A 144,179-nucleotide genomic window follows, 5' to 3' on the forward strand; every position below is an offset into this window, starting at 1 on the left:
TAACACCCAGAGAGCTTGTTAACATTTTGGTGTATTTCCTTTCGCTCTTTTTTCTCTTAATAATTAGAACTAGATACGCTTGTGATTTTTTACAGTTGCATGTACACTTCTGTACAGTTTCTTTTTACCCTAACAAGTTACTATTTTATTAAAAACATTTTCCTATTATATTTGCAACACCATAATTTACATAAACATCGCCTCCTCTCTGGACGTTCATACTGCTTCCAAGTGAACTATTTAGAACCTACATGAGAAGAAATGGAGAGTGGACCAGAGTCTACAGACTCCGAGGCATCAATTTCTCCATGATGACTAGCTGAAAATACTGTAGTGGTTTTCCCTATTTTTGGTGCCAAACCTCTGGGATCTGACTAAACTTCGCTGCTTTTCTTTTACTCCTTCATGGGTCCCACCCCTTTCTTGAGGCCTCTAACCTCGTTTCCCAATAGTGTTGCTGAACACAGTATTATTTGCCTAGGGTGGGGGTGGGGGTGTCCTCTTTGAAGAGTCTGACACAGTTCAAGAAGACTTGGAGGCTTTTAAAACCGGGGGTCTTTTATGGGATCTGGGATATCTTATCTGCGTCTTCCTGACCTAAATTCGTCGAGCCCTCTATTTGCCAGCGAGGCAGTTTTCCAGTAGCCGTTTTTGACTGGAGCCTTCTCGGTTGAGTGCGATAGTATAAGGGGGAAGTGGAAGTGAAGTGGGAAGCTGGAGGACCGTTCTCCATCACTGGTCAGTCTCAACAGGTAACATTCTTTAGTTCTTCCCGTACCTGCTGGCACCGGTTCAGAGATATTAAAATTCCTTCAAGGTGTGGCTGAGGGTGGGGTAGAGGGATGTCCAGCCATCTAAATAACTTAGTAGACTGGGATTGCTAAAATGCAAATAAAAATACACAAATACGTACACAGAGTCGAAAAGGCTGGAGAAAAGTTTCCGAATAAATCTCACTGCCCTGATTCCACCACACCCCCACCGCCCCCGAACTACAGCATCGTGGACCTAAATGACTCACTTCGGGTTGCAGCTTCCGAATGGGTTAAGAGCGCAAGTAAACTCTTGGGAGTCCAGTAGGAGTTGCTGATTGTGCCGGACATTGCTTGCAAAGCAACTTTGCGGTTCACCTCTCCGCTTTTTCTCATTCTTTTGTTGGATGTTCGCGGAGTTGGCTTGGGCATTTACTTTTTTTAAAGTTTTTACGTCCCCAATCCCCTGTCTTCAGCTCCCTGAGTGCGGCACTTCTCACCGCCCCGAGACTTTTGGGCTCGCTCCAGCCGTGGGGAAGGGGCGGGGGGACTTTGTTTCCCGAAAACGACCTTGCCCTGGGAATTTCCTGTGGCCATTTCTCATGGACGAGCCCCCTCCTCCGGCTGGAAGCCCGCTGCATGCCCTCCCGAAGCCAGAGACGCGAGCGTGGAAGGGAGCGCCCGGCGCCCTCCCGCACCCGGGTGGGAAGCAGCCGCGCTCTTCGGGCTCCCCCTCCTCAGGTCTCGCCGCCAAGAGCCCGGATGTTGGATTCAATCCCTACGCCGGGTGCTTCATTTCCATAAAAGGGCAGCGACTCGGCGGGGCCGAGATTGCTGCCGCCGCGGGCGCCCCCGCCTCCCCCGCACGGCTTGCCTCCGCGCCGCGCGCCACCCCTCCCCAGCCCGGGAGTTCGCGCGGCCTCGGCCCCGAGAGCGGTGGCGGGGGGCGGCGGGGGAGGGGCGAGGCGGCCGGACCCGCGGAGGGCGGCTCGGCGGGGCGGGGAGGAGGGAGCTGGTCTCGGACTGAGGGGGCGGGGAGAGAGGGGTGGAGCGCGGAGGGAGAGGCGAGGGGCCGCGACGGCTGGACTCCATTAGTCGCTCGGGCCAGGACGCAGCGTTTCGCCGGCTGAGGAGGGGACCCGACACCGCCGCCGCTGCCGGGCGAGCCCCCGCTCCGCGCCTGTTGCTGGTCCAGTCTGGGCCGGGAGCGCAAGAAGCGCGCGGTGAGGGGCCGGGCCCGGCAGGGACTGGGGAAGCGCGGGTTGGGAGGAGGACCGTGGAGCCCGCGGACGGCCTCTCCCGGGCCTGGGTGCGGCCGGCAGGCAGGCAGGTGAAGCCCGCCGCGGTCCGCTAGGCGAGGGCCGCTAGGCTGGGGCCGCGCGGAGCGGGCGGCGCCGTGTCCGCCGAGGGCCGCCGCGGGGCGGGAGCCGGGGTGGCCCCGGGAAGGGGCGCGGGGCGCAGAGTCCTGCCGGCAGCTGGCCTCGCCGCCGGCTCTCCAGAATTCGTGCGGAAACCCTCGCGTTCTCCACCTTCTCTCACCCGCGGCTGACTCTGCGAGTTCGGTGGGATTTGCTTTCCTTTGGGGGAGTGACGCTGACGAGAGCCATTTCCTCCGTGCTCGCAGGAAGGAGCCATGGCTCTGGACGGGATAAGGATGCCAGATGGCTGCTATGCGGATGGGACGTGGGAACTGAGCGTTCATGTGACGGACCTGAACCGCGATGTCACCCTGAGAGTGACTGGGGAGGTGCACATTGGAGGGGTGATGCTCAAATTGGTGGAAAAACTCGGTGAGTAGCATCCCGGCCGCGTCAAAGTAACGACTTCTCAGACTGGGCGCGCGGGTGGGGAAGGGGGGCACTTTAAGGCGGGAGGAGGGGTGGGTTTTGGAAGTCTTGCTTGGCATTCCGCAAATGCTTTTTTTTCCTAATGTAAGATTCCCTTAATATTTAAAGAAATAGGGTTTCCCCTTTTGCCTCTTTTTTGTATTGTTACTCTTTGAAATTTTAATAATTTGGTGATTTCAGTCTAACTAGTACTCTTAATTGCGTAGGCAATAGAAAAAACTTAATTCTTAAAGGAAGTGAGAAGAGTGCGCAAGTGAAGGTTGAGAGGGTTATATTACAGGGTTTGTGGTTATCAGTTCCTTACCTTCAGTGTACCTGAATGTTGGTGACGTTTGACATTGAGGATGATGCAAAATCTATATAAAATTAAATTCTGTTGAAAAATGTTCAACTTCTGGCGTTAATATGAAAGTTTTGTAGCAGTGCTACTACGTGATGGAGTATATTAAAATGTTCCAGTCATCCACTCTTAGAAGGGGTGGGGCAGTGTTTGACTGTCTATAATAGTCCGTGCTTTTAAGTTATTTCGAGCGTTGGATTTTATGTAAATAACAAGCTAGTGAAAGAATTTTGTTTTAAAACGCAGATATTATTGACTGTAGATTGGCAATATTTGATTAGGTACAAATATATTGATTTAATACTGTTAAGTTGATTGATTTTAACACTGACTCAGTCATACTAGCATATCCAACAGTGTGAAGTGTAAGAAAATTTTTCAGTACACATTTGTGATGGATGAAACCATTTTCAGCTGGCAGAATCAACTAAAACTATTCAGTAGATGCTTTTATTACAAGAGAAATGCTTGGAGGACTGTTCCTGAGTTTTAATGTGTCATTTGTTTGTAGTACAAGTTCTGATAAGTGTGTGGCATTATCTTTTTAGGCTTTGTATGTGTGTCTTTTTAAAACACAGCAGTCCTTCTTCAGGCCACTCTGGAAAAGTAGAAAAACGGTTATTTATCAGGAAATGTATTTCTTACCAAGGATTAGTGTATACCTTCTGTATAAACTTACCGAAATTGTGCCCCAATGTAATTGCAGTATAAGACAGCATTCATTTAGGTGGACCTTTTTTGGGTCAGTGCAGGGAGTTTAATTATTGAAGGACCATAAAGAAGCTCCTTAGAGGGAAACCTCCTTAGGAATGCGCATTGTTTGACTCTCTGCGACAGAGCCCAGGAGGGAGTCCCCCTGCTTTGTAACCCTTTCAAAATGAGATTCTGCTGTGTGTTTACCTACATAACTGTTAGTTATCATTGTTCTTATCTGATTTGACTAAGTCAGTCACTGTGCTAAATATTTGAGTCTTTTTTGTCCAGCACTAGTAAGGGATTGTTTAAGGAAGAAAATATCAAATATAACTGTTTGTATTTCCTTTGTTTTCAAAGGGAGTAAGCATTTGCTTCAGAGATTGCTTTGTATATGACAAATGGGCCTTATTAATACACTGGTTTCAATAAGAGATATTATTGTGAAAAAGGAGCTGTTGAAGGTGACTGAGACAACTTGTAGTTCTTGAAAGCCAGGCTTTATCTAATGAATAAATAATGACTATGTTGCATTGATTGGAGCTGTTTATTATAGAATCACAGGCCTAAATAGAAATACAGAGAATAAACTATTTGCAGACAGAACTGATGTTAATTTGCAGTGACTATAATGTTAATCTTTTAATGTTGATATATTTAAATTTTTTATGCAGTGAAAAGAAACCCAGTAAGGTAGGAAATGTATACATGAAAGCCTTACATCTTTCTTGAACTGAACAATATTGATCCTCTTAGATTTTGATTTTCAAGTAGAAAATGTTCTTTAGCGTAATTCTGACTTTCCCGTTTGGTAAAAGTAGGGCTTAGTGAATTTTTGCTCCTGGTTTTAAGATTAGATATTTTGAATGGCAAGCTATTTTGTTACCTATTGGCAAGTAAATAGAGGAGAAATTCTGGACAGCATTTTGACTTACAAATAAGGCTCGTCAGATTAGAAAAGAACTTTTTAATTCTTCAGAGTTGCCTAAAACTGGAATGGCCTGCCTTCTGAAGCCGTAAGTTGTGTTACTGATGGTATTGGACAGACTGGATGGTTACTTGTCAACAGCTGAAGTGGATCAAAGAAGCTTGCAGAGTTTAGATGAAAAGACATGGAGGTCATGGCACAGATCAGATGGTGCAGGGTCTCATGTCTGAGGCGGTTGTAGAGCAGGGATGGACAATTAGCAGAACCAGGCTGCTCTGCACTCGGAGCAGTTATGGTACCGAAGAACAGCCTTCACCTATGTTTTCAAACTCCACATGCCTTCTTATTTTCATCATAGTGTATATGAATAAATATCAGAGCATTATGTTTTAAGGCTGTCTTGCACATAATCAGTGATAACAGTTATTTCTCTGGGATTAGTAGATTTTATGATGACTCCTTCCTTCAACATTGTGTTAAAAATTTTGTGTGTATGTGCACACATGAAATTTTCTGCGAAGAGTCTTAGCTTTCATTAGGTTTTTGAAGAGGTCTATGATCAAACAAAGATTTGGCCCTTGAAAGTTAGCCTTATTTTGAAGGTACAGTGTTCATCCCAGACTCAGGCACTTTAATGAAGCAAGCTAAAAAAGTAAATAATGCTTCCAGCAACATCTTTATATTTAGAATTTTATAAAGAATTTGGGTGCTTCAGGTAAGGTCTTTCAACCATGATTCTTAGATTTATGACCTTAATTCAAAGATCTACGTGATCCGTTTTAAATTTTAGTACACAAGACATTTGTTATTCTGCTCAGATCTTTTAAAAGAAAATAGAGTGTACACCATGGAAAAGTGGGCTTTAGGGAATTATATCCTGATGTCACAGAAACTTCTTGCATCTGTGACTTTAGGTTGGTACTAGACAAGTAATTTCCATATCAATCTTCCCAATGTTTATACCCCATTCTGAAAATGAAAAGTTATTACCCTTGATTTTTTTAATCCAGATTGAAAGCTTTAAATAGAATTTTTAAAACTTACTGTACTTTTTGTTGAAAACAATTTTCAAAGCTAATAGTTTTTTTTTTTTAAGAAAAGAGTTAAAATATAAAATATCAAGGTTAAGGATTATAAAAATAAGACACCAGAGAATAAAATTATAAAAATAGTTGCATTTAAAAATAAATGTTGCAGGTAGGGAGGAGGCTCAGTTTTATGGGATTCCCTGATGTACCTTTGGAGATCACCAAGAAATATTAAAACTGTTCTACTCTGTAGAATTCAGAGCTTAGTAAGTATTGAGGATTCAAAATGCCAAAAGATGCTTTGTTTCACTGCATAGCAAAAGGCTACTATTTCTGGATGTAGCCTTTGGAAAGAAGTCATCCTCACTTTATTGTGTACCATGTTCTTGCTATAATAATGAAATAGAATACATTTATGTTGGAGTTGTGTGTTCGAATTAAGTTAAACTGTGAATTTAGCATATATGATGCCACCCGCCAAAGATTTTGGTTCAGATTACCTTAAAAATCCCTTAAAGTGATAAGTGATGGTGAAGTATGGTTTCCATTCATTCATTCCATCTCATAGAATTATAAAATAGCTAGTTTTTCCTTCAGAAATTCCAAAAATAAATTTCTTTAGTTGGACCAGAGATGAAGAAAGTGGCTTGCATTCGGGGCTTTGTTATACAAAAATACTTTAAATACTGGGATCAGAGCTTGGCAAGATGCTCATGGGGAGAAACGCTTACTTTACTGGACAGCTCCCTTATACTCCTGCTTAGTGCTCCTTGGGGAGGGTGTGCTTATTTAGTGAAATGGTGTCTATGTTGTTGAAATCCTCAGTTTTTTTTCTCTGAGGGCTTATGATTGAATTCATGGAAGTGAAATGTCAGCATGATGCAGCGTCAGTGCATTCATAGTGGACTATATCAAGATAAAAATTTCTGAAAATCTTTTGAAGTAGGGTGGGAGAAGCGCTTCATGGTGAAATCATATATGAGAATAAGTTGAATTTTAGTTAAATATGTGCTGTCTTAGAGCAAGTTTACTCAGTATTTGCTGCTAAGTCACTTCAGTCGTGTCTGATTCTGTGCGACCCCATAGACGGCAGCCCACCAGGCTCCCCTGTCCCTGGGATTCTCCAGGCAAGAACACTGGAGTGGGTTGTCATTTCCTTCTCCAGTGCGTGAAAGTGAAGTCGCTCAGTCGTGTCCGACTCTTAGCAACCCCATGGACTGCAGCCTACCAGGCTCCTCCGTCCATAGGATTTTCCAGGCAAGAGTACTGGAGTGGGTTACCATTGCCTTCTCCTTACTCAGTATTTAGAGTACTCTTAATGATCCATAAGAACTGGACATTGAATTTTATCTGTTTCTCAGCACATCTGAAGCTCTTTAAAAATAAAGGACACTGTGAATTTTACTAAAATTCTCATAGCATGTAATAAAGTTCAAGCTATTCTTTGGATACATTATGGGTTGTTTGCTGCTGTGTTTTATACCCAGTTTTAAAAAAGTCAATAAATACTGTTTGATTCCAAGTAGAGTTAACTTATATTTATAGAGGCACTAAAAAGAATGTATCTTTTTTATTCAGTTTGTTAGAAAAGATAGTGTTGGAAATGTTTATTAGCTATTAAAAACAGAAAATTTGAAGTTTTGTCTTTTATCTTCAACTCTTTATTTTTTGAAATTTCAAACTTACACATTCAAGAATGATAACTGAATGCTATAATCTTCATTTAGATCATCTGTTAGCATTTTTCATTTGATTTCTCTGTGCACATGCACACACACTTTTGGGAACCATTTGAGGAAGTTACACATCATAACCCTCCATCTCTAAGTACTTAAAATATGTATCACCTAAGAACAAGGACTTTCTCTTTCATATTACATTACAGTTATCAAGTTCAGGAAATTAAACATTGATTTGATACTGTTGTCTAACATGCATCCAGATTCATATTTGGCAGTTGTTCCAGTATTGGCCTTTGTTTTTTTCCGTCCAAGATCTCATTCTACCTTTAGCTGTCAGTAAATTGCCTTCTTTTCTTAGTTTCCTTTGATATACACAATGGCTACCAAGTTTAGAACCATAAGAGATTATGTAATATGTGGCTTATTAATATTACATTGAAATATATGTAAAGTAATAGTACCTGTTTCCAGACTTCACAGCCATCCTATGTAATAGTTCTTAGCATTTGTCTTTTCAAGACATTGTTTTACCTTTTTTTTTCACAATAAAATTGTTTATCAGTGTGAATTTCACTTCAGAATGATTGTAGGTTCTTCATACACCTTTATCTTTAAAACTTAGTTGTCTTCTTAGCTTACTATTGGATAAGGTATACAGTATTTTTACACACATTGGGTATAGGTTTCCATCGTGTTAGTTTTCTTTAGGCTAGTAGACGCTAATAGATATACAGAATAATAAATAATATTCTGGCTCTGCCACTTATTAGCTTGTGTGATCTTGGACAACTAATCTAATCTTCTGAGTGAGTTTTGACATCTGTAAAATTCCAATTTTAAAAAACTTTCTCTTAGATCTTGGTGAGAAAAGAGATAATACATGCGAAAATGCATTATATGGATTATTTGTGCTGTACAGATAAAAGTGGCTGTTTTCTCAGTGGCATTGAGAGTCCCTGAATATCCTGAAGTGGAGGCAGGGGTCGGGGAGGAACTCCTTTTAAAAGGAGTTCAGATGTAATCTAGACCGTTTAAAAGGTTCCAGCTTTAATCGTGAAGAATTACGCCACTCAGAAGGAGCCTAGTTTGGGACTGCTTTGTGCTCTCAACCCCGAACAGCTAGGAAAATAGCTATCATTCCACCCTTTCGCTCACTTCCAAGCATACATGCCTCTGTAATGTAGCAAAGAGCTATTTAACTACTGTTTTCATGAGATTTCTGAAATGGAGTGGACCAGTAAGTGGACAATGGTATTCCAGAGATTTGAAATATTTATAACCATGAAGCCCTCAGTAGTATGTTTTTTATTCATTTGTAACAAAGGAATGATATACCATTGTGTCTTGGCTTGTGAAAACATTGAGCCCATTTAGAAATTAATGGAAATGGTTTAAGAAAAAAGCTAATATGTGCAATATTTTTGTTTAGATAATTATCTTACTGAAATAATTTAAAATTTATGCTGATGCCATAGTATATTACAAAATGGTATATATGCCCAGTGTGAGGTAAACAGATACTCTAAAAAAATATTTTAAGATAACTTTTTAATTGAGATATAATATTCTGCACTCATGTTTGTGGTTACAAAGTCATATCTACTATAATTCTTTTGTAACAAATTTTTGCATAATTACTGCATTTTTTGCTTGTTAATTTTTCTTAAAATCGGGCTTACTGAGGTATAATTTACATACAATAAAATTCATACTGTTTAGTATACTGTGCTGAGTTTTAGCAAATGCATGCAGTCATAAAACAACCACAGTCAAGACATAGAACTTTTCCAACACCCCAAAAACTTGTCTTTGTGTTTCTTTATAATGAGCCCACCCCTTCAACTCCAGCTCCTGAGAAACCACTGAATGTCTTTTCCAGAATGTCATATAAATGGAGCTTTGAGGGTGGATTCTTTCACTCTGGTGACTCAGCTAAAGAATCCCCCTGCAATGCAGGAGACATGGGTTTGATCTCTGGGTTGGGACGATCTCCTGGAAAAGAAAATGGTAACTCACTCCAGTATTCTTGCCTGGGAAATTCATGGATTGAGGAGCCATGCAGGCTACATACAGGTCATGAGGTCACAAAAGAATTGGACACAACTTAGCGACTAGTACATTTAAGTAGTGAAAGTGAAGTCGCTCAGTAGTGTTCGACTCTTTGCAACCCCGTGGGCTGTAGCCTATCAGGCTCCTCAGTCCATGGAATTTTCCAGGCAAGAGTACTGGAGTGGGTTGCCATTTCCTTTTCCACCAGATCTTCCCAAACCAGGGATCAAACCCGGGTCTCCTGCATTGCAGGCAGATGCTTTACCGTCTGAGCCACCAGGGAAGCTCTTTACATTTTAGTAGTACATTTTATTTAAAAATAATTGTTCAGTTCAGTTCAGTTCAGTCGCTCAGTCGTGTCCGACTCTTTGTGACCCCATGAATCGCAGCACACCAGGCCTCCTGTCCATCATCAACTCCCGGAGTTCACTCAGACTCACGTCCATCGAGTTAGTGATGCCATCCAGCCATCTCATTCTCTGTCATCCCCTTCTCCTGCCCCCAATCCCTCCCAGCATCAGAGTCTTCTCCAATGAGTCAACTCTTCCCACAAGGTGGCCAAAGTACTGGAGTTTCAGCTTTAGCATCACTCCTTCAGAATGGATTGGTTGGATCTCTTTGCAGTCCAAGGGACTCTCAAGAGTCTTCTCCAACACCGCAGTTCAAAAGCATCAATTCTTCGGCGCTCAGCCTTCTTCACAGTCCAGCTCTCACATCCATACATGACCACTCGAAAAAGCATAGCCTTGACTAGACGGACCTTAGTCGGCAAAGTAATGTCTCTACTTTTGAATATACTGTCTAGGTTGGTCATCACTTTTCTTCCAAGGAGTAAGCGTCTTTTAATTTCATGGCTGCAGTCACCATCTGCACTGATTTTGGAGCCCCCCAAAATAAAGTCAGCCACTGTTTCCTCATCTATTTCCCATGAAGTGATGGGACCAGATGCTGTGATCTTAGTTTTCTCATTGTTGAGCTTTAAGTCAACTTTTTCACTCTCTTTCACTTTCATCAAGAGGATTTTTAGTTCCTCTTCACTTTCTGCCATAAGGGTGGTGTCATCTGCATATCTGAGGTGATTGATATTTCTCCCGGCAATCTTGATTCTAGCTTGTGCTTCTTCCAGTCCAGCGTTTCTCATGATGTACTCTGCATAGAAGTTAAATAAGCAGGGTGACAATATACAGCCTTGACATACTCCTTTTCCTATTTGGAACCAGTCTGTTGTTCCATGTCCAGTTCTAACTGTTGCTTCCTGACCTGCATACAGATTTCTCAAGAGGCAGGTCAGGTGGTCTGGTATGCCCATCTCTTTCAGAATTTTCCACAGTTTATTGTGATCCACAGAGTCAAAGGCTTTGGCATAATCAATAAAGCAGAAATAGATGTTTAGCGTAATACATTTTAGATTCTTGTGTGTGAGTAGTTGTTTTCGTTGTTCAGTTGTAGTTCATTTTATGAATGTGTACCACAGTTTGTCTGTCTACCAGTTGTTTCCAGTGTTTTCAGAGTACCACTGTTGTTTCTAGTTTGCGGAGATTTTATGAGAATTAACAATTGTTCCGAGTCCTCCAGTAGCATTTGGTATTGTCAGGTGTTTTTGATTTTATTTTTGTTTAATTTTATTCAGTCTAATAAAGTATGTAATGATATCTTACGATGATTGTAAGTCACACTTAATGGCTATGATGGGAAGCTTTTTACAGGCTTATATGCCATGTGTATATCTTAGTAAATTGTCTTCATATCATTTGCTTATTTTTTTAATTGTTTGTTTTCTTGTTGAGTTTTAAGATTACTTAATATATTCCAGATACAAGTACTTTATCTGATAGGTGTTTTGTAGTATTTTCTCCCAGTCTGTGGCTTGTCTTTTTATTTTCTTAACCGTATCTTTCAAAGAGCAAAACTTTTAAATTTTGAGGAAGTCCAATTTTATCAGGTTTTTTCTGGATTGAACTTTTGAAAAATTGTCTTCCACAAGGGAATTGGCTTAGTCAGAATTTGAAACTTTTTGCCCTATAAGTTGTATAGCTTTTGTTTATTTTTGTATGTTGAAAGGAGAAATATATGAAGTATAGTAGTGATAATGTATCAGAAGGGGAATAATTGCATCATATCAGTTTGAAATAATGTAATTACAACTTTTATGTGGTAAAATCTGAGCTATAAAATAATAGGCCAGTGAAAACTGATTTATCAGCAATCCATTAGAAGACCTAGATATTTTAGAACATTAGTCATAAAAATAGATCTGTAATAAAGCATCATTGAATAATTAAAATTTTAGGATGTAATGTTATCAAAAGAATTAAGTCTGGATTATAATCCTGACCATGCTACTTAATAGCTTTGTGATTTTTAGAAAGTTTTTAAGTCAGAGTTTTCATGTTACGGGTCTCAGTCTCCTTATCTGTACAGTATAGATAAAGACAGAAGCCTTCACTTAAGTTTGTTACCTTACCTTTGTAATGTTATTGGAAGTCTTTGAAAATTGTTCTTCAAATATAGTATCCTCTAAATAGTATCATTGTGTATAAAGGGTCATTATTTGAATCCTTCATTCTTTGCTTTTTGTCTGCCTTCCTTCATTGACAGTATTACACTATTTATTCATAGTGACTCAGAGTTATGTGTAGAGTGTTGAAATTTTTATTTTCTGATATTTTTTCTCAGTTTCAGTAATTCTGCTTCTAAGTGAGTTAGTGTTCTTAAGAGAAGATGATAAGCGATAAATGGTTGAAATGAGTTTACATTTAGATTTCCCTTCCTTTCATGATTCAGTCTGCAGACGCAATTATTTATTATTTAGTTATAAAGACCATCCAGTTTCAGTGGGTAACCCTTATACAGTGTTCAAGGTAACAGAGCCGGTAACCTTCAGCCCAGAGGAGGTGACGTTTGCTTTGGAATCTGTAGTGAATCTTTTCTCAGATATTTACCTATCTTATTTTTATACTGTGCTGTAACTAAAAGCTACATGAGGTATTTTAAAGATCAATTTTAAAGCCTCAGTGTAATGATGGTTTTGATATCTTTTCTTAATGGAGCATTCAAGGTTATGAATAAAACACCAGTGACGTGCTAGCATTATTGATTGCAGATGAAGATGTCTGTTGGATAAGTGCCTCCCAGTTTATTGTTCCTTAATGTAGTTCCTGAATTTCGTAACCTTTGAAATTAAAAATAACTTGAAAAATGTAGACTGTTGCTGTATCAGTTTAAGCTTTTATGCAAGGTGTTGATGCAATCTGTTGCTGTGATAGAATGCCCTTGTTGTGGAGCATAGACTGTGGGAGGGCTTCCTAACTGTCATAATCCTGATTTTGCAGCCCTGTGGTGTGTGACCTAACCTGTCTGTGCCTCTGGTTGCTCATCTGCAAAATGGGAATAATAACAATGTCTTTATCCTAGGCTTATTATAAGGACTCAGTTAATATATGTGAAGTATTTTAGAATAGCCGCTGTAAATGGAGCTATGTTGATGAAGTGTAGCTATATAAAATGTTCCCTTTTACCGAGCTAGAGAAATAATATTTTATAAAAGATTGGGAATGTGTCATTTATAAAGGTGAGTCAAATAGTACTGATTTATTCTCTACCATATTAGGAATGTATTTTAACTTTATTGTGCTTACCTTTATCACTGTGGGGTTTCCCTGGTGGCTCAGACGGTAAAGAATCTGCCTGTAATGCAGGAGATCTGTGTTCCATCCCTGGGTCAGGAGGATCCCCTGGAGAAAGGTGTACTGACTACCCACTTCAGTATTCTTGCCTGGATATGACAAAGATGGTTTAGAAGCAATAGATTTTATATTCCAATATATAGAAAATTATAGATAAACCATGCTTAAATGGAGGCTGTTCCAATTTAATATTCTGGTTTAAGCAAATGCCTTTTTTAAAAGGTTAACTTTGTCAATGTTTAAGGACTTAAGTCCAAGACATGGCCACTTAGAGTTATATATGACCTTGGCATATTGTTTTAACCTCTCCTGATTATTAATCTCACTTAACCTTTGTTTACTTCCTTGCTTCTTAGAGTTAATGTAAGAAGTAAGTATGATGTAAAAAGTATTGGGATGACCAAAAAGTTTGTTCAGGTCTTTTTCAAGAGATGGTACAAAAAAACCTGAATGAACCTTTTGGCCACACCAATATTAACAGAATCTCTGGTAATAAGTAGAATGCCTATATTAAGAGCTCAAAAAAAAATGTTACCCTCAGTTATCCTTCAAATACTATGTAAACTTAAAACAACAATTTGAATTATGGGTTGAAATAGCCTGGTTTATTTTCATTGTATTTATGTAGTACTTAACTAAAACCCCTTCTTATTTTCTTGCTTTTGTAAGTTTTGTTTAATGGTTCTGAACTCTGGAATGTGTTCCCTGAGCTAAACTGCCTGGGTGGGAATACTGGCTTCACTCCCTATAAGCTTTGTGACCCTGGGTCAAGTTATTTAGCTTTGTGGTGGCTTAGTCTCCTATAAATAAAATGAGGGTAATAATATATTTACCTCATATGAGTTGTTGTGAGGATTAAATGAATACATACGTGTAAAGGACACAGTGGTGTATAGTGAGTACTGTTAGGGAGATGGTTGTTGTTCAGTTGCTCAGTCTCGTCCAGCTCTTTATGACCCCATGGACTGCAGCATGCCAGGCTTCTCTGTCCTTCAGAGTGACTGTGGTTATTTTATTGAGGATCCTAATGGACGGCTAGGATATCTCACTACTAAATATTTTCCCTGATGAATTTGGGGAATAAGTGCCTTAAAAGAACTTAGACTAGGAAAGAGGGACTTTAGAGCAAGAGGAGACATTCACGTATAAATATTCCCACCCAAAGATAGGTCTGTATATTAATTTTTTGTTTCAGTAGGTTGAAGTGAAGTCGCTCAGTCGTGTCTGACTCTTTGTGACCCAGTGGACTGTAGCCTGCCAGGCTTCTCTGTCCATGGGATTCTCCGGGCAAGAATACTGGAGTGGGTTACCATTTCCTTCTCCAGGGGATCTTCCCGACCCAGGGATCAGAGCCGGGTCTCCCACATTGGAGGCAGACACTTTAACCTCTGAGCCACCAGGGAAGAGAGGCTTTTAACATGTGGCATTTGTGAGGATCAAAGAGGTGGTGAACTTGACCCGTCAGTTGTAGCAGCAAGCAAACATTTATGGAGGGCCACAATAAACTGGAAAATTCTGAAAGAGATGGGAATACCAGAGAACCTAACGTGCCTCTTGAGAAACCTATATGCAGGTCAGGAAGCAACAGTTAGAACTGGACATGAAACAACAGACTGGTTCCAAATAGGAAAAGGAGTACGTCAAGGCTGTATATTGTCACTGCTTATTTAACTTATACGTAGGGTACATCATGAGAAATGCTGGGCTGGAAGAAGTACAAGCTGGAATCAAGATTGCTGGGAAAAATATCAGTAACCTCAGATTATGCAGATGACACCACCCTTATGGCAGAAAGTGAAGAGGAACTAAAAAGCCTTTTGATGAAAGTGAAAGAGGAGAGTGAAAAAGTTGGCTTAAAGCTCCACGATCAGAAAATGAAGATCATGGCATCCGGTCCCATCACTTCATGGGAAATACATGGGGAAACAGTGAAAACAGTGTCAGACTTTATTTCGGGGGGCTCCAAAATCAGTGCAGATGGTGACTGCAGCCATGAAATTAAAAGACGCTTACTCCTTGGAAGAAAAGTTAAGACCAACCTAGACAGCATATTCAAAAGCAGAGACATTACTTTGCCAACAAAGGTCCATCTAGTAAAGGCTATGGTTTTTCCTGTGGTTGTGTATGAATGTGAGAGATGGACTGTGAAGAAAACTGAGTGCCGAAGAATTGATGCTTTTGAACTGTGGTGTTTGAGAAGACTCTTGAGAGTCCCTTGGACTGCAAGAAGATCCAACCAGCCCATTCTGAAGGAAATTAGCCCTGGGATTTCTTTGGAGGGAATAATGCTAAAGCTGAAACTCCAGTACTTTGGCCTCATGCGAAGAGTTGACTCATTGGAAAAGACCCTGATGCTGGGAGGGATTGGGGGCAGGAGGAGAAGGGGATGACAGAGAATGGGATGGCTGGATGGCATCACTGACTCAATGGATGTGAGTCTGAGTGAACTCCAGGAGTTGGTGATGGACAGGAGGCCTGGCGTGCAGTGATTCATGAGGTCACAAAGAGTCGGACACTACTGAGCGACTGAACTGAAATGAACTGAAGCATTATATTAGGTAATGGGACATAGTCCCCACATAAAATCTGAACGACTTTCTAGTAAAAAAAAAAAAAAAAAAAGATTGCTTTGAATTGACAGTCTCAATGTGAAGCACCAAATATGTGGTTCAGGAAGATGGTAGAGATTTAGAAGCATGAGCCTAGATTGACTGACTTTATTTGAAGAGAGCCAGGGTGAAAAGTTTGGAAGAAAGGTATTCTGGATTGAAAGCTGTGATGTTTATGATGTATTAGAGACTAAGAGAAATAGAAAATATGATTATAGAGAGGAAAGATATCATTAAGTCAGGAAATGGTATTCTGTTTTCTTCTGTTATTCCTTCATTCACCTACTTGCTCTAAATGAGAACCTACTAGAGTGCCAGCTACCATACTGCAAATGCCAGAGACAAGAAGTGTACAGAATTAACTTAATCCTTAGACTGATTTGACCTGCAGTCTTAGGGGCAAGATCATCTTTAAATAAGAATTGCTATTATGTGATGAGTGTTATGATAATTAAAATAGTTATCAGAGAGTATATATACTAGGGAACCCAACCTAGTATATGGGGAAGGGTTTCTGGAGGAAATTACATTTAAATTGAGGGCCAGTGGTGTCCACCGGGCTCCTCTGTACATGGGATTCTTCAGGCAAGAATATTAGAGTGGGTCTCCTTTTCCTTCTCCAGGGGATCTTCCTGACCCAGGGATTGAACCCAGGTTTCCCGCATTGTGGGCAGACGCTTTAACCTCTAAGCCACCAGGGAAGCCCGATGGTGGAGTAGGAAAGAGCCAGGTGAATGAGTGGCAGAAGATCTTAGGAAGGCGGTGTAGGATAAAAGAGCAGCAGATTGAGAGAACATGAGAAGTCGAGCATGAGAGCATGGGGGTGAGGGAAGGCCGCCATTTGAGGAACTGAGAGTCTGTGTTGATGGAGGAATGGTCCTGGGGAACCAGGGACTTGACAGGCTTAAGAAATAAGCAAATGCTTAAAGTGCATTGTAAACCAAATTTAAAAGATTTAGTGTTGTGGTAAGAGCTGTGAGATACCAATAACAGATTTTAAACTGGAAAGAGACATCAGATCTTTACAAATTTGAAGTACATCATATTCATATATATCAGTAACATATGATACAAGCAGTAGTAAGCCTCTCAGATTCCAGGAGATATATTTTTCCATAGCTTGTGCTGTAGTCCTGTATTAGAATTTGTTTCCATACTTCTTTTTTGAAGTATAGAATGAATAGCTAGTGCCTTTGACTAATTTCAAAAAACAAATCCAGTTTTAATACTCCGTGAGTCAAACACTAACTGATAAATTCAGCCTTGATGTTACTCTTCGAGTTTGTCAGATGTTGACATTGCATGGACTTTTGAGTCCAGTCTACTAGGAACAAGCCAAACTGAACCAAATTTGTAGTAAGCCTTTAGGATTGGATAGAAAGTTACCCACCCTCTGGAAATGAATAATTGACATGCCTTCTGTTTGTGTGCACTCTGTAATTGCACGCATGACTTATGTCATCTGGTAAAACTTAACTACTCGAATTAGTGTATTTTGTAATAGCAGATATTATGGCTATTTGAAATAGTATTCAATTGATACTGAAATTTATAAACATTATTTTGTGTTTGTGAGTAACTTCAGAAGGCGATTTGTAAACTTAGTTGATTGTGTTTTGCTTTGATGGGTGAATTCCTGAATTTTCAATCAAGTTAGCTATGTCAAAGAAATGTCAACTAGTCACTTGGTATCAGAAGTTTAGGTTCTAAATGTTTTTAATCACTGGTTGATGCATCTGTTTTAGTCACTCATTGAAATCTTAATGTAAAATAATAATTTTCTTATGCTGAAATTGAATGGAGTACTCTAATTGAAATATTTTGACAGTTTGAATGATATGTAAACTTTGAAATGGTTTACTGCTTCTACTAACAGATGACAAACATTTTATTAAGAATAGAACATATCAGAATTTTGGAAACCATCAATATTTTGCACAGTTTCAACATACACGTTTTAGTTATCGTGGTTTAGTTAACACCAGTTATCTAACAACATGGTTCATGTTTTAGTTACCACCATACTTTTGTTTAATTGCATAAAATACCAACTTTGCTTCTAACTCTTCAGTCTACAGTTCACTAGGTCAGTAATAGATGAGTACGTTTAAGAGTTTTCATGTTACTTGCATATTACAAATATTTATTGGTTTAATTCCATGTACAAGGCCCTGGGCTTTTTGCCTTTGAAGTACAAGATAAATAAGACCAAAGACCCTTAATTGAGTGGAGGAAGGGAGTTACATAAAATCAATTATAATTGATTGGGATACATTATTCAGAATGCTAAGATGTACCTAACTGCTTTGGCAAGAGGGTTAGTAAAGATGTAGAGATGGCAGTATTTGGTTTTTATGTAGGATTTTGTCACCCTGATGAGAAGGAAAGAGAAAGGTATACAACCAAGGAGGCAAAAAACATCAGGGTGTTTCACAAACTAGGCCAGAACATGAGTTGTAGAACCTGGGGACAACTAAGCATCAAGGTGCACAGAAGGTTAGGATTTATATAACCCACTGAGAGGTTATAAAACACTTCAGCAACAGAGGGACTTGGAAAGTTAAGTAGAGAAGTAAAATTATCAAATTTGCATTTTAAAAAGTAACTCAGATAGTTTTGTAAAAAATGATATTATAGTTCAGACGAGATGTTGAGGACTTGAGCTAAAGCAATGTAATAAAAGGAAAAAAAGGGACACATTTAACAGCCATTTGAGAAGTAAATTCCATAGTATTTGGATACAAAGAAAAACAAGGAGACATAAGTTCAGCCTTAGAGAAATATTCAACATTTTTTTTTGAGGGGAGGCTCGAAAATCACTGCAGATGGTGACTGCAGCCATGAAATTAAAAGACGCTTGCTCCTTGGAAGAAAAGTTATGACCAACCTAAACAGCATAATAAAAAGCAGAGACATTACTTTGCCAACAAAGGTCTGTATAGTCAAAGCTGTGATTTTTCCAGTAGTCACGTATGGATGTGACAGTTGAACTATAAAGAAAGCTGAGCGCCAAAGAATTGATGCTTTTGAAGTGGGGTGTTGGAGAAGACTCTGGAGAGAGTCCCTTGGACTGCAGGGAGATCCAACCAGTCCATCCTAAAGGAAATCAGTCCTGAATATTCATTGGAAAGACTGATGCTGAAGCTGAAACTCCAATCCTTTGGCCACCTGATATGAAGAACTGACTCCTTAGGAAAGACCCTGATGCTGGGAAAGATTGAAGGTGGGAGGAGAAGGGGACGACAGAGGATGAGATGGTTGGATGGTGTCACCAACTCAATGGACGTGAGTTTGAGTAAACCCCAGGAGTTGGTGATGGACAGGGAGGCCTGGCGTGCTGCAGTCTGGGGTCAAAGAGTCGGACATGACTAAGCAACTGAACTGAGATTAAAGATTTTAAAGGTTAGGTTAATATAATTACTGTTTGTATCATCTTGGAGGGGCTTCCCAGGTGGCACTAGTAGTAAAGAACTCACTTGCCAGTGCAGGAGACGTAAGAGACACGGATTTGATCCCTGGGTCAAGAAGATCCCCTGGAGAAGGGAATGGCAACCCACTCCAGTATTCTTGTCTGGAGAAGCCCATGGACAGAGGAGCCTGTTGGGCTACAGTCCATGGGGTATAAAGAGTTAAGCATGACTGAGTGGCTTAGCAAACACACATGATCTTGGTATGAAGGGAAAGTGTTAGTCGCTTAGTTGTGTCCAACTCTTTGCAAACCCATGGACTGTAGCCAGCCAGGCTCCTCTGTCTGTGGGATTTCCCAGGTAAGAACACTGGAGTGGGTTGCCATTTCCTCTTCCATGATCTTGGTAGTCTTCACTTAATTTGTTGAACGGATGGGGTGAGTGGGCAACAGTTACTGAGTTTTGGAATATTTACATGCGTCATTGCCAGTGTTTGCTGTTTTCATTTTATTGATTACTAAAAGTGTATGTCAGCTGAGTTAGCTCTGGGACTTTGTTAAAAGCAGTTTCTTTTCTGTTTTTCATTGCTGTGGAAAATCAGGAATATACTTATTTCTAGTATACTAATAATCCTATTATAGTTACTTGAATTAAGTCATAGATCGTGTTGTACTGATGTAGTATAGAATGCACTGCTGAGAATCTCTTGGATGATTATTCTAGAGTAAAGGATGATTCTGGAAGGAGGGTTGCTCTTCTAGAATAAGATTAAAAATAACTGAGGAATTTACTTCTGGTCTCTCTAGAACAGTCTTAAGGAAGAAAAGAATGATTTAGAAGTTGTTTCAGTTATTTTTATGTGATACAGAATATTCATTTTATAATATGATTTTATTTAATCTCTAATATAAAATAAGAAGTGGTTAGTAACATCATTTTTCTGAATTGCCTCTTTGCTGTTGATAATGTTTCTGTTCTTCACTTGTTTAAACTCAGTTTAATTTTGTTCAGTAGTATATGTATTCTTCAAATAATGAAATAGCTACCAGCCATAACCTTTTTGAATTTTATTGTCTATAGCTGTCATTATTAAATCAGTTGAACATATGCATAATATAAATATTCCTTCACATTTGGTGTTTTGAGAGTGAACTGATGAGTGACTTTGCAGTGTTGGCTGGTTCTAGGCACAGCCTCCTGAAACCAGTCTTACTTGAATCACAATTTCCATGGTCCAGTTCTTATTATCTATTGAACATACATATATATATATATATCTTAGGATATATCATGAACTGATTAGCTTCTTGGTGCCTGTGAAGACTGGGGTCCATTATATACAAATTGATGTTTCCAGTGTATGGTTAGTATTGGAACAGAGAAATGGAGTGGTTTGAGTGAGTATTTCCCCATAGCTCTTTGAGACCCTAATGAAAGAGCGGTCTCTGATGACAGGGTTTCTCTGCCTGGGGTTTGTTTCCCTTGGGCAGAGGTGAGTGAACATAAATTTAGACTGTGAACCCATTTCTTCATGCCAACTTCTTAGCTGAGATTTCAGTTAGGTGCCTATTAGAACTGGAATCTGATCTCTCTGCCCCTGAGGATCTGTAGAGCCTCAAGCAAGAACCTAACCCCACTGAACCTGGTTTCCTTATCTATAGGAAGAACTTAGATTGGGTTGATTCCTAAGGACTTTTTCAGTTCCCAGTTTATGTGGTCTTTGTAAGCCCCGCTGTGATACTGGCAGGGAAAGGCACAAACTAATAAGCAAGTTGTCGAAAGATCCATGATGTCAGACTTATGGAAAGTTTGTTGAAACTCCCACCAGAATTTTTACTCGGCTCTTTCCCTTCAAGATGACTTGAAGTCTCCTCTACAAGAGTCCTGCTGCCAGTGCACGCCACTTGGCTCTGAGTTAGGAATGGCAGGTACCGTTTTAAGGAAAGGCAGGAATGAAGTACAGCCTCCATATTTCACTTCTCAACACTCTCCAGTCCCTCTGGCAAGCCCTGGGGTATTTCCACTTCATTTAATAATCCCTTTACCTCCCTACCTATACTCCCTCTCAATTATAGTGCTTTCCTGGTGACTCAGACAGGAAAGAATCTGCCCCCGGTGCTGGGGACCTGGGTTCAGTCCTTGGGTCGGGAAGATCCTCTGGAGAAGGGATCAAATTTACAGTTCCTCTGTCCTTTGATTGTCTCATCTCTTGAAACAGGAATTGTGATAGCATTTACCACTTAGCATTTTTGTGAGGATTAAGTGAGAGTATGTTAAGTGCTACTGGTACATGCTAAATGTTCAGAAACAAATCTTGGTGCTGTTGGTATCATCCATTTGATTTTCAAGCCAGGATCTTTCTAGCGCTCCTCTTCACCTTCCAGCTGTCCTCTCTCATCTATAATCGGTATCAGTGAGACCTGTGATTCTAATTTAGACATATCCCTCACATTTGGCTCCTTTTTAGCTTCTGCCTTAGAAAAGGTCCTACTCCCAGAATATTGCAGTAAATTTCTTATGCCAGGTTCTTTTTCTGATTCACTCTCTGTAATCCCATCATAATTACCTTCATAAAACCATCTGATTTAGAGCCACTATTGTCTATAGAACAGTTACTCTTGGTACGTGTTAGAATTCCCACATTAAGACCCAGGTAAAATGTCCCCTTTTCTTCAGAGCCTAATCAGTGTTCCACGTTTAAAGTTATTTGCTCCTGTTGCATTTTGCTCTTTTATCTTTTTATCTCATTATATTTGTTTGTGTTCCTCACTTGAGCAGCAAGAACCTCTAGGATGGGAATTCTGAGATAAGTGTACCTTAAGTATATATTCCCATGGCCTAGCTTAGTATCTGGCATATAGCAGGTCCTTGGAAAATGTTTATCGATTTCATTTACTGGTTGTGTATCCAAAGAGCAACACTTTGTCCAGGTTGCCTATTTCCTTTTTTGGAAGGCTGAGTGATCAAAAAGACAAGGACTTGAGAGTAGTTCTGTGTTTCAGGAATTGGTGAGGAAAGCAGAAGGTAAAGCTCTTCTATTGTGAGGAACTTTTTTTTTTTTTAAGCAAAAAAAGAAACCTTGGCCTAAGGCGATAAATCCTAGCTGGGAAAGAGGAAGGAGGCCAGTTAATTCCTACAGTATATGAAGGATGAGGAGGGAGTAGCCAAGTGTGCTACTTTTAGCAGGAGAGCTTCTCTCCCTCACCACTTAACACCTCCATTGTTTTTAAGCTTCTCTTCCCTCCAGCCCACACTGCAGGTGCCTCTTAGCAGTTTTCCTTACATCTCTAGCTGAACATCAACCATATATTCTGCAAAAAGCCTTAGGATATCAGTTTAGTGGAATATTTCTCATAGTATACTTTGGACTATTTTAGATTTGGGTAATAGTCTGATTTGGAATCTATTTATAATGTTTCCTTGGGGCAAATCTAAATTCTAAGACTCAAAAGAATTTTTTGAACATAATCGTTGCATACTGTAAGGATTGTCTTGAGCAAAAGATGATGTGAGAAAGAAGAGGAAGTCGATATGGTTTGATTCTCCATGTCTTGGAGAATCTGTGCCACACTTAGTGTAGACATGTTTTAATTCTGAATTTGAAGAAGAAAAAATGAATTTTTAAACATAGAACTAAATAAATCTTAAATATTATTTTTCATGTTGCTTTAAGAGTAGCTTCCTTGTTGTTTTCTTTTTTTTCGTTTCCCAGACTTTAAACTTTTTATTTTGTATTAGGGTATAGTCAGTGAACAATGTTGTGGTAGTTTCAGTGAACAGTGAAGGGACTCAGGCAACATATACATGTATCCATTCTATCCCAAACCTGCCTCACATCTAGGCTGGACATACCATTGAGCACGTGCTGTACAATAGGTCTTTGTTGGTTATACCTTTTAAATATAGCGGTGTGTACATGACTATTCCACAAGTCCCTAATTATCCCTTCCCCCTGCAACCATAAGTTCATTTTCTAAGTCTCTGAGTCTCTTTCTGTTTTGTAATACGTTCATGTGGTCATTTCTTTTCTGTTTTCACATGTAAAGGATGTCATATGACATTTCCCCTTCTCTTTCTGTCTGGCATCACGCAGTATGGCACTCTCTAGGTCTCTCCATGTTGTGGCAAATGGCATTCTTTCATTCTTTTTAATGGGTGAGTGATATTCCATTGTACATATGCCCAGGAGCAGGATTGCAGGGTCATATGTAGCTCTATTTTTAGTTTTTTTTGTTTTTTTTTTTGGTTTTTTTTTTTTTAAGGAACTTCCATACTGTTCTCCGTAATGGTTGTGCCAATTTATATTCCCACCAACAGTGTAGAAGGTTTCCGTTCTCTCCAGAACCTCTCCAGCATTTGTTGTTTGTGGGTTTTTGATGATAGCTATTCTGACCGGTGTGAGGTGATATCTCACTGTAGTTTTGATTTGTATTTCTCTAATAATGAGTGATATTGAACATCTTTTAATGTGCCTATTGGCCATCTATGTGTCCTCTTGGAGGAATGTCTATTCAGGTCTTCTGCCCATTTTTTGAGTGGGTTGTTTGTTTTGATGCTGTTAAGTGTCATGAGCTGTTTCTCAATTTTGGAGACTAATCCCTTATTGGTCACATCATTTGCAAATATTTTCTCCCAATCTGTAGGTTGTCTTTTCATTTTGTTTATTGTTTCCTTTGCTGTGTAAAGGCTTTTGAGTTTAGGTCTCATTTGTTTATTTTTGCTTTTATTTTCATTATTTTAGGAGAGAAATCAGAAAAGGTGTTGCTGTGATTTATGTTAGAGAGTGTTCTGCTTATGATTTTCTCTGAGAGTTTTATAGTATCCAGTCTCACATTTAGGTCTTTAATCCATTTTGAGCTTATTTTTGTGTCTGGAGTTAAGGAATGATCTAATACCATTTCTTTGCACGCGGCTGTCCAGTTTTCCCAGCACCATTTGATGAAGAGCCTGTCTTTCCAACATTGTGTAGTTCTGCCTTTGTCATAGATTAATCGACCATAGGTGAATGGGCTTATTTCTGGGTTCTCTGTACTGTTCCATTGATCTATGTTTCTATTATTGGCCAGTACCATACTGTTTTGACGACTGTAGCTTTGTGGTATAGTCTGAAGTCAGGGAGCCAGATACCTCCAGCTCTGTTTTTCTTTTTCAAGATTGCGTTGGCTGTTTGGGGTCTTTTGTGTCTCCATACAAATTTTGAGGGTTTTTTTTTCTAGTTTTGTGAAAAATGCCATTGGTGCTTTGATAGGGATTGCATTGACTCTGTAGATTGCCTTGGTAGTATAGTCATTTTGACTGTCGATTCGTCCAGTCCATGAACATGGCTTATCTCTCCATCTGTTTACGTCTTCTTCAATTTCTTTCATCGGCATCTTATAGTTTTCAGAGTACAAGTCTTGTGTCTTCTTAGGTAGGTTTATTCTGGGATTAATGTTTTCTTGATGTAATGAAGGATCTTTACAATTTTCAATATGAGGATTCATTTATCAAACGTGTGCCAGTCACCTGTGCAATGTGCTAGGAATATAATGGTGATCAAAATAGGCATTGTCCTTGTCTTCTCAGTGTTTAGTAGGAAATTAAGAAACCCCCCCCATCCCAGGAACAACAAACAAAACGAATGCACATTTTGATAAGTGATATTACAGTGTACTGAAATAGAGAATAAAAGAGGGACATAGGACACTGGAAGTCTTAGAATGGTTAAGAAAAGCTTCTCTGAGACTGTGGAATTTAAAATTCGGGAGACAAGAGAAAACTAGACATTCAGAGAGTGGAGTGACACTTGCAAAGCCACCGAGGCAAAAAAAGCTTACTTACCAGACAGTTCTTGGAATAAAAAGAAGGTAGGTGTGGCCTTGGCACAGGAAGATCAGTATGGAAGAGTGGATGGGCTGTGCTGGGTGAAAGTTTGTAGACTGAAAGTCATTTGGTTTTCATTCTCAGCGCAGTTGCAAGCTGTTAAAAGATTTTCAGCAGGGGGATTGACGTGAAAGTGTTAAATAGATCACTTTGGATGGAATCATGGAGACTAGACAGGAGGCTCTTGGCAGTAGTTGGTGTAAGAGATAATAATGATGACCTGAAATAGGATGGTGCCAATGGAGACTGAAGTGGAGATTTTGGGAAGTGGAGCTGAGGGGCTTGATGAATGTGCAGACTAGGGAAAGAGAATTCACTACTTTTAGCTTTCTAGCATGAGCAGCTTGGGTTGGTTCCTAGGGCTATTTAATGACAGTAGAACTAGGAGAAAATTAGATTAAGTTTTGAATATATTGGCCCTTCCTGAGTAGTTCAGATGGTAAAGAACCTGCCTTCAATGCCGGAGACCTGGGTTCGATCCCTGGGTCGGGGTGTGGCAACCACTCCAGTATCCTTGCCTGGAGAATTCCATGGACAGAGGAGCCTGGTGGGCTACAGTCCATGGAGTCGTGAAGAGTTGGACATGACTGAGTGGCCAACACACTTTGCATATATTAAGTTTGACATTCTTCTGAGACGTGCTGGTGGAGATGTGGGGTAGTCAGTAGGATGTATAAACTGGTGCTCTAAGCAGAAGGGTAGGCTGGAGATAAAAACTAGGAAGGTAAGTGCATAGAGGCCATGTAAAGTCACAAGAATGGATGGGATACCTAGGAGCCAGAGTGAGGAGTGCGTGGTTTCTAGAAGGTGGGAATGGCAACAGAGCATGGGTAGCTGGGGTGTTTTCAGATAATTAGGAGGAGAGACATTTCATCGTAACTCAAGGCGGGAGACCCATACCGGCACAGATGCAAGAAGCTTTGTACATTTGGTTGGCCCTTAGGGTGAGATAGTTTCAACCCGATGGCGTCTCTATTTTCTGAAGTAGAATCCATGGTTGTCTGCTGAGGAGAAGGAGGGTACACAGGCATTTGAGAGGAGGGTTGGCAAGTTTGAGATGCAGTGGTGAGCAGAAGAAACATGGTAGGATTGCCCAGCACTAGCTCTGATCCTGTTGGCCTTAAATTTATAATGTTTCAATCTGCCTGGGTTGAAATGAAGGATCTATTACATTAAGATACACAGCTTTACATACACACACACGATTTGTATAGTTAAGTATGTTTGAGGTGCAGTTAGCTCTACATTTGCCTTGGTGAATGATTCTCAATTGGTTTATCATCATCTTTCTCAGGATTTTCATCAGAGTGTAAAGTTGTTTTTGCTACTTCTGAATAGAATAAATATATTCTTGTGATATCTGTAGTGGAGCCAGCTGTGGAACATGACGTGTAGATATTAGCTTCAAAATAAGATACGCAGTGTAATACAGAGCTAAAACTAAAGAAAGATTTCCTAGTAAGTAGGAAAATGTTGTCTTGCATATTTAAGGGAGCTCAGTCAAGCGTCTAACAAGTTTTGAAATGACACTATGACACAATGACTCTCTGGAGGGGCAGTCAAATTAAAGAAAGTTGGAAATGTGTTTTAAGTTTTACAGGATTATCACTATTTAAGTAATGTAAATAACTTTTGTTCTTAAAAACAAGACTGAAAGTACTTCTTGGACTTGCCATCCCCTTTCTGTTCATCTACCATCCATGATTCTACTCCCCAGTATAGCAAAATGATCAGGAAAAGTTGTCTGTATTCCTTATTTCTACTTCCTCATTGCCCAGCCATTGTAATTCAAACTTTCATCCTGTCCACTCCCATGCTAACTTTTTGCATGGCCTCTGAATTTCAGTCATGCTCAGCCCTACCCCTGCATTCTTCTAAATTATTTGATGACTTTGAAATAAAAAATCACTCCCCTGCTTAAAATCAAGTTTTAGACCCACACCCAAAGTGGTCTGGGCTGAGTCCAGGCATTACTCTATTTGAAAAGTTGCTCAGATAATTCTAATGCCAAGCAGGCTGAAAAACACTGCTCTAGTGGCTTCTCTCATACTCAGAAAGAGTAAAAGCTGAACAGCCTTATGGTATACAGGGCTTCTGCCAAGCTCTCTGGTGTTTTACCTCTTCAATTTGAGTCATATTGGCTTTCTTCAAATATGTGGGAACTTTGTTCTTCTCATCACTGTATTTCTAGCACTAGAATAGTGCTTTCTGGTAAATGTTCAGTAGATATTTGTGTAATTAATGAATATTTTACAGATACTGTTTGTTTCTTTTGTAGTATTGATTCTCTTGTGGTTAGTGCTGATTAGGTCGCTGGCATTTTGAGTCTTCAGGAATGCTACCAAAATTATAGTATTGGAACAAACATCACAGGTTAATCATTCCGTCTTATTTATTTATGGCTGCTTTGGATCTTGGCTGTGGCATGCAGGGTCTTCATTGCATCACACAGATTTCTCTCTTGCACTGATAGCAGATTCTTAACCGCTGGACTATAGTCCCTTCAACTATTCCGTCTTCTAAAACTGATTGCTTTTTTTCACTGTCAGAGTGCCCGCTTTTCTGTTTTTGTTTGCTGGTGTGTGCAGTGTTGACACTTCAGATCTCTCCTGGTGTCCCGTTTCTGTTTTTAGTTGGAGTAATTTTTCTTTCCTATATTGCTACTTACCCACTGTTTTCTGTTGGTAAAAAAGACTGATCTTACCACTGTTCCAGTCAGTAAGAGAGTCTTTCTCTTTCTGTGGGTAAACAAACTGTTCATAGTGTTTCTAGTACATAATCTTTAGATTACATGTCCTTCTCCCCTATGTTTATTCTTAATAGATGCAGGGGGACTGTTGCTTTGGTGTAAAAAACCAAGGTGGAATTGACGGGGAGGTTTCGATTCTAAAGAGGAAGATCATAGGAAGTACTTGTTTCTGAGGTCAGCGTTTGAAGCCTAATTGATGCAAGGTTGAGATTTTATTGAATCTGGGCCTATGAAGTCTTTCTGTGAAAATCCATGTAGTAAATATTTAGGGTTTGGTGAGTTAAGTGCTTGAGTGCAGGGTGGTCAGCCCCATGCATGGCAGCTGGGGAAATGCTGGGAATTTCATGGCCCTAAGAGCAGTCCTCAACCAACTGGATAGATCCCCCAGCTTTCTCTTTCCTTAGGAGGAGAATTCTAAGTCATGTTTTATGTGATTCCTCAGAGGGGCTCTTGCAGGACTGAACTCCAGTTATCCACAGAAGTTAACGACTTTTCTCCCACGTCTCACTTTTCCTAATCCCCTCAGGTATGCTTCCTGGGATCTCCCCCTCCCCCATCCAACCTCAATATGCTACTTGCACCAGAGTTCTTATTTCAGGGTTGTCTTTTGATTTAAGACAAAGGAAATCCAAATGACTTAAGTCAGTATTAACAAAACTACTATTATTAGCAGCGTACAGCCTTTCCCTCTCTTCTCCCTGCACTGGACATACATGTTTTGGCTTCCTTAAAGATTAACATTGGTAGCAGAAGTGAATGGGCTGAAAAAGAAAGTATTAGATATCAATCTACCATTTCTTCAATTCAGCTCAGCCTTACTCTGCAGTGGTTACTGTCATTCTTTACAAATGACCTTGTTCTGTCTTCGGCTCTTTGTTCCTAAAGAATACAGTAAACCATCTGTAACATGTGAGACATTTACCTCATAGTATACAAAAAGGTCCCAGTCTTGGTTATCTGCTTGTGAGCAAGATTGGATTTACTGTTTCTAAAAGTTGATAAATTCTGTGCTGGAAAGTAATTTAAGAGACTAGGTACTATATATTGAGTACATTTTGTCACAAGTAAGTAGTTGTAAAATATGTATTTCTGCAGCCAATCTTCAAATAACATAATTGACAGGGCTTTCCCAAAACAAATACTGAAATTTCAAAATGCGGTAAAATCACAAGTCACAGTTTTCCCATTAAAGTACTTACTCATTAAAATATTTTTTTACTATCTGGGGGAATTGAAGGTCTTTTTCCCTCTTGTGATCTGTTTCTTCCATAGTGAGGAGAATTATATCAGTTACCTTTCACCATTATAGAAGGTGTTTCTAGGCTCATAGTGTGGTAATTTGATGTTTTACTATCTGAGGCTTTCAGGGAGACAAGTTGTGCTAAAAAAAGTTTCAGGTTTAGTATATACTTTTAAACTTATCTTCTTAAAACAGACCAGTTCTTTTTAAAACTGTATTAAAATGAGCTTTATATCAAATCATGATGATAGTTTTATTTTTCCTCGCTCTCTGGAAAGCTTGGTTTTGCTATGTTGTTGTTGTTTTAATATCCTGTTCCCCCTTTTTGGTTCTTAGTTCATCATATAATTGATCCCCACATTCTTTACTTTTATTGCTACTTTAATAACCAGCAGAAATTGGATTTTATTTGTAAATTTATTGCTATGATCTGCTGTATCTGGAGGTAGCCAAATCTTTTGTAAATTACATTTTCTTTATTTCAGTTCAGTTCAGTTGCTCAGTCGGGTCCAACTCTTTGCAACCCCATGGATTGCAGCATACCAGGCCTCGCTGTCCATCACCAACTCCTGGAGTTCACTCACACTCATGTCCATCGAGTCAGTGATGCCATCCAGCCATCTCATCCTCTCATCCCCTTCTCCTGCCCCCAATCCCTCCCAGCATCAGAGTCTTTTCCAATGAGTCAACTCTTTGCATGAGGTGGCCAAAGTACTGGAGTTTCAGCTTTAGCATCATTCCTTCCAAAGAACACCCAGGACTGATCTCCTTTAGAATGGACTGGTTGGATATCCTTACAGTCCAAGGGACTCTCGAGTCTTCTCCAACGCCCCAGTTCAAAAGCATCAGTTCTTCAGCACTCAGCTCGCTTTATAGTCCAACTCTTTCTTTATTTAGTTTCTTTTAATTTAATTGTATATGAGTGTTAAATAGTTTAACGGGTATTAATGTTTCTTCTTTTTTTTTATGTTTTTTCTTGTGCCAAAATATATTGGGGGGTGTGGTTGGAATGTAGTTTTTTTGTTTTTGTTTTCTCTCAAGTTAAGTGTTACTCATGGATGTTTTCTTTTCCAGGCTCCTCTTTACCTAAGATAGTGGTTTTTGTTCATTTTTGTTCCATCTTACTTCTCACCACCCCTTAGCCTCAGGATGCTTCTGCAGCCTCATATGCCTCAGCTTTCTCACCAGCTTTATCATCAGAATATTGTCCATTGCTCAAAGCTGGGCTAAGAATCCACCAACTCCATCTCATTATTTATTCATCCTTTGGATTCCAATCCCCAGGGTCTTCCTTGTTCTCTGAATGCTTACAGAGTCCATACTCTGTCATATGTGTGTCATACTTTGTCATGTGTGTGTCTACTTTAAGCATTATTAATTACTCTGTGTATTCTGCCTCTGCTGTCTTCTATATTAGCTTTCAAGGGCAGAGTGTTTTCTCAGCTGTTTGGTATTTCTTTTAGTATTTCTTTAGTATTACTTACCACATAACAGGCATTTAGTATTTAACTAATTGTTCATATTAAATACCGAGTTACTTAGTTTTCTGCTTGTAATTTCTCTCAAGGCAGTCCTGCAGATTTTTAAGTGTTTTGTTTGTTTTTTTAATAGATGTTAAAAAAGATTGGTCTGACCATGCTCTGTGGTGGGAAAAGAAGAGAACTTGGCTTCTCAAGACGCATTGGACCTTGGATAAGTACGGCATTCAGGCAGATGCTAAGCTTCAGTTCACCCCCCAGCACAAGCTGCTCCGCCTGCAACTTCCCAACATGAAGTATGTGAAGGTGAAAGTGAATTTCTCTGATAGAGTCTTCAAAGCTGTTTCTGACATCTGTAAGACATTTAGTAAGTACTATATCAATTCTTCATGAAATTATGAGTTTTATGATATGTATATGGCTGACATAGAGTTTATCTCAAAGAGTAGGGATTGGGGTGAGCAAGCTGTGCTTGTGCATATGTGAAATTATTGCTTTATTCTTTAACGTTTTTATATTTAAGATAAAGAAATACTGAGTTAAACTAAAACAGGAGTCTGGTAGAGCTCTTTCCTTTCTAGAAGTATATCGTATATTTATTATTATTAAATACCTCCTTCTGATGACTTTATTTTTATGGAAAGGAGAAGGGAACAGGCATTATTTTCTGAGGAATGTAGCTTTTGTAGTGTTTCAGTGCAAATCAGTATTTGCATTGATTCAGGCAGATTGTGTCACTTCCTTCGCTGAAGGGCTGACACAGTTCCTAAGGAAATGACCACGTGTGTTGGCATCCTTCCTTAACCAGTCTACGCTTTGACCACTCTTGTAGCAGTTCTGTTTATGTTTTCTGAAATGAGATGTGGATTACATTTGGTTGACCCAGTTCTGTCATATGACAGGAAGTATTTAACCATCAGAGAAAATCTGAATCATTGTCATCATTAGTACATAATTCTGTTGTATCATAGATTTGGGGGAAATACAGGACAGTACTGTTTTGATCTAATAACTCAAATTATAAGGATTTTTATGTTTAATGGAATTTCTAAGAAGGAAAATAAAAATACAGAAAAATACTAAGACTTATGTAACATTCACCTAAATATCACTAGAATTAATAGTTGATGTTTTGTCATTTTGCTAACCTTTTAAAGTCAAATAATATAGGTAAAGTCTTGATTCGTATTCTTGTCTAATTTCCCTTTATAAAGCAGCTACTGTCATAAGGTTAGTGTGTATCTTTCCAGTACTTTTGAAAATACATAAATACACATGCACATATACATATTCATGTCTGTGAGTGTATATACTCAAAAAATATGTTGCTGTAGTTGTTTTTCAGTATCTTACATTATTTTGTACATGTGTGGTGGAATTTCTCTTTTGTGTTTGTGTAAAAGTAGAAGGTAGAATTGTTCTAAGTGTATACATGATTCATTTCGGATACTGTCAAATTGCACTCCCAAGTGGTTGTACCGGTTTACATTCCAACTCGCAGTGTGTGAAAACCCACTGCCCGAAGCCATCACTAACACTTGAGTGTTGTCAGTTTTTAGTGTTTGTTTCTCTGAGTGAAAAAAAATTTTAGTTTATGAAGATAACTATGTTTTTATGTCTCAACTGGCTGTTTCAGTTTCTTTTTAGAATTGCTTGTTTATATCACTTATCAATTTTTTTTAATTAATAAACTTTTTTTAGAGTAGTTTTAGGTTCACAGCAAGATAGAGCAGAAAGTACAGAGTGTTCCTGTTTACTCTCATTCCCACACATACAACCTCCCCACTGTCAACACTCCATACCAGCGTGGGACATTTGTTACAATGATAAACCTTCATTGACACATCATTATGACCCAGACTCCATGGTGTACATTAGGGTTTACTCTTGATATTGTATAGTCCACAAGTTTGGACAAATGTACAACCATTATTATAATACCATACAGAATAGTTTTACTGTTCTCTAAATCAGTGCTCTGCCTTTCCATCCCTCCACTACCAACCCATGGCAACAGTTCATCTCTCTACTGTCTACGTAATTCTGCTTTTTACAGAATGTCTTACAGTTGGAATCATATATAGCTTTTTCAGATTATCTTTTGCTTAGTAATACAGATTTACGTTTCCTTCATGTCCTTTGATGGCTTGATAACTCATTTTTTTTAAAGCGCTGAATAATATCCCGTTGTCTGTATGTGCCAGTTTACTTTCCACATCTACTGAGAGATATCTTTGTTGTTTCCAAGTTTTGCAACTATAATAAGGTGCTGTAAACATTTATGTGCAGGTTTTTTTTTTTGTGAACTTGTGTCTTTTACTCCTTTGGGTAGATTCTAAGGCAAATGGTTGTTGGACCACATGGTAGGAAAATGCTTAGTTTTGTGGGAAACTGCTAAACTGTCTCCCAAAGTAGCTATGTCATGTTGTGTTCACATTCAGTAGTGAATGAGAGTTTTCATTGCTCTAATCCTCACCAGCATTTGGTGTTGTCAGTATTCTCTATTGTGGACATTCTGATAGATGTGTAGTGGCTTAGCACTGTTATAATTTTGCATTTTAATGATGACATATAATGTCGGACATATTTTTATATGTTCATTCACCACCTATACATCTTTGGTGAGGTGTCTGTTTAAAAGTCTGTGCCCTATTTTTTAGTCAAGCTTTTTGTTTTTTTTTTACTGTTATATTTTAATAGTTATTTGTATACTTTGGGTAACAATCTTTTGTCATATATGACTTGCAAATATTTTATCCTGGTCAGTGGCTTATCTTCTTTTTCTTTGGCAGTTTCTTTCACAGAGCAGAAATTTTTAATTTTTATAAAGTCTAGCTTATCAGTTATTTCTTTAATGGTATGGTGTGTAATTATTTTTTATAAATACATTATTGAATTTGATTTGCTAATAGTTTATTAAATATTTTTGCATTTATGTTCATTAGAGATATTGTTCTATAGTTTTCTTGCAATGTCTTTGTTTGATTTTAGTATTAAAAGTAATGCTAGCCTCATAGAATGAATTAGGAAGTATTTCCTCTGCTTCTGTCTTCTGAAAGAGATTGTAGAGTATTAGTATAATTTCTTTTGGCAATGATTTTTTGGATATAGCATCTAAAGCACAGGCAGAAATAAACAGGTGGGATTACATCACACAGCAAAATTTCTATGCAGCAAAAGAAATGATCAGCAAAATGAAGTATAATCTATGGAATAGGAAAAAATATCTGCAAGCCATATATCTTATAAGGAGTTAATATCCAAAATATATAAAGAGCTCAATATCAAAATCCCCCAAATAACCCAATTTTAAAAATGGGCAAAAGACCTGAATAGACATTTTCCAAAGGAGTTTTACAAATGGTCAACGAGGTACGTGAAAATGTGCACAGCACCGCTGATCATTAGGGAAATACAAATTCAAACCACAGGAGATACAGCTTACTCGTTAGAATTCAGTTCAGTCGCTCAGTCGTGTCCGACTCTGCGACCCCATGGACTACAAGCACGCCAGGCTTCCCTGTCCATCACCAGCTCCTGGAGCTTGCTCAAACTCATGTCCATCGAGTTGGTGATGTTAGTCTTATTAGAATGGCTATCATCAAAAAGACAAGTGATAACATGCTGGCAAGGATGTAGAGAAAAGAGAACCCTTGGGCACTCTTGGTGGGACTGTAAATTGGTGTAGCCACTATGGAAAACTGTGGAGGTTCCTCAAAAAACTAAAAGTAGACTCTCCCATATGACCCAGCAGTTCCACTTCTGGGAACATAGCCGAAGGAAATTAAAACATTGGGTCAGAGCAGTAACCGCACCCCCATGTTCATAGCAGCATTATTTATAATAGCCAAGACATGCAAACAAGGTCAAAAGGTGCAAGATAAGTTAAGCACTTGGCGATGTGGTATATGCATGTTGACGAGAGTTAACACTACTGTATGGTTTATTTGAAATTTGTTAAGAGAGTAGATCCTAAGTTCTTAACACGGGAAATACTGTGGTGATCAGTATGTGTAAGTTCACAGTATGTGTAAGTCAAGTCATTATGCTACACCTTAAACTTATACAGTGTTGTGTGACATACCTGAGATACGTCAGGCATACCTCAATAAAACTAGAAAAAATGTTTGGTAGAATTTAAGTGAACCTGTCTGGCCCTAGTGCTTTCTGTTTTAGAAGGTTATTATTGATTCAATTTTTTAATAGGTACAGGCTTACTCAGATTGTCTGTTTTTTTTCTTGTGTGACTTTTGGCAGACTACTTTCTTAGTATTTTATTTGGTAAGAATTATTTCTTCTGTTATATAAGAAAATGCTCCTGTGTAGTGATTAAATGAGGTTCTTTGTTATATTTTACTTTCCTTTTTTAAAGAAACCCTTCTGGCAAAGGCATGCCAAGTTCTTTTATATATAAGGTAAGTTCTGACATGCAGGCTTTACAAGTGAAGAGCCTTATTAAGAGTAAATGAAAAGTTCATTTGTGTCATTTTTTTAGATTCCACTTATAAGTGATACATGAATATTTCTCCTTGTCTGACTTTACTTCATATTCTGATGTGTCCTGGCCTAGTTTTAAGTTTATTCTGTTTTTATTGTAATTCTTAAATTTATGGATTTATAGTTATCAAATTTGTGTAATTTTCAACCATTAGTTCTTCAGATAATTTTTGGTGTCCCTTCCCACACTTGCTATCATTTGCTGGACTTGTTTCATATATGCTAGAGCAATTGTTATTCTTCTGTAAGTTGCTGATGTTCTCCTTTTTTTGGTCTTTATTCTCAGTTTCATCTTGGAAAGTGTTCATTGCTATCTTCAAATTCATTGATCTTCTGTTAATCCCATCCAGTGTTCATTTCAGATGTAGTTTTCATCACTAGAAGTTTGGTTTTGGCCTTTTAAAAATACATAAGGTTTAATTTTTTTCTTTATTTTTATGCGTTTCCGTTCTTAAACATGTGGAGTGTACTTATAATAGCCATTTTCATATCTTTGATTACTGATTCTATAATTGTTTATATCATCAATTCTATAATTGATTATATAATCTGTTACAACCCCCTTCAACTTTGCTTCTGATAATGGGCTGTATTTTCCTGCCTCTTTTTTGCCTGGTAATTTCTGTTTGAATGTTAGAGTCTGTTAATTTTACACTGTTGGCTGAATTTCTTTGTGTATTCCTTTAAGTAATGTTGGGGTTTTGGGGTTTTTTTTTCTGCCAGATTTTTCAGTCAGATTACCTGGAATCAGTTGGATCCTTTTGATACTTGCTTTTAAATGTTAAGGGCAAGTCCATTAATCTGGAGCTAATTTTCTTCTGGGGATTCTTCTCAATATCCAGTGTATTAGGAAAACTTTCCCTTACAGGTACACAGATCCGTATTCACCCAGATTCCAGAGGATAACTGCAGATCTCCAGAGCCCTCTTCTCTCTGGTACTCTGACCCACAAATTCTAGTCATCTTGGCCTCCCTGGGTTCCATCTCAGATGTCTGAACTCAGCAAGACCTGACTCTGTTTGCCCCCTCCCCACCCTGAACTACTTCAAGACAGTAAGCTGGTATACCCAAAGAGCTCATTGTGTTTTTCTCTCCTCTCCTGTTCTCCTTGTTGTCTAATATCTGAAAAACTTTCTTTCCTGTTCCTTTATTGTTTACATAAAGCAGGAGGGTAAATCACATTTTTACTACTCTGTCTTGTTGTTAGTTGCTAAGTCGTGTCCAACTCTTTGCAGCCCCATGGACTGCAGCACACCAGGCTTCCCTGTCCTCCACTGTCCCCTGGAGTTTGCTCAAATTCATGTCCATTGAGTTGATGATGCCATCCAACCATCTCATCCTCTCTGTTGCCCCCTTCTCCTCCTGCCTTCAATCTCACCCAGCATCAGGGTCTTTTCTAATGAGTCAGCTCTTTGCATCAGGTGGCCAAAGTATTGGCGCTTCAGCTTCAGCATCAGTCCTTCCAGTGAATATTCAGGGTTGATTTCTTTAGGATTGACTGGTTTGATCTCCTTGTTAGCTTCTAGAGGCCTCCTGAATTCCTTGACTTGTGACCCTCCTCCTTTTTCAGAGTCAGCAACAGCAAGTCCAGCTCTTCTTACTTCTCAAGTCTATATGACTTCTCCTGTCTTATCTCCCCTCTACTTCCTTCTGCTTTGCTTTTCTGTTAGACAGACTTCTTGTGATTGCTTTGGACCCACTGAGAGAATTCAGGATAATCTCCCTAAAATCAGTTGATCAGTAACCTTAATTCCATTTGCAAAGTCTCTTCACGGCAGTTGCTAGATTAGTGTATGATTGTATAACCAGGAGCAAGAATTTTAAGGGGCTGCCTGCCACAGATTCCTTTCTATAATGTCTATCAGTCACTGATTGTCCATTCATACAGATACCTGATAAGAAGCTCTAGTTGAATGGGGTTTAGCTTGTTTAGCTTGTCCCTCTAAGGGGTATTTGGACATTGAGCAAGCCTTTTCAAATGTCAGTATCTAAAGGATCTTTTCTCTAGGGCTTTTCAGATTTTCCTCCAAGGAATCCTAAAGGGTGTGTATCTGAGGGGTAGGTGTAATTCAGTATGGGACAGGGTTCATTTTTCTTGTCTCTTTTTTGAGCACATGATCATGCTTGATGTTTAGCATAGTGAGTCCATGTGTTTCCCATTGGTATCTCCTGCAGACACCTTGATTTTCTGTTTACTAAGTATTTGCTTGTCTCCCATCTGGCTTTTGTCTCAACATTTTTCTGATGTTGCTGATCTGATGTTTTTCTCCTGTTTTGTCCTTTTAGGTTCATATTTTATTTCTTTACATTTTGGTATGATTTTTGGAAAACAGTGAATGTAAATGCAGGAACTCAACCTACATGTTTAACTGGAAACTCTTAAGAAAATTCTGCTTTTAAACAAAATTTGTTTTATTATTTTACCTGAGTACCCTTCTCCATTCTTTTATTTCCCATTTCCTCAGCCCCATAATTTTTGAGATACATATGCAGTATGTATATTACATAATTATATAGGTAATTTATGTTACCTGTCTTCTATTAGACTTGTACTCTACTTGATAACATTGATTTTGAACATTGGATTTTATTGCTGTATAGTTTATCATTTTGTTATAAATAGATCCTGGATCACTGTTTTGTGTAGTGACTCATAAATGCTACTATCTCTTTATTATTGAACTGTAATTTAGCGTAAAGGAAAGGCAGCATTGTATTTTGGTATGCCCATTTTAAAGCTTTTACATTTCATAGGCCTGTAAGTGTATTTTATTTTAATCTAAACTTTATTTAATTATTTGTGTTCTTCACCAAGCCCACTCGTACACATGTGATTCAGATTGCTAAATTCACTAGTTTAATTTCTTCCTGATGTAAGACACAGAGTAAATACATAAGTCCTAAGTTCCTTTATCATTATAATAGTATCGCATATGGATTTACTATTTTTGGTTATTGCTGTAATGAAATGAAAAGCACTTACTCACAGACGTCATGTGTAGCCAGCAGCTACCTTGCTGCATATAGAACTGCCTGTCGTTAGAGAAATAAGGTGTCTTTCTCCTCTTCCTACCCTTTCCCTCAGCTGCAAGGTCTCAAGAAAAAGTTGGAATCAAAATTACCTCTAGAGATTTAAAGTTGAGATATGATTGACACATAAATGTAAACATCAGGTATACACCATAATGATTCCGTATTTATATGTATTGTGACATGATCACCACAATAAGTTTAGTTAACATCCATCACTAGAACTTTTATAAAACAAGCTGTTGGAGGCCCTGAGTCACTAAGAGTATTATCTGGGGGTGTGACCTAAACATTTCTTTTTAATATAATTACTTTTACATCACAAGCAGTTCTCACGGGCACATACAGTTAGGAGCTGCTTCATCTGCCTATGAGCGAAAAGCTAGTTAACAGTTAACAGTACTCATTTTTCTAAAAATGTTCATAGCTGGTTTGTGAGCTGACAGGAAATGGCCCGTGAACAAAAATCTCAAAGGATGAATCATGTAGTGCAGTGATTTTCAAGAAGAAAGAAATTTAGGAGGCGTTTTGCTTGCTTTCGTCTCTCCCACCAAACTTGGTAATGGTAAACTGTGGAAGAAGCAGGTCATATCTCTCAGGCGTGATTAGTTTTATGTCCTATGTACTTTTTAGATTTTTCACCCTGTACCAGTTTATGATTTGCTTTGGAGAAATGAATGGGTGGAGAGACACATTACCACCACCACCCTGCCCCCACTTAATACTGAAGTAGAGGAGACAAGTGATTATTCAGAAGCTTGGAGTTTTCTTTTTTTTTTTTTTTTGGAATTTTCTAATGTCTATTTACTCCCAGCATGGCAGTGGTGGCATTTAGAGTTGAGGGTATGCTGAGAATTGAAAGTACAATCCATAAATCATTAGATCTCTTAGCATGCTAAATCTTGTTTCTTTTAAAAGTATTCTAGGAAATGATGATTCAGTTCTGTTAATTAGATAAATATGGCTCAAAAGACATACTTGAAATCATCTTCTGAATTTCTGAATCTACATAGCACAACTTAACACTACTGATTCAAATCCCCAAAATTACTTTCAAGGATAAATGGGTTACCTTTGTTATGGAATTGTGTCCTTGGGCTTTTTAATCAATAGAAATTGAAAAGAGGAATTCAGGCACGGCTTCATTGGGACTCATGCTATCCCAAAGCAAAACCAGGTAACAAGTCCCCTCGCTCATTCTCTGAGGGAGGGTGGGCTGGTTCCTTAAGTGGGGATCTGGTGGGAGCAGATCTGTGGGTTGGGCTGGAGGGCTGGTTAGATGATCTGCCCACCCCTTGGTGCTGGGTGCAGGGATCATGCTCAGTACCCTACTTCAGCTCCCAGCATCTGCAAAATGAAAGTTGGATTGAGGCCTTTTTGTATCTTATTGTTCATAATTCCCCTGATTGCACATGCATGCAGTTGTTCTTAGTTCCTTATAAGTTCTTTGTTGCTTGAGGAGACATTTGTCCAGGTGCAAGCACTGTGGTAAAGGGTCCCAGGTCCCAGCCCTATCTCAACTTGAATATACAAGACTGAAGAAAATCTTTGATTTTTAATTTTATGACTTTAGCTAAAGAAGTCACTGTATTACTTTTAACTTTAAAAAGACCTGCCTGGAAGCTTAAGTGACAGAATTTAAGGAACAAACATTTATTTTTAATATCATCTCTGCTGTTTAGTACCTAAGATGTTCACCTACTCTTTGGTAAAGTATTTGTTCAGAACAGTTTTACTGCTAATTCCATGTTCATGTTTCAGAAAAGTACCCCGAAATAGCATGTAAGTACAAAACAAAGACCTAATGTATACCAGAGTGTTCCTAATAGTGAACTATAATAACCAACAGAGAAACAACAAAAAATAATCCATTTAGTTATTGAAAGATTTTGATTTCTTTTTTAAACATGGTTCAAGGTGTAAATAAGTAAAAAAGAAAGTTCAGTGTGGTTTGCAGTGGTATCTACCATGTTAACTTTTATATGCAAATTAGCTTTGATCTGAAGAAAGTGAAAGTCACTCAGTTGTGTCCGACTTTTTGCAACCCCATGGACTCTACAGTCAATGGAATTCTCCAGGCCAGAATACCATGGAGAATAGGGTGGCTGTTCCCTTCTCCAGGGGGTCTTCCCAACCCAGGGATGGAACCCAGGTCTACCTCATTGCAGGCGGATTCTTGTACCAGCTGAGCTACCAGGGAAGCCCTGATTTGAAGAAATCTAGCAGAATGCAGTGGCACCCCACTCCAGTACTCTTGCCTGGAAAATCCCATGGACGGAGGAGCCTGGTGGGCTGCAGTCCATGGGGTCACTACGAGTCAGGCACGACTGAGCAACTTCACTTTCACTTTTCACTTTCATGCATTGGAGAAGGACATGGCAACCCACTCCAGTGTTCTTGTCTGGAGAATCCCAGGGACGCAGGAGCCTCTGGGCTGCTGTCTATGGGGTCGCACAGAGTCAGACACGACTGAAGCGACTTAGTAGTAGCAGCAGCAATAGAAAAATGAGCAAAGGAAGGAATAATATAAATAGCTAAAAACCCATGGGGAAGTGTAGATCATCACTAATAATCAAAGAAATGTAAATTAAAACAAGGAGATAAGCATACTGTTTTAAAAATAAAGCTTTAAAAAAATAATACATGTGCCCATGTTGCTACATTTTGGCCTTAAAATTCATTTAACCTTTGATCCAGTAATTTATTCCAGTGAATTTCTAAAGAAATAAAACTTGAAAAAGTAGATATATATAGATGTTTGTAGAACCGTTATTTATAGTGGGCGCAGTATTGGAAGAATGGGCACAGTTTTATACATCTGTTAGAATCACTGATTCACATAGTCATATTCCATTTTTCACAAACAAGGTTTAAATATCTTAATACTTTCTTGTAATTTCCAAATGTATACCATAATTGTATATTTTTTAAAATTAGAAAAAACATTAATAGCTAATACTTATGAAGTAGTTATTGTGTGTCAGACCCTGTGCAATCATTGAATTTTCATAAACACCTCCTGTGGTGGTAGTTTCATTTACATTTGAGGAAACTTGGATGCTAGTAGGCTAATTAGTAGCTTTCCCAAGTCATGCAGCTAGTAGTGTAGCTGAGATGTGAATCCAGGTAGTTTGGCTGTGTGCTTCTGCCTCAAGTTGTGCATCATCAGCTCTGCAGCAGTGTGGCCAATCCTAGTTCTAGTTTTCCTCCAGATAAAAAGCTTCCAGAGTTCCTAATACTGGGTGGAGTTCCTAATACACAGTGGAGACTGCGGGTTTCTGAAAGTACAGATTACCTACTGTCAAACTCTGATCCAGTGACTTAGCAGTCTGCAGCATTACAAGTTAGGCAGGGACTTGGATTTCATTGTCTGTTCTCATACTGACAGATGGTGTAGATGCCTCCAAACACTCCAAGAATACAGCAAGCACTTTTCCTTTCCACTGCTTTTTTTCTTGGCTTTCCCTCTCTTTACATTTTATTTTTTAATTGACTTTATTTTTGTATAATTGATGTACAATAAACTACTCATTTAAAGTGTACAGTTGAATGAGTTTGACACATGTTTCCATCTCTGAAACTATTAATACTACAATCAGGATATAGAACATTTCCATTAACTATCAAACTCTAACAGTCACTGATCTGTTTGTCACTGTAGATTTGCTGTCATTTTCTGGAGTGTTGTGAATGAAATCCTGCAGTACATACCCTTTTCTAATTGGCTTCTTCTACTTAGATAGTAATTTTGAGATGCATTCATGTTATTGAATAACATGTGTTGTTTTTTTTTTTTTTTAACTGATGACTTGTATTACATTCTAAGAGTAGTGTTCCACTGATACGAAAGTATAACATGTTCTTCCACCTGTGTTATTTCTAGTTTTGAGTTTTGTGACTAAAACTATTATAAATATGCTTTTCATTTTCTTAAATAAGAGTGGAGTGTCTAACTTTATAAAGAACATGTTTAGCTTTATAAAGAACTGCCAAGGTGTTTTCAAAATTTTTCATTTCACATTCCCAGCAACTGAGTATGAGAGTTCCACTTTCTCTCCATCCTTACCAACACTGGGTATTGTCAGTCTTACTCAATGTTGGCCACTCTGATGGGTGTATTTGTCTCTTGTGGTTTTAATTTTGCAGTTTGTGACCATTAATGTTGAGCATCTTTGCATATGCTTCTTGGCTATTCTTATGTATTCTGTGGTGAAATGCTTATCCAAATCTTTAGCCCACTGGTCTGCTTATTATTAAATTATATGGGTTCTTTATATATTTTGGATACAAGTCTTTTGTCAGATATACATAATATATTATGTGAATATTTTGTCCCAGTATACAGCTTGCCTTTTTGTTTTCACAACAGTTTTTTTTTTTTTCTTGTAGTAAAGGGCAGTTTTTTTGTTGTTTGTTTTTTAATAAGGGGTATGGATATCCTATCTAAGAAATATTTGTTTACTTAAATTTTCTTTAGGTCTATGATGTGCTCAGTTGCTCAGTCATGTCCAACTCTGCAACTCCATGGACTATAGCCCACTAGGCTCTTCTGTCCATGGGATTTTTTTAGACAAGAATGCTGGAGTGGGTTGCCATTTACTCCTCCAGGGGATCTTCTGAATCCAGGAATCAGACCCTTGTCTCCTACATTGGCAGATTCTTTGCCACTGTGCCACCTGGGAAGCCCAGGACTATGACACATGAAATTAATTTTTGCATATTGCATTAGATGAGGGCTCATGTTCTTTTTGAAAAATACATGAATCTCTTATTTAGCACTGTTTATTGAAGAGATTAAAAAAAGCAAGAGAGTTCCAAAAAACCATCTTTCTGCTTTATTGACGACACCAAAGCCTTTGACTGTGGATCACAACAAACTGTGGAAAATTCTTAAAGCAATGGGATTGCCAGACCATCTTACCTGCCTTCTGAGAAATCTGTATGCAGGTCAAGAAGCAGCAATTAGAACTGGGCATGGAACAACAGACTGGTTCCAAATCGGGAAAGGAGTATGTCAAGGCTGTATATTGTCACCCTGCTTATTTAACTTCTGTGCAGAGCGTATTATGAGAAATGCCAAGCTGGATGAAGCACAAGCTGGAATCAAGATTGCCGGGGGAAATATCAATAGCCTCAGATACACAGGTGACACCACCCTTATGGCAGAAAGCAAAGAACTGAAGAAACTGATGAAAATGAAAGAGAAGAGTGAAAAAGTTGGCTTAAAACTCAACATTCAGAAAACTAGGATCATGGTATCTGGTGCTGTCACTTAATGGCAAATAGATGGGAAAACAGTGACAGACTTTATTTGGGGGGGGTCTCCAAAATCACTGCAGATGATGATTGCAGCCATGAAATTAAAAGACGCTTACGCCTTGGAAGAAAAGCTATGACCAACCTAGACAGCATATTAAAAAGCAAACAGATTACTTTGCCAACAGTGGTCCGTCTAGTCAAAGCTATGGTTTTTCCAGTAGTCATGTATGGATGTGAGAGCTGGACTATAAAGAAAGCTGAGCACCGAAGAATTGATGTTTTTGAACTGTGGTGTTGGAGAAGAGTCTGAGAGTCCCTTGGACTACAAGGAGATCCAACCAGTACATCCTAAAGGAAATCAGTACTGAATAATCATTGGAAGGACTGATGCCGAAGACACTAAGTCATGTCCGACTGTTTTGCAACCCCATGGACTGTAGTCTGCAAGGCTCTGCAGTGGCCACCTGATGCAAAGAACTGACTCATTGGAAGAGATCCTGATGTTGGGAAAGATTGAAGGTAGGAGGAGAACGGGGACAACAGAGGATGAGATGGTTGGATGGCATCACCGACTCAATGGACAAGAGTTTGAGCAAGCTCCGGGAGTTGGTGATGGACAGGGAGGCCTGGTGTGCTGCAGTCCATGGGTCACAAAGAGTTGGATGCGACTGAGCGACTGAACTGAATTAAGAGATTTCCCTTTTCCTTTGAATTGCCATAGCACCTTTGTCCAAAATAATTGGCTGTGTCTGGATTTGTTTCTGGGTCCTCTCTTCTAATCCGTTCATTTATATGTCTTATCAGTTGGCCAGTAATTGCAGTTTTAATTGCTATGGATTTATGATGTCTTAAAATCAAGTAGTTTAGGTCTTCCAACTTTATTCTTTTTCAAAATTGCTTTCTCTATTATAAAATTTATAAGGAAATGAGAACAATTCTACAATCAAATTGTTCAGAAGAGTAAACTGGAATTTGGATTAGAATTTTGTCGAAGCTTTAGCTCAGTTTGGGAGAAACTGACTTAACTTGGGATTCCCTGGTGGCTCAGTGGTAAAGACTCTGCCTGCCAATGCAGGAGAGGCAGGTTTGATCCCTAAGTCTAGAAGATCCCTTGGGGAAGAAAATGGTAATCTACTGCAGTATTCTTGCCTGGGAAATCCCATGGACAGAGGAGCCTCGCAGACTACAGTCCATGGGATCAAAAAAGAGTTGAACATGACTTAGTGTCTAAACAACATCACTGACTTTTTACTCATTCCTGCTGTTTATGGACATGGTATATAATATGTAATATATATAAACTTATTTGGGTCATTTTAAATTATTTTTGTGTGGCCATTTTGTTTCTTATATATTTTTTGTTTTTTTTAAAAACCCACTTGGTGATTTTCTTTTTTTTTTTTTGATGGGCGACAACTTTATACTCCTAGCTATCACTAACTGTACAATTAGAGACACGGAATTGTAGAAGAGCAGACAGCAGACATAGGAAAATATCAGTCTTCATTATTTTGCCCATTTTTCATTATGTGTACACATCAGGTTCTTCACATGAAAATGAATAGAATAAACTCAGAAACTTGTACATTTGGTATCAAGGTAGGAAAGTTTGAGTTGATTAAAATTTTGAGATTTGATAATGGTATGAAAATATTTTCTTTACATTTACTTCATATATCTAGTATAACATATACAGAATGAAGCAACCATATAATATAAACCTTAATTCCATAGAGTTTTGGTTTAAAATATATATAAATAAGAGCTCTATTATTTTCTTTCTGTACCATAGTATTATCTTTCTACTAGGTAACGACATTTATTGGATAGTTACGAATTAAGTGTGCTTTGGTATATTGTTTTTAAAAGTGTCATATTCTCGTGTTTTGCATGGTGTTAGTATCTGGCAAAATACAAACATGCACAGAAAGAAATTATAAGTTCTTGTTTTGAAATGGACTCACAGATTTACCAAATGTAATAATGTGTTTAAACTTTCCATTTTCCCAGTAAAATAATGTTTTTTTCTTAATTGTAACAGACATCAGACACCCTGAAGAGCTTTCTCTATTGAAAAAACCCAGAGATCCAACAAAGAAAAAAAAGAAAAAGCTAGATGATCAATCTGAAGATGAGGCACTTGAACTAGAGGGGCCTCTTATCACTCCTGGATCAGGTGAGTCTTTGACTAAGCATGGGTTCAGTGTGAGAACCATGAGAGCTGTATGCATGCGTGCGTGTGTGCGTGTGTGTGTGTGTGTGTTTGAAATATAGTTGATTTACAGTATTGTCCGTGTGTGTGTGTGTGTGTGTATTGAAATATAGTTGATTTACAGTATTGTGCTAGTTTCAGGAATTGCAGCACAATGGTTCATTTATTCATTTATACACAATGATTCATATATACATACTTTTTCAGGTTCTTTTCCCTTATAGGTTATTAAAAAATATTGAGTACAATTCCCTGTGCTGTACAGTAGGTCTTCCTGTGTGTTTTTGAGATCAGTATAGATGGACTAAATAGTCTGGAGAGTGGTCAGGTTAAAGAACGCTCTCCTTCTGCATCTTTTCCCTCAATCTTTACATCATCACAAGAGTCTGTCACGTGCAGATCATTGTGTCGGATGTTAGTAGTTGAATCAATAAAAAGAACAGCTGGTTCTGTGCTCAGGAAAAGTCAAAAGGAGACAGTACCTTAACTTGCCTCAGTTCTCGGCATTGCGGAAATTGGAGGATTTTTTTAGCATTTAGTTCCATTTTGGGTGTATTTTGTGGGAACCACCACTAATTTAGTTAAGACATTATTACTTCTATCAGGTTACTTAAAGCGTCTATGCTTTACACACGCTAATCTCTTAGTGCCTCTCTTGTTTCTTGAAGAAGCTTTCTCAGATTTCCTTCCGTTACCTCCCCAGCCTGAATTAGGTATCCTGCTGTTATAAGTCACCAGACGTTTCTGTATTTGGTATAATCTTATGTGTTCTCCCCTAATAATTGTGAGGTCCTACATGAAGAGACTGTTTCTTACCTTTCTGTTACTAGGACCTAACAGCATATGGCATACAGTAGGAACATGGGCAGTGTCTGTTGAGAAGTTAGATGATTAATCAATTAGGTTACGTGGTTCTTTGGTTCCTGAAAATTGGTTTCCCTTGTTTCCATTGGCTGCACATTTGTAAATCCATTTCTTAGGATAGATCTCAGAGGCAAATAAATAAACTAATTTTACTAATTCAGTTCATTCCTGGTTTTTGAAAATTCTGGGGTGATGATGATGGTAATGAAAGTAAACAGTGAACACAGACTTATGTATGCCCAGAGCTATTTCACACACTTTACCCATGGAAACTCATTTAATTTTCACTACAGCCCATCAAAGTGGATTATGTTATTATTCACGTATAAGGATGAAAATGTTACAGCACAGTAAGATTCAGTTCAGTCGCTCAATCATGTCTGACTCTTTGCTAACAGTAAGGTTAGGAACTATAAAAAAAGGCTAAACACCAAAGAATTGATGCTTTCCAATTGTGGTGCTGGAGAAAACTCTTGAGAGGTAACCCTTGGACTATAAGGAGAGCAAACCAGTTGATCCTAAAGGAAGTCAATCCTGAATATTCATTAGAAGGACTAATGCTGAACCTCCAATACTCTGGCCATGTGATGCGAAGAGCCGACTCACTGGAAAAGACCCTGATACTGGGAAAGCCTGAAGGCAGGAGAAGAGGGAGGCCGAGGATGAGCTGGATAGATAGCATCATCAACTCAGTGGACATGAATTTGAGCAAACTCTGGGAGATAGTGAAGGACAAGGAAACCTGGCGTGCTACAGTCGATGGGGTTGCAAAGAGTCAGACATAGTGACTGAACAACAAAGATTAGGAACATCTAAGGTCACATACCTTGTAACCTTTATGTCACTGCTCCTGTACTGATTACATCTCGGAGCTACCAAGAATTAAGATAGTCCTTACTCTTAAGTAATTTATAGGCCAGTGGGAAACCATAGTTACTGTATTTAAGGAGGTAATACATAAATGTTAAATGAATATTATAGAAATAATGTTGTAGGAATTTAGAAGACAAAACAATTCCAAGTAGGGTGTATTCAGTTTTCAGGTTGGGGAAGTAAGTTTGTGAATTGGCTAGGATTCCAGTGGCTAGGATTTTGATAGGAAGAGTAGGTGATCCAAGTAGAAAGAATTATATTAACAAAGAACGTCCTGGCAAAAGAAAAGTACAAGATGTGTAAATAAACCATTTGAGCCAGTTCATGGGGGATAAACCTCCAAGGAACTTTTGGATCACACTGGAGGGTATTTAATGTCAGACTGAGGAATATAGGCTAGTGCACTGGTTTCTGAATATGGTACAAAATGAACAAATCATTACTTAGAAAGAATATCAAATTTAATTCCAGTAAAATTTGGAGGAGGGAATGAGGGGAAAGAGTAGTGGTAGAGCCTACAGACTAAGGAAGTCAGAGAGTAAAAGAAGGCGTCTGTCATTAGAATCCGATTAGAATCTGGTTTAGACTTGATGTTTATATAGATGAGGCCATGTGACAGTAGACAGAATCTCTGCTTTCAGTTTTTGGTTTGTTGTTTTTTTTTTTTAGTTTAAATGAAAACTCAATTCTTAAGATGAACTACGTAGAAAGGTATATTTATGGGATGATTTTAGAGTGGTTGAAATTGGGCAGGATTGGTCTTAGAACTGCAAGGAAGAGCTTTTATATAGTCCTTTAAGAAAAGACAAAAGATAAAAGATAATGAATTAAGACAAGGGAAAGCTGCAAATATTTTAGAGTAAGTAACTGTGGGTTTCTTTTCTTTCTTGTTTTAAATTGAGGTGTTACATACAGTAAAATGAACAGATTTTAAATTATAGATGAATATTTGCCAATACATACAACTTGTCACTACCCAAAACTAAGTATAGCATGTAACATGATACCAAGACCCCAGAAGGCCTCTTGCATGCCTTTTCCTGTGCCTCTCCCACCACAGAATAGGCTGGTTGGGCTGGTTCTTGAACCTCGTGTGAATGGAATCATACACTGTGTGTGCTCTCTTGTCTGTGAAGTGACTGTTTTCAGTTGAAGGATTTTTTTTAATAGGTTTAGTTGTCTACATCCAAACAGTTTAAAAATATTTGAGGAGTTGATGTGAAATGCTAAGAAAGTACACAAAGACAGTGATATGAGAGGACTGATTATCTATAGAGAAGTCCCATACACACATGAAAAGTAATAAGATTAATTTTTAAAAGAAATACTAAATATCAGGTTTGCCTGCTTTTATGATTTGTCGGTCTTATTAGTCAATGTTTGGACCAAAGGCTGACAGATTTGACCAGTTGCATATTATGTTCATACAAATAGCAACAGGTCTGTATATCTCAGCTTATGACGTCTTCTGGGGGTCAGACACTGTGCCCAGTGCTACACAGAGGTTCCTGTACCGCAGGGTGTGATAAGGAATAGGTGTAATTTTCATTCTACTGAGGCAGAAACAGGCTTAGTTTGCTTTAGTGCCTATGTGCTTCCTGTATTATGAGCATCTGTGTGAGCATGGTTAACAATTATATATTTATGTGTTTGCATATTTTCATTTCATCCTTACACAACATCTGTGATTTTGGTGGCATTATCCCCACTTTACTTACAAGGAAAGAACATTACAAGGGTTAGGTAATTTGCCCAAGGTCACAAAGCTTATCAGGGACACAGCTAGGATTCCAATCCAGATTGGTCTGGGTCTAGCACTCATATATCAAACCATTATGTAACATCATTTCTCCAGTTTTTAATATTTAAAGGTGAATAGTTTGTGAAATATTGGTGTGTAAATTATACTTCAACAAAGCTTTTTTATTTAATGTTTCAAAAGGTAAAGGATCATGAGTGAATTAGCAATTCTCAGACTTTAGTCAGATTCTTACACAGAAATATGATAAAATTCTGAGTGTTTACATACCTTGTTTACAGGCTGTGCTCAGGTGACACACTCTCTAGTGCTTTGCCACTTGCTGGCTGTAACTAGGTAAATATCTATTCTCCAAGTACCTGTGAGGAGGGAACCATTTAAAGTAGCATGATCCCATGTCTGGGGGAAACAATTTTTCCATGTAAGAATTAACTTTACTGTTTAGTACTGATTTACAGATTTCTAAAGATTTACTATGGAAGTAGAAAATTACTTCATTAAGAACTTTTCTAGGAAATCTTAAAGGCAGCTCGACAAAGGAAAAGTCAGGGTCCTAAGGTAATCGAGAAAGTCAGGAAAATCACCATGCAGGATGCCATTGTTCCTAACTAGAATTTGCCATTTTAAACATCAAAGCATTTTTTAAAAACTATTCTTTAATTATAAAAGTAATGAGTTTTTAATATTTATAGTAGGTGGCCCGTACTGTCATGCTTGTTAGTCTTTGTTTCTCACCCTTATAGTTTTTAAGTTATCATTCTGTGGTGTTCAGCAAACTCATATATTTTGTTGCTGAGTACATATGCTACCTCATCTTACCGTTTATTAGTTTTCTGCTTTAAATATGGTTTAAATTGGGCAATCAGGAATACAGGCTGGTTGAGATTGTCACTGAACTGGGACTTAAAAGGAGTTTAAAATGCACATACCCTCTGACCTAGCAGTGCTGCTAGAATTGGGAAATAAGTACAAAAATGTTTATTGGAAGGCACTGTCTGCCATAGCAGTGGCGACGTCAGTAATAAAACTCTAAAATGAATAAATGCACACATTTATTCATTTTACATATTCAATGCACACATTGGGAACGGCTTAAATAAGTTATGGTACCTGGGAGGCAGTATGTTTAGCTGCAGTTGAGTCAGACTGCTGATTTATAGCTTGGCTCTGCAACTTAATAGTTCTTGACATTGGACAAACATATGAACTTCTCTGTGCCTCAGTCTGCTCCTTTCAAATGATGACATATGAGCTATTACTGTAGGCTGCCTAACAACAAATAGGAAAATGAAGTGAAAGTATGGAATGTAGATTATACAAAGTGTAGGTAAATAAGAAGGAAGGGAATCGATTGAATGGCTGATTCTATTCGGTGTTCCGTAATGTAGGGGAATATATTTTGTTATAGAAACTTCATAAAGAAGTTTCATTTCCACACCTTTTTTACATGTATAGTCTCTATAGCAGAATTATCCTTTGCACAATTGAGCTGGAGTATTGTTCTCAGCCCTTTTATAAGTAACTCTTTCACAAAATGCCCTTGTATTTTAAGGTTCTTTGCTTTACAACTAAATATTCCAGTTTTTTTCCTCAAAGGTTAAAAGGGAACATTACAGCCTTTGTTTCTTCACATTCTACATGTTCGCATTCTACAAATTGTTTTAGTATTCATTGGGAGAACACATTTAGAGGTATCAAATCAGATAACCCGGTGGTTAGTAAAAGGTTTTTTTTGTTTGGTTTTTTTATTTTTTTGCTTTATGTTCTCTTCCTAGACTCTGTCTTGACAACTTTAAATATCTCTAGCCTTACCATCACTTTTTCGTGGGTAGTTGTTTCTATCATTCTGTGTTTATGGGTAGTATATAGTTAGAGATGACAGGAAAGAAATTCCTAAGCATATTCCTAAGTTAGGTAAGGAAAACAGCCATTTCATTAACAGCATCCATTTAACAATGTGACACCCATTTACATATTTTCTTTTTAAAAATTGTTACTACAGGATAAAATATATTAACAGAGTTGGAACTTTGAAGGGGATGTGCTTTTGCTTAATGTCACTCTGAATTTTTTTTAAAGTCTTAATCAAATCTCAGTTTTTGTAGTTTGAATGACAGAGAATAGATCATCAGTGGACTAATTCAAAACAAAATTTTTTTAATGTAGCCTCTTTTTTTAAAAGAAGTATTTTTAAAAATGTATGCCTGCCCTTTAACACTAAGGAAGCTAAAGATTAAAAAGATAATATCTCTGTAACTTCAGGGGATTAAATATAAAATGCACTTTTGTTAGCCTCTTTCTAGGGCAAAATTTATATATCCTTTTGCTTCAATATTTTATTTATAACTGTTGGAGCCAGTTCAACTATTCATTGAGAAAACAACAACATAAAATTATTATCTTAATTTATGTGAATTTATTCAGTTACATTGAGCTGTCTTAAAACAGGGTATGGTGATTTCAGAGGGTGATAAATATACATGTTTGTCACTAAACACATGCCAAGAGCACAGCCTTATTGTTTTGAGTTGAACAAAAGCTCATTTTAGGTTATAGCTTCTAAGGTTCTTTATTCTTAAATTCACTTAAAATATTTATTTCAGTTTATGATTCACAGTTAGGAAAATCTGTTTTCCTTTTCCCATTTTCTTTTCATTTTCATTCTTTGTTTCTGTCTTCTATTGTTGCCTTTCCTTTACCTTCTGAACTCCTTTCTTTCCTTTTCTATAGGCACTGATGTTCTTTACATTGGCCCTCTGAAAGGTGAGCCTTGGCACAATTAAAAAACAAAAGTGCTGGTCTGTCTGCTTCAGCAATATCCTTAACTTATTCTAATTCTCTTGAACTGTTTTCCCTAGAATTTCTACCAACTTAATTATATTTTTGACCTTATTGTTACATGTTCTTAATGTTATTCAAGTAAAGTTAAATTTCATGTGTTTCTAAGAGGTAAAATAATGTACTAAAGCTTTCCCTTCCAAAACGAAGTTTGTGTTTCACAGTGTGTTTTACATCATTACAGCATGTATTACTGAAAACTAAGATAACTATCCTTCATACTTACTACCTGTTTTTCACATTATTTATTAGGAACTGTATATTCAAGCCCAGGACTTTATAGTAAAACAATGACCCCTACTTACGATGCTCATGATGGAAGCCCCTTGTCACCAACTTCTGCTTGGTTTGGTGACAGTGCTTTGTCAGAAGGCAACCCTGGTATACTTGCTGTCAGTCAGCCGGTAACATCACCAGAAATCTTGGCGAAAATGTTCAAACCTCAAGCCCTTCTTGACAAAGCAAAAATCAACCAAGGGTAAGTTTTTGTTTTATTTGTTACTGTTTTTTTGCTATTATAAATTACAAGGTTTTTTTTTTAACTGAAGCATAGTTGATTTACAGTACCGTGTTTCAGTTGTGCAGCACAGCAGTTCAATTTCATATATATGCATGTGTGTGTGTCTGTATGTACAACTGAATACAGTTGTGCAATAGGTCCTTGTTGGTTGTCTTATTTTATAAATAGTAGTGTGTATATGTTAATCCTAGCCTCCTAATTTATCCCTCCTAACCAAGGGTAAGTTTCAAAATATAGATACAATTTAAGAATTTCTTTATCTACATAGATGTAGAAAATTAATTCTGTCTTGCTTTGTTCCACTGTGTTTGTTAATTTGTCCAGGTGGCTTGATTCCTCAAGATCTCTCATGGAACAAGATGTGAAGGAAAATGAGGCCTTGCTGCTCCGATTCAAGTATTACAGCTTTTTTGATTTGAATCCAAAGGTACCGAGGGTTTAGAGGGATCTATTTTTGTTTCTCTTTGTTTCTTGGAAGTTGGTGGGTTAAGGAATTGCTTGGATATGGATAGCAAGTCTTGAATATAATACTAGAAGCTCAAAACTTTGGACACAATTGCCAGTATTTTAAAGAAGTCTATTGTTTTAGTAGGTTGGAAGCATAACTAAACCCTTTCTTTTTGTTAAGATAATTGAATTGTTGGTTGATTTGTATTTTTTAACTTTCTTTTATATTGAAATATAGTTGGTTAACTATGTTGTGGTAGTTTCAGGTGTATAACGAAGTAATTCAGTTATACATGTATCTGTTCTTTTTCAAATTCTTTTCCCATTTAGGCTGTTAGGTAATATTGAGCAGAGTTCTTTGTGCTGTATAGTAGGTCCTTCTTGGTTATAACTTCTAAATACAGCAGTGTGTACATGTCAATCCCTAACTATTCTTTCTGCCGCTCTTCCCCACTGGTAACCATAAGTTTGTTCTGTAAGGCTGTCTGTTTCTGTTTTGTAAGTTCTTTGTATCATTTCTTTTTAGAATCTGCTTATAAGCAATATCATACCATACTTTTCTTTCTCTGTCTGACTTACCACTCAGTATGACAATCTCGGTTTCCTCCATGTTGCTGCAGATAGCGTTATTTCATTCTTTTTTTAAAAAAAGATTTATGTATTTTATTTTAGTTTCGGCTGTGCTGGGTCTTTGCTGCTGTGCGTGGGCTTTCTCTAGTTGTGGCACACAGGCTTCTCTGATTGCAGAGCACAGGCTCTAGAGCGCATGAACTCAGTAGTTGTGGTGCACAGGCTTAGTTGCTCTGCAGTTTGTGGGATCTTCTGGACCAGGGATTGAACTGGGGTCCCCAGCATTACAGGGCATATTCTTAACCACTGGATCACCAGGGAAACCCTGTTTTATTCTTTTTAATGACTTTGTAATATTCCATTGTATATATGTGTGCCACATCCTCTTTATCCATTCCTCTGCTGATGGATGTTAGGTTGCTTCCATGTGTTGGCCTCTGTTGATGGATATTAGGTTGCTTCCATGTCTTGGCTATTGTAAGCAGTGCTGCACCTGCAGTGAACATAAGCTTGCATGTATCCCTTTGACCATGTTTTTCTGTGGATATATGCCCAGGAGTGGGATTGTGGGATCATATGGTAGCTCCAACTTATTTAAGGAATCTCCACACTGTGTTCCATGGTTTGTATTTACTACAGAGTTGGTAACATTAGTTTATCTTTTTTAATATCTCTCTTCAACTCTACTTTAGGTAGAAGAAAAGTTTTCTGAAAGATTACCTATTCAGTTACTTTCAAATTTCTAATTACATGTGCCAGATGCTGCTTCAAAAAAATTCTTTAAAAAAAAAAATTTTTTTTAAGTCTACGTTTCTCTCAGTTTCACAGCCAAACATTGTTATATGTTTTTACTGTCAAGTGGTTGTCATCATCTCTGCTACTGAAATACTGTGATTTTCTGATAAGATGTAAATTTGCTATAAAATCTGGAGTGTTTCCCCCAGAAAATACATGACACAGAGATTTGGATCTTTTGCTTTTGTATCATCCTTGTGGGTGGGGGGACTTCTCTTGTCTGCCTCTCATACTTTTCATGTCTAGATTGTAGCCTAGATTTTAATGTATGTATTTATCATCTTAAATTATGTGCTTAAGTAATACTTTGTACAACACTAAAATATATATAGAATTATAAAAAATTATTTTAGTTCTTTTTTAGGCTGTATCATACCTAATTTTGGTAAACCCAAAGTTTTCTGGGAACACAGTTACATTTGCATGGGGTAGGAAGGGGCTATGCATTTTGTTACTATTCTAAGATATATTACTAGTAGCTTTTATTAATATAACTGGATAATTCAGTAACACTTAGGTCTTTTCCACAAATGTGTGTGTGCCCTTTATTTTGAATTTTTAAAATAATTATTGTTTCCAAGGACCTGCTACTTTGTCTGGGTATGCATTTCCACAGGAAGCAAGATGTTCCCTGAAATAATTAATATGATTATGACATGTTAGTGTAAGTTGCAAAACAATACTGAAAAATATTGTCAGTGCTGCCTTACTTTAATGTCTTCAAGTTAAATTCCTTTTGTTAAGGCCTGGTGTACCTAATGGTTATTACCCTGGAAAATAACATACAGAATCTACTCTTAATACTGAATATGTAAAAATCTTTTGGCATATTTTAATACCATTTTTAATGAAAAATTAGAGATGGCGTATATAGATATATATAACCCTAAGGGTAGCTTTTTTCCTTATTGTTAATGTTAAAGGTAACATATTACAAAAGAATTGTGTCTCTTTTTGCTGCAGTATGATGCAATCAGAATCAATCAGCTTTATGAGCAGGCCAAATGGGCTATTCTCTTGGAAGAAATTGAATGCACCGAAGAAGAAATGATGATGTTTGCAGCCTTGCAGGTAGTGAAGAGTATTGGTAAATTGGACTTTAAAGGGGAATGGGTAGGGGATTATTTACATGGTAAGGTGGCATAGTAATTCCAATAGTATTTTTATATAATGTTTTATTTTTTGCTATGTAGAAAGTAAATAGACACTTAGAAGGCAAAATATGTGAATTTAATTTTTTTGTCTTATGTAAGAGTTTAGTGGCATACTTAAATAGTTACTTTTCTATATCCTCCAACCCCCAGATCTATATTAGCTTAAAACTATCCAGTTTTCCCCTGGAAATAAAATCCATATTAAAAATCAGATTTCTGAAATGAAGCCTTGCATAACTTCATAAATAACTGGGAATGGTAATATTTGTAAAATGGGCTATGGCAGAAATTAATACTTTTTAAGATGATAAAATTTTAATAGAATAGTAAAACTAAACATAAATAAGTCTTTAGAATGGAATTCCTTAAGAAGCAAGTAACTAACATTAAACTAGTATTTTTCCAGATGTGGATCTTGCATACCACCAATTTCAGAATTATAGTAGGGCTTACTAAGAAATTAATGTCCACTGATCTCCCCTCTGGTAAAGTAATATTAGGACAGCACCCACAGTTCCGCATTCTTAGAGACACTGAGGTCTGACTGACCACTAGATTAATCTTTCTAGATGAATCATTTCAGCTATCTAAGTGTTCTCGGATTATGGTGGAAATCCATTTTCACGTAAAGTTCTGATTAAGTTGATGTTCTTTGAGTTCTATAAGCAAAAAGAACATTTAGTTTTGAATGTCTTTTACTTTAACAGTGATTTAATTCTCCATTAGAACACAAATAAAAATGCTCTCCATCTTCCATATTCTTTTATGTACCCAGAAAAGTTTCTCAGTTAAGACTCACAACATTGTTTTTTCGAGAGGAAGAACAATTCATTTCTTCTCTGTTTATATTCTAAAAGAGGGAAATCAAAATGAACCCCAGATGGAAAATGAATGGCAGATGAATTAGTGTAATTATTTATTTTCTAGAGACTTGCTTAATCAGTTAAGACTCTTTATGTCTCTGGATCATTAAGGCTACCTGAAGAATTTCTTGAATTAAACTCTGGAACAGTTTTTGGAAAATATCTCACTTGGTTACAGCATTGTCTCTATATTTTTCCCACTTAGAGTAAGGGCTTTTAATTCTCTAGTGAATATTTTGCTGATGACAAAGTAATAAGAAAACTTGTAAAATGTATATGGAGAAAACCACAGCTTTTCTTATATATTATTTCATTTTTTAAAAAGCCAACAGTTATATGCAGTGCCCAGCACACAGTAGGTATTCAAAAAGTAGTTATTGAATGGGTGTACACATAGTCATATTGTCACAGAAATGGGACTATTCTGCAGCTTTCCCCAGCTCCCACCCCATCCAGTGAACATTAGATATTCCATTTCAATTCAGTAGAAAAACACTTCAGAATGCTGGATTTTAATTCATGGAGACTGAATGCCCCAAAGCATAGCTTTCCCTGGACCATTTTAGAATCTAGATTCAGTGAGAGAAATTTGGACTACAAATCCCCTGAGTTGTTAGAAGCCTTCCCAGAGACTGACCCAAAGCCTCTTGGAAGCCATCCAGCACAAGAAGAGGAAAACTCGGAAAATATGGCAAGGAGATGCCTAGTATTTTTTATTTTAGACATAGGCTGCACCCTGAACTATTCTCTTATTAGAGCTTCTGGTTCCTTGTGTAATAAATCTACAATAGTAAAAAGAAACAAAGTACTTCACAGTAGGAAGTTGTGGATTTTGAAAAGTTAGAAAAGTTAGTAACACTATTTTTTAAGCATTTAGGTCCAATCATGTATTGTAACATTTAACAGCTGCCCCATGCACATTTGAAAGCAAAGCTGGATTTTATGACCTGTCCCATTCACAGCCAGGATTTCTCCAGTATAACTCATAAGGACCTTCTGCATCAGATTCATCTAAGGCACTTAGCAGCCTGGGGCCCAGGCTGGACTCCAGATTTGCTGAGTCAGAATCTCTGAGGGTGAACCTAAGCATCTCTATGTTTAACCAGCTCTCCATATGCTTCTTATTATACTCTGATATTTGAGACCACTGCCTGAGAGCCTCAACCTACCTCCTTCTCCATGGTTTGTGAATATGAAAGTTTCTACCATTACAAGGATCGTATTTCAGCACAACTGAAGATACAGCCAGAGAGTAGTAGTTGTTAGTTGCTAAGTTTGTGACCCCATGGACTGTATCCCAACTGTAGTCCATAGACTATAGCCCAGCTGTAGTCCTCTGTCCATGGCATTTCTCAGGCAAGAATACAGGAGTGGGTTGCCATTTCCTTCTCCAGCGGATCTTCCCGACCCAGGGGTCGAACCTGTGTCTCCTCCATTGGCAGGCGGGTTCTTTACTACCGAGCCACGAGGGACCATAGCTAGCAACTAGTCATTATTAATTCACTAAATCTTAAAATAGAGGAACCTATTGGCCTCTATTAGTTAATTAGATAATTGGCCTCAGCATTAGTTTACTAATTGTTCCCATGAACAGACTGTATTTGGTGAATGAATCCTTAAGAAATATGGATTGCTACTTATTTTGTGCTCTGAAAGATAAATGATTTAAGTGATGCTTAACTTTGTATAAAACCTCTTAAGTTTAGCATCAGAATCTAATCATTAATATTTGTTCTAAACCATTTATCTAAGTGTGTTTAAAATCATGACTAGTTCTACACCCAAAGATTTTGTTATATACATATAGGAGGACTTATCACTACTCATTATGTATGTACATATATGTATATGTGAGTATTCATGTGTGTCAGGGTGGTGTATGTATTCACATATAAACATGTTTATTCTTATGTATAAATGACAATGTTAGTTAGGTTTTCAGCATTGAATTGAAGATGGGGGGTAGGTAGTGGAACTTTAGTTTTCAACATAATAGCGATAACTAACTTCCTGCTGCAGGGTAATAGTACCCAACAGTAGTAAGTAGTAATAGTAGTAAGATAAGGTAACCAGTGTTAATGCATTTATTCAGACCTTATGCATATTCTGTTCATTCATCCAGTACCTGTTGCTTCTAGCTTGCGTGCTAGACATGGAATACTGCAGGGGGGATGGGACACTTAAAAGTCACTGCTCGTGTAGAGTTCGGTGGACGAGGTGTTAACTCTAAATCCTAGGGATTCCTTAACTGAATTCATTTGTGTTTGTCAAAAAAATCCTCCTTGTTTGAGTAAAGATTTATTAGCAGGTTTAGGACACTGATTTCAGGTGCCATGCCCATCATTTTTCTATCCTTCTAATTCTTGGGAGACTTTTAGCCTTTCAGATTAGGTGACAAAAGGCATTCAGTATAGATACAGATAATAATCTCACTTTAAAATTCATAGTTAGAAAAATCATTTAAATAAAATGTCACTTCTGGTTTTAGTATCATATCAATAAGCTGTCAATCATGACGTCAGAGAATCATCTGAACAACAGCGACAAAGAAGTTGATGAAGTTGATGCTGCCCTTTCAGACCTGGAGATTACTTTGGAAGGGGGAAAAACATCAACAATTTTGGTAGGGTGAATCTTTTGCCTATTAATTTAGTCTGATGCTTATACCTGTCTTTGGAATTAGGTTTTCATGAAGTGTTTGGGACATATAGAGAAATATTTAATGCTTTAGAGAATACATAGATTTTCCAGAAATTTTCAGGGAAGTTTTTTACATTAATACTGTTTAGTCTCTAGTGCTTCCAACACAGTAGAGAGAGACCTTCTGCCAGTACAGTCTACACTTTCTCTTACAAGTAGTGGGAGAACATTTCTGCAGAGGAAAAGTTAACTTCAAGCCATGGTAAAATCCGTTTATTGATCTCCAAATTTAAAATATTAGGAAAAGAAGAGGAAATAGATCTCAGTAAAATTTTTAAATACTTAGATTTTAGTTACTACAGAAGAAACACTATTCTCAGGACTGTTAAGAATCAGAAATTTTCTGTATGCAGCTATAAACAGTTTTAGTCATATTAGAATCAACACTACATTCTTGTGGATTGTCTAAATTGCTGTATTGATCAAATTTTAATAGCTTTTTATGCCATTTGAAAATGCCTTTGTACCCTATGACCATGTATATAATACCTTTAAAATCTTTATAATCTGTAATTTATGTAATTTTCCTTGTTTATTGAACAAGCTGGTACTTAATATCAGATGCTAAACAGTTTCAAATTTTTTAAAAGTGAGAAAAAAATATTTTCATTCTTTTCCTAGGGTGACATCACTTCCATTCCTGAACTTGCTGACTATATTAAAGTTTTCAAGTAAGTACAAAAGAGAAGGAATTCCAAATATTAGTAAATAAATGTCAGTTTTATAGTCATGTTCACATTCTTGAAATTTATGTCACTGGCAAATGCATTTCTAAAAGCATTTGCCAGTTATTATGAACACTAAATTATAATGCGGAAAAATTTTACCTTTACAAAATTAAAATTTCTGTACTTATTAAGTTGTTTTATCTGATAAACATTTTATTTAAGGCAGGGAGGAGATTGTGTAACTTAGATGGATTGCATCATGCAAATTCTGAAACATACGGTTCATATAAAGCATCTTGTCTGGGTGATAGCAGTATATAATGAACTGTTACTTTCAGTGGTTATTTCCTTGTTCAGAGCTCCAAAACTCATTGGATTCTATTCATTTGTTCATGGGATATTTTACAACAAGATTCCAGAGTATCTTATCTAGATTTTTAAATGGTTGGTCTAGTCACACTCCACAGAATCAAGAGAGTTAGGCATTAAGACAGAAAGAGGAAAGGAGGTGATGTGGAATATAAGCTCTGGAATAAACCATTTATTGTAGCTGAAGATAAAACAGCTCCACATAGTAACATTTCTAAGCTACTGACCTGATTTCAGATGCTGCTCCCTACCTCTACTTTGTTTTCCTTTTATCCATCTTTTTCATCTGCCTACACTTTTCCTAATCCTCTCTTCCTCATGCTTCATGTTTGGCATTGGAGTGGCAAGTGAAAGTCACCACTGCAATACATCCCTAGAGATAAGCACTTCGCGCACTTTAGACTTGCCAGGCAAACTTGCCTGTTTAGAGAGGCTCTGGAGGCAGCCCTGCGGACACCACGAACCTGCAGGTACTTAGAGGACCCAGGAACCTTCCAGTTATTTACATTTCCTTCACTTTTACTTTCCTGTCCTTTCCATGTGACCTGCTAGTGATCGGGACAGCTACAACTGACAGAAATACAGGAATGTTATCCTTAGGGTCTTTCTCTGCTCACTCACTGTAATATCTCCTGAGCAGATTGAGAAGAAGGGGAAAATCCAATAACAGCAACACTGAATATAACACACAAGATGAAGGGGGACTGAACTCAGCATATATAAAACTTGGCCTCAGACTTTTAACATTGTGAGATTTTGCTGCTAAAACATAGCATTGATAAAGTTATTTCAAAAGTGTCTTTTTTCCCCCTTCTAATTCTGTTCGACGCATAGGCCAAAAAAGCTGACTCTGAAAGGTTATAAGCAGTATTGGTGTACCTTTAAAGATACATCTATTTCTTGTTATAAGAGCAAAGAAGAATCCAGTGGCACACCAGCTCATCAGATGAACCTAAGAGGTAAGGAAAGCCTTGGAATGACCGTATTGATGGTAGACTATCTATTAGCTAATATTCACTAAACTTCATTTTGCTGGGCGATAAAGCTTTTAGCAGTTCCTTTTGCTCTTTTAGTTACTTTTTTTAAGTTCAGTATTCAGTTTCCCATGAATATTTGGTTCTGATCTCTGTGCAGGCCTCACATGAAGGCTGTGCTTCTACTTTTATCCCACGTAAATCTGTGGCATCCCTTTTCTGTTCTTTAGCATGAGGATGTGTAGGTTTTCTCATTCTGCAGGAGCTGCCCGCATATCTATTTCAGACTCTGCCTCATTCTCATCTCTGCTCTAGTTCCCTCCCAGTTTTCGCTGCTGTCTCCCTTCATCATCAGCATCCTGCTCCTCTTCCTCACCTTAACAGGTAACCAGCTGGTTCAGTTCAAGTCCCCAGTCTCTTGGCTTTCTGACTCACCAGTGGGTTAGCCACTGCAGGGTTTTAACTGAGTTCTTCCCCTTTCCCAACACCTCTCGCCTGCACAATTTTGTTGTCTTTGACACTGCTCTCATGCTGGCTCCCAGGGCAGCCCCAGGGGCTCTCTGAGGCTCCCTCCTAGCTGACAGCCTAAACCTCGTTGGTTTCCTCTTACCTCTATAGATCCACAGCTATCTCAGAACAGGGGCTAGTATTTGAGCACACGTTGCTGCACCTGTTCCCACAGTCCTGTGGCCTGGACTGAGTCTGGCTGAGGGCTCAGAGCTGCTGGTTTGGGTCTTTTTTCCCCCATTCAGGTCTGTGGAGTTACAGCTTCATTTGAGTTTTAGTGACTTCTGTTTGTTCTTCACACTGCTTCTTCACCTCTTTCGAAAACCTGTTGGATGCATTGGTTCAGGTGGAGGAGCATTTCCTCTCCTGGCTGGCCTGGTTCTTCTGCAGCTGGAGGATGTCTTGCTGCCCCTTGCTCTGATTCTCTCTACACAGCCTTCAGCTTGCAGATTGCCCCTGAGCCCCTTACTGCAGAGATGTTACTTAAAGCTGCCAGCTCACTTCTAGTTTAGACACCACTTCCTCTAGGAAGCCGTACCCCTGAGAACTGCTCTCCTACAGGCTCACAGAGAACTCACCGCACCCTTGGTCCCCAGCATGTGTGCCGAAGGATGCAGTACACATTGGCTTCTCACTGTTCATGCTCCTTTTACTGGCCTTCCCTTATAGCAGAGGCTGGAAGACTAAAGGACATTTTCCAGACTCATTTCCAGTGAGACTGAGATTCCAATCAGATTCATTCTTGCATTCCAGTCAGATGAATTCCCAACTGAGGTAAGGGGTTGTAGAGGCAATTAGGAAAGGATTTAAGTGTTTCCGGGCTCTGGAGTTAACATCTGTAGATCTGTATTCTTTATTTTTTTTAGTACATTGTGTATTAGAATATTTTTAGTATATTTCAGCAAAATGTCCAAATCTCTACCCTATCTCTACTTTGCCTAGTAGTCATCTGTGAACTATTGCTTTATAGTTACATGTGTGTGTGCTAAGTTGTGTCCAATTCTTTGCAACCCTATGGAGTGTAGCCCACCAGGCTCTTCTGTCCACAGGCTTCTCCAGGCACAAATACTGGAGTGGGTTGCCCTGCCCTCCTCCAGGGGATCTTCCCTACCCAGGGATTAAACCCACATCTCTTATATCTCCTATATTGGCAGGCGGGTTCTTTACCACTAGTACCACCTGTGAAGCCCATTTATAGTTACATACATTTTAATAAGGGGCTTCCCTCATAGCTTAGTTGGTAAATCATCTACCTTCAATGCAGGAGACCCGGGTTCAATTCCTGGGTTGGGGAGATCCCCTGGAGAAGGAAATGGCAACCCACTCCAGTATTCTTGCCTGGGGAATCCCATGGACAAAGGAGCCTGCTAGGCTACAGTCCACAGGATCTCAAGAGTCGGACACAGCTTAGCAACTAAACTACCACCACAACCACCACATTTTAATAAATAGAAAAACCTCTGCTCTGGGGTAGAAGATTGCTATGCCATGAAATTCTGTAGCTTTCCTAAAACTTCTAGTTAGACTCACTGCCTTTCTCCCTAGGTCAGGAGTTTAACTTTTGGATCTTTACCATTATTTGTTACTCTCAGAATACATTGCAGCTGTCCTCTTGCTTCCCTTTCCAAGCTGCCCAGGATCCACTCCGATTATCCACTGTTGATTTAGAGGCTTAATCTGTCTTCTGGACCCTATCTTCTCTGTCCCTGTTACATCCTTATTCTTCTCTGTATGACTGAGAAGTTAAGTCCTAGATGGAGAACAGTTTACACGGTGTCCTAATCCGACTTCTCCCACGTCTTTCCAAAGGAGTACTTTTCCAGCACATCACACTGGTTAGGGTAACACTAGCCTAAGAATCAAATGGCCTAGGTTCTGCTCTGCCACAAAACAAGCCCTGTGATTTTGGAAAAATAACTGTCAGGACCTTAGTATCTTCCTCTGAGTAATGAGAGTGTTGGACTAGATGCTCTCTAAGGCCCCTAAGATAACTAAAATGTACAGTTCTAAAATATGCAGGTCAGCAGATGCTGACTGGTCACCCATGCCACCTACTGTGCCAGATACTAGAGTCATGGATCGAGGACAGGTTATAGTCACATCCCTAAGATGTCAGAGAATGTCAGGAAATAAACAACTACAATTTGGGCAATAGTAGTACTTTAAAAAGTAAGCAGTAGGTCAAAGGAACAAAGAGGTAAGGATGCTGTACCAATCTTCAGTGATTTTGGAGAGAATTAGGGGAAGCTTAATAGGGGAAATAACACTGGAATTAAGATCCCAAAAAGAAAATTGCAGTCCCTGAAAGGAAGGAAGAGAGTTGGTAAAAGAGACTGATGTGCAAAATTGCGTGGGGAAAATCATCAGCAGTCAAGCAAGGGGTGGGTGAGGGGGCATACTTACAGAGTTGAAGTGGAGAGGATGAATCCTTCCCTAATAGCTGCTGAATCCATTCCTTCTAACAAGAAAGGTGACAGCAGGAGTTAGAGGATAAAGTTGTTAAGGAGATTGTTTTCTAAACTGGCAGCAATGAAGTGACACTGAAGGATTATGAATACGATAAGATTCATCATCCTTACATTGGCTGCAATGTGGAAGAATAATTTTAGAGTAGTGATACTGATCCAGGTTACGCTTATCAGCATGGGTGGGCAAAGGGCACAACTTTGTTAGATTCTCAGGACATTCAGTCAACAGACTGGATGATTAACCTGGGAGAAGTGACTTGAAACAGTGACTGGGAAAGTGACTTGATCCTGGCTTGTACAGTTCGGTGGATAGGGTAATACTGAGATTGAGAATATGTAAGAGCAGAGTTTGGGGAAGAAGATGAGCTAAATTTAATTGGATTATTTTAAATTTGAGGTGCCGGTGGTGTATCTTTTTGGAGCTTGGGTAAGATCCATGCTGCAGATACTGATGTGGTAGCAGTGAGTATTAATAGTAGATGAAGCCTTTGTAGTAGTTGTCTGTAATATGAAAAGGCTGAGAGCAGAACCCTGCAGGATACCAATGTTTAAGGGACAGGGCAGATTGGAGGAGGTGGAATTTGCAAGGGAAATAAACAACAAAATATCTAGGAAGACCATGGAAATGAGCTATGATAGAAGTTAAAGGACAGAGTAATCAATAGTATCAAATGCTTCAGAAAAGTAAGATTAAGCTTCCATAAGATTTAGCCACATGGAGGTGGTTCGTGGCCTCTATTAAGAACAGATTCAGCAGATTTCAGTGGGCTTTTATACATGGGAGCCAAAGTACAATCACTGAGATGGGAAACAAAGATGGCTTTTTGATGAACCTCATCTGTGACAGGCAAGGAGGAAAGAAGGCAGTAATAGAAGAGAGAGGCCTAAATGGAGAGGTGTTTTATGGTTTAAGATGGGAGACTCAGGGAAGTTAAATGCTGATGGAACTGTCATGTAGAAAGGCAGGGAGGTGGGAGGACAGGATCTTTGTGATGGAACAAGGTACCTGAAAGATGGTAGGAAACTCTGCCTCCTTGGATAGGAGAGATACCATTTCCTCTGTGTGGAAGTGAGGGTGGCCAGGTTTATCTGCTTTGGTGGCAGGAAGTTGGGGGACCTCATTTCTGATGGCTTTCATGTTCTTGGAAAAATAACAGGTGAGGTTGTTCTCTAACAGTAGCCTAGGAGGCCTGAGAAGATGTGAAATAAAGATTGTTGAGGATGTCAGCACAGAAGGGTTGCAAGTGTTAAGGGGCGGATTGACGTTGGGAATCTACATGTTTCTAGTGAAACTTACCTGCTCAGTTTTGTGATGTTTTTTTTTTCCCCCTGTCTTAGAGTGCTCAGCAGCCAGAGCATAGGCAAGTAAGAGGTAGGTGGTTGGGTTGAGCCAGGATTAAGGTTTTGCGAAGTGTGTATAATGGAAAGATGGTGAGTCTGGAGAGTTGGAGGTGACAGCTAGTGAAGCAGGGTCCAGGCTGGACTGCAGAGAAAAGGTGGAAACATGGAGCCAATGGGGAGAGAGTTGTGGGGTCTCCCAAAGTTGTGATTGGGTCTCCCAAAGATTTTGAGGGGATTTAGGACTGAAGAAAGATACATCTCTTTGTTTTAACTTTGCAGGTTAAACACATTGCCACACAACTTCCTGAGTGTTTGTAATGATTATGTAGGAGTTACATGTGATAGCTATTTATGTGAAGTAAATATTCTAAAAAGAAAGAAAGAGGGAGGTAAAGTTCATCAAATTCGGGATTGAAGTTGATTCTGGAGAGCAGAGGATCTCTCCTTTATCTAAAATGTTTTGTTTCTTTCATTTGCTATTTAAAACATGTATTTGATGAGGGGAAAAAAATACAGTTTAAACATTTGTTCAGGTACATAGAAGCTTGTTATCTTGTTGCTTGTACTTGCTTTGTCAGGAGAAGTTGCTTCAGTGCAGGGACAAAGGCAACAGCAGGCCCTGCTAACAAGTTTACATTCTTCCCCACAGAGTCTGCACAATGGTCTCAACACGCACTGAGGGTGACGTGAACTAAGTGCTAACAATTGGAATACTCTTTAGGAAGCTTTGACATAATCATTATCTTACTGATCCTTATAGCATCACTGTGAGATAGAGCTTAAAGTCAGGAAATTTAGGCATAAGTAAATATGATATGCTTATTAAGTGGTCAAGAAAGGTCTGGAACCCCAATCTGTCTGCTTACAGAGCTCTTCTTCACTATTTTATACTGGTTGCTAATTTAGGCTGACCATTGCCCCATTATCTATCTGGGTATACATTCAGTAAATCTGTTTTCTCTCCTATAAAGCCATAAACTAATGGTTAACAGAGTTGATTACGGGGATTTTGTACAGTCCATCAATGTACGTATTCCCGAAAACTTGCCAGTAAAGTGAAATTCTGCATGCCCTTATTTTCATACTGACTTCCCAAGTATATAAGTTTATATTACCTTCTGTGTCAGATGGACTCCTAAAATTTTCTGCAAATCAGGAGAGCCTATGCTCCCCGCCCCCCGCAGCCTGTGCCATTAGTCTTCCTTGCACCAGCAATAGGAGGGCAGAGCAGCTGAGTGCGCGAGCAGTGGGACCCTGAGGAGGCCCTCATACAGGACTGTAGCTCACACTGGCTGGTTCCCCACACATGTGCCTTTCTTAAAAGGCATCATAAAGTCATTTATTCTGACCAGAACACACTTTAGAATTTTATTATGGAAAGATATTTAGACACTTAGCAAAAGTTTCTGTACATTTAAAAACTTAGCAAAAAAAAAAACCCTGATAACTTAAGATTCAAAGAACTGAATGATATTAAAATAATGTGTGAAACTTGTGGGAATAGAGTACAAGTTTTCTTTGTATAATATCCTTTTAATAGAACTCTTTCCTTCTCTTCTCAATCAAGTTTTGAGAAATGTGAGGGCCACAAACTATGCAGTTACATCTCTTGTATATTAGGTCTGAGTTGAGTCTTCTCCGCTCCACCCCCAACTGAACGTAAAGAATTCCCTGATTTGTAGATTCCATGACAGCAAAATCAGCATGTTAAGATACCATAAAATGGGAACTGCCTGTATTGGCTTGGGATTTCTTAAGTCTAAATTTAACCATTTTAATTTTTTTTTTAAACTACAGGGTGTGAAGTTACCCCAGATGTGAATATTTCAGGCCAAAAATTTAACATTAAACTCCTCATTCCGGTTGCAGAGGGCATGAATGAAATCTGGCTTCGTTGTGACAATGTAAGTTTTCTGATTAAAAATAAACCTCAATTTGGGGGATGTCCCTGGTGGGTCCAGTGGTTAAGACTCTGCGCTCCCAATACGCGGGTCATGGGTTCAATCCCCTGGTCAGGGAACTAAGATTCCACATGAACAGTGCAGCCAAAAAAAAAAAAAGTAAACCTAGGTTTTCTTTGCTTCCTTAGTGAGTTGACCATTCATTCTTATGTTTTATACTCAAGGATTTATCATGTGATAGATTCCAAACCTCGGTACTTCTTTTCACAGGAAAAACAGTATGCACACTGGATGGCAGCCTGCAGATTGGCCTCCAAAGGCAAGACCATGGCAGACAGTTCTTACAACTTAGAAGTTCAAAATATTCTTTCCTTTCTGAAGATGCAGCATTTAAATCCAGATCCTCAGTTAGTACCAGAGCAGATCACAACTGATATAAATCCTGAATGTCTGGTGTCCCCTCGCTATCTAAAAAAGTACAAGAACAAGCAGGTAAACAGTTTTCTACATATACTTTAGTTTCCCCTCTTAAACACTACTTTTTAGTCTTAATTGGTAGTCTTAATTTTGTATCAGGTGGTTAAAATATAAGGAAAAAATAGCTTTCAGTCAGTTTAAATTGGTCATTTAAGAAAAGTCATTATTTTAATAGGAAGGATAATAAGGTAGAGTAGTTGGGAGCATATTTATTCTAAACCACCTGAGGAAATCACTATGCTAACAGGATATTCTTTTCAGGGAATTGAATATGGTCTTACTGCTTTGTGTTCCACAGTTCATGCCATTTTATTCCTTAAGTAAAGTAAGTCTGATACAGAGCACAGCCAGCATTTCCCAGCCAAACCTCTGAAGACTCTCTTTGCTGTCAAAATGGACCTTTCCAGCTTTGGAAATAAGCTTTACATGGTTTATAGTCCATGTTTAACATTGTCTTTTCTTAACATTAACAGTCAAAACCTAAGCCAGATTTGCATACTGTGACAACATTTGGTAAATTTTCATTGAAATTCACTGCTTTTGTTCCCTCTGTTTAGAATTCCTTTCCTGGAAATGACTACCATAAAAGGATTGCTATTTAGGAAAATGGTTCTTCGGTCCAACACAAAAGGTTCTTTGCCAGGGGAGTTTCACTTGGGATAGCCCCCAGTATTCTCGATACCCAGCATCATGCCATAAAAGGAAAAAGGCTCCAATTTAGGAAGGGGGTGAAGAAGAACTTTGAAATAAATACTTCATTTTTATCTAGTTTCATTTTTATCTTTGTTAAGGAGTAATTTTAAAACATTCCTGGAAAGGCCCAATGATATACCCAGAACACTTGTTAATTCTTAACTTTAAATACAGTGTTTATCATATGGGTCTGAAGTCCCTTAGCTGGAAATGTTCAAAAGTTTTAATCACCAAGTATTTGTCTTTTAAGTTGCAGAAGTTGTGTAAGCTACATGGAAATTGTTTATCCCGTAGTCATATGATGTGGGAGTAGTGAGGAATGAAGGAAATGCCCTTGGAGCTGTGTGGAATGTAGATTGTAAGTTAACAAGGGAAAGTGAATCGAGTACTAATTTCATTTTTTAATTCTTAGGTTAGTTCATTTTAAAGTTATTTATAAAGAGACTTGTTTCTAAAAGTGGATTCATTTGCCTTCAAAGTCAATGAATAGTTTCAAATCTAAGCAGTTTACCATTTCACTATCAGGTATTAGGAATAAAAGATCTTAAACTATAATTGTGAAGATTGCCAAATGTTAGTTTAGCTGTCAGACAGGTACTGAATTGTTTTCCCAGAAGCCTTTAAAATGATAGGTTTAGCTGTAAAAAGATAAATCTTCTTTTGGTGAGTTCTTGACTGCAAGTCAACTGAAGATTCTCTTCAAGACAAAGAATGTGTGGCTGTCCTTAACTGACAGGACAGTAGTATGTATGTGGTCTGAGGTTAAGGAGCTTTCTAGCCTTGTCTTCCACATTGTCCTCGTATCAAATGCACGTTTATTTTGAATTCTCCTTTCCCTAAGCAGGAGGTTGAGTCAGGTATTGCCCTGACACCTAGTTAAGAGCTGATAAGCAGGAGTTTAGTTGCTATTGTGTGTCATGTACTGTACTGTTTGTTGGACTTAGTGGCTCAGTAATTGGATTTGTTAAACTGTATAATCCAGTGGCGTTTAGGAGTCAGGTACGTCTAAGCTGTGCAGGCTATGGGGTCATTCAGCCCTACCAGGGCATAAAGTCTTCAGGCGCATATAGCCTTTGTTACAATCTATTTTAATTCCCCAAGACTATCTATTAAAGTTGCTATGGATATTTTTTTCATAACTATGACTCCCAAATTGGATTTTTACATTTTAGAGGAAAGAATTATTCTTCGTTTTATTCATGTTAATCCAAATTGAAATGAACTGATATATTTGTAGCCACCACTCCTAGTGTAGTGTATGGCATATTTTTATTTTCCCTTCCAGGAAAAAGGATGCAAAAAAAAGATGGTAATTGAGGGGTTTGCTTTTCTTCTGTAAATAAAGAAACAGTATGGTCACTGCACTTATTTAATGCCTTCAACTATTTTCTGAAAAGCTGTGCATGGATCATATTATTTGACTCAATATAAGACAAGATTAAAGGCTTTTGAATATTAATTTTCTTTTTTATCTTGCTACTAAAATAATTAGCTTTACCCTAATCAGTAAGACCTGGTACATGAAGGGGAAAAGGTTATTTGCATTTTAAATTTTCTCCCTACAAATTTCTACCCTTAATTTTAGTAACACTTAACAATCTAAAATAATGTGGAGTGTTTCTCAGTATTCTAAATGGAAAGAATCGCTGCTTTCTCATTTTCATTTTCATGCTTGCATTTACTTTGCTTGGTTTCCACCTAAAGTCATTTTTTTGCATGGTTTTTGGCTGGAATTTTGGTTTGCAGGTTACCGCAACTTTTTCTTTGCTTCATTGCCATTTTTTCTGATTGCCTTTTTTTTCTTTCTGCTTCCTTTTTCTTTTCCTCGCATTGCCATCTCCAGCCAGGCTATATAAGAGATTTGGTAAGTTCTCCATATTTAAAAAAAAGAAAGAATTAAAAATATTTAAGCCCTAGCTACAGTCTCCCCTCATGAATTAATTTCCCTCTACTCTTTGAGCAGATAGGCATCCCAAAGTGAGTAAACTTAAAAACTAACCTTTCTAATTACTCCTTTAGAAAAATTTTAAAATCATTGCAGTGATTTCTAGTGCTAGAAACCTGTATGGCAGGCACTCATTCTGATCAGATATCTTGGTACTGAACTTAAAACCCATCATGTATATGAGCATTAGAACTTGTGTTATCATATGTGTGTGTACTTGAATAAGTCTCAAAAATTATATATACCTACTAGTACTTATTCTTTCTTGACATACGGAACTAAAATTAAGAAAAACTATATATTGAAGTTTAGATTGGAAAGTCATTAGTTTACTAAAATTCCCAAATGTATTTTCAGATATTTTCTAATTTCATCTCTGCCAATACGTAATTTTGGGGCATGGGGCACATAATTCAGTGTTTTAATCTTTTTTTGTCTTGATTCTACCATGAAAGAATAATATCTAATAGTAAATATGATGTTTACTCATGTTTAGATAACGGCAAGAATTTTGGAGGCCCATCAGAATGTAGCTCAGATGAGTTTAATTGAAGCCAAGATGAGGTTTATTCAAGCTTGGCAATCATTACCAGAATTCGGCATCACACACTTCATTGCAAGGTCAGTGGTTCTACTCAGCACCGATGTGTAAACCTCAGTCTGTGCCTTCTTACTTAATTGACTTCATGTAATTAGAAATTAAACATTTAAAGCTACCTACTGAGACCTATTAACCTATTACACAGTAAAATTTAAAGAATGTTGGAATGTATTTTCTATGCTTATAATTTTTTCACCAAAAATTTAAAGTGATTTCATTTCTCTTTTTACTCAGGCAAGAATAGCACTTTAAGAGTTAAAAAATACATATCTTCAAGAAAAACAGACCAACATGTCCCCCTACCACCCCTGTTTTAAAACATGTATTTGTGTTTTTAATTCTGTAGGTTCCAAGGGGGCAAAAAAGAAGAACTTATTGGAATTGCATACAATAGACTGATTAGGATGGACGCCAGCACGGGAGACGCAATTAAAACCTGGCGTTTCAGTAACATGAAACAGTGGAATGTAAACTGGGAAATAAAAATGGTAAGCTGTAACCATCCTGCTTGAACACATACACATAGTCGATCTGCTAAAAATGAATGAGTTAAGAAGAAAAGGCCCTATAAATGTTTAAGATTCTTTTGTGCCATTTCCTCTTAAAGTATAAAACATGCTTGGTTGTTCATTTCCTACTTGCCTATTTTATAAGTAGCCCAGATACTTCTAAGAGCGTAATATGTTACAATATTGGCTAATCTTTCAGGTTGTCTTTCTGTCATGAATTTATTCCCTTTCCACTCACAAATAGCAGCTGCTCTTTAGTGAATGCCTGCTTTGTGCCAAGCATGATACTAGATGTTTTACATCTGTACCCTATTTCTAAACATTACCCCAGCCCTGCAGGGTAGATGGATTATCCCCACTGTACAAATGAAGGCCATTGTTGTCCATGACTGCACACTGAGGATTAGGATTCAAACTGGGATACTTCAGGCTCTAAAGCCTGGCACACCATGCTACCCCTCGCCTTGGAGTATATGACTCTCACTTAAACAGAATATTTCCCTAATAAGTCCTTTGTTTTAGGGTCATTGGATTTGTTGTACTGATTTCAGTTACTTCATAGAATCTTGTATTTCTGAAATATTCAAACATGAAACCTAAAGGTTAAATAGCTAAACACAGGAAATAGGTTTTCTCCCAGGACTTGAAGGGAGACACTCATTAATTGCATCACCAGAGACCTTTTGGGAACTTAATGACCTAAGCCTCTTGCATTCAGCTTTCCTTTTCAGAACAAGAAAAAAGGAGGAGAGGAAGGGCTAGTAAACTTCTACTTATGCTTTTGGACTTGAAGGCATTATTAGTTTAGGATTAAAAAAAATTTTTTGAGGACCAGCAAGTATTTTATGATCAGGACAGACCTCAAGTATAGTGGCCTCACTTGGACCCAGCCGTCTCGACTTCTGCAGGGACTGATGGTTCTCTGTCTTTGTTCTAGGTCACTGTAGAGTTTGCAGATGAAGTACGGTTGTCCTTCATTTGCACTGAAGTAGATTGCAAAGTGGTTCATGAATTCATTGGTGGCTACATATTTCTCTCAACACGTGCAAAAGACCAAAATGAGAGTTTAGATGAAGAGATGTTCTACAAACTTACCAGTGGTTGGGTGTGAACAGAAATGCTGTGTAATGAAACTCCATGGCCATAACAGTTATTTAACTTTAAAAGCTGTTGTTTGTTATATGCTGCTTAATAAAGTAAGCTTGAAATTCATTATTTTATCATGAAAACTTTTTTGCCTTACCAGACCAGTTAATATGTGCACTAACAAGCACGACTATTAATCTGCTATCATGATACAATGTATGGACTTGAATATGGCACATGTTCCTTAGAGCCAGGAATTGAAACTGAAGTAGTGGGTAAGTTAGGAACAAAACATCACTGATTCAAGCTAGCCAAACTGTAAGAAACTCAAGCCATCTACTTTAAAGCTATCCAGGGCTTAAACTATATGAAGTCTATTTATCATGTTTAATGCATGTGTTTTAATGTATGTTTAATTTGACCTCATAATTTTTCAAATATCATACTTTTGGTAGCCATCTGTCATCCGTTTCCCCCCCAACCCCAAAATAAATTAGGCCTACAAAAGGTGCCTGGTATTTAATAATGTCATTGTTTGATCTTGAAGGAAAATGCTATTAGTCGTTATGCCTGGTTTTTGTCCTTGAATAAGCATGTATGTATATTGTCTTGTGTTTTTATTTTTACACCATATTGTATTACAACACTTTTAGTATTCACCAGCATATTCACTGTCTGCCTAAAATATGCAACTTTTGCATTACAATATGAAGTAAAGGTCTATGAAGTATGCATTTTGTGTAACTAATGTACAAACACAAATTTTATAAAATTGTACAGTTTTTTAAAAATCTACTCACAGCTAGCAAATGGCTTAGATGTAGCATCTTTGCATTAATTAAATGCTTGTTAAAATATAATTAATGTGCAGTTTTAATATCTGCTAAATTAAGGATGACTTCATTATAGTCATGATTTGCCACAATGTCCTTAACTCTAATGCCTGGACTGGCCGTGTTCTAGTCTGTTGCGCTGTTACAACCTGCATTGGTGCTAGTCAGAAAATTCCTAGCTCACATAGCCCAAAAGGGTGCCAGGGAGGGGTAGATTACCAGTATTGTTCAATAATCCATGGTTTAAAGACTGTATAAATACATTTTATTTTAAATAAAAGCAAAATCTTTTATTTAATGTTTCTTTTGTACTTCTTGTTTTTACTGTTCACATGACATGAGCTGTGTAGACATGAACTTTCGCTTTTGTAAACGCTGTACCTGAAGCTTGTGAGAACCGTGTGCTTAGTATTCTGCAGTGTCACCAGACAGGCGTACTTAATCTCGAAGGTGAAGTCTTCCACTTCAGGTGAAACCCCTCATTTTTCCTACTACTTGAGGATGAACTGTAAAATATTTATGTTAGAAATGTAGCTATAAATAGAAATATGACAGATGCACTGACGCTGCTGGCTTGAGCAGAACTGATTTTAAACAGCAAAATGACTCAGTTTAAGAAAACACATTTTTTAAATGAATTTACTCTGTATTGTTACTGCTATCGCATCATCACTCAGACTCAAAACTTCAGTTCTGGACTTTCTCCTTTACCCCTTGCAATTAATAAGGCCAAGCCCTGGTGATACTCGCTCGTGCAGCCCAGTGCCTTCCTTCTATCTCTGCTCTCACTGTCCCCTGAACGCAGATCTTTGGCCTGTGTCATATTCTCCATGGCTCTTCTTTGTACTCTAAGGCCAGGTCGTAACAAGCCTTGCTCAAAAATTTAAGAGCTCCTTCCCATTAAAAAAAAAAAAAAAGTAAAAATATGTTCCCATTCCTCCTCTTAAGTACAGGTCATCAACTTATACTGTCACTTGCTAAAAGCCCCAAATATATTTAGTCTATGGCACACACCTGCGTCCTTGCTGGTCCCACGGCCTCCCCACAAGGGAGAATAGCCTCTGTGCTGATTGTTCAGCCTCTGGTGGCCCTTCTGCCCTCCCAGGGATTTTGAGATTAGTTTAGCCCCAACACAGCACCAGGCTGTATTTCAGCTCTAGTAACTCCTGGTTGCTCACAGCATAAAATCTAATTGTCCCCAGTCAAACACTCAGAGGTCTTCTGTGGCCTGTTCCCCAGCTCAAACTGGGCGACTGCAGACACACTGCCCTCACCCATCTCCATTCATTGCCCAAACCTTCTAGTCGCCACCTGTTCACATCTGAGCTTTCTAGCATTTTAGAAATTTTAGAAAGAGGTCAAATGTTCTTTCATCCCCTAGTACTTCCAACTTTCCTTGTAGCCAAACATTTTCTCTTACTCCTTTGAACTGCCACTGAATTTGGTCCTTTTTGGAACTTAAGAGCAGTCATCCTTATTAGGATTGAGTATATCCTATTGCCCCTAATAAATTATTACTTAAATTATTACTTTTTTGAGGACTGGATCTGAGCGTTGTGGTTTCTACCTAGGATCTATTAACATATATTTGTTTATTGAATATAGTGATGGTTGTTACAACTTGGAACTTTTCAGCCTCAGTTTAATATGGAGGAAACACTTTTTGGATACTCTCTGCACTAAGAGGCATGCTAAGTGCTTTCACATACATTATCTCTTCTAAAAGTGTCAGTCACTGGGTCATGTCCAACTCTTTGCAACCCCACAGACTATAGCCTTCCAGGCTCATCTGTCCGTGGAATTCTCCAGGCAAGAAAACTGGAGTGGGTTGCCATGACCTCCACCAGGGGATCTTCCTGACCCAGGGATAGAACCTAGGTCTCGTGGATTGCAAGCAGATTCTTCACCATCTGAGCCACCAGGAAAGCCCTTTTTAAAAGATTCATGCAACTCTACCTCCTCATTTTGTAGATGAAGCTCAGTGAAGCCACGTTACCTGTTTGAAGTCACATGGCTATAACTGACAAATGGCAAGGCAGAGCTAGAAGTGGAACCCTGATTTCCATCTCCCTATCCAGTGGTACTTAATGAATCCTGGGGAGCCCTATTGATGGTGGTCCCTACAGAGATGACAGCAGTCAACGAAAAAAACACCGCAGGGCCTCCAGAAACAGCTTCTGGTTTCTGCTCAGTAACTCATTTTCAGGTAGACACGAAGGCACAGGGAACAAGAGACTAAGCTCTCTTGCAACTCGTTCCCTTACAACAGCAGTTTGAAGACCAGCTGGAAGCCCCTGATGCAGTTGGTCACTAATCTTCCCTTGGTACAAACAATTTTTTATGCAACCTCGAACTTCGAAAGTCAAGGACTTAAAGACATGGACTTGTTTTTCCCCAGGCATTACAGAGGGATAATTTGCAAAACTGTAAGGTATTTACAGTGTACACTGTGGTGATTTGATGTAGATCATACACTCTACACATCACCACCTCAGAGACATGAACTTTGTGGAAGGAAAGCCACTTGGCAGTTCTTGGCCAGTGTAGAGATAGTGCTTATTTCATTTTGTATTCCATAGTTTTGTTCTTTATTATGTTAAAAGTTTTATTGAGGTGCTTTTAATAATTTATCAGTTAGTGATGTAGTGGGATCAGACCAATCTGGGTTCCTGGCCTTTAATTTATCTGGGAGATAACTGCACAGAGTTAAAGAAAATGTTTCAAGTACACAACAATTTACCTACATTAAATGTAGTAGTTTCCCAGTAAAATATTAGTTTTTTTTTTTTTTTAACTCAAAACTTCTTTGATACTCTGGAATGCATGCTTATCTTATACTTTTCTTAATTGTTTCTACCCCGTATAATTGTTTGACAAGGGCTGCTGCTGTGTTTGACCATCAATCAAAACATGGTAACATACTCACTGCTCTGATAATTCAGAAAATAAGAACAGGACTTTCTGAGATCCAACCCTCTGTGACATAGTATCATCACTGATACTTCCTGAATGCCTCTCCTCCACCCATGACCTTGCACAGCTGCCGCCTATCATCCATGCTCTGCTTTATTCTAAAAATGCACATGCTGGTTCCAGATAATCTTGCCTCCCCCTCTCCCAAAATGTTTCTGTGGCTACTGTAGCTGTTCCCTCTTTTAGTGGCTATAAAGTTGCAAAGGAAAGGCAGGGATGAACTGACTTGCTCTGTGGGGAGTGTAGGCCCAATAGACTAGTACAATAATAAGTGGATTCAATTCTTACTCTGCTGATAAAGTTCCTGTCATCTCCACACAGAGCTGCCCAGGAAGAAGTTGTTTACTGAAAGCTCTGTGCTCTTCAGCAGATTAACTGTGTCTTTATCTGTTTGAACTGCTTTGGTCTGGCAGGTCAAGAATGGGGGAGGGAGGTGGCAGAGAGTGACAGGAAATGGGAAACTGTCAATCTGGGTAAGAGGAATGGATCTCTCCCAGTGGATGGCAGAGCCACCCAGAACAGGAAACAGGGTAGCAAAAAAGCCTTATCTGGTGACCTGATTTCCCACTGTGCTGATTCCTCTCTTGCTTTCTCTGCTTTATTTAATAAACAATATTAAGTTTCCCAGGCTGAGTGTGTACATTAAAATTCTCTATTTATTCTCTTAGTAAACAGTTATCAGCACACACACAGACACACACTCACCTAGTTGAGTTTCTCTTTTGATGTCTGTGCCTTGGCCTGCATATTACTAAAAATTACAAGCACTTAAAATAATTTGAGACCAGTATTTCATGAGATCTAATTATAATCTCATGTGGCTTCACTGGCCAAGCATTATCTCTTACTACTCAGGGAAATGGTCCAAGTTCAATGTTAATTAAATTTGTGATAAAAACACCACAACCAACCAGACAGGTTTAGCATACCTGTATAAGTATGGTTTGCAGATATTGGACAATTTAAAAAAAAAAAAAAAAAACACTTTTGAGCATAAATCCTCATCTCAAATCCAAATTTTATGAACTTAATTTTTATAACCAAGTAAAATTCAAGTAAACACATTAACTGTCAGGTTTACTGATCAGAACATCTAAACCTTGTTTCTGTTTTCCTTGCCTAATTATAAATTCAGTGAGCACTTAGAAGGAATATTTAGAAAACAGCATGTTTTCTATTCCAGGAGCACAAAGGGCCAAGAATAGCCAAGACACTCCTAGAGAACAACAGGTATGGCCTTTCAGACAGCAAGAAGTCTTATAACCACAGTCCTATCTAACACTAGACAGAAAGGGTCACATTGGCACAGAGATCCCAAATAGACCCCAGAAGTAAACATGCCCATGTAGGGAAACAATTTCCAAGAGCCAGCCTTGCAGATCAGTGTGAAACAAGGACTTCCCACCAAGCGTTGCTGGTGTTTAGGGAAAGAATTTGGACCACTGACCTCATCTGTGTATGTAGTAGTTGAGGGCAATTCCAAATGGATTAAATATTTAAATAGGGGATGGGAAAGCATGTAACTGTTAAAAGATAACAGAGATCATTCAGTGAGGAAAGATTTTGTGTATTAAGACACAAAAAGTACAAACCGGTTAACATTAAGATGAAAAGTAAGATATTACGAAGTATAAAAAGGCACACTGGACCAGGTATTTTCAACACATAGTTGACAGAGGATTACCATCTGGAATATAAATACACATGAGTACTGATGAAGCCAAAAGAAAAACGGACAGGTGATGGCTGTCCATTCTCTGGTGGCTCAGTGGTAGAGAATCCACCTGCCAATGCAAGAGACACGGATTCCATCCCAGATCCAGGAAGATCCCACATGCCACGAAGCAACCAAGCCCGTGCACCACAACTATTAAGCCTGTGCTCTAGAGCCTGGGAGCTGCAACTACTGAAGCTCATGAGCCCTAAAGCCCACGCTCCCCAACAAGAGGAGCCACTGCAGTGAGAAACCCATGCTCCGCAACTAGAGAGTAGCCCCCGCTCGGTGCAACTAGAGAAAAGCCCATGCAGCAAAAGACCCAACATAGCCAAAGATAAATAAATTATTTTTAAAAACTGGACAACACTGGAATGGGTACTTCACAAAAGAGGAAGCTGAGTGGCCAATCAATCTACCAAAAAAAAAATCTGTTCAACTCTACTAGTATTCTAGAAAATGGAGGAAAAAACAAATTGGTTGTATTTAAATACAATTAAAATACAGCTTCACACGTACCACACTGGCAAACTTTTCAGTCTGACAATATCAAGTATTGGCCAGGATGTAAAATAACCAGAATACTTGTTGGTGGGAGTATAAACTGGAACAGAGCCTGCACAAACACTTTGAGATCACCTGGTAATATGGAACGATGTGTCCTCTAAGCCAGCAATTCTACTCCTAAGTATGTGCAGAACCTGGAGAAACTCGCATGTGCAAACCAGGAGACGCACATGCAAGTTACACATTGCAGAACTACTTACAATAGTAAAACAGGAAAAATCAAACATCCGTCACAGTAGAATGGGTAAAATATAACGCAGTCACAAAATGGAACCAAAATGGTGAATACATTCCAGTACACAAAACAACAGAGATTAATCTCAACCTAATGAATCAAAAATTTAGTTTGTAGAATACATAGTATGATTCAAGTTTTTAAATGCGCAAGATGTTTTAACATGAAAAATGGAAGCAAGTGAGTCTTGCTCTTGACAGCTGACACTCTGTCTTTCTGATAGACTTTCCTGGGTCTGAACTAGATCAGCACATGGTGGCCCCTCCTGCCAAGTGAACCACTAGTTGGTTGACTGTTGGGCCACCCTGGCTTATGAATGGAGTTAATGAGCCCAAGGTCAGGGGTTCAGTCCCCATGTGGCCCAGTTGGCTTTGCTCTGTTTCATGCTCACAGGAGGCACCATTGTTCTGTAAACATGCAGGCTGAGTCACATGAGAGACCAATGAGCAGACCAAGAACAGATCAATCAGTTCAAGCAGGAAATCAACATTAAGCTCAGGGCTCTGGTCAATATACATATACCAGCATTTGTGAAGAGACCTATTAAACCAGCCAGGTCCTAGGAGAGGAATCAGGTAACTTACTTGACACTGTCCCTTGATGTCCCTACTTTAGTATTAAGTTGTGTCCTTGAAATCCAGCTTTCTACAGGTGCTGACTTTATAAGACAGCAATTCTGAACAGAAGGTTGATTCTCAAGAAATTAGGCTCTTATGATTGGAAAGTGCTTTATAAATATCTGGTCAGGAAGGCAACAAGATAGGAATGAAGATAAAAGCCACTGCTTACGTAAGCAGGGCAGTCTTGAAAATACCTGGGATCTGTTTTGATTTGTTGTTTTTAAAATGTTCCTGTTCATACAGAAAGTATCCGAGTAAGGAATGATGATAGGTAAATAAAACTGATAGAAGGCTTTTTTAAAAATAATGGCTCAGTAAGACTACTTCAGTGCCGCTTCATTGAGGATAGAAAAAGACACATAGAATCATGGACTAAACAAGATACGTATCAAGTGTTCTTTCAAGGGTATATTTGGGAAAGCCAAAATATGACTACGTTATATTTTACCCATTCTACTGTGATGGACGTTTGATTTCTCCTGTTTTGCTATTATAAGGGGGTGACGATACCAGTTGATCTGTACCAATGGTGGAGAAAAGGAAGCTTCAAAAGTAGGTTCAACAGGGAAGAAACTTACTTAACAAGAACAAAGAACAGACAGCAAATACTGAAGACTGTTATGAGGTCATCTTTGTCACTTAGGTTCGACTTTTATTTCTAAATGTTATACTCAAGAAATTATTCAAAGTTTGTATAATCAGCCTATATGTCTTAACAGAAGGTTTGGAAACGCCTCAGTTTCAAAAGCGGCCCGAATGTCTTGCCCTAAATAGGTTATGCTTCTTTCTGATTGGGTTTCAGTCTCATTTCAGTGCTCCAAGTACTTGCCATCTGGCAGTAGTTTAGAAACTTCCTTTTGCTTTCTCATAAATTTTGTTGAAAGCAACCACATAATGAAGAGTAAATGCCTTCTACTTATCCTTAGCAGGAAGCCGGAACTGAGTTCCTTGCAACGCCCTATCCAGGCCTGGTTGCACTGTGTAGATGGAGGCCTACACTGTGAGCCTGACTCCTTTCACATGCCCAGAATTCCTCCTATGAAGATCTTTAAAGAGGGGACTGGACAGATGTTTTCTTTCATCTTCACTGGTTAAGATAAATCTGTGGAATGCGGAAGTTTTATAGGGTTCTTTGTTTGTTTGTTTGTTTGTATTTTTAGGCAAACAAAATGAATTTTAAATGTTTCTTCTAGTCCCAAGAACTGCCTGAGATCAAATTATGTTGATTTTTAAGCAAAAATGACTTCTAACCTATGAGATGTGATTATAATCCTTGCCCTTGATTAATATTCCAAGAAACTGCACTAAGAAGTTCTATTCCATAAAAGCCTGGGTCACAGTATTTTGCAACCTGTTAGGCAACTATTTAAAAGGGGGTATGTGTGTGTAATAACTGTTTGGCACATTATTAATTGAATTCTGTCTCTAAGTAAGAGGTCACAAATTACTGAAGGCCAGGCAGCTCATTTTGTTCCAAGAATCTATAAATTCAGATGAGTTCCTCAGTGAGGCAGGTAAAGCCACATGGTTGACTAGTCTTTTGAAAAAGGGAGAAATTTTCTTGGTCATCTGAAAACCAAAGTAGATTCCTAAAACTGAAGCTGGAGAAGTAGGAAGGCTGTTAACTTAAAAAAAAATTCAGGAAGAAAGTACTATATTAAGTGACATAGGGTCCAGAGATGAAGAGACTGTAATAATCGTGGAAGACAGCACAGGAGATTTGGTACCTGTCACATGACTGTTTACAACTAAATGCCAGGCCAGCGATGGCGGTGCTAAGCGCTCATGAGGCAGAGAAGGCCACGGGCCAGAGAAGGCCACAGGTCAGAGCAGCCCAGTAGCAATGCCTGACCATGGGGACACTGGTGGGGCCTTGAAGGACATGGAGACAGACTAGGGGGTGCAGGGGTGGGGGAAGTGGGGCAGCCCGGGAAGCAAAAGGGTTGGAAGCAAAGTTCCAGGTTACTGAGAAAAATCCCAATCCTGACATGAGAAAATGGTAGGTGCTTCATAAATACGTGTGAAACCCTAAAAGACAGATTTTTTAAAAAAAGAAAATGATTAAAATAGAGAAATCGGTGGAGTAATGTGGTGTTTGAGTTATTCAAATGGAGCTAAATTTAGACACCTGTTTCAGAAGTACAGATGGGGAAACCAGAATGTGAGGGAGACAAGCCCTTCAAAATCATCCTGAAGAAACACGGAAAATAATAAACACATGTAAAGCATCAACTATAACCTTAGGACAAATATCTATATTTTCAAAAAGCAGTGGAGGGACAAAGATGAGAAGGCAACAAGAGCAACAAAGGAGGTCTTATAAAAACACAACATAAAGAAGGATAGCACACTGAAGCTTCCAGAACAAGATGTCCTGGAGAAGACCCCTGGGAAGGCCAACATCCATCTGAAAAGATGGCCCTCGCATTTCAGGCTGAGAAGGGAGACGGCGGAAACAGACCAGAGCATGTGAATGTCCTCAGGGATCCAGGGCAGGAGGGAATCACAGGCCATGGAGCGTGGGAACCTCCCTGCTTCACGTGAGTGTGTGGGAACTCTGACCGTGAGCAGACGGGCCGAATTCTGTTTTTCTACAACAAGTTGTAATGCTAAGAGAAACTTCTGTGAAGGGATCTGAAAAGACTGTCACCACAAATAAATCTTCAAAGAGAGTTCTTTCTGGCAAATTCCATCTAGGTCCTTTAAAGAAAAATGACACCAAACCCCAACTGTATGTAAAACAAGAAAAAGAGTAGGCACCCATGAGTCTCAGAGATACTTTCCCTGACAATCCTCTGTGTCCCCCCAAGACCCTCCTTATTCACTGAGTCCCAGCCTTAGAAATGAGAGGTGCTCCGTTATGCCTCCCCAGTGCCATGGACTAGGAAAAACAAGGTGCTCGAAACATTTTCCCTGAATGAATGAGGTTAGGAATTCCAAACAAAAGGGAAAGATTTCTTTTAACAATGTGAATGCTGGGAGGTATCAGTTGCTAACAAAAGATACTCAGAAGGAAGTGTACTCCAGGCCCGAGGGTGAATATGGTTATATACTTGTTGTTGGTTTTTTTTTTATTAGCCAGCTGGAGATTATTTATTTTACTATTTTTAGGTCCAAAAATCTTAGCCTTCTCTTCCCTACCACTAGCTATTTTGAAGTTACAAAATAGAGCCAATTGGAATACTGGCCCCAGCAAAATATCCCAGAGACAGGTGCTCTCAAAAAAAATAAATAAAATTTTAAAAGTAAACATTTCACATTATATGTGTACATCAAAATATCAAGCTTAAATTGTACACAATTTTTATCTGTCGGTTATGCCTAAATAAGGATAGACAAAAAAGAAATAAAAATAAATAGTATTATTAAAAAAGCAAACAAAAAAAGATTTGGGGGTTGTTTATCATTTCGTGCTAGGAATTTGAAGCCAATCTGATGGAGATAAAATTAAGGTATTAACTTCCAAGTTCACTGCAAGGGCAGGAGCCCCTTTCTAATTTCTTTTCAGCCAAACCTTCCCCAGTGGGATCTCATCACGTCAATTCTCCAAATATCAGAGACAGTCACACTGGAATTAAACAGAAAAGTTTTTTCAAAGACAAATACAAATAATTTTTTTTAATGTGATCTCTGCCCCATTTTCTTTCCACTAATAATAACTAACATTTGTTGAGCAAGAACTTGGCCAAGCACTTTACACATACTTCATCTCATTTAAACCTTACAAAACCCTATGATGGATCAGAACTATGGGGAAATTAAGGAGTTTTTCAAAGCCACAGAGCTAATAAATGGTTCCAAAGCTTGTACTCTTCAACCACCATTCTCCCCCATTAATATGGATAATTGGACGTTGCCTAGAAAAGTGCAACAACCAGAACAGACCATGATCCATCCATCAATTCACTTTTTAAATTTTATGCTCAGTCCTGTCTGACCCTTTGTGACCCTATGGACTGCAGCCCACCAGGCTCCTCTGTCCATGGGATTATCCCAGCAAGAATACTGGAGTGGGTTGCCATTCCCTTCTCCAGGGGAATTTTCCTGACCCAGGGGTCGAATTTCCATCTCCTGCATTTGCAGATGAATTCTTTACCACTGAGCCACCTGGGACGCCCTTTAAGTTTTATACACACTTTTAAAACTTTTTACTATGGAAAAATGCAAACATATATAAAGAAAACAGTGTAATGAACTCGCATGTATCCATCACATGAACTTAACAATTACCAAATTCCTATCATTCTTGCATCCCCTTTACCTCTTCCTATTCCTCACGCAATTATTATGTTCTTGCAGGTTTTAGAGGTAAAAAGCATACATACACTGACATGCATGAATCTCAGCTGTACAGCCTGACAAATGGATGCACACCTGTAATCCACATTCCTCATACAATTCAGAACATTTCTGTCTCCCTGGAAAGGGCCTCCATGTCTTCCCAGTCCTCAGAGGCAACCACTGTTCTGTTGTTTTTCTAAACTTAGTTTTTCTTCTTCTAGAAGTTCTATAAAAGCAATCACACAGCATGTCCTCTTGTGTCTGGCTTTTTGAGATTTATCCAAAGTTGTTGGATATATCACAAGCTCATTGTTTGTATGACCACACCACAATTTGTCCATCCATTCTCCTACTGAGGCACATGTGGGATGTTTCCATTCTCAAGCTATTGTGAATAAAGCTACTGTGAACATTCTTATACAAGCCTTTTTGTGAACATGTGTTCCATTTCTCTCCAGGAGTGGAATTTCCAAGTCAAAGGGTAGGTATATGTTTGATTTCTATCTGAAACTACTAGGCCTTTTTCCAAAGTGGACATACTCTCTTTATATTTCCACTAGCAATTGACGGGTGCTGCGTATAGACTCATCGACATGTGATGTTGTCAGTCTTTTAAATTTTAGCCATTCTAATGGGTGTGCCTATGCCCCGACCAGTAATGCTGAAGAAGCTGAAGTTGAACAGTTCTATGAAGACCTACAAGACCTTCTAGAACTAACACCCAAAAAAGATGTCCTTTTCATTATAGGGGACTAGAATGCAAAAGTAGGAAGTCAAGAAACACCTGGAGTAACAGGCAAATTTGGCGTTGGAGTACAGAATGAAGCAGGGCAAAGGCTAATAGAGTTCTGCCAAGAGTACACACTGGTCATAGCAAATACCCTCTTCCAATAACACAAGAAAAGACTCTACACACAGACATCACCAGATAGTCAACACCAAAATCAGATTGATTATATTCTTTGCAGTCAAAGATGGAGAAGCTCCAAAAAGCAAAAACAAGACCAGGAGCTGACTGTGGCTTAGATCACAAACTTCTTATTGCCAAATTCAGACTGAAATTGAAGAAAGTGGAGAAAACCACTAGACCATTCAGTTCAGTTCAGTCGCTCAGTCGTGTCCAACTCTTTGCGACCCCATGAATCGCAGCACGCCAGGCCTCCCTGTCCATCACCAACTTTTGGAGTTCACTCAGACTCATATCCATCGAGTCAGTGATGCCATCCAGCCATCTCATCCTCTGTCATCCCCTTCTCCTCCTGCCCCCAATCCCTCCCAGCATCAGTTTTTTCCAATGAGTCAACACTTTGCACGAGGTGGCCAAAGTACTGGAGTTTCAGCTTTAGCATCATTCCTTCCAAAGAAATCCCAGGGCTGATCTCCTTCAGAATGGACTGGTTGGATCTCTTTGCAGTCCAAGGGACTCTCAAGAGTTTTCTCCAACACCACAGTTCAAAAGCATCAATTCTTCGGTGCTCTGCCTTCTTCACAGTAGTCATGTATGGTTTTTCCAGTAGTCATGTATGGATGTGAGACCATTCAGGTATGACCTAAATCAAATCCTTTATAACTATACAGTGGAAGTGACAAAGAGATTTAAGGAACTAGATCTGATAGACAGAGTGCCTGATGAACTATGGTTGGAGATTCATGACATTGTACAGGAGACAGAAATCAAGACCATCCCCAAGAAAAAGAAATGCAAAAAAGCGAAATGACTGTCTGGGGAGTCCTTACAAATAGCTGTGAAAAGAAGAGGAGTGAAAAGAAAAAGAGAAAAGGAAAGATATACCCATTGGAATGCAGAGTTCCAAAGAATAGTAAGGAGAGATAAGAAATCCTTCTTCAGCGATCAATGCAAACGAATAGAGGAAAACAATAGAATGGGAAAGACTAAAGATCTCTTCAAGAAAATTAGAGATCCCAAGGGAACATTTCATGCAAAGACGGGCTCGATAAAGGACAGAAATGGTATGGACCTGACAGAAGCAGAAGATATTAAGAAGAGGTGGCAAGAATACACAGAAGAACTGTACAAAAAAGATCTTCACGACCCAAACAATCATGATGGTGTGATCATTCACTTAGAGCCAGACATCCTGGAATATGAAGTCAAGTGGGCCTTAGAAAGCATCACTATGAACAAAGCTAGTGGAGGTGATGGAATTCCAGTTGAGCTATTTCAAATCCTGAAAGATGATGCTTTGAAAGTGCTGCACTCACTATGCCAGCAAATTTGGAAAACTCAGCAATGGCCACAAGACTGGAAAAGGTCTGTTTCATTCCAATCCCAAAGAAAGGCAATGCCAAAGAATGTTCAAACTACTGCACAATTGCACTCATCTCACACACTAGTAAAGTGAGGCTTAAAATTCTCCAAGCCAGGCTTCAGCAATATGTGAACCATGAACTTCCAGATGTTCCAGCTGGTTTTTGAAAAGGCAGAGGAACCAGAGATCAAATTGCCAACATCTGCTGGATCATGGAAAAAGCAAGAGAGTTCCAGAAAAACATCTGCTTTATTGACTATGCCAAAGCCTTTGACTGTGTGGATCACAATAAACTGTGGAAAATTCTGAAAGAGATGGGAATACCAGACCACCTGACCTGCCTCTTGAGAGACCTATATGCAGGTCAGGAAGCAACAGTTAGAACTGGACATGGAACAACAGACTGGTTTCAAATAGGAAAAGGAGTACGTCAAGGCTGTATATTGTCATCCTGCTTATTTAACATATATGCAGAGTACATCATGAGAAACGCTGGGCTGGAGGAAGCACTAGCTGGAATCAGGATTGCCAGGAGAAATATCAATAACCTCAGATATGCAGATGACACCACCCTTATAGCAAAAAGTGCAGAAGAACTAAAAAGCCTCTTGATGAAAGTGAAAAGAGAGTGGAAAAGTTGGCTTAAAGCTCAACATTCAGAAAACGAAGATCATGGCATCCGGCCACATCACTTCATGGCAAATAGATGGGGAAACAGTGGAAACAGTGGCTGATTTTATTTTAATGGGCTCCAAAATCACTGCAGATGGTGATTGCAGCCATGAAATTAAAAGACGCTTACTGCTTGGAAGGAAAGTTATGACCAACCTAGACAGCATATTAAAAAGCAGAGACATTACTTTGCCAACAAAGGTCTGTCTAGTCAAGGCTATGGTTTTTCCAGTGGTCATGTATGGATTTGAGAGTTGGATGGTGAAGAAAGCTGAGCACTGAAGAATTGATGCTTTTGAACTGTGGTGTTGGAGAAGACTCTTGAGAGTCCCTTGGACTACAAGGAGATGCAACCAGTCCATCCTAAAGGAAATCAGTCCTGGGTGTTCATTGGAAGGACTGATGTTGAAGCTGAAACCAATACTTCGGCCACCTGATGTGAAGAGCTGACTCATTTGAAAAGACTTGATGCTAGGAAAGATTGAGGGCAGAAGGAGAAGAGTGTTGTAGCCATGCATCCCAGGACACAAACTCAGAAGGACAATGCAGACAGTGGAGTGCAGTTTATTACACCGGCCGGCCCAAGGCAGATTCTCCTCTTAGCCAAGGACCCTGACCAGCATTTGTGAAAATCTTTTATACCCCATGTGTACGTGTCTGAACCCACCACTCCAAATTCCTTGAGATTTACATAAACCAAGGAAACACAACCCAAATAACCCCATGATTCACGTGCTATGTGCTCATCTGCTCAAATAGTCAAACAACTAGCCAATAATCAATAAACCTGAGGTTACACTCCGATAGATACAGAAAAACTTATGGCCTGTCTGGAGGAAGGGGTGATTAGTGTATGTTTTCTCTTAGGTGATGAGTAACCTAGATATGATCTTCAAGGTTCCCCGGTCTGGAGGGGGTCTTATCCTTCTGTTGTTGTTTTCACAGGCACTAAATACAGAGTTGAGTCCATTGGAAAGGTGGCTGAGCATGATCAGCATGAACAGGCCTAAGATGGAGTCCAGGCCCTATGAATTCCTTCTTCAAGGGGACAACAGAGGATGAGATGGTTGGATGGCATCACCGAATCAATGAACATGGGTTTGGGTGGACTCCAGGAGTTGATGGACAGGGAGGCCTGGCATGCTGCAATTCATGGGGTCACAAAGAGTCGGACATGACTGAGCGACTGAACTGAACTGAACTGAATGGGTGTATAGTCTCAGTTCATTGTGGTTTTAATTTGCATTTCTCTGATGACTAATGATGTTGAGCATCTTTTCATGTGTTTGCTGACCATTCATCTATCTTCCTTTGTGAAGTATGTGTTTACAATTTCTGTCCATCTTTCTAAAACTGGGTTGTCTTGGGGACTTTCAAAAAGTAGCTCAGTCGTAAAGAACCCACCTGTCAATGCAGGAGACACAGGTTCAATCCCTGGTCTGGGAAAATCCCACATGCCATAGAGCAACTAAGCCCATATGCCACAACTATTGAGCCTGTGCTCTAGACCCTGGGAGCCACAACTGCTGAGCCCACGTGCTGCAACTACTGAGGCCCGTGTCCCCGAGAGTCCATGCTCAGCACCAAGAAAAGTTACCACAATGAGAAGCCACAGGAGCTCCTGCTCACTGCAACTAGAGAAAAAGTCCATGCAGCAACAAAGACCCAGCACAACCAAAAATAAGTGAATAAGTAAATTAATTAAAAATGGGTTGTCTTTTGCTTCATGATAGGAAGGACTGAATCATCTCATAGATGCCACCCTGATGTGCACATGGCTGTTGGGGAGGGCGGAGATGGACACCCCTGCTCTTTGCATGTGTGTGCATGTGTGTGTGTGTGTGTGTGTGTGTGTGTGTGTGTGTGTGTCCCAGGAAGCTAACCATGCACTGGTTCTGCTGCTTCCTGCCTCTCCCCTGCCCCCAACTCTCTGCATTCCTCTGTGTCTCCCTTCTACCCTTTGGTGCTTGGGTGGTCCCGCTCCAGGCTTCCTTTTCAAGGGGAAGCTGAGAGAAGGACCAGAATGAGTGAGTCTGAAATATTAGCAGTGTCTGCAATAATTCACAACTCAATAAATGCTGATGAGGTTAAAAGAAAAACTGGGTCATCTTTATTACTGAATTGTGGAGTTCTTTACATCTTTGGGATACAAATCCTTTACTAGATAAACATTTGCCACTGCCTACTTCCAGGCCATAGATGTTTATTTATTTTCTTTACTGTATTTCTAATAAACAGAAATATTTCATTTTGAAGAAGTCTAATTCATAATTTTTTTCTTTTATGGTTATTGCTTTCTGAGTCCTATCAGAATAGTTGTCTCCCCCCACCTCATGAATGTTTCCTGTTCTCTTTCTAAAGCTTTATAGTTTTAGCTTTTATATTTATGTTGAGGATCCATCTTAAATTAAGCCTGTAAATGCTGCGAGGTACTTGTTGAGATTCACTTTTCTTTACACGAGGATACCCAGTTATTCTGCACCCCTGGTTGAAAACACTATTGTTCCCCCACTGAATTATCTTAACTCTTTGAAAAAAGTCAACTGACCACATCAATGAGGATCTATTTCTGGACTTTCTGTCTGTCCTTAATCTGTACTTTCCTTTTTATTTCCTGGCTTTATTCTTCTTAAACATTATTCTGGCAAGTCTAGGTCCTTTCCATTTCTGTGTAGATTTTATAATTATCTTGTCAATTTTGATATTAAAAAGCCTGCTGAGATTATACTGAATCTCTACAGTTACTTTGGAGAGAACTGACATTTTACCAATATTGAGTCTTCCAATCAATAATATGGTATCTCTTCCCATTTATTGGAATATTTTTTTTTGGCAAGACTGAGTCACTATTTATCTAACAGAAACAAAGCTATTTTCTTTAAAGCAGCTTGAATCTCCAATCCTTTGGCCACCTGATGAGAAGAGCTGACTCACTCGAAAAGACCTTGATGCTGGGAAAAATTGAGGGGAAGAGGAGAAGGGGGTGATAGAGGATGAGATGGTTAGATGGTACCACTGGCTCAATGGACATGAGTTGAGCAAACTCTGGGAGATAGTGAAGGACTGGGAAGCCTGGCGTGCTGCAGTCCATGGGTTGCCAAGGGTTGGATACTTAGCGACTGAACAACAACAACTGAGACATAACTGATGCATTAAAAACACCCTGCACATGTTTAATGTTGCAATCTGATGAGTCTGGACATATGTATACACCCATGATACCACACTGGACTCTTTTTAAGAGGAAAAAAAAATGTTATCACAAAAATCTTATTCCAAGGTTAAAAGTCCTTTATATTCTATTCTACCTACACAAAAGCTTTCTAATTATTGTATTACTTTAGTCAGAGATTACCTCAAATAATAGTAATAATTTCAAATAGGGAAAAAATGAGTTCCCCAAAATGTAAATAAAGGAAATATGTAAGAGCTAATCAAACAAAATGTGTACCACTGAAACAAGTATATCTTTGTTCAGTGTATATATATGTGTGTGTTTGTGTGTGTGTTTGCAGTTGATAAGGGGATGGTCACACAGTCTACCTGAAAGTAGGGGAAATCAGTCACACAATTTGAGGACCTGAAGTGTTAGACAAGGCTTCTCTGGTGGCTCAGTTGGTAAAGAATCTTCCTGCAATGCAGGAAACCTGGGTTTGATCCCTGGGTCGGGAAGATCCCCTGGAGAACGGGATGGCAATGCACTCCAGTATTCTTGCCTGGAGAATTCCATGGACAGAGGAGTCTGACGGGCTACAGTCTTTGGGGTCACAAAGATTCAGACACAACTAAGCGATTAACACACACACAGAAAGTGTTGGACAACGTAAGTCGGAAAAAAAAGATGCTGACAAAAAGATGATGGAAAGTGGAAGCCCTAGCTGATGGCACAAGATAGCCTCTTTTGTTAACAGTCAAGTGTGATTTGTTAAAGAAAAAAAGTCTTGATGGGGCTGGAGTGCTTTGTGATATCCTGCACTCTAGTGGTACAAATCAACTCTCTTGTAACAGAACAAAGACTGAGAAGTGAGAGATAAGTAGTTCTTCAGTTCAGTTCAGTTCAGTTCAGTCGCTCAGTCATGTTCGACTCTTTGTGACTCCATGAACTGCAGCACGCCAGGCCTCCCTATCCATCACCAGCTCCTGGAGCTTGTTCAAACTCATGTCCATCAAGTCGGTGATGCCATCCAACCATCTCATTCTCTGTCATCCCCTTTTCCTCCTGCCTTCAGTCTTTCCCAGCATCAGAGTCTTTTCCAATGAGTCAGTTCTTCATATCATGTGGCCAAAGTATTGGAGTTTCAGCTTCAGCATCAGTTCTTTCCAATGAATATTCAGGATTGATTGCCTATAGGATTGACTGGCTTGATCTCCTTGCAGTTCAAGGGACTCTCTAAGCAGTTCTCAACTCCCTGCTAAGGGTGTAACATCGGCAGCAGTTTCTATGGGACTAAGACTCAGCAAAGGTCAAGTTTTATGTGGCCAAATTAATTAGACTAATAAAGCATTAATGCAATTTTAAATGTGATCTAGATACATCTTTCCCTTTGTGAATAAAAAGTGCTTTATAGATAACCAAACCAAACTGTAAAACTACTTTTCTCTACTGTATAGTAAGGACAATGTTGGCTAGAAACAGGAGTTTGCAGAATAAAATGTAAATCTTTAATAATTAAAAAATCATTCTAATTCTCAAAATGTATGAATGAAACTATTAAAATACCCAGTCCTCACCAGAGGTACACCAGCGTCAACAATGTAGTCTACATTTTAAATATCTATTATATAAATATGTGCAATCATTTCAAATTACAATTATTACAAAATCAGGACAAATCCCCAAGAAAGTTGTGTGCTTGTGTGTATGATTTGGAGGTGGAGGTGAGGGTCACAGAAACATTAACTGTCCCAGAGCCCCCATTTCTCTATTAGATATTCTTCAACACTGCACTCTTCATTTGTCCCTTAGAAGAAGGATTAGATAGACAACACCAAAAGAAATATCTCTAGGCCTGCAGGAAAATGTGCTACTGCTTTAAAATAACCACAAATGGGCCGGGCCTTGGCTCTGCACATCCCAGGGTTACTCACACTTACTTCCACAGCCCCTCCCTGGCACAGCTGTGGAGTAGGCAAAATTTATCTTTAGATTCTCCTACTTCCCCGTCTGGGCCATGGCACTCTCTCTGGGTTCATACATGATGCTTGATACCTCATGCTGCCCAGGGTGACACCACACCCAGGCCTGCCTGCCTTGAAAGGCAGCTTTGTCCTTAAAATAGTATTTCTCCCTCTCCTTCTACTTTGCCCCAACCCTCAAATCAAGTTAAAGTTAAAATTCTCATCTTCTCAGTAATCAACTGGAAAGAAAGCAATATTGTAAATGAATTCACTCTGGCATGTAACAAATATTTTATATACCTCCCATGTGCACTGGCATTGTAAAGTTTGTTAAGCTAAAGCAATGTGTCCCTTAGAAGGAAAGTTCAGTCTATAGAACATCCAACAGAGAAAATTTGGAGCAATCTGGGTTTCCCCAAGCCATCCAAGTACCATTAGACTGGCAGAGTTTTGTCAGACTTAATAGAGGTAGTCGCTACCCCCATTGACTCTCAAGCAAAGGGCTAGTGAAAAACTGGCAGATGGATAATTTTTGAAAACCTATGAAAAAGTGAAAGGCAAATCTAAAAGAAGTGACTGACTGGAAGAACTGACTCACTGGAAAAGACCCTGATGCTGAGAAAGACTGAAGGAGGAGAAGGGAATGACAAAGGATGAGATGGCTGGATGTTTTCACTGACTAGATGAACATGAGTTTGAACAAGCTCCAGGAGCTGGTGATGGACAGGAAAGCCTGGCGTGCTGCAGTTCATGGGGTCGCAAAGAGCTGGACACAACTGAGTGACTGAACTAAACTGACTGAAATCTAAAAGATGAGATGCAATTCTAACAGTTTCCCCTTCTCAGTGTAAAATAAAACTGAATGATCCACAAGGGTGCCAAGACCATTCAATGGGAAAAGGGCAGTCTTCTCAACAAATGGTGCTTGGAAACAAATAACCACATGCAACAGAATGAAACTGGACCCCTACCTTACACTATACATAAAAATTAACTCAAGACAGGTCCTAAATGTGAGAGCTAAACACTATAAAACTCTTGGAAGAGAGCATAGGAGAGAAAAGCTTCATGACACTGGATTTTGGCAATGAATTCTTAGGTATGCCATCTAAGCACAGACCACAAATTGTCGGGGGAGTGTGTAATTTCCTTGGTTCTGTCTTGCCACAGCAAAAATCTGAAGCAATAGACAGTGGTGTTATAGCTCAGTTTTATTAGGAAAAGCAAAGGATAGTACCCCCTTGATAGTACACCCTCAAGGAGTCAGGACAGGCCGACCCAAAAGACAAGAGAAGAGAGGCCTCAATCCTTCTAGGCTTCCTCTTTTTCTACATTTGTCTCCTCCCCCTGGGCCTGCCGTATGTAAATTGGGCTAGCCAGGAGGGCTGTTTGTTTTCCCTGAAGTCCTCGCTCTGGTCCTCGGACTTTTCTTTGTTCTATTTTTGCAGGCTTTTCCCTTCTTTGTCTTTTAGCCACCGCCATTTTGGACTCCTTTTTCCCTATTCTAACTACCTATCAAAACGAAAAGTAAATTGGATCTTGTCAAAATCCATGACTTTTCTGTATCATAGGATACAATTAACAGAGTGAAAAGGAAATCTACAGAATGGGAAAAATATTTGCAAATCACGTATTTGATAAGAGATTAGTATCCAGAATATATATATAAATAAATCCTACAACTCAACAACAAAAAGACAAATGACTCAATTTAAAAATGAGCAAAGGATCTGAATAGACATTTCTCCAAAGAAGATACACAAATGGCCACTGTCACATGAAAAGATGTTTAACGTCATTAATTAGAAGGGAAATCAAAATGCAAGTCAAAACCACAATGAGATACCACTTCATACCCATTAGGAATGCTATATACAAGAAAACAGAAGACAAGTGTTGGTGAGGATATGGAGAATTTGGGATTCTTGTGTTGCTGCTGGGAATATAAACCTGGCATAGCCACTGTGGAGAACAGTATGACAATTTCTCAAAAGTGAAAAGTACAAGCACAGGACACTGGCCCCAGACAGCCAAGGTGCGTATCAAAGGAGTGATTTCAGCGAGCATAAACGCTTGCATCTTCCCATACACAGAAAAGTGCTAAATTCATTAACTTGAACATTAATTTATATTTGGTTTTGTTACCGAATCCAAGCTCACTCTGTTCACTGCAAGATAGGCCAACGAATCCGAGAGATGAGGTATTGAGGCAAGGAAGCAACTTTAATTGGGGAACAGGCAGACCAAGAAGATGGCAGGCTAGCACCTCAAAATAGCCATTTTATTGGGATCTGGATGCCAGGTTCTTTTATAGATCAGAGAGAAAGAAGCAATGAGAAACTAAAGTCAAAAGGCAGAACAGAGAGGGAGATGCAGTGGGGAGGTAAAGTGAAAGGGTCCTCAGTCTTGTAAAAATCTCCAAGGGAATGTCCAGCCTTCAAAGTTCAGTTCAGTTGCCCAGTCGTGTCCGACTTTTTGCGACCCCATGAACCGCAGCACGCCAGACCTCCCTGTCCATCACCAACTGCTGGAGTCCACCCAAACCCATGTCCATCGAGGCAGTGATATCATCCAACCATCTCATCCTCTGTCGTCCCCTTCTCTTCCTGCCCTTAATCTTTCCCAGCATCAGGGTCTTTTCCAATGAGTCAGCTCTTTGCATCAGGTGGCCAAAGTATTGGAGTCTCAGCTTCAACATCAGTCCTTCCAATGAAAATCCAGGAATGATCTCCTTTAGGATGAACTGGGTATGTTAATCTCTTCTATTCACAGGTGGGCAGGGACAAACTATCTCTCCATGAGCTGAACAAAGGCATTTTTGTTTACAGTCAAGCAGAGGGGCAGGGTCCTCCAGGCAAGCCATTGAGTATGATTATAGTAATAAAAGCAAGCCAAAGAAACAGTTTCCAACACGGAGTCAGAATAGGCTTCCTCCCTGCACCAGTTCTCTTTATTTGACAGTAATTTTTTTAAGTCTGACTATCTGGTCTTTGTTGCAAAAATTCCTCCATGTCCTCAATATCTTTACCCTGTATCTTACCTGCTCTGAGGCTGTGTTCCTGGCTTAAGTCCTTAGTTTTGATCACCAAATAAAACATAACTCTCAACTGTAAAAAAAAAAAAAGTAGAATTACCAAATGATCTAGTATATACACAAGACTTGAAAGCAGGGACACAAACAGATAATTGTACACCCATGTTCATAGCAGTATTACTCACAATAGCCAACAGGTAGAAGTAACCCAAGTGTCTGCTGACAGAAAAATCAATAAACAAAATATGATATATACATGCATTGGAATATTATTGAGTCTTAAAAAGGAAGAGAATTCTGATAATACTACAACTTGGATGAAAAGAGACAATATGTTAAATGAAGCAAGAAATAAGCTAGTCACAAAAGGACAAATACTGCATGATTCCACTCACATGAGATAGAAGGACTCACAGAGGACAGAAACACATAGACCCAGAAAGTAGAATGATGTTTGCCCAGGACTAAGGGGAGGCAGAGGATGGGGCATTAGTGTTTAACGGATACAGAGTTTCAGTTTGGGATAATGGAAAACTTTGGGAAATGGATAGCGACGAATATGAATATACTTTAATGCTACTGAATTGTACACTCAGAAAGGGTTGAAATGATAAATTTATTCAGTGTATTCTATGTATATTTTACCTCAATTTAAAAAAAAACGGAAAAAGCTTTACTTGACAAGCTCAAGTTTATAATCTAAAATTGCGTTTCCAATATTTTAAATATATAAATTAATAAAAGTGATCTGATATTATTTCACCAGAATCGAGCAGGCCATCAATTAAGTCCAATGTAAAAATATTATGTCCAATGTGAAATACATGACCTGAATTAGAAAGAAAGAAGGAAGAAAAGGAGGGAACGAGGGAAACAAAGGGAGGAAGAAGGAAAGGACAGCTTCGGTGATCGTCAGTGTTCGCCAGCACTCTAGTCTTTCCCTACCTCCTGATCCCCTAGAAGTCAGGCATATGTCTGGCTTGTAAGCTGAGACAGATGATCACTTCTGGGTCACTTCTGGTGGCCAGACTTAAGAACTGAGGTGTGATTCCCCATGCGGTTTCCTCAGCTGAGGCCGGCAGCTCTGCTCCAGATGGCAAGGGTGCATCCCTGACTGAGAGCATATCAAACCCGGCTCGTGCCAACCCACCAAGCACATTTTGTGTGAGTGAGAAATAAACCTTTACAGTTTTAAATGATAAAAAAGCAGCAGTTGTGTGTTACTACAACATAACGTAGCCTGCGGGCTTCCCCAGGGGCTCAGATGGTAAAGAATCTGCCTGCAATGCAGGAGACCCACATTCCATCCCTGGGTGTTGAAAATCCCCTGGAGAAGGGAATGGCAACCCACTTCAGTATTCTTGCCTGGAGAATCCCATGGACAGAGGAACCTGGGAGGCTGCAGTCCATGGGATCACAAAGAATTGGACATGACTGAGCGACTAACACAATGTAGCCTGACCTGAAAGACAGAAAAAAAGAGGATGTCTTTTGCAGTGGGATGATAGCTGCTTTATCTTCTTTCTTATCTTTTTTGTATTTCTAATTTTTAAATTAATTTTTAAAATCAATTTTGTTCTCTCCTACGAATGAGTGTGTTTTTTGTAATAAGGAAATAATCTAGAAAATTTTATTTTTAAGTTGATCTGATTCTTCCATTTGACTCTGGAACATAGAACTAAAAACTCCTAAGTCTCCCTGGATCCAGTTTAACAACAAATTGCTTGGCTGCACTGGGTGAAGATGGTGCATAGTGGGCAGAGGCCTGGAAGCTGTCAGGCCCCTGAAAATCATCGGCCCACCCTCTGATCCTGCTGGCCCAGAAGGGAAGTCCCTGGGCTTTGCAGAGCAATCCAGTGTCTATTACCTGCCAAGCACAAGTCTGAGAAGGGCCTTTTCCCTCTCAGATAGATGGTACCAGAACCCCTATGCCCCTCGCTGCAGTGGAAAAAACAATTTACCACACAAGACAAAGCTGCTCTCCACCAGCCTCAACCCTCATCCTTGCTGGGATCAAGTTCCTCATTTCCCAACTATGACATTTGTGTCCTTGACCTGCCTTCAGCAAGAATCCTGTTAAGTCGGTTTAGTAAGTCTCCCCACCTTTGAAGTCTCTCTCCTCTCAGTAATTTTCCATCTAGCTCCCTCTGCTCTTTGGCTATAATCCCCAGTTGTCTATTGTATTTGGAGTTGAATTTCGGCTCTCTTCCCTGCTGCAACGCTCCAACTTACAACAGCCCTGGAAAAGCTTTCCTTACTGTTTAGACAAGTGTTATTCTTTCTTTAACACAAGAGTCATTCTTTCTTTAACACAACAGCAAGAATTTTGGAACTTAAAAATATTTTAGCATTTTAAAGGCAATAATCCCATGGAGCGGGGGAGAGTTTAAAGCTACTGGCAAAATAACCAATAATTTACCCAATCATCTAACTGTGTTCTGGTAGTTAAAACCCAACAGTGGCTGAGCCCGTAGGTTCATAACTTTCTAAAATCAAGAAAATTTAAAAAAAAAGAAAATTTAATGCTCACATCCGAGGTCTTCCGAGAGAATGGAAAAGAAATTATTCATGGTGATTTAAAAAGCAGTGCCTGGGGCTTAAAATACTGTTGCAGGCGCTCGAATCCCTAGATCCATTTACTATGTCCACCAATCCACCTCTACCCACCTCCAGCACCTACCCTTGCTGCTCCTGTTGTGAACTGAAAATCAGTTACCCCCTTCCCCTCCCACTCTGTTGAATCCTCAGACCCAGCCCTTGGTTCCTCAGGGCCGTGGCACTGGGCAGAGTTGGCAGCCTCGTCTGGGAAACCGGAGGCGGCTGCTGACGCTAGAGGTAACGCGGGATGCTGGTGCAACACAAGCCTGCTGCTCAGCAGAGAAAACGCCCAAGACGTTGGCGTGTGTCTGTCTGCATGACTCACTGGAGGAGCTGTCTCTCTGGGAGGAAGTCGGGAGCCGCCTCTCAGAATTCCATTTAGGTACGTTAAGGGGTGGAATACCACTTGAAGAAGCTGGAAGCCAGAACTTATCCCAGGGCACACGACTGCTTGTGCACTGAGCCAAATGGGTACAGACGCATTCAGAAGGAAACAATTTATTCTCTTTACATGATGAGAAAGGCATTCCAGGGAAGTGTGGGTGGCTCTCACAAACAGAAAATAACTACCTTTGCCTGCATCATACATAACCTTCTGGGTAGCACGCAAGGCAAAATGGCTTAGAGATGCGTCTGGAAACCTTTGATTCATCATAGATGCTTTACCCTTAGTCTGGGCAGATCTTTCTTAGCCCCAGGGCTATTCTGGTTTCCAGAGCAAGGGGTGTTGGCTAAATTTGATAACTGAGCCATTTGTCTTAATGAACTTGATTACTAACTTCCTGACCTTGGTTATAGGCCCCAGAATTAGCTGGTCTCTGAATGAGAATGGTATTCAGTTTTTTAAAATGGCCATCACTTTATTCATTAAGTTTTATAAACAAAACAAACAAAAAGTTTTCTTTTTCACTAAACTAATATCTACGGTGGGGGCGGATTTCTGGCTGATAATTAGCTGTTAATTACCTAAACGTGTACAACCCTCCCCAGTCTGCGTCATCATCCATCAAATTTTAATGTTTCTCCTGTTTTAAAAAAATAGTTACTTTCATTGGTCACAAGAATATATTTTTAAATAAATTCTCCATTTTAAAAAAATCTAAAAATTCAGAAATTTACTTGTGCTTCCATTCTCTTTGCCAATGACATTTTTCTAAAGTATGACAAGAACTAGCTCTATACTCATCTGCAGCAAGAATCATGCCAAGAAGGCGAGTCAGCCAAAGTGAGGAAATTACAGGACTTCCATTTTTGGACAAGAAGGTACCGTGACAGCAATTTTAACTACGTGACATTGAATAAAAATGTATTTCAAAGCCAAGAGCTCTCTCAGTTATCTACATTACATCATGTGATTCTTTGTTCCCAATTAACTGTTTAATGTTGTCTGTCTTTATATATCTAATGGGTTTTTCCCCATCAAATAATATTTTCAGATGAATAGTAATTTAATCAAATGTTCCCCTCTGTTTAAAAAAAAAAAAGAAAGAAAAAAGCTGGAGCTTGTTATGGGCTAAATCTAGCTTAATTGTATTAGTTTTTTTAAAGTAAAATATATTAAATAAAGCTGAAGAGAACATATTTTGGAAAAGCCTATTCCCAGAGACTTCAATGTCTTCTCATTAATTTTTTTTTTTAACTCAGGCCCTTAGTTTTCTCTTATGAGTTAATTAACTGAAAACCAGATCTAGTTCTAATTCCCAAACCCAGCTCTAATTGAGAATAAGCTTTAGTCATAGGACCTCAGACACAAAGTCTGTCTTACCCACTGACTATGCCCAGGGCAGAGAAAACCTTGATTAGGAAAGTGTAATAGGGAGAGCAATGGGACATGAAGTGATTCAAGCAGGCATCCCTAGGGTGTGTGTTTCATATTCAGAATTCTGTGTGATCCTAATGATGTTCTAGGAGGAAAACTGCATCCTAAATTCATTTATCTCTGACCCTGAGTTTTGCTAAAACTAGCATTAGCTAAGCAATCAATTTCCATGGAAGTTTTGCATTAAAATGGATGGTTCCTATGTCATACATGACAAAGAAATGCTGTGGAAATGTTCCAGATTAGAGAGTCATGATAACTTGCTCCTACAGTAAAGAAAAAAAAATGCTTTAAGCTTTTGTACAGCAAAGGAAACCATAAAGAAAAAGAAAAGATAATCCATAGAATGGGAGAAAATATTTGCAAATAATGGAACCGGCAAGGGATTAGTCTCCAAAATATACAAACAGCTCATACAACTCAATATCAAAAAAACAGACAACCCAATCAAAAAATGGGCAGAAGACCTAAATAGATGTTTCTCCAAAGACATATAGAGAATCAATAAGCACATGAAAAAATGCTCAACTTCGCTAATTTAGAGAAATGCAAATCAAAACTGCAATGAGATATCACCTCACACTGGTCAGAACGGCCATCATCAAAAAGTCTACAAATAATAAATGCTGTATGTGTAGAGAAAAGGAACTCTCCTACACTGCTGGTGGGAATGAAAATTGGTGCAGCCACTATGGAAAAGAATATAGAGTTTCCTTAAAAAAGCAGTTACTATATGATCCAGTCAGCCCACTTCTGGGCATATATCTAGACAAAACTTTAATTCAAAAAGATACATGCACCCTAGTGTTCTTGGCAGTACTATTTACTACTGCCAAGACAATGAAGCAATAAAAGTGTCCATCAACAGATGAATGGATAAAGAAGATGTGATATGTATATATACAATGGAGTGTTACTCAGCTATAAAAACAGATTAAATAATGCCATTCACAGCAACATGGATGGACCTAGAGATTATCACATTAAGTAAAACAAGTCAGACAAATTATATGATAATTTGTGAGTCGAAACATAGTTTTATGCCTAGCATCATTGTAGTTGCCTCAGTGAAATATTTTGAGAAATGCTCTTCATTCATGGTATAGATTCATGAAGAAGCTAAATAGCATTAATCCTTTATGCTAACAACTGGGAGTTTAAACCTCCTGTGAATCATACGTGACAACTACATACACCAACATGATTTGTTAGTATTATATCAATATTTTTAGTCTTATTGTATTTCAACTAAAAATATCAATATATAATTGTACATGAAGTCAAGACAGAAAATCAATCCAAACACGAAATATTCCATCCTTTGAGAAAGAAAGTGAATGAAAAATCTATATGTTTTGCCTGATGCTATTTTATGTATTATGTCTTGAAGTATTTTATTCACCACATCCAACTGAGTGATTAACAAATGTTTCAGAGAAGAAAGGATCATTTCTCTTTAACAATGAGTAATTCAACTCCTTTCAAAGCAAATACTGGACATTAATAACTATATAAGGCAAAGTTTATTATTAATAGTTATATTACTTATTTATTAGTTTGACACACTTACTAGATCTGTTACCACATTCATTTATAATCTACACATATCTCTCCAGAAATTTGGAAATAACAGTCTGTTTGTGAGCAGGATGTGTCATAAGCAGCTTCTATGATAAAGAATCTATCAGACTGTCTCCTACAAGGAATAGTAACTGTAATTCTTATAGTAGTAAACATTGAAAGTATTAGGTTATTTTTCTAAGTGACAGTTACAGTGATACAACTAATTGCTAATATCACAACTGGCCATGTATTTATGTACTTAACAGGAGAGGCAATCCTGGCCAAATAAGTAGTAGCCTTCATGAAATTAGTTACTGTCATTCTAGCCATTTTTCTTCAATTTGTAGTGTCATTTGCTGTTTTATTCAAGATTACATATTCTTCCTGTTAATAAGGCTCTGCTGCATAACACATAGTGACCCACTAAACCGATGTGTATCATGTAGCAAATCCCAGTCACTTGATGCAAAGAACTGACTCATTGGAAGAGACCCTGATGCTGGGAAAGACTGAAAGTGGGAGGAGAAGGGGATGACAGAGGATGAGATGGTTGGACGGCATCACTGACTCGATGGACATGAGTTTGAGTAAACTTCAGGAGTTGGTGATGGACAGGGAGGCTTGTGTGCTGCAGTCCTTGGGGTCACAAAGAGTCAGACACGACTGAGCTACTGAACTGAACTGTGAGACCATGAAAACACAATGATTTTATTATGCTTGTGTTTATGACAGGAGATCTGAGAAGGCACTTTTGAAGGCTATTTCATACCAGTTGTTCCCATTTTTATCGACTTTTTAACACTTTTTAACCACTCAGGTGTTGCTTCTGCACTTGTACTAGGCAGTTGCGTTTTCCTTCCAATCCCAAAGAAAGGCAATGCCAAAGAATGCTCAAACTACTGCACAACTGCACTCATTTCACACGCTAGTAAAGTAATGCTCAAAATTCTCCAAGCCAGGCTTCAGCAATACGTGAACCGTGAACTTCCTGATGTTCAAGCTGGTTTTAGGAAAGGCAGGGGAACTAGAGATCAAATTGCCAACACCCACTGGATCATGGAAAAAGGAAGAGAGTTCCAGAAAAACATCTATTTCTGCTTTATTGACTATCCCAAAGCCTTTGACTGTGTGGATCGCAATAAACTGTGGAAAATTCTGAAAGAGATGGGAATACCAGACCACTTGACCTGCCTCTTGAGAAATCTGTATGCAGGTCAGGAAGCAACAGTTAGAACTGGACATGGAACAACAGACTGGTTCCAAATAGGAAAAAGAGTACGTCAAGGCTGTATATTATCACCCTACTTATTTAACATATATGCAGAGTACATCATGAGAAACGCTGGACTGGAAGAAACACAAGCTGGAATCAAGATTGCTGGGAGAAATATCAGATATGCAGATGACACTACCCTTATGGCAGAAAGTGAAGAGGAGCTAAAAAGCCTCTTGATGAAAGTGAAAATGGAGAGTGAAAAAGTTGGCTTAAAGCTCAACATTCAGAAAACGAAGATCATGGCATCTGGTCCCATCACTTCATGGGAAAGAGATGGGGAAACAGTGGTAACAGTGTCATACTTTATTTTTGGGGCTCCAAAATCACTGCAGATGGTGACTGCAGCCATGAAATTAAAAGACGCTTACTCCTTGGAAGAAAAGTTATGACCAACCCAGATAGCATATTCAAAAGCAGAGACATTACTTTGCCGACTAAAGTCCGTCTAGTCAAGGCTATGGTTTTTCCTGTGGTCACGTATGGACGTGAGAGTTGGACTGTGAAGAAGACTGAGCGCTGAAGAATTGATGCTTTTGAACTATGGTGTTGGAGAAGACTCTTGAGAGTCCCTTGGGCTGCAAAGAGAACCAACAAGTCCATTCTGAAGGAGATCAGCCCTGGGATTTCTTTGGAGGGAATGATGCTAAAGCTGAAGCTCCAGTACTTTGGCCACCTCATGCGAAGAGCTGACTCATTGGAAAAGACTCTGATGCTGGGAGGGATTGGGGGCAGGAGGAGAAGGGGATGACCGAGGATGAGATGGCTGGATGGCATCACGGACTTGATGGATGTGAGTCTGAGTGAACTCCAGGAGATGGTGATGGACAGGGAGGCCTGGCGTGCTGCGATTCATGGGGTCGCAAAGAGTCGGACACGACTGAGCGACTGAACTGACTGAACTGAACATGCCCTTTCTCCCTAAGTGCAGTAGAAGTAATTACCGCTTCCCAACATCTCTGTCTTCTGTCCTTGGGAGTACGTATTGTTTAAGCTCACCACAGAATGGTAGATGGAAATTATCAGAATATCCTTCAAACCCATTTTATTGCAGTCTCTTCAGGAGGTTACACTTCTGAAAGCCTCAGGATACTACAAACTGGCTTTTACAATGTCAGATGGAGGACCAAGCTCAACACTCGTGATAGCCACAGGCTTCCATGGTCTGTACATGACCACCAGCTTTGCTTTCAAAGTCATCAGCTTATTATACCAACTAAAATTTCACTGTATTTCTTATCATCATTTTATCTTTGATGGTTTTAGATGTATTATGGGTTTTCTTATACATCTCCACTTATTGATGAGGGTCTTATTTTAGTAGTAGTTATTAAAATTGACTTCTAGTCAGTTAGTTTCATTAGAATAGAAAAAGAATGATCAACTTTATATTATTAGCATTATTTATTACTATATTATTAGTTTTATTATTTGTATTCATCACAATTAAGCATTCAGAAAAAGTCCATTTAGAACCATAGCAATGTTATTACATAAAATTGTTTACAGTGTCCATTATATTTCTCCTGTTTGATGTAGAAATGGCCTTTCTTTTGTTTCTACTGCTAGCATTCCAAGAGAAAAAAAATAACAATAGTAATCATAGCTCCAATTGTAATTTTACTGTTAGCAGGACATATAGCATACAAGTGAACACAGAAAAGGTTAGCGTGGACCAAATATGAAAATTAGTTTAAAGTAAAATATATAATGTTGAATTATGACAGTAGGATTAAATTTATAGTTAAGTTCTTTTAGTATAGACAATAATTATTCTATCATTTCAGTTTCCTTTGTAGGGGTGTTAATGTACATATTCCAGTTAATATCCTCTATACTATGACTAGAGTGAATAATATCCTTATTCATTAGAGCAACTTCATTAATTTTTAAGTCATGTCACTCAAGGTATTTTAATACCCATTGTGTTAATATATTTGTAATTTGTGCAATTGCATAAGTTGCATTCATTCAGGCAATAGTAACAAACAGTTATGCCATTAATTATGTATACAAACCTTTCTCTCTCCACACGTCCCAGCCTCAGTGGGTGCAGGGCTTGGGACAAGGGGGGCCTGGTATTTCCAGATCCTTCCAGGAGCAAGTTGTTGAATGCAAGTGGATTCTGCCTGATAACAGCATCAAACCACGCACGTAACATGGCATTTAGTTTCGCATAGTAACTGCTTGCAAATAGAAATACCCATCCGTGTTTAAATTCCCAAGGGACTTTCAAAATAACTAGCTCATTCCCAGTGAAAAATCATCCTTTTGTCTTTAACTACAAACTGTTTCTAATGGTTCTAATGTAAAATTAAAGGTTAAGGACAGACAAAGCAGACTCACCCCAAGAAGAGCAGCTCCAGGGAGCTCCTTTGTGGTTTTTCCCATGCTTCCGCTGCAGGGGCACCAGTTTAATCCCTGGTTGGGGAACTAAGATCCCACAATCCCTATGGCGACACCAATAAATAAGTAAATATAAATAAAACTAGAAAAATAGCTTTCTAAAAAAGAAGAAAAGAAAAGCAGTTCAGGACACAAATCATAGTTGGTAAATCAAACTGGTGTGGAGTGTAAGTCTGAACCGCCTGTGTTCCCACAGTAGTGCCTCATGGGACCATGCGATGCCTGGGGTTTGCAGCAAGCTCTACTGGCTACATGTTTTGTGGGCTCTTAGCGGAGCACAAGCCTGAATCCCCCTCGACAGAAGAGGCTCGAGCCACCTTGGGCCACCCCTGCAGCTAAACTCCAGCGAGCGACCCAGGGTTAGGCCTGCTAACCTTAGGCCATATAACCCTAACCCAGGGTGATGTGTGAAGGGAGACTACACCCCACTCTGAAAGCCATCCCTGTGGCTGAGGGGAACAGAAGCAATCTTTTCCAAGATACTTACAGTGATTTTTGTAGGTATATTATATTCTGAGATATAACTGTAAGTTGTTTAAAAGAGCCATCTCTGCCAACAACTTCTTAAATGTATTTATTAGTCACTGGTCACCAAGACTTTAATCTGTAAAGGTGGAGATTAGGGAAAAAAATAAAGTGGGGGGCTCTTTTATGATTGAATATCTGTTACAGATTTTATATATATATATATCCTAAGAAAACATTCTCTAAGATATATTTTGTCTGGATAAAAGGAAAGCATTAGAATCAGTTTGTGGTTGCATTTACAATGCATCTTAAATTATTTTCTGGAGGAGAAGAAATGGATTTACTTTAGAATTTCCTTTGCTGTGCAAATGCTGTTAAAGTTAATTAGGTACAATTTGTTTATTCTTGTTTTATTTTTGGTTACTGTAAAAGTAGATCCAAAAAGAACTTGCTGTGATTTCCATCAAAGGGTGTTCCCCCTGTATTTTCCTCAAGAGTTTTATAGTACCCATTTTTAGGTTTAGATCTTTAAACTGTTGGGAGTTTAATTTTGTGTGTGGTATTAGGGAGTATTCTAATTTCACTGTCCTTTTCATTGTTTAAGAAAGCTCCACTCTGTCCTCCAGAGGGGCTGTTCACAATTTACACTACCACCATCAGTGTAGGAGGGCTCCTTTTTCTCCACACGTCTCCAGCATTTATCCTTTGTAGGGTTTTTGCCAATGGCCATTTTGACCAGTGTATCGTGATACTGCGGTGTAGCTTTGGTTTGCATTTCTGTAATATTTAGAGATGCTGACGTCTTTTCATGTGATTTTGTAAAAGGGTGTGAGTGAAATGTGTCTCTTGAAATTGGCTTCTTGAATTTCTTCAGTGTATTGGATTTTTTAGCGATGACCATGCCTAGGACATTTCCTCAGGGCAGGTGAATTTTACTTAGATTCCCTAAGGTCTTGTGAATATTAAATGTCCATCAGCACACCTTTTCAGGGCTTCCCTGGTGGTTCAGATGGCAAACAATATGGCTGCAATGTCAGAGACCTGGGTTCGATCCCCGGGTCAGGAAGATCCCCTGGAGAATGGATACCCACTCCAGTATTCTTGCCTGAGAAACCCCATGGTCACAGGAGCCTGGCAGGCTACAGTCCACAGGGTCGCAAAGAGTCAGACACGACTGAGCCACAAACACACCTTAAAAGTTGCTATTGCAGAAAATGGCCACAAGGCGGCAGCATTCCTTCATGCCCCACATATTCTTTATAATTTCATTTATATTGTTGTTGTGTAGCTGTTGTATCCAGTTCTTTGCCACCCCATGGACTTCAGTACACCAGGCTTCCCTGTCCTTCATTAAATCCCAGAGTTTGCACAAACTCATGTCCATTGAGTTGGTGATGTTATCCAACCATCTCGCCCCCTTCTCTTCCTGCCCTCAATCTTTCCCAGCGTCAGGGTCTTTTCCAGTGAGTCAGCTCTTCCCATCTGGTGCCAAAATATTGGAGCTTCAGCATCAGTCCTTCCAGTGAATATTCAGTGTTGATTTCCTTTAGGATTAACTGGTTTTATCTCTCTGCCGTCCAGTTCAGTTCAGTTCAGTTGCTCAGTCGTGTCCGATTCATTGTGACCCCAAGAACTGTAGCACATCAGGCTTCCCTGTCCATCACCAACTCCCGGAGCTTGTTCAAATTCATGTCCATCAAGTCGGTGATGCCATCCACCCATCTCATCCTCTGTCGTCCTCTTCTCCTCCTGCCTTCAATCTTTCCCAGCATCAGGGTCTTTTCCAATGAGTCAGTTCTTCCCTGCAGGTGGCCAAAGTATTGGAGTTTCAGCTCCAGCATCAGTCCTTCCAAAGAATATTGTTTTCAAGTTGTTGTTATTGGAAATGACCACAAGGGGGTAGCATTTCTTCCTGCCCAACTCTGATTGCTTAGGCAACCAGAGCCTGAGGGAAAGCCTTGCTCTGGGATTGTCAGTTTAAGCAAACAGTGTAAGAAGTATTGTGTCTCTTGATTTCTTCCCCCTTAACCTTTATTTCCTGGACAGATGCTAATTCCTGCAACTTCACTCTACGGAGAGTGATGTCATCCATAGGTGGGGTGACCTCAAAGAAAGGGGCTGGTGTTGGGATCCCCACCACCAGGAGTCTTGGAGCCCAGGGGATTTTTCAAAGCTCTTTCATCCCAGAAGTTCCAACATCCTTTAGGGGCAACAGGCTTGGCTTAGCTGCAGGAGGACACCCCCCTCCACTTCCGGAGCTGGAGACTCTCCAGGTTCTTCAGTAGAGGGCTCATCATCTGGCGCATCTTCCTCGCCCCCTCAGATCCAAGACACTCCAACCTTGGCGCCCAAGTCTGCTCAGGTTCCAGGGATGTGACCCCAGCCTAGGTCACCATGTCTGAGGGGCCTAGAGTCAGCATTTCCATTTCTTTGTTTGTTTGTTTTTATTGTATCATTTGAATTGGGGAATATAAGTGATTTACAATGTTGTGGGGTTCCCCCCCCCCAATAGACAGCAGCATTATCCACATATTAGAGAAGGAAATGGCAACCCACTCTGGTATTCTCACCTGGAGAATTCCATGGACAGAGGAGCCTGGCAGGCTGCAGTCCATGGGGTTGAAAAGAGTCGAACACGACTGAAAACTTTCACTTATTTTTATGTATAGACATCTATATGTTCCTTTTGGGTGTTTTTCCCATATAGGTTATTGCAGAGTGCTGAACAGGGTTCTGCATGCTATTCAGTGGGTCCTCCTGGATTATTTTATAATCAGGAGTGTGTATATGAACCAGTTAATCTCTCCCCATCCCTTTTCCTTCTTGGTAACCATAAGTTTCTTTTCTATGTCTGTGAGGCTGTTTCTGTTTGGAAAAGATGTTCATTTGTATCCATTTTTAGATTCCATCTAGAAGTGATATCACATGACCCTGGTCTTTTCCTGTCTTTCTACTTCACTTAGCATAATCACCTTTATTTTCTCCTTTGTGACTGCAAATGGCATTATTTCATCCTTCCTGATGGTTGAGTAATATTGCATTGGGTCTATGTACCCCATTTCTTTATCCATTCATCTGTCCTTTCACACTTAGGTTGCTTCTGTGCCTTGGTTACTGTACCCAGGGCTGCTGTGATTGCAGGGGTACAGGTGTCCTTTAAAACTTTGGTGTCCTCAGGATCCAGGACCAGGCATAGTATTTTTAGGTCCTGTGAACTTATACGTTTAGTTCTTTCAATTCAGTTCACTTCAGTTCAGTCGCTCAGTCGCGTCTGGCTCTTTGCGACCCCATGAATCGCAGCATGCCAGGCCTCCCTGTCCATCACCATCTCCCGGAGTTCACTTGGACTCACGTCCATCGAGTCCGTGATGCCATCCAGCCATCTCATCCTCTGTCGTCCCCTTCTCCTCCTGCCCCCAATCCCGCCCAGCATCAGAGTCTTTTCCAGTGAGTCAACTCTTCGCATGAGGTGGCCAAAGTACTGGAGCTTCAGCTTTAGCATCATTCCTTCCAAAGAAATCCCAGGGCTGATCTCCTTCAGAATGGACTGGTTGGATCTCCTTGCAGTCCAAGGGACCCACAAGAGTCTTCTCCAATACCACAGTTCAAACGCATTAATTCTTCGGCGCTCAGCCTTCTTCACAGTCCAACTCTCACATCCATACATGACTACTGGAAAAACCATAGCCTTGACTAGGCGGATCTTAGTCAGCAAAGTAATATCTCTGCTTTTGAATATACTATCTAGGTTGGTCATAACTTTTCTTCCAAGGAGTAAGCATCTTTTAATTTCATGGCTGCAGTCACCATCTGCAGTGATTTTGGAGCCCAAAAAATAAAGTCTGACACTGTTTCTACTGTTTCCCCATCTATTTCCCATAAAGTGATGGGACCAGGTGCCATGATCTTCATTTTCTGAATGTTGAGCTTTAAGCCAACTTTTTCACTCTCCTCTTTCACCTTCATCAAGAGGCTTTTTAGCTCCTCTTCACTTTCTGCCATAAGGGTGGTGTCATCTGCATATCTGGGGTTATTGATATTTCTCCAGGCAATCTTGATTCCAGCTTGTGTTTCTTCCAGTCCAGCGTTTCTCATGATGTACTCTGCATAGAAGTTAAATAAGCAGGGTGACAATATACAGCCTTGACGTACTCCTTTTCCTATTTGGAACCAGTCTGTTGTTCCATGTCCAGTTCTAACTGTTGCTTCCTGACCTGCATACAGATTTCTCAAGAGGCAGGTTAGGTGGTCTGGTATTCCCATCTCTTTCAGAATTTTCCACAGTTTCTTGTGATCCACACAGTCAAAGGCTTTGGCATAGTCAATAAAGCAGAAGTAGATGTTTTTCTGGAACTCTCTTGCTTTTTCCATGATCCAGCAGATGTTGGCAATTTGATCTCTGGTTCCTCTGCCTTTTCTAAAACCAGCTTGAACATCAGGGAGTTCACGGGTCACGTATTGCTGAAGCCTGACTTGGAGAATTTTGAGCATTACTTTACTAGCATGTGAGACGAGTGCAATTGTGCGGTAGTTTGAGCATTCTTTGGCATTGCCTTTCTTTGGAATTGGAATGAAAACTGACCTTTTCCAGTCCTGTGGCCACTGCTGAGTTTTCCAAACTTGCTGGCATATTGACTGCAGCACTTTCACAGCATCATCTTTCAGGATTTGAAACAGCTCAACTGGAATTCCATCACCTCCACTAGTTTTGTTCGTAGTGATGCTTTCTAAGGCCCACTTGACTTCACATTCCAAGATGTCTGGCTCTAGATGGGTGATCACATCATAAAGAACCTTTATACTATTTTCCCTAGTGGATGTTCTGATTTATATTTTCAACAACAGTGTGGGAAAGTTCCCCTCTCTCCACACCTGCTATAGGACTTATTTGTTGGAGATTTTTTTGAGATGGCAGTTCTTGATCTCAAGGAGGGAGCAATCACCTGAAGTGAGATCTTAACTCCTTTCCCAGCAATTGAACCTGGAAAGCCTGGATGAGAACCAGGAATCCTAGCCACTAGACCAGCAAGGGCTAGAAGCTAGAAGCTATTTTTCCTGGGATCTTTGCCCTCAATGAAAAATGCATTTGTCACAGAGGCAACAACTGCAAATGCAGGTATAAAGTTTATCGTTAGAGATATAGCACAACAAGTGGGAGAGCACAAAGAGAAACTGTTAAGACAGAAGCGAGGCAGAGACGCACACCCAGAGAGGAAGGGGGCGGGCGTCCTCCCTAGTGAGGAGCGCAGTAAAGAGGCGGTCAAGTAGTTTACACAGGGCGGTTCTTCCAGGTCTTCGTCTTTCAGGCCCATTATCTGGTTTCTTTTGTCACAGCTGACCTACCCTGGGACCTTCCCCTGGGTGTGCATGCACCCCTCAGCCAAGATGGATCTCAAAGGCTTCTGGGAGGAGCCAAGACTCAACTGTGGCCTGGCATTATTCCTCAACTTTTGACCCACAAGGAGCCTTTCTGCGCATGTGTAGCGTCTCCCTTGTCTGAAAAGAGGGGGCAGGGAGAGCCCTTAATCCTTTATTCACACAGGGTTTTGCCCCCTCTTCGTCCTTGCCTTGATTACTGCCATGACCATTACCTTAACGTGTTTACAAAAGACAAACGCTGGCTATTTACCCTGTTTCTGTTATTTCCATTTTGTAGGGCAAAGAGGAGGCTGACTTTAAACGCCTTAACTAGAGCCCCTCTATCTCTTGTCTCAGGAAACGTTAACAGTTGTGACTGTTCAGCCTGCAGCCCACTTCTTCGTGCCCCATGTAATGTAAACAAGAGGCCAGTTCTAAATGTCTAACCTAGAGGCCATCTATCTCCTAATTCGTTCTCACTGGTGTGAGGTGATATCACTTTGGACCTGATCTGCCTTTCTCTCATGATTAGTGATACTGAGCATCTCTTCATGTGTTTTAGGGCCCTGTGTCTGCCTTATCAGAGTAATGTCCATTGAGATCTTTGGTTCAGTGTTTTTAATTGAATTATGTATGTGTGTGTGTTTTATGTTGAGCTGCACGAGCTATTTCTACATTTTGGAGTGAAATCTATTTCATTTGCAGATAATTTTTCCCATTCTGACGGTCGTCTTTTTCTTTCAGTTTGGATTTCCTTTGCTGTGCAAATGCTGTTAAGGTTAATTAGGTTGCATTTGTTTATTTTTAATTTTCATCAAGTGGTAGATGAAAAACAATTTTCTGAGATTTATGTCAAAGCGTTTTCTGCATATATTTTCCTGAAGAGTTGTGTACTTGTCCTTTCGTTCACATTTTTAAACTGTTTGGAGTTTATTTTTGTGTATGGTGTTAGGGAGTATTCTAACTTCGTTGTCCTTTTCATTGTTTAAGGAAGCTCCACACTGTCCTCCAGACTGGCTGTTCTCAATTTAAATTGCCAGCATCAGTGTAGGAGGGTTCCCTTTTCTCCACACACTTTCCAGCACTTATATTTCTAGAGTTTTGACCAACAGCCATTCTGAAGAGTGTGTGGTGATACATTGGTGTAGTTTTAGATTTACAATTCTCTATATTTACTGATCCAGACATTTTTTCCGTGTGATTTTTTTGAACAGATGTAAGTGAAACATGCTTCTTGAACATCTCCATGTTTTGAATCCATTTTTGATGACCATGCCTAGGACATTTCTTGAAGGCAGGTGTTTTTTACTGATAGCCCCACAGGCCTCGTGCACATTAAATGCCCAGCAGCGCAGCTTTTAAGTTGCTCTCTTACAGAAAATAGCCACAAGGCAACAGCTTTCTTCATGCCCTACTTTTTTTTGTTGTATTTTTCATTTTTATTATATACTGTGGCAGTGTGGATTTACAGTGTTGTCTTTGTTTAGGTATCCAGATATTCTTTGTTATCCAGGTATCCTATGCTTAAGGTATCCAGGAACTTGATTCAGATATACGTAGACGTGGGTCTATTCTTGCTCTGGGTTCTTTTTCCCATATAGGTTATTACGGTGTGTTGAGCAGGATTCCCTGTGCAACTCAGTATGTCTTTTCTGATTATCTATTGGATATATATTAGTGTTTATGTGTTAATGCAAGAGTCCTAATTTGTCACTAACTTTTTTTGTCCTACCTTTGTTTTTATAAGCAGAAGTTGGTTTTCGATGTTTATGAGGTTATTTCTGTGTGCTCATCTGTATAGATTGATAAATTCCACCTGTAAGTGATATCTTATGATATTTTTTTCTCTCTCTCTGATTTAACTTCACTGTGTATGACGACGTCTTAGTCCATCCGCTCTTCTGCCAATAGCCTTATTTCACTTTGGTTTATGACTGAGGAGTATTCCAGTGTCTCGGATCCCACTTAGTTTTCCTTTGTCGGTCTCTGTACACGCTGGTTGACCGTCTGTCTTGGCTCTAGGAAATAGTGCTGCTCTGAAAAGAGGGGTGCACAAGTCATTTCACATTCGTATTTTCTTTGGTTTTGAGCCCAGGAGTGGGATTGTAGGATCATATTGTACCTATGTGTGGAAGTTTTAAAGAACCTTTATGCTACTTTCCATAGTGGCTGCACCCATTTACACTCCCACCAAGAGTGTAGGAAGATTCGCTTTTGTCCATGACCTCTGCAGTGATTATTCTTTGTGGATCTTTCTGATGATGGCCATTCTGGCCACGGTAAGGTGATTCCTCGGTGTTGTTTTGATTTGCCTTGATTTGATAATTAGTCCTGTGGAGTATGCTTCCATGTGCTTTTTGACCATATACAGTGTGAGTACAGTTTACCTGTTGAAACTGGCTTCTTGAACATCGGCCCTGTTTTGAAATTTATTTGTAATGGTTCACTCCTTGAGATTACTCGTGGTCAGGTGTTTTTTTCCAGCCAGGCAGGCCTTGTGAATATTCAAAGGTCATCAGCACCGGTTTTAAAGTTGTTGTGGGAAATGGCTACAAGGTGGCAGCATTTCTTCCTGCCCAACTCTGGTTAGGTAGACAACCGGAGCCTGTGAGAAAGCCCTTCTCCTGAAGTGCCACTTAGAGTAGATGGTTCCAGAAGAAACACTTAAGGCTTCTTGTGTTTCATGACATCTTCCCCCTTACCTTTTATGCCCTGGACATATCCCAATTCCTGCAGTACCACTCTGCAGAAGATGATGTCACCCGTAGGTGGGGCAGCCGGTAAGGAAGGAGGCTCGAGGTGGGAACTTCAACACCAGGGACTTGGCACCCAGGGGACTCCCTCAGATCCAGGACACTGCAGCCTTGGGACCCAAGCCTACTCAGGCTCCAGGAATGTCACATCAGCCCTGGTCACCACACCTGAGGAAATACAGTCAGCATTTCTTTTCCACTTTTTTAAGATACGATTTTTCCTTAATTTATTTTTAATTGAAGGATAATTACAATATCATGTTGGTTTCTGCCATACATCAACACAGATCAGTCATAGGTATACATATGTCCTCTCCCTCTTGAGCCTCCCTCCCACCTACCACCCCATCCTGCCCCTCTAGGTTGTCACAGAGCCCTGGTTTGAGTTCCCTGAGTCATACAGCAAATCCCCACTGGCTATCTATTTCACATATATTAGTGTATATGTTTCCATGCTATTCCCTCCATTAGTCCCACCCTCTTCTTCCTATTCCCCATGTCCATACGACTATTCTCTATGTCTACGTCTCCACTGCTGCCAGCAAATAGGTTCATCAGTACCATCTTTCTAGATTGCAGATATATGCATTAATAATATTTATTTTTCTGTTTCTGATGTACATCACTCTGCATAATAGGTTCCATTTTCATCCACATCATTAGCACTGACTCAAATGTGCTCCTTTTTTTGTGGCTGAGTAAAATTCCATTGCATATATGTACCACAGCTTCTTTATCCACTCACCTGTCAGTGGACATCTAGGTTGCTTCCTTGTCCTAGTTATTGTAAATAGTGCTGCAGTGAACGTTGGGATACATGTGTATTTTCTTAATTTTGGTTTTCTCAGGGTATATGCCCAGTAGTGGGATTGTTGGGTCATATGGTGGTTTTATTCCTAGTTTTTTAAGGAATCTCTATGTTGTCTTCCATGGTGGCAGTCTCAATTTACATTCCCACCAATAGTGCAAGAGGGTTCCCTTTTCTCCATACCCTCTCCAGCATTTACTATTTGTATGTTTTTTGATGATGGCCATTCTGACTGCTAAGAGGTGAAATCTCACTGTAGTTTTGACTTACATTTCTCTAATAATGAGATGGTGACTGCAACCATGAAATTAAAAGATGCTTGCTCCTTGAAAGAAAAGCTATGAGCAACCTAGTCTCTACACATGGACATCACCAGATGGTCAATACCAAAATCAGATTGATTATAGTCTTTGCAGCCAAAGATGGAGAAGCTCTATACAGTCAGCAAAAACAAGACCAGGAGCTGACTGTGGCTCAGATCATGATCTCCTTATTGTCAAAATCAGACTTAAATTGAAGAAAGTAGGGGAAACCACTAGACCATTCAGGTATGACCTAAATCAGATCCCTTATGATTTTACAGTGAAAGTGACAAATAGATTTAAGGGACTAGATTTGATAGACAGAATACCTGATGAACTATGGATGGAGGTTCGTGACATTGTACAGGAGACAGGGATCAAGACCATCCCCAAGTAAAAGAAATGCAAAAAAGCAAAACAGTTGTCTGAGGAGGCCTTACAAATAGCTGAGAAAAGAAGAGAAGCTAAAGATAAAGGAGAAAAGGAAGGACATACCCATCTGAATGCAGAGTTCCAAAGAATAGCAAGGAGAGATGAGAAAGCCTTCCTCAGTGATCAGCGCAAAGGAAAGAAGAAAACAATAGCATGGTAAAGACTAGAGATCTCTTCAAGAAAATTAAGAGATATCAAAGGAACGTTTCATGCAAAGATGAGCACAAAAAAGGACAGAAATGGTATGGACCTAATAGAAGTAGAAGATATTAAGAAGAGGTGGCAAGAATACACAGAACTATACAGAAAAGATCTTCACAACCCAGATAATCACGATGGTGTGATCACTCACCTAGAGCCAGACATCCTGGGATGCACAGTCAAATGGGCCTTAGAAGCATTGCTACAAACAAAGCTAGTGGAGGTGATGGAATTCCAATTGAGCTACTTCAAATTCTGGAAGGTGATGCAGTGAAGGTGCTGCACTCAATACACCAGCAAATTTGGAAGACTCAGCAGAGGCCACAGGACTGAAAAGGTCAGTTTTCATTTCAATCCCAAAGAAAGGCAATGCCAAAGAATGCTCAAACTACCACACAATTGCACCCATCTCCGATGGCACCCCACTCCAGTACTGTTGCCTGGAAAATCCCATGGACAGAGAAGCCTGGTAGGCCGCAGTCCATGGGGTCACTAAGAGTTGGATACGACTTCACTTTCACTTTCACTTTCATGCTTTGGAGAAGGAAATGGCAACCCACTCCAGTGTTCTTGCCTGGAGAATCCCAGGGACCGGGAGCCTGGTGGGCTTCTGTCTGTGGGATCACCCAGAGTTGGACACGACTGAAGTGACTTAGCAGCAGCAGCACACTCTAGTAAAGTGATGCTTGAAATTCTCCAAGCCAGGCTTCAGCAATATGTGAACCGTGAACTTCCAGATGTTCAAGCTGGTTTTAGGAAAGGCAGAGGAACCAGAGATCAAATTGCCAACATCTGTTGGATCATCGAAAAAGCAAGAACGTTCCAGAAAAACATCCATTTCTGATTTATTTACTTTGCCAAAGCCTTTGACTGTGTGGATCACAATAAACTGTGGAAAAATTCTGAAAGAAATGGGAATACCAGACCACCTGACCTGCCTCTTGAGAAATCTGTATGCAGATCAGGAAGCAACAGAAAGAACTGGACATGGAACAACAGCCTTCGTTCCAAATAGGAAAAGGAGTACATCAAGGCTGTATATTGTCACCCTGCTTATTTAACTTATACACAGAGTACATCATGAGAAATGCGGGGCTGGATGAAGCACAAGCTGGAATCAAGATTGCTGGGAGAAATTGGGAGAAATATCAATAACTTCAGATATGCAGATGACACTACCCTTATGGCAGAAAGTGGAGAAGAACTAAAGAGCCTCTTGATGAAAGTGAAAGAGAAGAGTGAAAAAGTTGGCTTAAAGCTCAACATTCAGAAAACTATGATCATGGCATCCGGTCCCATCACTTCATGGCAGACAGATGGGGAAACAGTGGAAACAGTGACTGACTTTATTTTCTTGGGCTCCAAAATCGGTGCATATGGTGACTGCAGCCATGAAATTAAAAGATGCTTACTCTTTGGAAGGAAAGTTATGACCAACCTAGACAACATATTAAAAAGCAGAGACATTATTTTGCCAACAAAGGTCCATCTAGTCAAGACTATGGTTTTTCCAGTAGTCATATATGGATGTGAGAGTTGGACTATAAAGAAAGCTGAGCGATGAAGAATTGATGCCTTTGAACTGTGGTGTTGGAGAAGACTCTTGAGAGTCCCTTGGACTGCAAGATCCAACCAGTCCATCCTAAAGGAGATCAGTCCTGAGTGTTCATTGGAAGGACTAATGGTGAAGCTGAAGCTCCAATACTTTGGCCACTTGATGCAAAGAACTGACTCATTGGAAAAGACCCTGAAGCTGGGAAAGACTGAGAACAGGAGGAGAAGGGGACAACAGAGGATGAGATGGTTGGATGGCATCACCAACTCAATGGACATGAGCTTGGGTAAATTTCGGGAGTTGTTCACTTTCAGTTCAGTTCAGTTGCTCAGTTGTGTCCGATTCTTTGGAACCCCATGGACCGCAGCACACCAGGCTCCTCAGTCCATGGAATTCTCCAGGCAAGAGTACTGGAGTAGGTTGCCATTTCCCTCTCCAGGGGATCTTCCTGACCCAGGGATCAAACCTGGGTCTCCTGCATTGCAGGCAGACGCTTTACTGTCTGAGCCACAGGGAAGCCCCCAGCTGAACTGAACTGAACTGAACTGAACTGAACTGAACTGATGCCTTATTTAGAAGAATGTCCATTGAGGTCTTTGGTTCATTTTTTTAATTGAGTTGTTTGTGTTGTTTTTATGATTTTGACATTGAGTTGTTCAAGCTCTTTGTATGTTTTGGTGGTAAAATCTTGATCTCCAAATGAAGACCTTGTATTGAAGAGGAAAATTTAAAACTTGCAGCTAGGAATAACGTCATGTTCATTCTGCTTCTATAAGATATGCTTGCTGAGCCAAGAAAGGAACAAGCTGACATAGCAATCAGTTAGAATCATAAATTGTTCTGATAAGTATGGAATATTCTGTTTCTGTTTAGAAATTCCTTGCACGTAACCCATACAACTCCCACACTCTGTGACTGCCCATAGTAACCAGGTAACTGATCAAACCATGTCGACTGTAATTGTGTGTACTGACCCTATAAAAGTGAAGCTCACCCTGAGGTTGGGGCCCCAGAACTTCAGAGCGTTAACTCATCTGAGACCACCAGGTTAATAAACCTGAGCTCTCCAACCCTCTGAGTGTGGTGCTTGGTTTCTCAATGGTCTGTCTTCTGGAACAGTATCTTCGTTTGCAAATAATTTTTCCCATTCTTGGGGGGGTTGTCTTTTTGTTTAGGGTTTCCTTTGCTGTGCAAATGCTGTTAAGGTTAATTAGGCCTAATTTCTCTCTTTTTTTTTTTCATTAATGTAAATGGTAGATGAAAAACAACTTGCTGCGATTTATGTCAAAGCATGTTCTGCCTCAGGAATTTTATAGTACCTGTCCTTTCAATCACATGTTTAAACTAGAGTTTATTTTTGTGTATGGTGTTAGGGATTATTCTAATTTCATTGTCATTTTCACTATTTAAGGAAGCTCCACCCTGTTCTTGTTAGGGAAATTAAATAAATAATCCTGTTTAAACTTCAGAGACAGAGCAGAGCAGGCCTCTGACCTTGCTTCTAGCTGCCTGGACACTGCCCTGAGTGTGTGTGCCCCGACTGCCTGCTGTGAGTGCAAGGCTTGCAGCACCACAGATTAAGCTCAGCTCTGTTCCGTTGCTCAGTCATGTCCGACTCTTTGCGACCCCGTGCACTGCAGCACACCAAGCTTCCCTGTCCATCATCAACTCCCAGAGCTTGCTCAAACTCATGTCCATCGAGTCAGTGATGCCACCCAACCATCTCATTCTCTGTCATTCCCTTCTCCTCCTGCCTTCAATCTTTCCCAGCATCAGGATCTTTTCAAATGAGTCAACTCTTTGCATCAGGTGGCCAAAGTATTGGAGTTTCAACTTCACCCACCAGTCCTTCCAATGAACATTTGGGACTGATTTCCTTTAGGATGGACTGGTTGGATCTTGCAGTCCAAGGGACTCTGAAGAGTCTTCTCCAACACCACAGTTCAAAAGCATCAATTCTTCATTGCTCAGCTTTCCTTATAGTCCAACTCGCACATCCATACATGACTACCGGAAAAACAATAACTTTGACTAGACGGGCCTTTGTTGGCAAAGTAATGTCTCTGCTTTTTAATATGCTGTCTAGGTTGGTCATAGCTTTTGTTCCAAGGAGCAAGCGTCTTTTAAAATAAATAGATAGAATAGGGGACAAATCTTGCGATTGTTGAGCCCCTGGAGGGGGGCTGGCTGATTAAGTCCCAGGCTTAACAACATTCCAAGTTTTATAAGACAAACAAACAGCATTAATCTGAAACCAGAGCTGCAATTTGCTCACAGATTGGTGAAGATTTCAGTTTGCACCCTGGAATTCATAGCAGAAACTCTGAACTGCAATCTTTGAACTCTCATCCAGAGAGCGGACTTATTGCCTGGGACCTTTTCCAGCTGGGACTGCAGATGTGCTGTGACGTGGGACTTCCAAGCACTATTTCAAGTCTGGATGTTGGTCAAAACCCTATTTGGTGATGTATCCTCTGCTGTTTTTATTTCTCTTTTCTTTTAACATTAGTATATTGAAAGTCAGCTAGATAATCTTTAATAAATATTGGTATTATTTATTTGTATAGAACAAGTGGCTTATTTTGTTAACAAATCCTTTGAACCTGAAATGAAAGTGAAAACTTTCAGCAGAACCTCCCCACCTTCCCGTAGACAGGTTGTTTGTATTTTTGATGAAGCTGCATGAGCTGTTTGTGTGTATTCCAATTCATTCATGTGTGTATTGCAGACCAATTCATTATGGGTATCTTTGTCTGCCAGTATTTTTCCTATTCTGAGGGTCTTTGTCTTTCCTTTAGCATTTCCTTTGCTGTGCAAATGCTGTTGAGATTAATTAGGTCCTGTTTTCTTATTTCTGGTTTATTTTCCATTATTCTAAGACGTGCATGTAAAAAGTACTTGATGCAATTGATCGAAAACTGTGTCCTTCTGAAATATTCCTCTGGAATTTCCTAGGATCTGTGCTTGCACTTGGAGCCTTATATTATTGGAGTTTCTTTTTGGTGTATGTTGTTAGCAAGTCTTCCCATCTCATCCTGTTTTTCATGGTTCGAGAAACCTCCACACTGTCATCTGTCACGGCTCTTCTCAAGTTCCATCGTCAGCCTCAATGGAGGTGAATTTCCTTTTGTCCACATCCTCTCCACAACTTACTGTTTGTGGCGTTTCTGACAAAGGCCATTTTAACTGGTGTGAGGCTATACCTCATGGTACTTTGGACTTCCGTTTCTCAAACACTTGGCGATATTGACAGCTTTTCATGGGACTTGTTTAGAATGCTGCGATTGAAACTTACATGTTGAAATCGGCTTCTTGAAGGTCTGCCCAAGTTGGCCTTCCTTTTCGCTGGCCTGCCCTAGGACACTTTGGGAGGGTAGGTGTTTCTTATTGGCTGCCCCGCAGGCCTGGTGAATGTGGAGTGCCCGTCCGCATACCTTTGCAAGGGGTTTTATGGCAGAAAACCAGAAGGCGACCACATGTCTTCAGGCCTCATGCTGATTTTTTTTTTTTTTCTTGCTGTAGTTTCATTGTTATTATGTATTGGAATAGAGTTAATTTGTGTTGTTGTGTTTGTTTCCTGTGTACAAGAACTTGATTCAGTTCCACTTAGATGTTCATCTGTTCTCTTCTGGGTTCTTTTTTCCTATGAGGTGATTACAATGTTTTCTAGCCTTTCCTGTGGTATTTAGTAGGTCCTTTTGGCTTTTCCATTTGACATCTATTAAAGTGTAGAGGTTCATTCCAACCTCTTAATTGCTTCCTCTGCCCTAACATTTTCTTTTTGAGAATCATAAGTTGGTTTTGTAAGTTTATAGACTGTTTCTCTTGTGCAAATGAGTTCCTTTGCATGAATTTTTAGATTCCGCCAGTCATGGTTATCTTATGTGATTTTTCTCTCTGACTCACTTCCCTTAGTGTTCCAGTCTCTGGGTCCATCCGTGCGGTGGCCACTGGCATTATTCTGTGTTGTTTTATGACTTAGCAGGATTCCGGTGGAGAAGGGTACCTCTTAGACTTCACTTTCTGTTTTTAGACAATTGGTTTGATTCTGACGTCTTGGCTCTTATAAATCATGCTGCCCTTGAAAACAGGAGTGCGAGTGTCATCTCGAATTCTGATTTTCTCTGAATCTAAGCCCAGGAGTGGAGAGTAGGATAGCCCAATCAGAAGTGTCAGCTAAAATTTATAGTCACAACCTGGAAGGAGATTTGGTGGGAATGTTTAGGACTCTGAGCCCAGGAGATAGCATCTCAGTAGCTCTGAGAAAACTGCTTCAAGGAGGCAGGATGGGAAGTCAGGCTACATGTAAATTTGCAGCAAAGGCAGCAGGCACTCTGAAGATCAGGTATGGAATTAAGGAATTTAGCTTTCTGTGTCTGGTAGATACATGCCTCTGGGCTCACTGAATTCATAAGCACCTCAGGTATCTGGGGTGAATCCTGTTTCCTTCTTCACCTTGCTTCTTGCATTCCCCATCTCCTCAGCAATCACCCTAAGAGGTGGCAATGCCCATAGGATCGCAGTTTTGGGAGCCCTCATTCCCGTTTGGAGGCCAGAAATCACTGATATCTGTGACATTTCTTGTTTATTAATATGGAAGGAGGTATTTTCATTTCATAGGAGGTTCTCCTATGCTTAGTTTTTTGTTTTTTTTTTTTAAGAAATCCCTATGAAGAGAGAGGAGGATTCCTTTTTCTCTGAGAACTCTGTGGGACTTCGTTTCAGTAGGTCTTTTTGATACTGGTCTTTCTGAGCAATATGAAATTGCTATGATGATTCCTCATAGTGGGTTTGATTGGCCTCATTTTAGGAGGTAGTCATGTGGAGTATGTTTCCAAGTGCTTATGGACTTTAGACAGTGTGAGTACAATGTACCTCTTGAAATTGGGCCCTCCTTTGAATTCTCTTTTGATGATTTTTCCTGAGACATTATTGAAGGGCAGGTGCCATTTACAGCCTTTCAGGCCTTTTGAATAAAATTAGGCTTCCCTGGCAGAGACATTACTTTGTCAACAAAGGTCTGTCTAGTCAAGGCTATGGTTTTTCCAGTGGTCATGTATGGATGTGAGAGTTGGACTGTGAAGAAAGGTGAGTGCCGAAGAATTGATGCATTTGAACTGTGGTGTTGGAGAAGACTCTTGAGAGTCCCTTGGACTGCAAGGAGATCCAACAAGTCCATTCTGGAGGAGATCAGCCCTGGGATTTCTTTGGAAGGAATGATGCTAAAGCTGAAACTCCAGTACTTTGGCCACCTCATGTGAAGAGTTGATTCATTGGAAAAGACTCTGATGCTGGGAGGGATCGGGGGCAGGAGGAGAAGGGGACGACCGAGGATGAGATGGCTGGATGGCATCACTGACTCAATGGACGTGAGTCTGAGTGAGCTCTGGGAGTTGGTGATGGACAGGGAGGCCTGGCGTGCTGCGATTCATGGGGTCGCAAAGAGTCGGACACAACTGAGCGACTGAAATGAACTGAACTGAACTGAACTGAGGTTTCCCTGGTGGCTCAATCAGTAAAGAATCTTCCCGCTATGCAGGAGACCCAGGTTCAATCCCTAGGTCGGGAAGTTCCCCTGGAGAAGGAAATAACAATGCACTCCAGTATTCTTGCCTGGAAAAATCCCATGGACAGAGGAGCCTGGAAGGCTACAATCCATGGGGTCACAAAGAGTCAGACAAGACTGAGCAACTGAACTGAACTGAACTGAGCCAGGAAAAACAGCAAACACCCAAAGGTTTGTGTTTCATTACTTCTTACCCCTTACCCTTGACCCATAGGACATGTCCTAACTCCTCTTCCCCGGGTTGGGAAGATCCTCTGGAGAAAGAAATGGCAACCCACTCCAGTATTCTTGCCTGGGAAACTCCACTGAAAGACCAGCCTGTCGGACCACAGTTCATGGGATCACAAAGAGTCGAACATGCCGGAGCACACATGTACCACGGGAAATGCAAACCTGGTTCGGTAACACATACAACTCAGATAATTACATGTCGCAATATCTGAATTCCTAATACCCAGCCTAGTGTGTGTTAAATGCAGATAAAATGCTCCTATTTCTCACTCAACTTGGGGGAGCTCAGTGAAAGGTTTGGCTGCCCAGACTAAGGGGCCGTTCAGATGCTCACCTTGGTGTGTAAATTAAATAAAGCTCAGATGAACCCATGTTAAATGTTACAGTGTAGAGGTATTAACATTTATTTATTTACTTTATAGTTCCAGTAACTATTTGCTCCAGGAAAAACATAAACAATTCTGAATAACGAACATTGGGTTTCTGATTAGCTATAACCGGAAATTCACGGTTTCTCTGATGGCTCCACGTGACTTCTGAAGTGAGTAAATTGTGAGTACACAAAGAACAACTTTGACCCACATCCTAGTAAACAGGCAAAGCTACTGAAAAGTATTTAAGGAAAAAAAAAAAAAAAAAAGGCCATTGCAGGTCCTGGAAATTGGCTAGTCCTTCTCCAGTCCCCAGCATCATGTTAAAGGGCACAATTCAAAGGTAAGATTAAGGGTTCCATCTCCTATCTGTCTCCTTGGAAGCAGGAAATAAATCCTGTGAAAGGTACGCTCTGGGAGCTGAGGCCTGATGGTGGATGGCTGCAGGCCCAAACATCAAAGTGATTAATCTAACCAAGTTAATGCAAATGATTTTCAACACTTGTGCTGGATATTTCAAGTACATCATCCATCTCCTGAGTGGTATAATGTTAATTGTTCTCACTTAACGTCTCTGTTTGATCATGGTCAACTTCAACAGTTCTACCCAAATGTGGAGCATCGTCCAGCAAGAAATCTCCAGCATAAAACTTCACAAACCACTTTGGACACATGGAAACAGTTTGGACTCCAGGGACACCTGGAGTCCAGAAAACTGAAGGAGGCAGGAAGGACCCTTGGCTGGAGCCTCTGAGGGGAGCGCAGCGCTGGGACACCCTCACCTCAGACGTCTGGTCTCCAGGACTGAGAGAGGACAGGCTTCTGTTGTTCAGAACCTCCACGTGTGGTCATTTGTCCCTGCTGCCCCAGGAAGCCCATGCAGCTGGCGGGAAGCTCTCTGTCCTGACCTAAAGCCTCCCTCCCATTAGGGGCAGCTCCCTGCACCTATGCTGTTTGCACTAACCATGAGGTGCATGCTGAGCCCCGGCTCCCTTTCTGGGCACTGGCATTTTGGAGGGTGAGGGCAGACACCACCACATGACCAGCCTCCAGCCAGGTGCCAAGTCTCTAGTGAGCTTCCCTGAGGGGACAAGGGTCGAGGTGACTGTCAGGGTTCTGCCCTTCATCTCTGGGGGAAGGGACATCCTCAAGGGAGGAGAGGAATGATGGCTCAGGGCCCCTCCTCCCAGTGTATCCCCACTGTGCCCTGAGGCCTGTCTCAGCTATGAGCACACCAGCCTGTGCTGAGCCGGGTGGCTCTGCAGACCCCACCCTTTCCTTCACGTCTAGTAGGTGGGACACCCCTTCTTGCCACTCCAGGAGCAGTTCTGGAGCCAATCTGTGAGTGGTTCTGGGGTTTGCAGGCTGAGCCCCTGTTGCTGTGCCCCCCTTCCCCACACAAACATCCAGAGCAAGCTGTCTGCCCTGCTGCCTGAATGCCCCCCTCCACTTGGTATTCTCAGGAAAGGATCAGGGGGTGCTGTAGGAGCATCTGAAAACTCCTTTAATAGGGCTGTCCTTGTTCCCAGTCCTTTAAACTTGTTCACACCTTTAGAAGGACGTAACAAAGTCATTAAGGTAAAGGGTCTAGAGAAAAGCGAGGAAGCTGCAAACAACCAGATGGAACCAGCTGGGACCACGATGGCAATGACTCTGACTTCCAACAGACCCCAAGTTTCATTGTATATTGATTTTAGTGTATTGTTGATGTAGAAGATAGATGGGCTCCAGATTAGACATTTATAACTGGCCTCCTGTTTGCATTTCATGGAACATAAAGAAGTGGGCTTCAGGCTGGATGCTTACAACTGTTAGCATTTCTGAGAGAAGAGATAGGTGGGCTTCAGTCTAGGTATTTACAATCAGCCTCCTGTTTGCCCTCTGAAATGGAAATAACAACAGAGAGTAAATAGCCAGTGTTTGTCTCTTACAAACACCTTAAGGTAACAGTCATGGCAAGAACAAAGAGGGGGCAAAAACCTGTATGAGTAAAGGATTAAAGGATCTCTGCCCTCCCACTCTTTTGGGACAAGGGAGACACACTACACATTCACAGAAAGGCTTGTGGGTCCGAACTCAAGAAATAATGCCAGGCCATAATGAGACTTGCTCCTCCCAGAAGCCTTCAATTCAAGATCCATCTTGGCTGAGGGGTGAGTGTGCACCCTGGGGAGGGTCCCAGGGTAGGTCAGGTGTGGGAAAAGAAACCAGATAATTGGGCTGAAGGAAGACAAAGACCCAGAACTGCCCTATGTAAATGACTTAACCGCCTCTTTACTGCGTACCCCTCACTAGCGGGAAAAACCCACGCCCTTTCTCTGCCTTGCTTCTATCTTAACAAACCATTTCTCTCTGTGCTCTCCCACTTGCTGTTATGTGAGGTCTCTAATTATAAATTTTATACCTGCATTTACAGTTTCTACCTCCATGGTAAAAACATTGGTCACTGGGGGCAAAGATCCAGGGAAAAATAGCTTCTAGCCTCTAGCCCTTGCTGGTCTGGTGGCTAGGATTCCTGGTCTCATCCAGGCTTCCCAGGTTCAATTCCTGAGCAGGGAATTAAGGTCTCTTCACATCACTACTTGTTGCTAACTCGATCATTATATTAAGTGACACACCAACCGTTGGCCTAGATCCAACATGAAGAACCAAAGAAAGGTAAAAAGGAGATGGCCCCCCCACTAACTTGGAAAAACCCTGCCCTTCCCCTAAATGTACCTGCCTCCCCAGGATTAGCCTCACTCCTCCTCCCTTTGTCTTTACTGTTTAAAATCAAGCCATTCTCTCCAGGTGGGCAAGAAGCTGAGCTGTCAACTTCTCCATTCTTTGGCCTCTGAATAAAGCCTGTGCTGTGTTGGTCTCAGCTTTGGTTTCATAATTACCTACTTGAACCCGAATGGAAAATGGAAACCTTCCTTGTTGAGGTACAGTCTCAGCCAAGTGAGGGCCCAAGCAGGGTCCGTAGGACTAACTTGGTAACAACCTGTAAGGGGAAACCTGTAAGGGGATGGTGGTCTCTCCCTGTGGGGTGGGTGGAGGGCGCACCTGCAGCCGCAGCACCAGCTCCTGGGCCTGGACTGTGCGCTTTCGTCCCCACGCTCCTGGCACCACCTGACAGTCTGACTGGGTGACACTGGCTGCCAGGCGTCCAGTCAGGAGGGACCCAGAAGCAGCACTTGGAGCCAGATCAGACGCGCCTTTCCACGGGCTGCGGATGTCCTGGGTATTAGGACTTTGCATGTAGAAAGCAAACAAAGCCACTAGCAGCTCATGTGTGTTGTGGACTTGAAACCTACACACAGGGCAAGCGCTCCCACTGGACTCTGGGTTGGAAGCTTCTGCACAGGGGATGGCCACAGTAGTGCTTCCTTACCAAGTCCTCCAGGCCTCCCTGGTGGGCACAGCTGGACCCACACCCCATGGGCTCCCCAACCCAGAGCCTGAAGGGCTAATGCTGGTGGCGCCTGGGGACGAGAGCAGTCACTCCACCAACCACCCAAGCCGAGCCCATCCCAGGCCCTGCTACAAGTCTGCTCGCGTTTGTTCTCCAGATCTGAAGACAGGCCTGCAGGAAACAGGGGCCATGAGTCCCACATTGGTGGTGTTCCGTGGAATTTCCATGAGACCCCTTTCTGCCCTGTTCTGAGCAATGACTAGTCCTGCAATCATCACCCCACAAGCAGGCTGAGAGGCTGAGGCTCCGAGAAGCCAAGTAACCCACCCAGAAGGACAAATGTGTGGCCATGGAGTGGGGTCTCTGCCCGCTCCCCACCCAGGATGACTGCCCACTCACAGCACATTCACTTCTTCCCCCTTCCCCGGCTCTGGGGCGGCTCACAGAGCCTCCTCTTAGGGGGGCTCATTCACCTTCTCTTACAGGACTCTTGTCTCACAGTCCTGTTTCTGGGGTCATCCAGAAGGCTTGTTACTCTGAGGAGGATTCAGTCTCACGTCACCAGCGCCGCTTTCCTGGATCACACTCACCACTGCTCGTCCTCTCCCAGCTCAGACCACAAAAGCCCCCTCGGGCCCCGAGCCCCATGGCTCTGCCTGGGCGCTCACTCCCCTCCGGCCTGGTCCTTCTCTCTCACATCCCCTGCAGGGTCGCCAGGAGCTCCCACTGTCCAGGGCAGGCTCTCTGCTCTGTCCTGGGGAGGCCTCCGTGGTGTCAGGTGCAAGAACCAACAGGTACCTGTGGGGCCCCCCCATGCTGCACAGCAGCCAGCTCCTGCCTCCTGACCTCTTCACTGTGGGTGGGCCCAGGCCCCACTGTGTGTCCTGGTTCTCATCTCATCCCAGTGCTGCCCATGGGGGAGTCACTACGCTGCTCTGTGCCTGCTGCACAGAGAGCGTGCTTGTTCACACACCCCTCCCAGGAGCACAGGGTTCTGGTGGGCAGGCCCCTCCAAGGATATGGGGCTCATCTGGGCAGGTGCCCCACAGGGCTCAGCACCCAGGAATCGTGTACAGAGGCCTAGCTGCAAAGCACCCCCAGTGCACCTGTTGGTCAAGTCTGACCCTGAGCCCCCTCAGAGCAGGACCTGAACTAACAAACAGCTGCTCCTGGACAGGTCAGGGATCCTGGGCTTCACTACGCAGCCTCCCTCCCCCAAGTCTTCCAGAGACTGCCACTGCACCCAGGCACTCGGGCGTTGTCTCCACGCACCACCCCTCCTCTCCCTGACTCCCAGATCCCTCTCATTAGGAGGTCTTCTGGAAATTACCTCCCACTCATGGGCCGATGAAAGGATTAGAAAACAAGCCAGAGCTCCAGCCCCATGCCCATCCTGACCCTCAAGACCCACAATCTGTTCCTTGCACCTGCAGGGCACACCAAGGCCCATTTTCTGCAACTGTGAGCCCCTGATGGTGGAGGATTGGCTGACCTGACTCAGCTGCCCAGCGCTTCCCAGGTGTGCCTGGGTTAAGGTCTCTGTAAGTGGGTGTAAAAGTGCCTGCAGCTGTATTCTGCGCCATACTCTGTTGGATGTGTGGATCTGAGCTGGCGAGAGGGCCTTGTGGGTTGCTATTTGTGACCAGGTCTTTTCTAGATCAGGTAAGGAAGGGGTGTGTCACCTGAACCTGCTGTTGGACATCTCCCCAGGTGGATGATGGGGGTGAGTAAGCAAGAGAAAAGGCAGCAGGAGCCAGGACTGGAGGGGTAACTCCCGTAGGGAAATGGAAAGCTCCCCGTGGGGCAGGACCATCCCGCCTGGCCTGCAGGAGCCAACTTGGCAAGCTTACTGTCTCTGGGGTGGCTCCAAGCACTTTCCTCCAGCCTGTGAGGTCTTTGCACGGATTCAGGAATTTTACCTGGGATGGGTGGATGAGGTTCAGAAGCAGCTAGCCTGGGGCTCAGCTAAGGTTTACTTAGCAATGCTTCTGTGTGGTCCCCCAACTTCCCACTGAAGATGCTCCTTGGGTGGGTATGGAGAGGGTGGTAGGGGCTGCTGGTGACATGTAAGTCTCCCACCCCTGACCATCTTCAGAACTGATCATCAGTGTAGCAAGTATCTTAACTGGATTTTCACCTGTATAACTGGTGGGTTCTTAATTAGCGATGTGAACAGTGATGTTAAATGTTCTCAGTCAGGACTGAGACACTACACCACGTGTACAGGTGTAAGAACCTGAGGAGGTGTGTGCAGCCAGTACCCTAGGGATGGGCTTCAGATTTGACTCCTTAACATTCTGGGGTCCAGCCACTGCTTTAGCATTTCTGAGGGCCCAGTGCTGGCTCCAAAGGGTCTGTAATCTGGCTTCCATCTGCATTTAGTGAGACCCACACTTCTAGGATCCTACAGAGCAGGATCTGTGTGGCTTCTCTAACAAATGACCATAAGCTGGGTGGTTTAAACAACAGGAGTTCATCCTCCCCCAGTCCTGCAGACCAGATGTCTGAGATCAAGGTGGTGCAGCCCTCCAGTGACTCAGGATGGGGTCCTTCCTGCTTTTTCCAGTTTCTGGGGCTCCAGGACTTGTGGCCCCCTCCCTCCCATCTCAGCCTTCATCTTCATGCAGCTTGTCCTCTGTGTCTGTGTCTCCCTTCTTTTAGGAACCTGCTAATTGGATTGAGGGCCACTCACACCCAAGATTACCTCACCTCAACATCTTTCAATGTATCTTTAAAGACCCTTTGCCCAGATACGGTCTTGTTCACATGTTCTGGGGGGAAACATCTTTTGGGGCCACCGTTCAACCCACTGAAAGTGAAAATCCCTCAGTTGTGCCCGACTCTTTGCAACTCCATGGGCTATATATAGCCTGCTAGATTCCTCTGTCCATGGCATTCTCCAGGCCAGAATGCTGGAGTGGATAGCCTTTTCCTTCTCCAGGGGATCTTCCCAACCCAGGGATCAAACCCAGGTCTCCCGCATTGCAGGCAGATTCTTTACCATCTGAGCCACCAGGGAAGCCCAGTATCTGTGTATAAAATCAAGCTCATTTAGGAGATGACCAAGGCCCCATACAGACTGGCACAGACAGCAGCCATGGGGGTGGGGGTCTGGGGAGAATGAGGACCATGGAATCACCCGGAAAGGATCAAGGCCTGGCTTCATCAGAAGGTGAGCTCTTCCACCTTGGGGCCCATGAGAACAGTCACTCCATCCTACCCATGCAAAGGGGCCCAATGTCAAGTCCAGAAATGTCTACCTTGCAAGCGGGCTCTTCTGGATGTCATCATCAATACATGATGCAGCCAGTAACTACTGGATTAGGGGTAGAGGAGAACTAGTGTGGGGACTGGCCGTGGGCTCTGGAGGAGGTGCTGACAGTCACTGGGGCACCAGGAAGTGGGAGCCTGGGAGGCCCCGTGTTACTGAACCAAACTTGGGTCCACACACCTGAGCTCAATAAAGGCGGTCTACTGACGCCAGGTTGTGGTGAAGGAAAGTAAAGTGATAATTATAAAAGTACCAATACAAAGAGGACGGGTGGCTTGTGCTCTAAACCCCGAACTCCCTGAAGGGTTTCAGCAAAGCAATTGTACAGACCACATGAGGGAGGGGATCACAGAGTATGTGATCTCCTGGTGCACTGTTCTCTGGTTGGCAAGGTAACAGGCAGCTAACCTCACAAACTCTCAGGCACCGGAAACTCTGGGGGTTACATGTTCATGCTTATCAAGTTAACCTCTTCCATTCAGTGGGGGGTTTAGCATCTGTAAAACAACCCAGGGAGTATGTATCAGATACTGTTATCTCCGTACTTCAGAGAGGAGCTACAGCAGAGGATACCGGCGGGGTCTGTCCCGGGAAGGCCCCATTGGCTCCTGCTCAGTTACAACAGGTGTCTGGGCTCAGCAGCAGGGGAAGGTGGGGTTGCCTTCTGGGCATGGGGAGCAGCAGGATCACAGTCCTCCAAGGGGCCTGTTAGCCCCCAGGGTGAGATGGGGAGGCAGTGGATAGACATATGCATCTGGCCTGGGAGAGGGGTCCAGGCTGGAAATGTCACTGGAATCATCACTGGGAGGAAGAGGAAAGGCCAGGAAGGGTCAGGTGGGTCACAGTTGACCCCATGCAGGTGTTGGTGGTCTTTTGGAAGCAATTTAGAACCGGAAGGACTGGCCCTCAGGATCTCAGCTTTATTCTCTTATTCTTTTGTAAAACACGGTGTCAGAGTTTGAGACACCATCTGGAGACTTCTGAGCCCAGTGCTGCTGTGTCCTCATCAAAGGGGCTCAGGCCCTGCCCATGTCCCCACTGGGCAAGAAGCCTATCAGGGCACCAGGGTACACAGACTTCAGGGAACCCTCTGCCCTCAGGACTGGTCTCCCTTCTTCCTACCAGCTGCTGGTCCTGATTCCACCCCCAGAGCCTGAGGAGTTGTCCAGTGTATGGAAGGACCACTCAGTCTTCATGTTCCTGTTGCTGGACATTTTGGTGGACTCTATGTCTTGGCTATTTTAATAGTGCTTCCCTGAAAACAGGGGTGCTCGCATCACTTCAAATTGTGATGCTCTCCAGATCTGAGCCCAGAAGTGGGGTTGCTGGATCCCACAGCCCCTCTGTCCACTTTTTTTAGTAACCTCCATGCCATTTTCCATCATGGCTGCATCCTTGTGCATCCCCACTCAGAGTTTAGGAGGATTCCATTTTATGTACATCCTCTGCAGCATTTATTCTTTGGAGATCTTTCTGATGATGGCCATTCTGAGCTGTGGGAGGGGATTCCTCACTGTAGATTTGATTAGCATTGATTTAATAATGAGCGGGTCTTCCCTGGTATGGCTCAGCAGTAAAGAACCTGCATGCAGTGCAGGAGATGTGATGATGCAGCTTCGATCCCTGAGTCAGGAAGATCCCCTGGAGAAGGAAATGGCAGCCCACTCTAGTATTCTTTCCTGGAAAATTCCATGGACAGAGGAGACTAGCAGGCCATGGGGTTGCAAAGAGTTGGACATGACTGAGCAACTGAGCACAGTAATGAGTGAGGGGGGATGTCTTTCCAGGTGCTTGGTTCATATATAGCTAGACATATATATGTTCTTTTTCAGATTCTCTTCCCATATAAGTTATTATGGAGTATTGAGGAGGGTTCCTTGTGCTATGCAGTGGGTCCTTGAGAATGATTTTTATAAAGAATAGTGTGTTTGTTAGTCTGAGTGCTGAAGAATTGATGCTTTTGAACTGCGGTATTGGAGAAGACTCTTGAGAGTCCCTTGGACTGCAAGGAGATCAAACCTGTCCATCCTAAAGGAAATTAGTCCTGAATATTCATTGGAAGGACGGATGCTGAAGCTCCAATACTTTGGCCACCTGATACGAAGAACTGACTCATTAGAAAAGACCCTGATGTTGGGAAAGATTGAAGGTGGGAGAAGAAGGGGATGACAGAGGATGAGATGGCTGGAAGGCATCACCAACTTGATGGACAGGAGTTTGAGTAAGCTCGGGGAGTTGGTGATGGACAGGGAAGCCTGGCCTGCTGCAGTCCATGGGATCACAAAGAGACACGACTGAGTGACTGAACTGAGCAGCCATCAGACTGCAGACACTCCCTAAAGTAAGCCCTGAGGAAAGGAAGCTCAAGATGTGAAAACAGAATGCTGGCCCCAGATAGGTGAGGGGCATATGAAAGGGATTCCAGCGAGCCGGACTCTAGCATCTTCCCTTACACAGAAAAGCGCTTAATTCCTCGACTCAGGATTTCTGGTTTTCTTTAACAATAATCTTTTGATATTCAGACTACCTGTCCTTTATTACAAAGTTCTGTGTAACCTGGCTCCTCCCTTCACCTCCTGGGAGCAGTTCTCTCAAGGTTACTTGACATGTGTCTCCTGGGCTTGAAGTCCTAAAAATTCCCAACGAATAAAACATGGCTCTCCACTTTTAGGTTGTGAGTATTTTTTTAAGTCGACAGGAATATTGTATTTTTCCCCCCATTTTCATTGTTTAAGGCATCTCTGTACTGTCTCCATGGGCTTCCCAGGTGGTCCTAGTGGTAAAGAATCCACGCGCCAACACAGGAAACATGAGAGACTTGGGTTCAGTCCCTGGGTGGGGAAGATCCCCTGGAGGAGGGCATGGCAACCCACTCCAGTGGTCTTGCCTGGAGAATCCCCGGGACAGAGGAGCCTGGCAGGCTACAGTCCACAGGGCCGAGAAAAGTCGGACACGACTGAAGTGACTCAGCACGCGCACACACTGTCTCCATAGTGGCTGTTCCCAATCGACTTTCCAGCATCAGTGGAGGAGGGTTCTCATTTCTCCACACCTTCTCCAGCCCTGGTTCTTTGTAGAGTGTTTGACAATGGCCATTCTGACCGGTGTAAGGTGATACCTCATTGTAACTTTGATTTGGATTTCTCTAGTACTTAGCAAGGTGGACAACATTACCTGTGATTTTTTTTTTAAAGAGTATGAGTGAAACATCTTGCAATTGACTCTTGAACGTCTGCCCTGTGTTTTGATGAACACTCCTAGAACATTCCTTGAAGGCAGGTGTTGTTTACTCACAACCCCACGGATCTTCTGAATATTAAATGCCCATCAGCACAGTTTAGATCAGCACAGATTTCGACGTTGTTGTTATGGAAAATGGCCACAAGGTGGCAGCATTTTTCATGCCCTTTTTTTTTCTTTTTCTTTCTATGCAATTTCATTTTGATCTTATATTGGAATAGAATTGATTTCCAAAGTTGTGTTTGTATAAGGTGTATAGGTGTTGCAGAAACCATACTTGAGAAATCAAGCACCACATTGGGAGAGTTGGAGAACTCAGGTTTATTACGCTGGCGGGCCCAGAGGAGTTAATACTCCAAGCTCTGAGCCGTCCGTACAAAGAGGGGGTTACACAGTTTTTATACACGGACAGGTGGTGACCCAAGGAGGAAAAAGCAGATAACCAAGGAGGGTCTTGGAATGCAGGAATGGAAAAACCAGACCTTTATCATCCTTCCCTCCCCTATGTTGTAACTATTAATGGAACAGTATAACCTGTCTCCCCTCCTACCCCATAGGGAGGAGGTATCTGCCTTACTCTTCCCCCCACCCAGTATAGGTGCCTCATCCAATCAGCAAATGACCCACAAGACCCCTATCCCACCCCTTGTACCCTGGGTATAAGAGTGGACTAAGGACTCCCATTCAATGTCAGGGCCCTTGAGCTGGCCCGGTGTTCTAACAACGTCTCCCACTCTAATAAACTTTATTTCCCTCTCATTCTGTCTCATGTCTGGAAATTCTTTCCAACCTGTGCCTGGACCACGACATTTTTGGTGGCCCATACGGGGAACTTGGGATCTCTTCCTCCTCCTCCTCACTTCTCCTTTTTCATATGGACCCTCTGCGAGCAGGCAAGTGCTGTGGAAACAACTAGGAACTCTGGCCAGGGTTACCCTCTGGTGTGTTCCAAAGGCCCCACTGCTCACTGCGCCCCAGTAGCTGCCGCCCAAATGGGTGAGAGTCTCTCCTTTGTCTTCTTTACTACTGAGCACTAGGCCAACCAATATTGTGTGGGCACAGGTCAGGCACTTAAAAGCCATTAGGGCGGCTGCCACAGGAAGACTCCTGTGTGACGATAAGGGAGACATGGAATGGATCAGGCCCCAAGGGCATCCGCCCCCAGCAAGACAACTTCCTGCACTGTCAGGAGCAAAGTGGTTGAAGCAAAGCAGAGACCATTGTCCTCTGGCCACTGCCTCCCTGATAGGATTGTAAGGCGGATTCCTCAGCCTTCTTCCCTGTCACTTTCACTTCTTTCCCTCTCCATTTGGATTGATTTACAAGAGCCTAGGTATTGCCTCTGAGCCATCCCAAGAATGCCTTCCACGTTTCAGGGCATAGCCAAACGGTGAGTCACCCGGCTGCTCCCAGGAATCTCTTTCTCTGCCTAGGTCACGTGGTGTCTTAGCTCTGTCTTTGCCTGGGTCATGTGACCACATGGTTCTCAGCGGTCACCTCTCACAGTCAGCTGTGACTCTGGGGACTGTGGACCATTTTTGCGCCATGAGTCACTCAGAAAGATCACTGGGACAAAAGGGACACCTATCTGTCAGCAGGTGGCAGGACCCCCATTCTACGGCAGGTAGGCTAAGAGTGGGTTCTGGTATGTCCTGGGAGCCTTTCTTAGACTCACCCCTTGGCTATATTCTCAGAAACTGGAAAATTTTGACCCTGCGAAAGGCCTGGTCCCAATACAAACTGGGGGACCCCCCCCAAAAAAAGCTTTTGCCCAAAGCAGGGAAAGGACTCAGAATTTCCTTGTGTTCAGTCCTTCATGGCCGTCAGCTAGAATCCGGATTTGAGGGACTCATGCCACGTGTGTCTTTCTTTTGCTACCCTGTCTCCTGTCCCCCTCTGTCTATCTCCATCAGATTTCCTAGATGACCCCTACTTGACCTTTCATATCCACGTGACCTCTAGGAAAGAATTCTGAGGTTCCCTTTGGTCCAGGTCTTTCTCCTGTATTCAAAAGCCTGAAGGATCAAAAACTCTCCTAACAGTCTAAAGAATCCCCTTCTAACTATGCTTATCTCTCAGGTGGAGAGGGAACCAAGTTTCCCCCACTCCTGAACATCCTAAAGAATTCCTTTCTAACTACTCCTGTTTCTCAGGGTGGGGAAGGACCAAGTTTTTTCCCCCACTCTTGCAAATTCCCTTAACTCTTCAGATTCGTCTAATGGGACAAAGACCTCATTTCCCACCACAGGGACAATCCAAGATTTTTATCAGATGATCTGCCCCTGATATCAGAGTCAATCTGAGCACTATTTGGTCTATATTTGAGCTATAAAACCATGACAAAAGAAAGGAAAGATGACTTTTGGACACAGAATGGCCATGATATTCTTTAGACTCCGAGAAAACTGGTTAAAATGAAATTTTTTCTCTTGGAAACTGCAAAACCAGTTCTTTTTTCATATACAGTTAAAACAACTAGCTTGCTAAAAGCCCTGCCTAGGGAAAAGCTTGAAGTTAACCCTTTCCTTGTCCTTGAAATACACAGCCCACTTTGCCTGAGACCTCAGCCTTGGGCAAATTAGAACTTCAAAAAAAAAAAGGCTGGGGTTGGGGGGGCATCAAAGAAACATTTTAAATCTCTAGCAAAACACTATGAAATTTCTGTCTGTCTGGATTTATGTATGTCTCAGTGTGTGTCTTTGGCTTTTTAAAAAATATTGCTGAAGTCGTAAATAAGTTCTAATGGTGGCTCAGATGGTAAAGTGTCTGCCTGCAATGCAGGAGACCTGGGTTCGATTCCTGGGTTGGGAAGATCCCCTGGAGAAGGAAATGGCAACCCACTCCAGTACTCTTGCCTGGAAAATTCCATGGACTGAGGAGCCTGGTAGGCTATAGTCCATGGGGTCGCAAAGAGTCAGAAATGACTGAGTGACTCCACTTCACTTCACTTCTAATTTAATTGGCCTAAAGAAAAGTAAGCACTTACAAATCAGACAACTCTAAATACAAGAGAAATTAACCTAAATGAATATTAGGTTCACTTGAACTGGGAAATAGTCAATATTAAATATCTAGTATTAATGTTTGTTTGCTTATCTAATAGAGATATATCTAAGAGTCATTAACATAAGCATAATATTTTCACTGTGCCTAGGTTTATTATAAGTTAAATATTGTTATATTGTTATATCTGTTACAAGTTTGTCAGCAAGGAAAGTACCTCAAGTGAAGAAACTTCAAAAAAATGTAAATAAGATATGAGCTTTTAGATAAATTCTATTAAGACTAATTATACTTTAGAAATGTCTGTCTAAAACAGTCCCTCTAGATTTCGGTAACCTGAATTTCTAGGGTTGTGCTAAACTAAGTGACTGATTTATTGAATAGCTAGATCATTTCCAAATAAAATAAGATTCTGAAACATTCATTCAGTTCAGTTCAGTCACTCAGTCGTGTCTGACTCTTTGCGACCCCATGAATCACAGCACGCCAGGCTTCCCTGTCCATCACCAACTCCTGGAGTTCACTCAAACTCACGTCCATTGAGTCAGTAATGCCATCCAGCCATCTCATCCTCTGTCGTCCCCTTCTCCTCCTGCCCCCAGTCCCTCCCAGCATCAGAGTCTTTTTCAGTAAGTCAGCTCTTCTCATGAGGTGGCCAAAGTACTGGAGTTTCAGCTTTCGGAACACTAACTTCCTCTTACAGAGAAACTAGTGATTTTGGACTATTAATGAATAATGTTGATGCCATTCTGAGATGTTTTCTAGAATTTTTTTTCAGAAATTATCACTGGTATTTATGTTCACCAATCTATAGAATGCTAATATAAAGGTCAGTTCTTTGTTGCTTAAGGAAAGTATGATGTGCGTTTTCAGTAAAGAAGATATAAGGAATGAAATTACATTTTATGAAGGGAAAAGGAAGTAGGTCTGACTTACAGGTGGCTGTTTCAGGATGGGGGAACAAAGTAATGGGTACAGAAAGTGATAAAGTTAGATGGAAAGTGCACCCCAAGAGAAGAGTTTTGTGCGTAAACACAAGTTTTCTTGAGATGTTGAACTGCCTTTGATAATGGATTTTAAGTTTCTTTACCTCTAAAGAGACCTGTTCCACATTTACCTTTGAAGTCTGTTAACTTTGGCTAAGTGAATAAACTATTGTTTCACAGTGACTTATATGATCCTATCTGACTGAGTGCTTGATATTTTTGATATTTATTGAAAACACTTCCTAAATCATTTGACTTCTAGCTAACTTTGGGATGCTTCAGAGGGCCCCTGAAACATCCCAAAGAGAGATATTAAACTGCTTGAGTTCATTTGACGTGTTAAATTACATGGGAAGTATTGTTGGAGGAATAATGAATCTTCTCGGGTTATATAGTATTGTTGATGTTACTAATATAGATATCCTAGAAATTATGTGAAATTCATGAAAATCTGATATGTCCTGGTAAAATGTTGTCAGTTATAATTCTAGTTATCATATTAAAGTGCTACATATCACAGCAATGACCAGGCTACTTTGTCAATTGCAGTTTAATCAGGTTTTAAACATGCCTTCTACGGTTTCACTCTGATGCCTTTGCAAGAATACTGCTACTTTAAGATTTATGGAAAAGACTTCTAAGATTAACTGATAAACAAATTTTGTTTGTTATCTGGCAAGCTGGTACCAGACCGGAATTTAGTCTACTCTCTATGTTAAAAGAACAAACTTTTCTTAGCATTCAGCTTTCAATAACAGATTATGAATTTCTTTGCCTTTAAGTGATTTATGTTTGTTTTAAAAATCTTCTGTTACTTTGGTAAAGTAAATAAACATTATTTAAGATTATGATACATGTAGACAAAGCTCATTCTGCTTCTATAAAAAATAAGCCCTCATGATTAGACTTTTGCTATTCTGATGTCCTTAAAAGATGGCAATAATCTACTCCTAAAACAGGGAATTAAAAATGGGTGAACAATAGCTGTAAATCCAAGAAGGCCACTCGGATTTTCCCAGCTTCCTGACAAAGCTCATTTTTATTTGATGGGTTAAAGCCTTCCCTGGCTACAGGGTTAATTCCCTCATAATGAAAAAATTATGTTTCACTGAATATTAACTTTTGTTAATTGTCAAATTCAGTTTCTAGTGTTGTTAATTAAGGTCTAGTGTTTACTAAGACTCACCTCTGACATAGTTTGTTGTTGTTATGTTATATTGCTAAAAGACTGAATTGTTATTAAAAAGGAAACTCTAAGTTTGTTTCTAAAGCTTATCTAGTAAGCAATCTTCAGATAAAGATCAGATGCTCCATGATGTACAACCAGGAGATTAACACCAGGGTATAGTCATTTAACAAATGAAGTCAGATGACCTGGGATATACTGGGCTCTACCTAATGAAAGTTCTTGACTTTAGCTATATTATTTTCTATGTAACTTGTTTCAGAAGATTGTTTCTTATGTTACTAAATGTATGACCGGGCCTGTGATAAAATGCTGATATGTAGTTCCATATGAGATCAATGATTGTAATAATGTAACTCTAGATATGAGAAGAACCAATGAGAGAGGATATTTTCCTAGACCAAGAGGCTAGTGAGACAGGTATGGTCCAGAGACTCTTGCCACTTGCAAGGCCAGGGCTAGTAACAGCACATTGAGTGGCCTGTCAATGGAATCTTCATTAGACCTGGGAATGAGCCTTCCCAGCTCCATGGGAGAAAATGGCCATGAAATGCCCCCAAAGCATGGTCAAATATGTAGCTATGAAGGGACTCTGCTCATTGGCCGTTGGCACTTGCCAGCTGTCTCTACAAAGATTACATCATGACCACTGCAAACTGCTGACCTTCAACATCCCCTTGAAAGGAGTTCAGGGTGGAGATCAGAAATAAGGTACTCTTTGCTCTGGGAAAAACCCAGAAGAACTGGCCTTCAGATAGTCAGATGTTTTCAGGTAAAGATTTTATGAGCTCAAATTCTTGCATCTTCTCCTGACTAGAGAAACACTAATGTCATGAACCAGTGTCTAGTCCTGATTCTCCTGGCCAGCTCCTCAGCAGCTTTTCTATTTCTATTAATCTTTGGGCCGTGCACCTTTAACTTTCTTGGTAAGTTTGTTTCTTCTAGAATACAGCAAATCTCCAAGTGATAGTTTGACAAGAATTTTCCCTGAGCAACAAACACCTAGACAATGCTGAACCAAGTCACCTTACCATTCCATGGACTCTCATCTCCCTCCGTAAATGCACCCTGACAGAGAGCAGGCAAAGGGAGCCCAGAGCCCGACGATGCTCCTCTACAGCCTGAAGAACCCTGTGTGGTCATTGTCCCTTTCCCCCTGAGACTGGGTTCCCAAATGCCTGAGAAGGGAAATAGATAGACAGCTAGATATGAGCAGGTATCAGAAGGGGCCAAAGAATTGGCCCTAAAAATAAAGAGAGGGAGGAATGTGATGACCCAAGGATGAAAGAGCAGATAACCAAGGAGGGTCTTGGAATGCAGGAATGGAAGAACCAGACCCTTATCGTCCTTCCCTCCCGTATGTTGTAACTATTAATGGAACAGTATAACCTGTCTCCCCTCCTACCCCATAGGGAGGAGGTGATCTGCCTTACTCTTCCCCCCACCCAGTATACGTGCCTCATCCCATCAGCAAATGACCCGCAAGACCCCTATCTCACCCCTTGTACCCTGGGTATAAGAGTGGACTAAGGACCCCCATTCAATGTCAGTTCTCCGTTGAGCTGGCCCACTGTTTTAACAACGTCTCCCACTCTAATAAACTTTATTTCCCTCTCATTCTGTCTCATGTCTGGAAATTCTTTTCCAACCTGTGCCCAGACCACGACAGGCATGATTAAGCAGATTTGTGGGTTTGCAGGGGCTAGGGGTATTACAAACAGCAGGACAAGGGTGAGAGAGATAAGCTCCATTTCCTAGTATTGTGAGTTCCCACTTTCTGAGACCTACATGTTCTAGACTTTGCAAGGAGCAAGCTGAGTTACTGAGGCAGGAGAAGGAGGTAAAATTTTAACTTTTACTGTTCACAGGAACTTAATTCAATCCATGCCTATATGCATATCTTTTCTTTTTCAGGTTCTTCTTCCCATATACAGAAGATCCTAAAAAGCACTGAGAAGCAAGAGTCAGAGAAGAGAATAAAAATGTGGCAAGAGGTGGTGGAAGTGTTGGAAACAAATGCAAAATCCGAGAAATATAACTCTGTAGAAGCAGGGCTCTGCAAATTTAAAGCACAGAAACTGGATTCTGGAATTCTTTATGGTGGGTGCATTTTCCCTAAGAAACTGCCAGAGAAGCCACCCACTGTGCCTACTGGCTTTGATTTTGAAATGGAGAAAAGAATCAAACAGCAAGAAGAAGCAAAGAGGGTACTGGAGGATAAACACTTTAATGCAAAGCCTTGCCCTTATCATATCCTGTTAGGTGTTGTGGGTGTTCCCAATAAGAAAAAAATTCCACTTACCATCCCCAGGACCCCTGCCTTTGTTCAGAAGGAGAGAACCCCAAAACCAACCCAAGAGGGTAAGGATGAGGAGCAGCCAATGGTGATCAGAGCTCAACAATTGCCCCATTACGGAGTACCTTTTAAGCCCAAAATCCCTGTGAGAACTGTGGAAATACACCCTTTCTCTTTTGATTCAAAAAGTCACTTACAGAAAGAGAAGAAAATAAAACAGCTGCAGAAAGGGGAGGTGCCCAAGTTCTAGGCGCTTCCTTTGCCTCATTTTACCACTATTAACCTGCAAGAGAAGAAGATGAAGAACACAACTCAGGTTGAGCCTTCTGCTTGGAGCCTGGCAGAAGAGGTGCATGAAGGCACAGACTTGGGTGCTCCCGTGCCCTAGTGACAAAGAAGGCTCCTCCTGGTGTGATGGAAAGGGCAGCTCTGATTCCGGATGGTGTCTGCAGCCAACACTAGTGGTGGAGTTGACTGGAGAACTTGGGTACCCACATAGTCAAGGGCTGCTCACATACAGTAATTTGTGTTGCTTCCAGCCTCCTCCTCTTTTATAAGTCAGACTATATAGTGATTTAGTTTGTAATTTAATCACTTAAAGTGTAATTTTTACTGCTTTTATCCTTCACTTTTTATATTTAAATTAAAAAATAAAGATACTTGATTCAATTTATAGTTTATGTCTGATTCTTTCCTCTTCTCTGTGCAAACTGAATTTGGAGTTAAGGAGCCCTTTGCTTTGAGGGGGGGCCTTGTTAACCGTCTGCTGCGGAAGAGACTGGACTGACGTGTCCCTCACAGAGGCTGTCTGCCGGCTTCGGGCAGAGCTGCTCTTCAGGTACCTTCTTCCCTTCATGATGCTGACAATGAGGGAATGCTGAGCAGGACATGTTTTAAGTCCTCCTGTGAGCTGGGCTGGAATCAATATGCGTGTCTTACTAAAAATTAGAAAAGGCAGTTTCATACTCCTCTCAACAGTAATTCTTAGCATTTACATGCCATCAGCAGCACCGAAAGCATTCTCTTTCCTCCATGTCTTCTCCACCATTTACCTTTGGGGACTGAGGATGGCCTTTCAAACAGGTGCACGGTTACCTCGCTGTGGTTTTGATTTGCACATCTCTAACAATTCCTGAGGTGCAGCATATTTTCATGGGCTTTGATTTTAACTAGTGTGTGTGGAACTGACTGTGGACATTTTCTTCTTTGTAGTCTGCCCATTTTTTCTTTATTTTTCAATTAGTTACCCATGGAAATTTTTAAAGTGCCAGTATCATTTAGAGCCCAGCAATCCTTGTGAATATGAAGTGTACGTAAGTGTTGCAATGAATTAAGAAATAGTTTTCTTTTTTTCTTTTGCCTTTTGAGTCCTTCTCTACTTTAACTGTTCCTGATCTATATTCTGCATTGACAACTAAGTTTCCTTCTTTTAGACTAGCCTGTTATGTAAACTGTATCCTGCACCTGCGTGTGTGTGTATGTGTGTGTGTGTTATTTGCTCAGTCGTGTCTGACTCTTTTCGATCCCACGGACAGTAGCTTGCCAGGCTCCTCTGTCCATGGAATTCTCCAGGCAAGTATAGTGGAGTGGGTGACCATGCCCTGCTCTAGGGATATCCTGCACCTATTACTCTCTAACTCTGCATGAGCCATACTTTGCATCTATTATCTTTTAATTTTATGCTAGTCACATTCTGATGCTTAACTTTATGGTGCTCTCTCTGCAAATCTCCCCTTATAATTTCTTTTTCCCTCTTTTTGTATTACAGAAAGAAAGCTGCAGTGCAATCCACAAAAGGCAATGGACCCAGCTCCTGGGACTGTCTGCCATACCCAAGTTACTGGGTTCTCTGATGCCAGCCTATTGACTGTTTTGAAACAATGCAGAAAGAAAGAATACAGGATCCTTACATATTTGCTCTTTATCTCCAACCTCTGACTATGAGCCCCAATTGCGTGATCCCCATGATTCCCCATGGGTGCGGGGGAGACACAGTTCTTGAGGCACAAACCTACTGTGTTCTCTCCTCTGCCCGCTTCAGGATTAAAGCCATCTTTCTATTTAAAAAAAAAAAAATTTTTTTTCCACAAATTATAAGGTTCCTATCTTGTTCCTTTTTGCATTGTTTCAAAACAGTCAGTAGGTTAATCTTCTGAAAAGAAGGAAACTTAGTTTTCAGTGCAGGCTGTAGACCAGGAACAGCTAAAGTAGAGAAGGAATCAAAAGGCCAAAGAGAAAAAACTTTTTCTTATTTCACTGCAGCATAAGCAATAGCTTTAAAGTTTCTGTTGTGGGAAATGGCCACAAGGAGACAGGATTTCTTCATGCCCTACTCCTGTTACTACAGTAACCAGAGCCTTCAGCTTACTCCTAGTCGTCGTTTCTTCTGGGACATGCCCGAAGCCCGTGTCTCATTAATCCTTGTTTTTTTGTCTTTTTTTTTTTTTTTTTTTACTTAATGTTTACTTCTTTTGGAGGATAGCTGACTTACAATGTTGTGTTTGTCAGTGTAGAGATTCTTCATCAGTTATCCCCATACACATATTGATTCATCTTTGCTTTTTTCATATTCACATTATCATAGAATGTGTAGTACACCACCCTTTGTAAAGTAGGTCTGTGTTGATTCCATATTCTGTATGTATTCATGAGTATAAATGAATTCCAACCTAATTTTTTCTTTCTACCCACTACTCCCCTTCAGTAACCATATTTGTTTCCTAAGACTGTGCGTGTATTTCACTCTATAAAATAGCTCATTGGTATCAGTTTCTCCTTCTGAAGTACTTCACTCACTATGAGTGTTCTAGATTAATATGATTGTTCTAGATTCTCCCTGCAAGTGGCATTATTTTTGTTCCGTTTCCTGATGTGGGTGAAGTGTGGAGCCCGGTGATGGTTTCTTCTTCAAGAAAGGTACATCCCAGTTCCCATAAGCAGGTGTGCCCCCTGTTCAGCAATGAGAGACCCCAGGTGTGTGACCTGTGCCTCCTGGGAACGCGGCCCTAAGCTACTTTGAACCTGACCAAGTTCTGTCTGCATGGTAGATTCAGACTTCTGCAAGTCCTGTCTGCACTGATTATTTACACCTGACTGGGTTCTCTGTGCAGTAGGACATGGAGACCTGGGTGGAGACCCGGCTGGGCCTCTGTCCTGGAAAACCCCATGCCTGCATCTGAACGTCAGTGCTCAGATGTCTAGGGTCTGGAGCCGAGGCGGGTTTGTCTGGGTAACCGTGCTCTTCTCTGAGTGGAGTTCCATGGCCCTCTCAGGGGTCAGTGCTGAGGCAGGGCTCTTAGTCTTTCCCTCTGACGAGTTCACCTCCCCTGGGGCTCATCGAGACACCTCAGGCAGGCCACCTGGTTGTTGTTCTTCAGTCTCTAAGTCTGTCCAGCTCTTAGTGACCCCGTGGACTGCAGCACATCAGGCTTCCCTGTCCTCCACTATCTCCTGGTGTTTGCTCAAACTCATGTCTGTTGAGTCGGTAATGCCATCCAACCATCTCATCCTCTCTTGTCCCCTTCTCCTCCTGCCTTCAGTCTTTCCCAGCATCAGGGTCTTGTCCAGTGAGTCAGCTTTTCCCATAAGGTGGCCAAAGTATTGGAGTTTCAGCTTCAGTATCAGTCCTTCCAATGAATATTCACAGTTGATTACCTTTAGGATTGACTGGTTTGATCTCCTTGCTGTCCAAGGTCTCTCAAGAGTCTTCTCCAGCACCACAGTTTGAAAGCATCAGTTCTTCAGTGCTCAGACTTCTTTATGGTCCAATCCTCACATCCATACATGACTACTGGAAAAATCACAGCTTTGACTACATGGACCTGGATTGTTTACCCACTGGGGGCCCACCGACCACAGCCATGGTGTCCTGACCAAGAGAATGTGTGACCCCAGAGGGGGCGGGGAGGTGGTCTGGGGACTGTGTGAGTCTCACCCCGTCTGTGTGGGTCAGAATCATGTGCAGATAGTCAAAGCTAAGCAAAAGGGAAGAATACATGTAACTTCACTTGACTTGTGTTTAGGAATTAATGCTTTACAATATCATTTTATATAGGCCTGTGCCTATTCCGTCTTTACCCCTGCAAGATTCCCCATCCCTGGGGCTCCTGGAGACTCCTCAGGTGAGCTACCTGGTAATTATTCCAATTCACCAGCATGAGAATGGCAAGAAGGGAGCAGGTTTACCTGGGCAATTGATTGCAGGGCACATGGATCAGGCAAAAAGCTAAAAGGTAGCAGGTTACTGCTGTGATCTCATTCCAGTAGACTGTCCATACTCAGCAGACATCAGACCTGCCCCTCGTCTTCCAGCCCAGCGTCTGGTGTGTTTTCATAGCACCTCAGCAGGACAACAAAAGGCTGAAACTGCAAACACCAAGGTAGTGTGTTCAACATTATTGTGACAGCTGTAAAAGCAGTTAATATCACATAGAACCAAAGAGAAAAGAGGAGGATTTCTCTGGGACAAGTGTAGGAGAAGGAGACGGACCCGATACTTTGATCTACAAAGCC

The 144,179-nt window shown here is 40.5% G+C and overlaps 1 protein-coding gene across 7 annotated transcripts; it reads left to right on the forward strand.

The window, feature by feature from the left end:
- Window positions 638–73,402, forward strand: FERMT2 (fermitin family member 2). 7 transcript variants are annotated; one of them, XM_018054132.1, is made up of 18 exons: window positions 638–752; window positions 2,377–2,542; window positions 30,484–30,717; window positions 45,178–45,312; window positions 51,575–51,607; window positions 51,935–52,160; window positions 52,527–52,629; window positions 54,978–55,085; window positions 58,520–58,654; window positions 59,353–59,402; window positions 60,603–60,727; window positions 66,856–66,962; window positions 67,230–67,451; window positions 69,415–69,438; window positions 69,973–69,993; window positions 70,571–70,695; window positions 71,022–71,163; window positions 72,122–72,400. In XM_018054132.1, exons 2-18 carry the CDS (start codon window positions 2,386–2,388, stop codon window positions 72,293–72,295), a joined length of 2,121 nt encoding a protein of 706 aa, XP_017909621.1. In that variant the 5' UTR covers window positions 638–752; window positions 2,377–2,385; the 3' UTR covers window positions 72,296–72,400. The 7 variants fall into 7 exon arrangements, with proteins under 7 accessions (XP_017909621.1, XP_017909620.1, XP_017909622.1 ...); XM_018054131.1 differs by lacking the exon at window positions 638–752 and adding an exon at window positions 1,760–1,975 and having other exon boundaries at window positions 72,122–73,401; XM_018054133.1 differs by lacking the exons at window positions 638–752; window positions 69,415–69,438 and adding an exon at window positions 1,760–1,975.

The sequence above is a fragment of the Capra hircus genome, chromosome 10 (genome assembly GCF_001704415.2).
Source record: "Capra hircus breed San Clemente chromosome 10, ASM170441v1, whole genome shotgun sequence".
Lineage (NCBI taxonomy): Eukaryota > Metazoa > Chordata > Mammalia > Artiodactyla > Bovidae > Capra > Capra hircus.

What these genes read in the sequence shown, in the direction of transcription:
- FERMT2 (XM_018054132.1), top strand. Translation starts at nt 2,386, where the DNA reads ATGGCTCTGGACGGGATAAGGATGCCAGATGGCTGCTATGCGGATGGG. An exon ending in GACTATATTAAAGTTTTCAA is followed by an intron (nt 59,403 to 60,602) that starts GTAAGTACAAAA and finishes TTCGACGCATAG; the next exon opens with GCCAAAAAAGCTGACTCTGA. An exon ending in CAGGCTATATAAGAGATTTG is followed by an intron (nt 69,994 to 70,570) that starts GTAAGTTCTCCA and finishes ACTCATGTTTAG; the next exon opens with ATAACGGCAAGAATTTTGGA.